Source organism: Thalassophryne amazonica, chromosome 11, assembly GCF_902500255.1.
Source record: "Thalassophryne amazonica chromosome 11, fThaAma1.1, whole genome shotgun sequence".
Lineage (NCBI taxonomy): Eukaryota > Metazoa > Chordata > Actinopteri > Batrachoidiformes > Batrachoididae > Thalassophryne > Thalassophryne amazonica.
Window position 1 is genome coordinate 95874630 of NC_047113.1, and position 144179 is coordinate 96018808.

Consider the following 144179-nt stretch of genomic DNA (forward strand, 5'->3'; position numbering starts at 1 on the left):
CAGCGAAACATTTGAGCAGTGTGGAGGTGCACCATCCTGCTGGTGTTTCTGTGTAGGCTCTCCGTTGTCCAGGTGGTTTCCATAGTAGAGAAGCTTGAATCTTTGACTGGTGAATGACAGTATTCATGTTGACTCCCTGCTTTCTCCTCAGAGCTGGAATGTATTCCCTCCTCATCATTTCCACATAGCGCTCAATGTTGACTGTCACTGCATGACCACACTCGTCTTCAAAATAGTATGGTCCAATGGTTCCTCTGCGACCAATGGCACACTACACAGTAACCTTTTCAACACTCAAAGGGTGAATGACATACTGATGAGGTTGGGCCTGAGCCCAGAATCTGATATTCTGCCTACCAACATGTCCATTAAGGTGAAAATGTGCTTCATCACTGAAAAAAAAATCAGGTTCAGCAAATCGGGGTGGTCTTCAATGCGTTGACTGATGTTTTCACAAAAGGTTAGTCTCTCTTCTCTATTTGCTGCTGTCTGAGCTTGCAAAAAGTGAATTTTGTAGGGAAAGAGATGAAGGTCTGTGTTTAATATGCATCAAATAGAGGTCCTTGAATGGCTAATCTCCTGTGACAAATGTCAAAATTAAAAGATGCTCCAATCATATTGAATAATATTCTACATTATTTGCCTGATCATAAAGATTCCAAAAAGGTATGGTTTGGACTATCTGTGACTGAATTCTATGGAGTTATGGGATAAAAACAGCAAGAATGGTGACAAAGCTCAGTGTCATTTTGTACAGGGGTCAAAAATTAAAGTTGCTCCAATTTTGGTAAAAAGTGATGCAAATTATTGGTTGAGCTAATAGGATTAATAAATGGAATAGTGTTGACAGTGTTGAATGCTTGGTCTCCAAAGTAAAGGTCAAACAAGGTCTGCGTCTATTGGATTCTATGACATGTGACATATGTTACCCCGTAACGTGATAAGTAAGGATGATACATGGTCCAAACTATTCCTTTTTCGAACCGTGTTAACTCAACTAGTAATTTGGTAATATTTGTTTTAGCAAGTTTTCAGGGTCTCATTGAAGCAGTCTCTTATTAACATGATGAAAAGTATTTAAAAAATTACATTTTAATAGTACAGTGGAACCTTGATTTACGAGTTTAATTTGTACCATGACCAAGCTCATAAACAAATTTCCCCCATTGAAAATAACTAAAATAATTTTAATCCATTCCAGCCTTGTAAAAATATTTTTTATTAACAAACAGACATGTATATTTTACCTGTGCATAATAAAATATATAAAGTAAAAGAAAAAAGTTTATTATGTGTTCTTACCTTAGAAATAGACAAATGCGGTTTGCAGAGGTGGAGAAGGGAGGGATGGAGGTTTGTGCACACTGTAAACATAAACTAAACTTAAACTGTAGATCCTTAAAAGGATCATACAGATGTAACTTTAATTGTAAACTTGCAGGTCTTTGGACCCGGAAACAGATTTATCACTTGATGTGTTATGTCAGAGCTTAACAACCAGATACACACTCATATCACAGCAAAGACAGTCCTCCAAAAACACAGGGAGTTCAGTGCGCAGCGCAAAATCCTTTCCAAATACTTTCCGTGGGTCATCCATCTGATGTCAGTGTGCATCTGTAAATCCCCATAGGCGGTATTCACCTTTTCCAAAAAGGCAACAAATTTTCTGTGCTTGAGAGCCCCCTCGAATAAAATTAGTAACTTTGGTCACTAAATCCATGACGTGGCTGAAGTTAGTTGTCTTTGTGAATAGGGCCTCCTGTAAATTAAAAATAAATAATATTAAGACTATGAAAATAGTCTTAATTATAAATTCATTAAATAGAATTGAATCAATAGTTGCCTACCTGATGTATGATGCAGTGCAGTACGGGGCAGTGAACTCCGCTCTGATGGAGGAGCCCCGCAAATCCGGTGCATCTTCCCTGCTTGGACAGTGCGCCGTCGGTCACAATGGCTGAAAATTTGCTGAAGCCCCCATGCTCATTTACTACAGTTTTTACTGCATTGAATATATCTATGTCCTTTGTGGTATCATGCAAAGACACCAGTTTCAGGAATTCCTCATGCACTTCAAATGAACTGTCAATGGTTCTTATGAAAACGAGGAGGTGGCTCACATCTGTCACATCTGTACTCTCATCCAGTGCCAGGGAGGAATATTTGCAGTCATTCATGACGTCATTTAGCTTTTCCTCAACATGTCTTTGAATATCGTAAATTCTTTGAAATGGTGAAAAGGTTTTGCTGTCAGTGAATTTTCCCTTTGAGGTCAGCGACGATAGCAACTCTAGTGGCTTGGGTGTATTTTGTAGTGGTGACTTAAACTGAAATCTTTCATGGCTGATTTTGTTTCAAGACACACAAAACACACTGGTTTGCCTTAGAACTCTGTGAAGAAGTAATATGTTTCCCATCTTGCCTGAAAGATGGGAAACAGGTTTTCCTGGTAAAGTTTCCGTTTTGGCACAGACATCTGTTGCTTGAATGAATAGATTAGCATTAGATACAGTAGTGTTCAGAATAATAGTAGTGTTATGTGACTAAAAAGATTAATCCAGGTTTTGAGTATATTTCTTATTGTTACATGGGAAACAAGGTACCAGCAGATTCAGTAGATTCTCACAAATCCACACTCTTAAGGCTATGAAATTAGGGTATTAGTAAAAAAAAAAGTAGAAAAGGGGGTGTTCATAATAATAGTAGCATCTGCTGTTGATGCTACAAACTCAAAACTATTATGTTCAAACTGCTTTTTAGCAATCCTGTGAATTACTAAACTAGTATTTAGTTGTATAACCACAGTTTTCCACATGATTTCTTCACATCTGTGAGGCATTCATTTGTTGGTTTGGAACCAAGATTTTACTAGTGTGCTTGGGGTCAATGTCTTGTTGAAACATCCATTTCAAGGCCATGTCCTCTTCAGCATAAGGCAACATGACCTCTTCAAGTATTTTGACATATCCAAACTGATCCATGATACCTGGTATGCGATATATAGGCCCAACACCATAGTAGGAGAAACATGCCCATATCATGATACTTGCATCACCATGCTTCACTGTCTTCACTGTGAACTGTGGCTTGAATTCAGAGTTTGGGGGTCGTCTCACAAACTGTCTGCGGCCCTTGGACCCAAAAAGAACAATTTTACTCTCATCAGTCCACAAAATATTCCTCCATTTCTCTTTAGGCCAGTTGATGTGTTCTTTGGCAAATTGTAACCTCTTCTGCACTTCTTGGATTTAACAGAGGGACTTTGCAGGGGATTCTTGCAAATAAATTAGCTTCACGCAGGCATCTTCTAACTGTCACAGCACTTACAGGTAACTCCAGACTGTCTTTGATCATCCTGGAGCTGATCAATGGGTGAGCCTTTGCCATTCTGGTTATTCTTCTATCCATTTTGATGGTTGTTTTCCATTTTCTTCCATGCGTCTCTGTTTTTTTGTCCATTTTAAAGCATTTGAGATCATTGTAGATGAACAGCCTATAATTTTTTGAACATGCGTATAAGTTTTCCCCTCTCCAATCAACTTTATAATCAAACTACGCTGTTCTTCTGAACGATGTCTTGAACATCACATTTTCCTCAGGATTTCAAAGAGAAAAGCATGTTCAACAGGTGCTGGCTTCATCCTTACATAGGGGACACCTGATTCACACCTGTTTGTTCCACAAAATTGACAAACTCACTGACTGAATGCCACACTACTATTATTGTGAACACCCCCTTTTCTACGTTTTTTTACTAATAGCCCAATTTCATAGCCTTAAGAGTGTGCATATCATGAACGCTTGGTCTTGTTGGATTTGTGAGAATCTACTGAATCTACTGGTACCTTGTTTCCCATGTAACAATAAGAAATATACTCAAAACCTGGATTAATCTTTTTAGTCACATAGCACTACTATTATTCTGAACACTACTGTACTTCCTGTGTTCAATGAAGAAGAGAGCAGCTACTTGCTTAGATAAAGGCCTCTTGCGCCTCTAGCAGTTGGAGGCAAAATTACACCTGTGGTCAAAAGCAGTAAAGCCAGCGATTAAAAATTAGTTATTAATTAGAAATTAATTCACGGGCCCCACCAAGTGATGCTGAGGGCCGCATGCAGCCCACGGGCCACCAGTTGCCCATCCCTGATATAGATCAATTGAATATCACCAGACCCTTCTGTTTTCCAGCAGCAGGAACCAAAACTGGGTTTTTTTATACCCAGCTTTATGTATTTGAGACTTTTTTATGTGGTACTACAGATACACTGTATCATGGCTGAATAAAATAAGCTGATGGTGAGTGAGTTGCTTGTATACATCAGTACTTATCCTAAGGACTGCATAACATGTGAAATCAGCAGTTCTGCAACATTACAGTGTTGAACAAATCACGGTTGGCAGGAGCACTATGATAGAATTTGTGAAAGACATAATTCCACAGTTTTCTAGGCTGGGAGCAAAACGTACTGTCTCTGTCAACAGAACTGTCAGAGAGATCATGGTGAATGATATTATTGACATGTACAAGACACTAGACAAGCCTACTGGTGTGGATGTGCCCATTTCTTGTGGCTGCTGATGTGTATGACCTTCTGCCTGCCTGTCCAGAGTTTGCTGCAGACATCATGTCTAGACACGCGATATTAGCCAGTCAACAATGCCAGCTGACTGAGCTACTGAATCAGTCACAGACATCCGAAAGAGTGTGGAGAAGAACAAAAAATGACATTGAAAGCAGAATGGTAAATGGTAAATGGACTGCATTTATATAGCGCTTTTCCATCTGCATCAGACGCTCAAAGCGCTTTACAATTATGCCTCATATTCACCCCGATGTCAGGGTGCTGCCATACAAGGCGCTCACTACACACCGGGAGCAATAGGGGATTAAAGGCCTTGCCCAAGGGCCCTTAGTAATTTTCCAGTCAGGCGGGGATTTGAACCCATGATCTTCTGGACTCAAGCCCAACACCTTAACCACTAGACCATAACCTCCCTTAGAATGCCGACTCATCACCTGTGATGAATGCAGTGACGGGTTCACTGCATTCCCTTGGTATTGTTTGCGAACAATGAGGCTTCAGCTACAATCTCCAGCCAAGGTCGCAAAGTGGTTGCAAGCCCTTCATCATCATAGGTGAAGCAGTACAGAAGACTGGGAAAACTGGCCAGTCCCAGGGCCAGATTGCTGATTCTCGGTTGGCAGAGTCAGCTGCAGATTTTGGTGTGGATCAGCAGAAGGTGAACAGTACCCTGACCCAGGATGAGAAGGACGCAGGCTTCTAGTCCCAGAGGAAATGGCACAGTAAGGGCACCAACAGGGGTCAGAGTGTGTCCACACCCAGACCTAAGGTTCCAGGTGTCAGTGGAACTGCTGCCAGCGATACACTGCGGGTCCAAAGTTGTTCCAGCTGCAGATCACTAATGTTAACAGTGAGATGACCGAGCAAGATATTGCCAGCTACATCATCACAGCCAGTGAAAGAACAGTCATAGCAGAGAAAGCTGAAGATACGTCATCGCCAAACTGTGACACCAGGCGGTGTGTACTGACATTTAAGATTATTCACCATGATGCTGTTACTGCCCCAGATAAAATATTTATTTTAAGAGATGGCTCACAGCCAAGACCAGTAAAAAGCAAAATCAGACATTTATACTCGTACACAAGTTGTTTTTAGATTGTAAGAGTGTTATCCATTTTTACACATGGATAAACAACTGATAATAATGTCTTATAACAGCACAGGTATGGCTACTGACAGTTTATTTGATTAAAAATGTTATTAGCAAATTTGCACCTGATATAATCATGCTTCAAGAAACATGGTTGATTGAGTCTAGATGAAATGTGTTAGGAGGTGCTGACCCATAATACCGAGGTAATGGAGTTCCTGCTACATTAGATAATGATCTAATGACAGGTAGACCCAAATGTGATCTTGGTATATTATGGAATAGGGCGTTGTGCCAAAGTGTTAACTTTACAAGAGTTCCTTCCACCGATCGTGCCTGTACACTTGAGGTACAGTGTAATAATGGTTGCTATGTTTTCATCAATCTGTACTTGCCTGTAGATCATTGTAAGACTAGGGTGAGTAATGAATTCCAAAATACTCTAGATGCAATTGAATTGTTATACAACAGTGTGCTGGTAAACATATTGTGATAGGTGGTGACATACATGTGGACTTCACACACCACAATGCTCACACAGTAAAATCACCAGTGTAAAACTAACACTGACAGTGTTGAATTAAAGCTGGCAGTGTAAATATGGTCCTACTCTAGCCAGAATTGGACCATATGTTCACTGTCAGTGTTAATTTAACACGTGATTTTCCTGTGCATGATAAATGTTTCCTGGATTTTATAGAACAGCTGTACTCATGTATGGGTTACGTAATTTTAATGTAGAATATACTTCACCAATTCATTTTTTGTCACTCTTTTTCAGCCGCTTTCTGTGTCTTTTGCCCAACTTTGTGTTATGTAGAAGGGGCCATTATTTCTCCTGTCTTATTCTGTGTGTATTTAGATGAATTGCATCAAAGAATTGGCTGCTGTATTGTAAACATTTTTTATGGTGCCATTCATTGCCTATGCAGATTACCTAACTTCACTGTCACCAACTACTTCGGGTCAGAATTATATGCTTAGAGTTTATGAAGAATTTTCAGTAGAATATGGTGTTAAGTATAACACAACTAAATCTGTCTGTATGGTTTTCAGTAATAGGAAACGTGATATTCAAAATGTTAAGTTAAATGGTAATGTTCTTACCTGGGTAGACAATCTCAAACATCTGTGAAATTATCTGGATAGTGACATGTCAGAGAGTACAGAAATAAGAATGAAACTAGAAGCACTCAGAGAGTGCAAACCTCCGCCAAAGCCATAGGGTCACTGACCCTAAAGAGATTCCCTCCTTGGCACAGTGGTCTATTCAACAATTCAGTGTTACAACCAAAACTATGATACATACACTTTTCTTTCCTGTATATTTGACATCCTTGACCATGAAAACATATCACTAGAACTTGGAATCACTTTTATGTCTTTATTAGTTCAAACGTTATTGTATAAAAATGATAAAAAATCGGTAATGGCGGTTTTCTTCTGGATCTAGCTCCATAACATTTGAAGCTACATCAAATCTGATGACACCTTACTGAATCAGTACAGATTCAGCTACAATTTGGTGTTAGTTGTGCATCTCTAGCTTCATTTGTCACCTCACACTGACATATTTTCTATTTTCCCTATATTTTTGCATATTCTGGACTTACGCGTAGCCACGGGTGGGCCTGGATGGGCCTGGGCCCGCCCACTTGTCAGCCAGGCCCGCCCCATCCAGTGAGAAGGCTGAGTTGACACTCGACAGTCACCTGTTGTTGCAATGTAAGTGTGAGACCATTAATTGCTTTTTTCTTCTAAATAGGCCTAATTGTTAATATTATTTTGCAACTGCCACGAATCATGTTGGTGTCCATTCTGATGTTTTTTAATTTGGCCCCGAGACATGGTTTCCATTGTTTATCAATTTCATAATTTGTCTGCCGAGCCAACCTGTTTTCATGTTGAGGATATATTTTGAATTTTTATTTTAAAGGACTTTACATGACTAAGAGTTGCGTTGCTGCTTGCATTGTCCATGGGGTGCTTGTGTCTGACACTTTGCGTCTGTGTAACTGTGCACACAGCGTCTGTGCAGTTGGCTGAGATGTGTTCATCATTAAACTTGGAATTCATTTTTGAAACAACGCCTTATTTAAATACCTATTGATGTTTTGGGTTTAGGCCCAGCCAAGTAGGCTACCAGACTTACACTGAATGTGTCCGTGTGTGTGTGTGTGTGGCGCTGCACTGCAGCTTGCATTATCCATGAAGAGTACTTGTGTCTGACATGTTGCGTCTGTGTGCTCACTTTGCCAGTGCTGTAGACTAAGTGATAACGTTGCTTGCGATGTCCAAATGAGGCATACTTTTTCAAACGTTGTATTATAATACCTACACCTTACCTACAACCCCAAAGGTTGGGCCCATCTGATTTTTTCTGGGCCCACCCGTTTTATGATTTCAGCCTACGCCCCTGATTCTGGATCACCAGATCCGGAATCCGGATCTGATCATCACCAAACTTTGTTGTTTGATAGAACATTTGACTATGTTACACCCTACTTTTTTGAAGCCTTTCTGCCTTGTTTTTGTGGAGTTAGAAACTAGAATGTCAAAATTCCCCCTATCCCGCAATGGTGAAGAATCCTTTAAAAAATTCCTGGATCCGGATCGTGATCCAGATCACCACTAAAATTTAATCACTTGTTCTGCTTGTCATTTCCAACCACTCCACAAAATTTCATCAAAATCCATTCAAAAGTTTTTGAGTTATCCTGCTGACAAACAGACAGACAGACAAACAAACAAACAAACAAACTCGACCGAAAACATAACCTTCTTGGTGGAGGTAACAAAGTGATTTAATGTATTGTGTTAACCATATGTTAGCATCCATTGGCAGGTGTAACATAGATATTGTAACCAAAATATTTAATACAAAGTATTATGGTGCTCATTGCTGGAACTTTGAGGACAAAAATGTTATGTTCTTTAAAACCTTGTGGAATAAAGGTATAAGATGAATGCTGAATTTGTGTAATACAGCAGATAGAAGGTTTCTTCCACTAATGATACATGTAGTGTGTTAGCGCAGATAAGCAATGTTGAATAATACAAATGGAAAAGTTAAATTTGCATGTTATTGCAACACTGCTCAATTGTAAGAAATCTTTTGTCCTTACATTAAGCAAAAGTCAGATGAAGAATATGTTTTAAGTCAAGTATGACAACATTGTGCCAATTGCCTGTCAAATTAAAGAGTTGAGATTTTCACTTGAAGGTAAAGTTGATTATGTTGGGTTTGACAGTCGCAAAATTTTATACATACACAATGTCTTATGTACCAAATAGTATGCATGGTTTCACAGCAATAACTTCATTTTATTCTAATGGATTCTATTTTTAAAAGTTTTTTTAACTGTTTTGTCTTTTACATTATTTGTGCTATTTAAATTTTTATTACCTTATTGAAGCCTTGTATGAATGTTTGGTCATACAATTTTACAGTATTTTTTTTTTTTTATTAAACTTTTGCTTGTTTCATTTTATTCTTGTTTTTCTGAACTTTATGAATTACACCAATGTGATGTATGCATTTGCCAGTGTGTGTTAATAAATTATTGGAAAAAAAAGGCATGCTGGACACATTTATTGGCACAGTTTGATGGATTTACGGTAAATCATCACTTTGACTCCAGGTTTTCTTTGCTTGTGTCAGGGGAAAGAAACAAGAATATTTCCAAATCACTGTTTGTGTCTTGCACCTCATTCATGTTTATCATAATTGAAATCAGCCATGGTGGCATGGAGAATGACTTTAGAGGTGAAGAAGAGGAAGAGAGTAAGACCCCAACAAAGGATGGAATGATGGAAGCTGAAGGAGGAAACTTCTGTGAATTTCAGGAAACAGATGAGACAGGCACTTAGATTGAGGTTAAGCGATTTTGGACAATAGAAAAGTACTGCTGACTTGATTAGAGAGACAGCTTAGAAGGTGCTGGGTGTGACATCTGGACAGTGGAAGGAAGGCAACGAGACGTGATGGTGGAATGATGATGTTCAGGAAAATATAAGTAGAAAGAGTTAGGCAAAAAATAATTGTAGACAAAGAGGTGAAGAAAGTAGACAGGAGTACAAGGAGATGTGGTGTAAGGTAAAAAGACAAGTGGCAAAGGTTAAGAAAGGCATATAATGAGCTGTACAAGAAGTTAAACACTAAGGAATGTTGGAGTGGACCTTTTTACCACAGTATCACACAACTATGAACCCAAAACATCAACATGTAAATATCAAACAATTTACCTCGGTTGCCCCTGCGCATTCGTTTAATGAGAAGACTAGGACTCAGACCATTGATCAGCTTGACCTCTTCACAGTTTCTCTTCACACTTCATGATTATTCTTCTCTACAAGAGTCAAGACAGAAGTCAGACCACCAGAGCAAGAATTTTAGCTGAGGAAGCTTCTGTGATTTGAAGCGAAACGTCCTCACGTCAAGCAACCCAGTCCAGTCGAAGATTCAAGCTTCTCTACTATGGAAACCACCTGGACAACTGAGAGCCTACACAGCAACTCTTCACAGTTTCAATAACAGTCACTCACTCACTCATCTTCAACCGCTTTTCCAGGTTCGTGTCACAGGGGCAGCAGCTCCAGCAGGGGACCCCAGACTTCCCTTTCCTGTGCCACATTGACCACACCTGACTGGGGGATCCCGAGGCATTCCCAGGCCAGTGTGGAGATATAATCTCGTCACCTAGTCCTGAGTCTTCCCGGGGTCTCCTCCCAGATGGATGTGTCTGAAACACCTCCCTAGGGAGGCACCAAGGAGGCATCCTTACCAGTTTTAATAACAGACTGAGTCAAATAACTGTCACAACAGATGTTCTGGTGGGTTCAATACAGGCCTGACAGAATAAATCTATAGCCCAGTAAAGAACCTCACTTATCGCGTCTAACCTTTCTTTTGTACCATTCTTGATCCCTCCATAAACTGACATTGCGTGACTATCTTAGACGTTGTCCTCTCGTCTGATTGGTCATCTGTGCAGCCTTCTTGACAAGCGCACCTTTCTCCTGTGTTACCTAAGAAAAGAGTTATGTGTGCACTCAAGAGATATTCATGACTCGCAGTTTTATCTGAGCTTGCTAACTGAAAACAACAATTCTCTAATCTACTCTCCCGCATCCCAGTTTCACATTCTCACATTTTCACATTTCACCTGATTAATATGGGCTGGGCAAGGGCCCAACTCTGGCACAAATTTAAAGAAAACAACTAAATGCAAAACAAACACTGCAATCCAAAACACAAACAACAACAACATAAGCAACAAACCAACAAAAGAACAACCAAAGTATGCATAAAATTAGGGCAAGACAACTTGGCCAAAAGGGAATAAAACCCTTATCTCACCATATTAATCAGATCAAGCAGTCAGCCCCATGCAGGGCATCAACCACACCAGCAGAGGGTGCCCTCTTAGAAGCAATGTACACAGCTGTTGAAGGCCAAATGAAAATGTGGACCAAGCAATGGCCCCTTTTATAGGAGGTGGCGACTAGAATGTGTGCCACATGCACTGTGGTTCCTCGTGCCTGCCGGTGGAGGTATACACACCCACAGACAGCAGGAGGAGCAGGGGGAGAGAGAGCAGTGATGGACTTAACGAGATCCCGTAACCACACAGGAACACATAAAATGTCAACCCCAAATAATATGTTCACAATAATCTTGAAATGGTCAAGGAACTTACATAGTAAACACGACGGCGGCATGTAAACACGACGGCGGCATGTAGACACAGCGGCGGCATGTTCAGTGTTGTTTTCGGCGATCTTTTTCAAAACCTTCGCCGTTTATTTCCTATTCTTTCGTGAAAATAACGTAACTAAACACGGATGAATGCAATGCCAGGCACTCGAAAACGGCAAAACCCGAAGGTAATGACGGTGGTCCACAAATAATAGCTACACTATCCGGGCTCCGGAACAATAACAAAGGCAGTAAACAGACGCTAGAATCGAAAATGCTATACAGTAATTAGAGTGTTATAAACAGCAGCAACAAAAATCAAAGCCTCCCTTACCTTTCCATATTCTGCAGCCTTTCAAAATCCATCGGAATTGGCACGTCTCTTGCCTCTGCTTTGGCTCCACTATAAACACCGTTGGCATTATTTTCGCTGCCAGAATGCTACTGGTTTGAATGTTCATCCGAAAGATACGGCTCCAATCTGTAGGGTCTAATCACTGCTGCGCCATCCCCAGGATCCGAGTCAGAAATAATCCACACTTGAAGAGGAGTCAGAAAAGTTCTTGATCTCATCACTGTCCATGCTGAGGTCCATCTGTTCCTGTTGTTAATCTAACAGACAGAGACGGGACTCTACATTCTGTGATGTCATGGCATCATGTGACCGCTGATGGAACGCTACAGCGCGCTTTCCAAGAAACACACTTTTGAGAAACTGTACAAACTTTATTTCTCAGTGATAATAATTAAAACCACTTTCAACTTACTATACTGTATGTATATTTTGATATTTATATCAGTTTTACCTAATTTTTTAGGTGTCATATCCACTTTAAAAGACGTGTATTGTCCACATAGGACAGACTGACATTTCTGCTGTAACTAGTCAGTCCCAAAAAAGACAGCATGTCTTTAACCATTTCTGTTTTGTTTTGTTTTTTTTTTTTGTTTTTTTTGTGATGCAGAATAGAAGTTAGCTGAGAAGTGGAGGCAGCTGAGGCATTCTGGGAAATTACTCTACCCAAGAATGTGACTTGTGGTCTACAGAGTTGGAGTTTTTTTCTTTGCTGACTTTAAAGCCACATTGATGTAATTTCAAGAGAAGACTTTCTGTCACTTTTAAGCAAGACTTATCATCAGGAGCAGCCAGCAAGAGATCATGCACATATTGAATCAACCAAAGTGTCTTCTGGTAACTCAATGTCTTTGAGGAGTTGTTTCAAAGCATGATTGAACAGACCAGGGGAAAGAACAAAACCTTGAGGCATGGACGTGTACCTGTATTGTCCATCAAATGTGAAAGCAAAGATATCTCTCAAATGTTCTGCTCATGGAATGCAGAAAAAAAGCATTTGCCAGATCCATAACTGTAAAAAAACATGTGTTGTGGAGTCACCATTGATTTGCTGCAAATCATGTACCATGCAATACTTTGTTGGGCTTGAGGACAGGCAAAATAGGTGTGTTTCCAGGAGGAGGCCCATGGTTCCAAAACACCTGAACTTAAAAGTCCCTGTATTGGTACAGAGATTCCATCATGGGCTGCCGGGGCCTTAGGATACTGAGCACACCAGATCAGTAAAGTATAAGCTAATTCATAAGTAATCTGTGGTATTGGACCCTGTCCCACATCTGTTGAGCCCCCGGAACCAGACTCTGTGGTAAGGAGGCCAACAAAATGGGAGTATGTTCATGTTTTCAGTCTGTTCTGCACCATGATGTCTTTCCAAAAACTGTTTTTCCAGGGTCATCACATCATGAGTGTGATGATGGATTTTGTAAGCTTTCTGAGACGGAGAGTACATCACTCGAGGCCATTCTGTAATTTGCCAGTCTGTTGCTAAAAGAAGACGTTTAGTCATAGGGCCTAATTATTTTGCCTGATGGCCATGATGTAAAGCCAGAGAGACATGGGGGTATGAGATGTCCTGCAGTGCAAACGATCACATCTGATCCTCAGTAAAATCCACTGCTGCTACCACTCCCTCAAAACCAATGAGCAAACCTGGGGAAGTAATGTGCCAATGCACTCCCTCAACCTGCTCAACAAAAGCATCATCATGGACAAAATCAGGTTGTCCTGTATAATTTAGGGTGACATGAAATGGGTCAGGAGGAGGGGCATATGGTTGAAGGGTATTGATACAAGGTTTCCATTCCAAGAACAAAGACAAAAGTCCTCCTTGTTGCTGTGTGTCAGGTTCCAGCATGTTCAGATGGGGCTGAAGGTGTCATGTCAGGAAGCAGCAGCATCTGGTGATGTAATGCATCTGTTTGAGGTTGGCAAACCATCACTTGACCTGAAGGAAACTGGACCTTTGTCCCCTTGGGTAAACAGCAAACATCCACACCACATTTGGACAAAATGTCTCCACCAATTAAGTTCACTGGACAATTTGGTGAAACCAAGAACTGATGATGAAACCTTTGCGGTCCAAACATAGTGGATATGGGGACCGTGAGTGGCAGGGCCTCTTTTTTTCCCAGAAAATCCCATCATGGATACTCTCTCATCACACAGTGGAAAAACTGGTGACCATTTATTCACAGTTGAAAAGGTAGCTCCAGTATCTACCATAAACAGTAATGCAACAGTGTCCACAGTCAGTGACAGCATGGGAGCGGCCACTCCTCCCTGCTCAGATTTCTCTGGGCCCTGTCAATAAATCTGTTCTTCTTCTCCATTTTGGAGCCAGAACTGTCCAGTCATCAGTGGTGGAGGAGGAGGTTGTGTGGGGGTGGCTGGTTGTGGTTGTTGTTGTTGATCAGCTGTCACAAGAGGGCAATTCTTTGCCCAATGTCCTGGTTGTCCACAGGCATGGCACACATTCGGTCGAGGTGGTCCCCCATAACCAGCCCTCATCCTCTGCTACGACCTCCAAAACCCCTACATCTATTAAAGTTTCCGCTTCTCCTGAAATTTGGGTTATTTCATGAGCAATTGCTTTATTTTCTGCTTCTTTAAGTTGCATTTTTAGGAGCCTTGGTTCCATTTTAGTTTTTCATCATCCTCTCCTTTCTGTTTCCCTGCATAGGCTCGGAGAAGATGAGTCCCGTGTGTTTTCCAATGAGCCATTTCCATGCAAGATTGCTCAGGTACCTCCAAAAGTTTTTCCTGAACCCATGGTGGCAACCTTGCCAACACAGCATGCCTAAACAGCATCTGATTACCAGGGTTTGGACGCTCAGGATGTATTCACATCATGTCTGCCCAATCATCTACAGCCCTGTGATAATATGCATTGGCTTCTTCTCCTGGTTTTGGAGTATAGGTCATATTTCGATCTTCAGGAACTTTCATTGGAAAATGTCCACGCAAAGCCTTATTAAAATCCTTTCATACTTGATCAAATGGCATTTCATGCGGCCCAGTTGTTGTCTCAGCTACCTACAGATACAACATACAGATCTCCTGCAGATGTGCATGCTGCCACCAGGGCCCATATGTCTCCCAAAGCCAAATTCATATTTTGTGTAATGTTTTCCACTGCTCTAATCCAGGAGCCTGCTCTGTCCCTCAAAGGTAGGAGGCGCTCTTAAATAAGCAACATATCCCTTGTCTTCCATGGCTCATATTGGGGTTGCTGATTAGGATGCTGTGATACCAGCGGAAGTTGTATACCAGTTTTACCTTTCCGCTTTCTTCTTTTGTTTTTTCCTCTAGTGGTTACACCAGGGGAGCTCACATTGGTGTCACTTAGCTGATCATATTGTGTTCCCTTTTCTTCTAATCTGACCTCTGCTTCTGTATCCTCAACATCATCTCCTGACTCTTCTGAGTCATAATGATCCAACCCATGTTCATTACTCTCAAAATATTCCTTGTCCAGTGTATATGTTTGTCGAGGTCTATTTTTGATCTACTTCATCTCGCCATCTCCTGTATTTTTGTTCCTCCTCTTCACACTGCACAGGTCTTTCCCAGCCACAAGAGGATCTACCATCCCTTCTTCTTTCTAAAGTCTTTATCCATCGGTCAGCTCCATACTTCCTTCACCACTTCAATTTATTTTTTCAATTTATTTCATTTATATAGCGCCAAATCACAGCATAGTTGCCTCAAGGCACTTCACACAAGTAAGGTCTAACCTTACTAACCCCCAGAGCAGCAGCGGTAAGGAAAAACTCCCTCTCAGGAAGAAACCTCAAGCAGACTAGACTCAAAGGGGTGACCCTCTGCTTGGGCCATGCTACAGACATAAATTACAGAACAATTCACAAAACGAATATACAGGAAATGCTGTTGGTGCACAGGATAGGAGGGTCTCCAGCACAAATACCCAGTGGCGGTCCTAGAGTGATTTACTCCTCGGGCGAAACCCCCTGCATGCGCCCCCCGTCCCCCCACGCACACTAACGTGGCCACCACCTCCGCCCCACCACCCATGAAAACACGAACTTCATCCAGAACACCCACAATCCCACAAATTAACTCACAACAGCTATTTTCAAGAACAAATTTCCGGTTTTAATGACTACTGCAATAACAAACACAAAGTTAAACAATAATTACTTCAATAAAGTTTTTGAACATAAAAAAACAAAAGACTCAGTGACTTCACATTACATCTATGTACAGTACAGGTATTTAAGAAAGCACAACTGCACTACAGCACCACCCGATGGTCAAAATATTGCACGTCATTCAGTTTTACCAACAGAGTGCACTTTGCATTATCACAGAGTACCATTCACCATAATGAACAAGACTTAAACCTCCATTAAAGTCACACCATATAAATAACAAAAGTTAAACAATCTGTATATTACAGAATACCATGATGTGACAAAAAATGTACCAAAAAAACCCCTATACATTAAAGTGGCAAAAATGGTAAAGCACAATCATGTATCATAAATAAATGAACTAACGACGGAGGTAAATTCTATACCCATTACTGTACACATAAGAAGAAATAACAAACACTATTGTGTATCATAAGCAACAGGAAGCAACAAGTGAAGAAGTTAACACTCTTTAAAGGCAAAAATGGCAAACCACAATAATTTGTCATAAATAACAAGAAGTGCAAAAGAATTAAGAGGAAAACAGTCTATATACATTGAAGTGGCAATTATAGTGAGGATGCAAAAGTGAAAGCACAACCTAAAAGTTGGCTTTTCTGGCCTTCCTGGATGCAAATTCTTCCACAATGTCTTCATATGAGATTTGCTCTCCTAAGGCATGGTTTATGCTGATCACAGCAAGGCCACTGAACCGATCCTGTGACATTGGTGACCTTAGGTAGATCTTGATCAGTTTTAGCTTCGAGAAGCTCCTCTCTGCCTGGCCACAGTGACAGGCAGAGTGGTGGCAATTCTGAGTCCAGTCCAGAAATTGGGATAGATCTCTGATAGCTCCTTCTCGTGCATGAATGTGATCAGCTCAAGGGGGGTCATAGTTGCTGTTGGCAAGTCAGGAAAGTTCCTGATCTCCTGCATGACCCCTATGCTGTTCAAGTCAAAGTGCCCTCCAAAATGTAAGGTGGTGGCTAGTTCCTCACACTTGTCTGCCAGCTCCTCATTTGACAGATTTTCAAAAGCTGTTAAAACACCAAATCTGTTTCCCACGTTTTCCAATGTGGAAAATCTTTCTTTAATGGCTGCCAGGGCTGCATCCACAACCACATTGAAAAATCCAACCTCCAGCTTCTTCATTGCATCACTGAAGGGTTCATCATGCGATTCGTATGAGAAGTGCCGCTTTGTGGTCCTCAGCCTCTTTTGTTTCAAAACAGCCTCCACATTCATTGCTTCACACATGTTGTTGGCTGCCATCTGTGCTGCTGCAAAGCCACATGCCCTGTAGCTCTGGAGATTTTGTTCTGCCTTCTTCAGAAGACTAACAGCCAGGTCCACCTGCATGTTGGGAGACTGCATGAGTTTGCTGGAATGCTACGTTGTGGATAGTATGTCATACCACACAACAGTGCAAATGCTGAATCTGTATGACCCCACCTCCTCGGACAACGATTGAGCCTCTGCTCTTACAACAGGGTCTGTGGTGGTGTTCCGCAGCTCCAACAAAGCCTCTCTCACTCCAGCTCCCTGATATCGCATGGGCTCAACACTCTTTATTTTGCTTTCCCACCGTGTGTCTGCCCACATCTTCAGGGTAATTGTGACATGTTTTTTCAGTTCCGCCCACCTTTGAGTTGAGGATGAGAAAAGAGTACACAGCTTCTGTAGGACACCAAAGTAGCTCATGGCATCCGTAGAGCCCTTCACAGCATCACACAACACCAAATTCAAAGTGTGTGCCCATATGGCACAAAAAGAGCCCTGAGGTTCTTCTCTAGGAGCCTGGCTTGAACTCCCTTTGATTTTCCCTTCATGTTGGCCCCATTGTCATACGACTGTCCTCTGCAATCTTGAAAGGGTATGCCCAGTTCTTCGAGTCTGTTGAGGACCATTGATGCTAAGTGCTGGCCTGTGGACTCCTCTGCCTCCAAAAATCCAAGAAAGTGCTCCATAATCTGTGGTGTGCCCATCAGTGAGACCACCCTAATCACCACCGATAACTGTTCGATGTGGCTGATGTCTGGTGTGCAGTCCAAAATGATGGAGAAAAATTTGGCTTTTTTATGTCCACCAAGATGGCAGACATGATGTTGTCACTTAGCAAACCAATGATCTCGTTCTGGACATGTTTTCCTAGGTAGCTGTTGTGGCTTGCTCCTCTCCCAATGCGGTTAAGGTGGTCTTTCATTATTGGGTCAAATTTTGCCATCAGTTCGACCTCTTTAAGAAAGTTGCCATTTGAGGGAGTGTGCAGTGTTTCCATGTGCCCCCTCAGAGCAAGATTTCGAACAGCCAATGACTGCACAATAGCAATCAGACGGGTAAGGACTGCTCTCCATCTTGCCCTTTCAGCATCCAAAAGTGCCATTTCATGTTTGTCAATGGTTTCCCCCTTTTTTAACCTTCCTGCAGAAGATAAAGTCAGGTGGCAACTTACTAGGTCTTCGGCATACAAGTTCAGTGCGCATCCTGTCAGTCAGAGGTGAGGGCCATGAAGCAGGGTCTGCTGAGAGAGGCTCATCCTCATCCTCAGCAGTGGGACTGGATGAAGGCATAGCAGCATGGTAGGGTGACATGGGCTCTTCCTCAGCAGTGGGGCTGGGTTGTTGTTGAGGTCCAGCCATTCCTAACAGACACAAGATAGTAATTATTAAAAGTATATAATAACAGTGTAACTAACTCATACACATCATAAATCATATATTACACTACACAATACATTCATCTTAAATAATAAATATACAGAATAGATATAATAATAATAATAATAATAATAATAATAATAATAATAATAATACATAAATAAATAAATAAATAAATCATACAACATTTATTGCAATTACATTCCAGTATTCCAGTTAGCATGCATGGGTACACACACACACACACACACACACACACACACACACACACACACACACACACACACACACACACACACACACACACACACACACACACACACACACACACACACACACACACAGAGGAGAGAGAGAGAGAGAGAGAGAGAGAGAGAGGGAGAAACCCACCTGGCAGCTGAATAGTGGATGCAGAGGCAAACAGGTTTTCATTGTCCTGGCTTTAGACCATTTCAGTAGCAGGGGCTTGTGCTGATGAGGAGGAGGTAGATGGCAGCTGTTCCTCTTCATGGTGAGTGGGGGAGGAGGTTGGTGGTCTGTAAACAGGGGTAGAGGAAGTTCCTCCAAAATACTTCAAAAGAGCCCCTGAAATCACAATGGAATGGCAATTTAAATAAATGGCCATCAAATAATGTCAGGATACAATATCAGTCTAACACAAGATATAAATTGAAACATACCAAATGCCAATTAAATACATGCATTTTCTGTCACCAGACGCAAAGCTAGTCACGAAATGGGTGGAGCAACAGCACGCTGTGTCCCGTGTCAGTCACTGCTGCGGATAAGCTGCCATTTTTTATTTGAAATAAACATTGGCATATAGGCATTTGTGTGTTTGTTTGTGTCTGTGTCCATTATGACTCTGTCTAGTTTGCTGCTTGCGGCAAACCATGTGCAAGCATGCCGCAATATTTCAATTGAAATGACTTTTTTTTTTTTTACAAACTGTAATTTAGACTGTTTGTTTTCACTGTCCAACAGTGTGCGCGCTCCGTGTAGAGGCTATTCTTAATGCACACACACACTTGCACGCAGCACGCTCTTGTGTCTTCCTAACACCCAGCCACGAGTTGCATTAATTACGAGAAACAATATAGTATAACGTATATTCATTTCTATTATGATTATAATTGGAGGGGTGTTGAGTGTCTTACGTAGACTAACGTGTCTTAGGCACCATACGACACACGAGAAATTGACCATATAAAGTTGTTAACCTGTTAAGACATGGCATTATAAATTTGCTGTTACCAGAATGGCAATGACCAAGTCATTGTGCTTTACTAAAGGCCCTGTGTTATGTCATAGTAGTGTAGTACTTGGTAGTCAACATTTCAATGACTATTACAGTGTTCCACTGGTGGAACGGCGTGTATTATGGGGCTACCATTCTGTTGGCTAACACAGAGCCCAACGTTAACCCAAGGTGATGACAGCAATAACTTTAAAAGTTTAAGCCTAATCTTATGCTGAATTTAATTTCGGCTAGGCCGTCCGATTTAGCAAACATCATCAGGCCAGTTAGGCCACTAATTCATCATGTCACTCACTGAAATCGATACATAAATCGATACATACCTTTTTCCTTTGCTCGTTATCTCGGCAACGTGGTGGAGGTGTCGTCCTGCTTTTATTAGGGGTGAGGCGTAGATGATTGGTGACAGCTGTCATAGCCGATGAGTAACAGCTGTCACCTCGGCCGCTCTTGTGGGGCGGCAGCACCCTCTCCTGCCTGAAGCCCGCACTTCAGGCAGGGCGCCCTCTGGTGGTGGGCCAGCAGTACCTCCTCTTCTGGCGGCCCACAAAACAGGACCCCCCCCTCAACAGGGCGCCTCCTGGCGCCCGACCAGGCTTGTCCGGGTGGCGACGGTAAAAATCGGCCAGGAGGGCCGGGTCCAGGATGAAGCTCCTCTTCACGCAGGAGCGTTCTTCGGGTCCATACCCCTCCCAGTCCATCAAATACTGGAAACCCCGGCCCATTCGACGGACGTCCAGGAGCTGGCGCACAGTCCAAGCCAGCTCCCTTGATTGATCCCTTCAAATTATAACTACTTACTCTTTTTTCAAACATATTTTGAATGTTTATTGGTAAGGTATTGTTATTCGCTTTGTACATTGTTTGTAATAATTTCAAATCAACTAAATCATGAAATTTAAGTACCCTATACTTAACGAACAATGGATGGCTCTCTAAATCGACTGTTGCTAATCACTTTTAAAGCTCTTTTCTGCAAAATAAATAAAGGTTGTGTATAAGTTATACATGTTGATCCCCAGATTTCTACACAATAAGTCAAATATGGAACAATCAATGAATTGTACAATGTTAATAATCATAATTATTTAATGAATATTTAACTTTATGCAAAACAGCAATGGCTTTCGCTATCTTTCCTTTTATGTAGTTTATATGTGACTTCCATGCAAAATCCTCATCAATCATAACTCCTAGAAATTTCATTTCTTTTACCCTTTGAATGTCCATTCCATCTATTTTTTATTGACACCTCATTTTTTTTACTCTGTCATTAAACAATATGAAGTTTGTTTTATTAAGATTAAGTGACAATCTGTTTGTATCAAACCAATATTTAACTTTTTCCAACTCTGTATTTATCACCTGTACTACTTCTTGTATATCTGATCCAGAGTAAAATAATGTTGTATCATCAGCAAATAAAATGCTACCAAGTACCTGTGACACATTCACAAATCATTAATATACAAAATGAACAGTTTAGGTCCAAGTACCAATCCTTGTGGTACTCCACACATAATATTACACAATTCTGATTTAGTATCATTTATCTGAACAAACTGTTTTCTATTTTCTAAGTAGCTTTTTACCCATTGATGTGCAATCCCTCTTATTCCATATTGTTGTAACTTATGAAGCAATCTTGAATGATCAATAACATCAAAAGCGTTTTTCAAATCAATAAAAACACTTACAAAATAATCCTTATTATTTATTGCTGTTGATATTTTCTCTGTTAATTCCATAATTGCCATAGCTGTCGAATGTTTTGTTCTAAATCCATACTGAGCATTCTTTAAAATATGATGTTTCTCAATTAATTTATCCAACCTTGTCACAAAAACCTTTTCCATAATTTTAGAAAACTGTGGAAGCAATGACACTGGCCTGTAATTTGAAACGTTATTTTTGCCTCCATTTTTATATAATGGGACTACCTTGGCAATTTTCATTTCTTCTGGAAAAATTCCTGTTGACAGAGACAGATTACACATGTAAGTGAATGGTTCAATAACAGTTTCTATTATACTTTTTACAGTCATCATGTCTAAATCTTCATAGTCAGTTGATCTTTTGCTTACACAGTTTTTTACAATATTCCTTATTTCATCTTTTTCCACATTGTCAAGGAAAATACTATTGACCGTATTTACAATAGTATTGAAAATAAACCACTAGCCTAAGCACAAGCAAGTATAATCATAACCATAATATATCTTCAACGCTCATCTGCCAGATGGGGTGTATTCTACGGCCCCTTAAGGGGCTTTCACAGTGGCGTATTCGTAGAGCTGCTCATTGCAGTGTTGTGTTTAATTTAAATATGCCCGAAATACGCGTGTACTCAACCTTTAACAGAGTTTGTTCATACTTGCAGCTGCATGTGTTCGCGTTTTAATATGTGCACACAGTCGCGTGTGACATGCTGCACCAGTTTCAGTGCTATTTTCTGCCTCTGTGGAAGTGCGCTCTGTTCTCTACTGCATGGTGTGGTGCGGCTCAAAAACAGAGTCATTTAACATTATTATTATTATTATTATTATTATTATTATTTTTATGGAGCGAGTGCGAGTTTATTTTAGAGTCACAGCTCTTTTCAGCTTTGATCAGACTGATCGATCAGGGCATTTGATGAGCGCACTGACATGCAGCGAGTGCGCGTGTATTTTAAAGAGTCACAGCACTTTTCAGCTTTGATCAGACTGATCGATCAGGGTGTTTGATGAGTGCACTGACATGTAGCGAGTGCGCGTTTATTTTAAAGAGTCACAAGAGAGTGAGGGAGGGAGAGCGTGCGCGTGTGAGAGAACGGTTTTATTTTATTTTATTTTATTATAAGGAGTCTGATAGAGGAGAGAGAGTGGTTTTATTTTATTTTATTATAAGGAGTCTGATAGAGGAGAGAGAGCGGTTTTATTTTATTTCATTATAAGTGTTGTGAACGTGTAGTGACACGGACCCACAACAGGGGGCGCAAAGGAACGGACAATAGAAGAAGTCAAATCTGAACACTGTTGTGAATGCCACAACTACACACAGCAGATTTCAGAATGAATACAAAGTCAATCAATCAAGGTGTCGTGTGGGCAGGCTCGACGATAGGAGACGTCCATCTGGAGAAGAACTGGAACCACACGATTTCCTCCGCCACCGAACCAGGAGAATACTGGAGCCGCCAAGTTCCGAGATCCCCAGGTGGCCACCGTCTCCGCGTGTCAGATCTGGTACTGCTGGCGAAGAGCAAAAACAGTCAGCAAGTCAGGTGGGAAAACACCTCCACCGTAACACCAGAAAGCTGGCACGTGCAGTAGTAAGTGTACTTATCAAAGGTCTGGAGTGAAGACGTCAGTCCAAACCCAGCCTCCAGCTACAAGCACTCACAAAACCTACTGCAAAAATAACACAAGCAAATACTGTCTGTGGTAGACAAAACAATGGCTGAGAACAAATTACCTCCTTGATAGGACGATATCTCGGCGACGTGGTGGAGGTGTCGTCCTGCTTTTATTAGGGGTGAGGCGTAGATGATTGGTGACAGCTGTCATAGCCGATGAGTAACAGCTGTCTCCTCGGCCGCTCTTGTGGGGCGGCAGCACCCTCTCGTGCCTGAAGCCCGCACTTCAGGCAGGGCGCCCTCTGGTGGTGGGCCAGCAGTACCTCCTCTTCTGGCGGCCCACACAACAGGACCCCCCCCTCAACGGGCGCCTCCTGGCGCCCGACCAGGCTTGTCCGGGTGGCGACGGTAAAAATCGGCCAGGAGGGCCGGGTCCAGGATGAAGCTCCTCTTCACGCAGGAGCGTTCTTCGGGTCCATACCCCTCCCAGTCCATCAAATACTGGAAACCCCGGCCCATTCGACGGACGTCCAGGAGCTGGCGCACAGTCCAAGCCAGCTCCCCGTCGATGATACAGGCAGGAGGCGGCGCCGGGCCGAGTGTACAGAGGGGTGAGGTGTGATACGGTTTCAGTCTTGACACATGAAACACCGGATGGATCCGCAGTGAGGCCGGGAGTTGGAGCCTCACTGCGGCGGGACTGAGGACCTTGAGGATTTTATAAGGCCCAATGTACCTGTCCTGGAGTTTGGGGGACTCGACCCGGAGGGGGATGTCCCTCGTAGATAGCCACACCTCCTGCCCGGGCTGATATGCGGGGGCCGGGGACCGTCGACGGTCTGCATGGGTCTTCGCCCTCGTCCGGGCCCTCAACAAGGCCGAACGGGCGGTGCGCCACACCCGATGGCATCTCGGCAGGTGGGCCTGGACCAAGGGCACACCGACCTCTCCCTCCACCACAGGAAACAAAGGGGGCTGGTACCCCAGACACACCTCGAACGGGGAGAGGCCGGTGGCAGAGGACACTTGGCTGTTATGCGCATACTCGATCCAGGCCAGGTGTTCACTCCAAGCCGTCGGGTGTGCGGACGTGGTACAGCGCAGGGCCTGCTCCAGCTCTTGATTAGCCCGTTCAGCCTGTCCGTTGGTCTGTGGGTGATACCCAGACGAGAGGCTCACGGTGGCCCCCAGCTCCTGGCAGAAACTTCTCTAAACCTGCGAGGAAAACTGGGGACCACGATCTGAGACGATGTCTGTTGGTATCCCATGCAGACGTACGACATGGTGGACCAGGAGGTCCGCTGTCTCCTGGGCCGACGGGAGCTTCGGGAGGGCCACGAAGTGGGCCGCCTTGGAGAACCGGTCCACTATCGTGAGGATGGTGGTGTGCCCCCGGGACGGTGGGAGGCCTGTGACAAAATCCAGACCGATGTGGGACCAGCGATGAGGCACAGGAAGCGGCTGAAGGAGTCCCTGTGCCTTTTGGTGGTCCGCCTTGCCCCTGGCGCAGGTGGTGCAGGCCTGGATGTATGCTCGGACGTCAGCCTCCAGGGACGCCCACCAGAAGCGCTGCCGGACCACTGCCACGGTCCTACGCACCCCTGGGTGGCAGGAGAGCTTGGACCCGTGACAGAAGTCCAGGACGGCAGCCCTGGCCTCTGGTGGGATGTACAGTCTGTTCTTTGGCCCTGTTCCGGGGTCCGGGCTCCGTGCCAGGGCCTCCCGGACAGTCTTCTCCACGTCCCAGGTAAGGGTGGCCACGATAGTGGACTCCGGTACGATGGGTTCCGGTGGATCCGACAGCTCAGTTTTGACTTCATTCTCATGCACCCGGGACTGGTTCTTGGTCCCGGGGTGGTAGGTTATCCGGAAGTCAAAACGGCCGAAGAACAGTGACCAGCGGCTTGCCTGGGGTTCAGCCGCCTGGCGGTCCTGATATACTCCAGGTTCCGGTGGTCAGTAAAAACCGTGAATGGCACTGACGCTCCCTCCAACAGATGTCTCCACTCCTCAAGAGCCTCTTTTACCGCAAGGAGTTCTCGATTGCCCACGTCATAGTTCCGTTCTGCTGGGGTCAACCTGCGGGAAAAATAGGCACACGGGTGAAGAACCTTATCGTTCTCTCCGCTCTGGGATAGCACGGCTCCTATCCCTGAGTCAGAGGCGTCCACTTCAACCACAAACTGGCGACTGGGATCGGGCTGCACCAGAATTGGTGCAGACGAGAAGCGCTGTTTCAACTCCCTGAACGCGGCATCGCACCGATCCGACCAGGTGAAGGGAACCTTTGGTGAGGTCAGGGCTGTCAGGGGGCTAACTACCTGACTATAGCCCTTAATGAACCTCCTGTAAAAATTTGCGAAGCCGAGGAACTGTTGCAGCTTCCTACGGCTCGTGGGTTGGGGCCAGTCTCTCACCGCCGCGACCTTGGCCGGATCCGGGGCAACGGAGTTGGAGGAGATGATAAACCCCAGGATGGACAAAGAAGTGTGGTGAAACTCGCACTTCCCGCCCTTCACAAACAGCCGGTTCTCTAACAACCACTGCAGGACCTGACGTACATGCTGGACATGGGTCTCAGGATCCGGAGAAAAGATGAGAATATCGTCCAGATATACGAAGATGAACCGGTGCAGGAAGTCCCGCAAGATGTCGTTAACCAAGGCTTGGAACGTCGCGGGGGCGTTGGTGAGGCCGAACGGCATGACCAGGTACTGAAAGTGACCTAACGAGGTGTTAAATACCGTCTTCCATTCGTCTCCCTTCCAGATCCGAACCAGGTGATACGCATTCCTAAGATCCAGCTTAGTAAAGATTTTGGCTCCATGCAGGGGGGTGAACACGGAATCTAACAACGGCAACGGGTATCGGTTGCGAACCGTGATCTCATTCAGCCCCCTGTAATCAATGCATGGACGGAGTCCGCCATCTTTCTTGCCCACAAAAAAGAAACCTGCACCCATCGGGGAGGTGGAGTTCCGGATCAGCCCGGCAGCTAATGAGTCCCGGATGTAGGTCTCCATTGATTCGCGCTCAGGTCGTGAGAGGTTGTACAGCCTGCTGGATGGGAACTCAACGTCCGGAACCAAATCAATGGCACAATCGTACGGACGGTGCGGGGGAAGGGTGAGTGCCAGATCCTTGCTGAAGACGTCAGCAAGATCGTGGTACTCAACCGGCACCGCCTTCAGATTGGGAGGGACTTTGACCTCCTCCTTAGCATGTAAACCGGGAGGAACCGAGGATCCTAAACACACCCGATGGCAGGTTTCGCTCCACTGAACCACTACCCCAGATGGCCAATCAATCCAGCGATTGTGTTTCAACATCCATGGGAAACCCAAAATCACGCGGGAGGTAGAAGGAGTCACAAAAAACTCGATCTCCTCCCGATGATTCCCAGACACCACCAGAGTTACAGGTTGTGTCTTGTGCATGATTAAAGGGAGAAGGGTGCCATCTAGTGCCCGCACCTGCAATGGTGAAGGAAGCGCCACCAGAGGGAGCCCTACCTCCCTTGCCCATCTGCTGTCTAGCAGATTCCCTTCTGACCCCGTGTCCACCAGTGCTGGGGCTTGAAGGGTTAAATCCCCGCTGAGGATTGTAACTGGGAGTCGTGTGGCAATATGTGTGTGTCCCACGTGAATGTTATGACCCCCCCTTAGCCCAGTCTCTAAGGGCGGGTGTTGTTGTTGTGGCTGTTTGGGGCAGTTTTTCTGTATGTGCTCTTTTGAGCTGCAGATAAAACACTCCCCGCGGACCAGCCTCCTCATTCTGTCATCTGTTCTCATTTTTGCCCTGTGCGTTTCCCTAGCAACATCAGCAGGGGGAGCTGTTGCCCCACGGAGTGCTGCGGCTGTGGAGCGTGGGGAGGGCGGAACCTTTTCGACCCCGGAAGGGAGAGGGACGGCGTGTACCCGGCTACGTCCTTCGTCTCGCTCCCGACGGCGTTCCTCCAACCGGTTGTCTAACCGTATAACAAGGTCGACAAGCCCATCTAATTCCCGCGGTTCGTCCTTAGCCACCAGGTGCTCCTTCAGGACCGATGACAGTCTGTTTACGAAGGCGGCGCAGAGCGCAGCGTCATTCCAGCCAGACCTCGCAGCCGCAATGCGGAAGTCGACTGCATAAACGGCTGCGCTTTGGCGTCCCTGTCTCATTGACAGCAGCACAGTTGAAGCGGTCTCTCCCCTGTTAGGGTGATCAAAAACGGTTTTGAACTCCCTCACAAACCCAGTGTACATATGAAGGAGCCGTGAATTTTGCTCCCAAAGCGCCATAGCCCAAGCACGTGCCTCTCCTCGAAGCAGATTAATCACATAAGCTACTTTACTAGCATCAGACGCGTACATGACGGGACGTTGTGCAAAGACGAGCGAACACTGCATAAGAAAGTCCGCGCACGTCTCCACACAACCTCCGTACGGCTCTGGGGGGCTTATGTATGCTTCAGGGGATGGTGGGAGGGGTCGTTGAACGACCAGTGGAACGTTTATATCCTGCACAGGGTCGGCAGGAGGAGGAGCTGCAGCAGCGCCCTGAGCACTCGCTGCCACCTGTGCGGAGAGAGCCTCCACCCTGCGGTTCAGGAGGATGTTTTGCTCGGTCATCTGATCCAACCGAGCAGTAAAGGCGGTGAGGATGTGCTGCAACTCACCAATCACGCCTCCTGCAGACGCCTGTGCACTCTGCTCTCCCATTGGCCGTTCAACTGCTGGGTGACGCCCCTCGGAGTCCATGACGCTGGCCAAGATATCCTGTTGTGAAAGTGTAGTGACACGGACCCACAACAGGGGGCGCAAAGGAACGGACAATAGAAGAAGTCAAATCTGAACACTTTACTGTTGTGAATGCCACAACTACACACAGCAGATTTCAGAATGAATACAAAGTCAATCAATCAAGGTGTCGTGTGGGCAGGCTCGACGATAGGAGACGTCCGTCTGGAGAAGAACCGGAACCACACGATTTCCTCCGCCACCGAACCAGGAGAATACTGGAGCCGCCAAGTCCCGAGTTCCCCCAGGTGGCCACCGTCTCCGCGTGTCAGATCTGGTACTGCTGGCGAAGAGCAAAAACAGTCAGCAAGTCAGGTGGGAAAACACCTCCACCGTAACACCAGAAAGCTGGCACGTGCAGTAGTAAGTGTACTTATCAAAGGTCTGGAGTGAAGACGTCAGTCCAAACCCAGCCTCCAGCTACAAGCACTCACAAAACCTACTGCAAAAATAACACAAGCAAATACTGTCTGTGGTAGACAAAACAATGGCTGACAACAAATTACCTCCTTGATAGGACGATATCTCTGCGACGTGGTGGAGGTGTCGTCCTGCTTTTATCAGGGGTGAGGCGTAAATGATTGGTGACAGCTGTCATAGCCGATGAGTAACAGCTGTCACCTCGGCCGCTCTTGTGGGGCGGCAGCGCCCTCTCGTGCCTGAAGCCCGCACTTCAGGCAGGGCACCCTCTGGTGGTGGGCCAGCAGTACCTCCTCTTCTGGCGGCCCACACAACAATAAGGAGTCTGATAGAGGAGAGAGAGCAGTTTTATTTTATTTTGAGTCTGATAGAGGAGAGAGAGCGGTTTTATTTTATTTTATTATAAGGAGTCTGATAGAGGAGAGAGAGCGGTTTTATTTTATTTTATTATAAGGAGTCTGATAGAGGAGAGAGAGAGACACAGAGAGAAAGAGAGAGAGAGAGAGAGAGAGAGCGCTTTTATGAAACGATGCGACACAGTGAAACAGTTATATAATTAGTCCAGTATGATAAAGTGAAGCAACGATCTTGCAGTATCTGCATCTATATAGCTCCAGAAGAACAACAGGGAGATGTGAAGTGGCGCACAGTACCGTGTTGAAGTGTGAGCGGGCTCACAATAGTGGACAGTAGCACGGCGCTGCGTGTACTCGCGTGAAGGCTGTGCTGTACGCTGAAGAAAATTAAACAGGTTTAATTTCTTCCATTCTACACGCGTAGCCCTCAACATACTGCTACGTATTGAGAAAAAAACTCCTCATGAAGTGGGCGGAGAGCTGCTCATTACAGCGTAGATGATACGCTGTAATGAGCAACTCTACAAATACGCCACTGTGAAAGCCCCTTTGGACTGTGTAGTTTCTGATGGTCAACGACATGCTGATATCCACTAAACACAGGAAGCTTTGAAGGCGAGTTGTGTTGTATAACAAAGGGAGGAGGTTGGTGCCGAAGTGAACCTGCCTTCAAGTGTTAATTGGCACATTCCAAAGAAACAATGAGCTGCTTTTCTCTGCTGAAACCTGTTTTAGCCTCCATATGTTGTTACATATACAAAGCACACAGGGACTCAGCTCATTTATATAACAAAGGGAGGAGGTTGGTCATATGCTAAACTTTGGGGGGAAATTCACTGCAGACTAAAGTCTGCTCTCTGGGCCTACTAGTTACTCACTGATGTGCACATCACTCTGATGACTTCTTGTTTTGACATTATTAACAGTTTCACAGCTTCACCTCCAACAGTCACCAAAGGAACAGTAGCTGTAGAAATGTGCATACACCAGCCATGAAGTAGACACGGGCAGGGCACATTTCCATGGTTATTTCACTTTTGATACATCTGGACGTTAGCCTGGAGAAGGACATATGCCATATTTTTCTGTGTTCAAAACTTAGTACATGAGGTCTAAGATGTCTTACATTTGTGATCAGAAATGCTCCATACACACAAAAAGTATGCATCTTAAAAAATAATAATAATAAAACTTAAAGGATTCTAGAAAACTACCCCTTGCTTTCCCAGTAACTTTAAACAAAAAGAACCTGCTTTTCTCAGTGTTCCTTCTCCAAAGGCAAATTTAACTTTTCATAGAACTTTTCTGTGGAGTTCACCATCCCTAAGCCAACCAGGTCTGCAGTGCCGACATTTATTTCAGCCCTTCTTGCTCTTTTCCATCTGATTATCTATTTCCATCTCCCTCTCATTCCATCTCATTCGGTCTCCAATTCTCTTACCGCTCTGTTCTTCCATTTAAATCAGTAGAGGGCTAAAGAGATGAGTTGAATGCCACTCTAATCTCTCTTTTTGTCTCGTGCCTGCCTGATGAGCCTCTTTTGGTAGGCAGCGTGTGATTGCTGAGCCTTGTTAGCTGGTTCACCTCTCGAGACTGTTTAATGTGCTGCACTGCTATTCAGTAACCACAGAGAGTAAGGAAAAAAGGAGGATGGAGACAGAGACATTGTTTGATGCTGGAAAAGAGAGACTTAAGGACGGTGGGCTTCCTAAAGCCTTTTCACATTATAACAATAGTGATGGGCATTAGTCCTTGATTTTCCTTCTTCATCCTGTCATTTTTTTCTTAATTTTTCTACTTACTTTTCTGTCACTCTCTATTCTTATGTCTATGTCACCACCTAGAGTATGGGTACTACAGTACACTGACAGGATTTTTGTATTGTCCATACTCAAATACATGAATTATAAGGATGTGGCAGATTATTGCTGCTCCTCTTTGTTCATGTTTTAATCTTTTCCTTCTCCTCGTTGTTTCCTTCAGAACTGGTCAAAACAAGACACCTCAAAAGTTGTATTCAGATAATCATACATCTGCTATCAACAGAGACACCATACATATGGAAATAATTTAAGTAACCCCCATCACTAACAGGGGCCAGGACCTAATATGCAACATTTAAGCAAACACACAGCCAGACTCCATTATTTATTATACAACCCCAATTCCAATGAAGTTGGGACTTTGTGTAAAATGTAAATAAAAACAGAATACAATGATTTGCAAATCCTCTTCAACCTATATTCAATTAAATATACCACCCTCAGGTTTAACCCTTTTTACCTGCACATACAAAAACAAGACTTCAACAGAACCAGAGACTAGAAATTTCTTTTTGTGGCTTTACGCAAAGGGGAAGAGCTCAACAGAACTTGCTTTTCTGTGCAGTCTTTTCCGAAGAGGTCCTCACTTTGCAGCCTTTTATTGAGACACAAAAATGGGTGGTTACAGGGTGAATCATTTATTTACATACACGTGATCATATAGTGCACATCGCAGGCAGACAGGCACAAGGCACTTCAAGGCTGTGGAGCATTCTGTTCCTCTGACTAATCAGTTTCTGCTGGCACATGTTAAACCACAACCAGGGACATGCAGTCCTTGATCAAGCCTCTGTCTGCAACCTTGATGGTTTTGGAATGTTAAGCAATTATTTTCACAGGGCTCATCTCAGGTTGTGGTAATAGGAGAAATATGGTCAAAGGAAAATATGTATATGTGAGTAAATGATATTTTTAATAGCATAAGTTAATTTTTCCAACATAATCCCTCCTGTTTATCATTTATGAACATGTATGTACAAAAACACCATTCTAAAACATCAGTTACCATCTCTTGCCAATGACATTTTTAATTACAACATCATGAACAGAATGGATGTCATCTCAAGTTTTGCTTTACGTATTCACACAGAAGTTGTGTCATCATAGGCATCCGGGTCATCTCGCATTAAAGATTGATAGTGGCATTGGGGTTGTTGGCGTTGAAGAATGTTGCACTGGACAAATGTTTTTGCTATAGTTTTAACGATCATGGAACGGATGCAGGGTATTACACAGCAGAATAGCATGAAAAATACAGCCATTATTACAAAGCCCGGAGTCAACACTTTGAGCAGTAGTTGCCACCAGGTACCAGAAGAAAACCAGGACCAGAAGTCCCAGTGGTGGGAATGCATGGTGGACTCAACTGAGTCCCAAACTTCAGTCATTTCTCGCAAGGCTCAGGTGATAGCTCCTCCATCAGCGGTGTTATCTGGAATGAAAGTGCAGCACGCTGTGCCCACTATAGTGCACACACGAGTCAACGAGTCCAGAACCTACTGTTCTGTAACACCATAAGTCGGAGGGCTCTTATTTCTTCAGTCATAGCGTTTGCCATAGCGAGGGTGGAGTTCATAAAATTTAAGAAACTATATCGTGTCATTTCCACTTGATCTGCCACTAGGTTGACTCCTGCTTGAGGAACAAAGCTGAATAAAACCCTTCATCCGTCTCCAAAGATGCGCTTATCTGGGGGTATGTATCAACTAGGGTGCAATGGATCGTTTGATATTGTGGGCTTCCCTGAATTTAAGAGTAGAGGTTGACCATAAATGTTTAGGGATGTAAACTAATTCTTCATGTAAATACACTAATCCGCATGTCCCTCCTCAACCTGGAGGGAGGTGGGCATAGACATTGGTGCCGCAGAGCCAGTAGTAATCGGTTAGTATCCTGTTACCCTTTTTGAAGGGAGCAATTGCGGAACAACCACATCCTGACGAATTATAACACCACTCTTTGTCATCAAATGATTTCTTGTAGAATAATTGTCTTAAGGTTGCATTGTCTGCACAGGTATGATTATTCATGCATTGTTTTTTGGCAGTTTTATTCTCATACCGAGGTGTAGGTTGCATTGCACAACCATTCGGGAACATTGCCTAATCGTCTAGAACCATTGGCCGTCATGCAGTAGTCAAAAGCGTGGTATATCAGTAGGTCGGATATTAGTAGGGGATTTTTTACTTGGGGCCATGCTATTGCGTCGGGTGTCCCACTCGCTGAACAATTCATGCGGGATAACGTGGAAAACTCGGTTATATTAATTGGGATGGTGAAATTGGCCTGGTCTATATCTGTATTTATTCCTGGGTGCGTAGACAAAGCTAATAAGCAAAGCTAATTAGCAGTCCGTTTTAACAAGTGGTGGTACTGTAGCATGTAGCCCATTGTTAGTGCTGGACACTGGCATGTGAGCGCATACAAGACTCTCACAAGCAAAGATGGGGTGAGGATCACCACTTTGTGAACAACTACATGAAAATATAGACCAACAGTTTAAGAACAATGTTTCTCAATGTTGAATTGCATGGAATTTAGGGATTCCATCATCTACAGTCCGTAATATAATCAGAAGATTCAGAGAATCTGGAGAATCTGGAGACACGGGCCTCGAAGGTGGGCTGACAAGCGCCGACGGAGGGTTTTCCAGCAGCAGCAGCCACGGAACGACTGGCCTCGAAGGCGGGCTGACGAGCGCCGACGGAGGGTTTTCCAGCAGCAGCAGCCGCGGAGCTGACGGGCCTCGAAGGTGGGCTGAGGAGCGCCGACGGAGGGTTTTCCAGCAGCAGCAGCCATGGAGCTGATGGGCCTCGAAGGCGGGCTGAACACCCCGCGGTCAGTCGGTGTAGTTACTGCAACCTTTTTTTCATAACTGTACAAAATGCCAAAAAAAAAAGCCTTAAGTAGTGAAGATCTGGATGAGATCTAACTCTCCCTGAATTTAATGTCAAGTGAACTCAGTGGAGGTTCGTGATCTCAAAAAAATCTTGCAAGAAAAAGACAATAAAATCAGATCATTGGAAAATCGTGTAGATGACCTTGAGCAACAAATGAGGATGGAGAAAGTAATTGTTTCGTGACTGAACATTAAGCATCAGACATACGCTCGGGCCACTGCTGTGGGCAGCAGTGCCGATGATGCAGATGACACGCGAGAAGAAACTCAATCCCTGGAGCAACAGGTTGTTCAGTGTTTTTCTTCCAACAATATCCACATTAATAGTACTGATATTGCTGATTGCCATTCAGTTGCAAGAAGAGACAAAAAGGCGAAACCGGTGATCATCATCCGGTTTGTAAATAGAAAGTTTAAGAATGAATTGTTAAGGCAAACAAAAAAGTTGAAGGGAACCGAGGTGTATGTGAACGAACATTTGACAAAGAAAATTGCAGAGATTGCAAGACAAGCCAGAGTCCTTCGGAAGCAGAAAAAAATTCAAGCGACATGGACCAGGAACTGTAAAGTGTGGATCAAACAAAATGGAACTCCGGAGGAAGCGAAGGCCATAATGATAAGAGAGCTTGTGGATTTGGATAAATTTAAATGATTGCTCCTTTTGGATGAACAAGTTCCTTATTGTTTTGATATTGTTTATTTGAAGGGACTTTGGTATGTTTTTGTTTCGTTTTCCTTTTTTGTTGTGAGACAATTCTTGACTAAATCCATATCACATACTGGTTTACATGAAATAGCCATATCATATTTAGCCGCATTTTTGGTTTGTCAATTACAACCCTTTTATGATGTCAATTGATTCTTTTCAACTTGCTTCTGCACAGGAGCTTGATCTAAGTGTTTGATTACTCTGAACACAAATATCATAGCATTAATTACAATATAGATCCGGATTGTTTTTTTCTCAAAAATACTACTCACCACTGTAATTACTTTACCGAGGAACAACTTAAGGACTGTTCCATGATAAACGGTTCTTTCTCCATTATATATTTTAATAGTAGAAATCTTCCTATGAATTTGCCCAAAATTCAGGATTGTTTATAAAGTGTCAATAACCCCTTTTCTGTCATTGCGGTTACAGAGACATGGTTGAGGGATGAGCACATGGACATGGTCCGGCTCGATGGTTATGATCTTTTTTATAAATAGGATGAATAAAAGGGGCGGTGGCGTGGCACTTTACGTCAGTTCTAGTTATCAGTGTGAAATTGTCAATAATATGTCTTTTTCTTTTGATAATGTTATGGAATGTGTCTCAGTGGAAATTAAATGTGAAAAATCAAAAAACATAATCATAAGTTGTATTTACAGAGCTCCTGGATCAAACACAAATATTTTTGTGGATAAATTGACAGATATGTATAACACCTATAAAAATAATAAGCTTTTGTTTATCTGTGGAGACTTCAATATGGATTTCCTCCTTCCTCATTGTCAATCACACATAGATTAATTTATTAATTCCGTATTTAGTATGGGATTGTATCCAGTAATTACTCATCCAACTAGAATAACTAGGAATTCATCAACACTTATTGACAATATATTGACAAACATTACTACGGGAAACATAATGGGTGGACTTCTCATTAGTGATATCAGTGATCATCTGCCTGTTTTTGTTGTTTTCAATTCATTAGTTGATAAAATTGACCATATTAATATTACAAACTTTACAAGGAAAATAACAAAGGAAACAATGGAAAAGCTTAGGGCGGATTTAAGACAGCAAAATTGGAGTGACATTTACATTGAGGATGTTGATCAATCTTACGAATTATTAATTTCTATTATTTCTAATTTATATGACAAACATTGCCCTTGTGTGTTAAAAAATGGAAAAAAGCTAAGCAAAGATAAACCTTGGATCACTAAGGGACGTCTGAATGCATGTAAAAAGAATTTTTTTTTGTATAAGCAGTTTTTAAAATCTAGAACAATTGAAGCTGAGATAAGATATAAGTCATATAAAAACAAACTAACTTACATTATGTGATCATGTAAAAAGCAGTATTATAGTGATTTGTTGGAAAAAAAATAAAACAAATATAAAGAGTATTTGGAGGTTGTTAAATGAAATCATAAATAAGAAAAAAGATGTCAAAGAATATCCTGCCTATTTTTATGCAAATACTGACACAATTGTTAAAGAAAACAAAGCTGTTGCAGATCATTTTAATGGTTATTTTGTTAACGTGGGTAAAAACTTAGCAAATTCAATTGTTCCTTCCAAAACGTGCTCTTCGAATTACAGCAAAACAATAGAAACAGTTTGTGATTCAATGTTTATTAGAGGAACGGATGAAAAATAAATTATTGATATAGTTCACAAACTTAACGGGGAAAAAAATCAACTGATAGTGACCGTTTTGATATGTGTTTGGTTAAAAATATTATTGATTGCATTGTTAAGCCTTTAACATATATCTGTAATTTGAAATTTCCTTTCAAAATGAAAATAGCTAAAGTGATCCCATTGTTCAAATCTGGTGACAAGCATGTCTTTTGCAATTATAGGTCAATCTCCCTCTTACCACAATTTTCCAAAATTCTGGAAAAGGTATTTGAAATTAGGTTAAACGATTTTTTAACTAAACATCATATCCTTAGCGACCAGCAATACGGTTTTAGAAAGAATCGCACTACTTCGCTGGCTGTGATGGATTTCGTTGAACAAATTACCAACGCGATTGAAAATAAGCAATATACTGTAGGGTTTTTTTTTTTTTTTTTTTGATTTACAGAAAGCATTTGATACTATAGATCATACCTTGCTATTGGACAAATTACAGAAGTATGGTATCAGGGGATTTGCACATGACTGGATAGCGAGCTACTTAGACAGTAGGTATCAGTGTGTCCACTTTTTTGAAGATTACTTGTGGGATGTCCCAGGGTTCAGTCCTTGGGCCACTGTTGTTCCTTTTGTACGTGGTGTGTCCATAAAGTAACGGTCCTTTTTATTTTTTTTAAAAACTATATGGATTTCATTCATATGTTTTTACGTCAGACATGCTTGAACCCTCGTGCACATGCGTGAGTTTTTCCACGCCTGTCGGTGACGTCATTCGCCTGTGAGCACGCCTTGTGGAAGGAGTGGTCCCGCCCCCTCATCGGATTTTCATTGTCTGGAAATGGCGGAATGAAAAGGACTTTTTTTCCATCAGAATTTTTTCAGAAGCTGTTAGGGACTGGCACCTGGAAACCATTCGAAAAAGTTATCTGGCTTTTGGTGAAAATTTTACGGGCTTCACAGAGAATAAGGAGTTTAACTACAGCTTTAAGGACCCCTTTAAGGACGGTCGGTGCGCCGCGCTCTGAGCTGCGACGTCGCGGCACAAACCACTGGATCATTTCTAAGCTGATGGCTCTGTGGATACGAGACCGTCGTGTGCTCTTTCTCTGGTTATCACAAGAGCTGGACATCAGCCATTTTCCAGCAGATTTCACTTTTAACAAGAGATTTTATCATGGAAAGCCGCGCGGAGGCTTCGCGCGTCACGACCGATTCGCTGATGAAGCAAGACAAAGGAACACCTCTGTTTCGGAGTGTTAGAGGACAAGTTTGGACATGTCTAGTTCTCCACAAGTTCTCTTATACTCACTCGACTGGTAAGCACTGAAAGCCGAGATAGACATATATGACATATTGTGTCGAGGTTTGGGGAAATACATACAGAACTAATGCCAAACCAGTTTTTCTGTTGCAAAAGAAAGCTATAAGAATTATCAGTAATAAACCATATCGACAGCCAACAAATTTGTTATTTGCTTGTCTGCAAATTTTAAAATTCTGGGACTTGGTTGATTATATTACAATATAGATTATGTATAAAGTTAAAAATAAGCTATTGCCTCTACATTTCCAGAATCTGTTTAAAAGGAGAGACTCCAGCTACAGTTTGAGAGGAACATTATTATTTGAGAAATTGAAGATCTGTACTACTGTTAAAAGTCATTGTATTTCCGTCAGGGGTGTTAATATTTGCGATAATTGTCCTGATAATATTAAAATACTTGGTACATTGGTTGGTTTTAAAAGGCTTTACAAAAAGAATATATTTACCTGTTATAGGATGAAAGATTAGGTTTACATTTTGTCACTGTTCACTCTTACTTGTTTGGTTGTGTTTTGAAATTTTGTGATTAAGTTAAATTGTTTATGCACTTTTTTCCTTTTCTCTCTTTTCTTGTACAGCTATTATGACCATATGTGTAGGTGTGTATGTATATATATACACTCAACAAAAATATAAATGCAACATTTTTGGTTTTGCTCCCATTTTGTATGAGATGAACTCAAAGATCTAAAACTTTTTCCACATACACAATATCACCATTTCCCTCAAATATTGTTCACAAACCAGTCTAAATCTGTGATAGTGAGCACTTCTCCTTTGCTGAGATAATCCATCCCACCTCACAGGTGTGCCATATCAACATGCTCATTACACACCATGATTAGTGCACAGGTGTGCCTTAGACTGTCCACAATAAAAGGCCACTCTGAAAGGTGCAGTTTTGTTTTATTGGGGGGTGGGGGGGGGGGGGGGATACCAGTCAGTATCTGGTGTGACCACCATTTGCCTCATCTAGTGCAACACATCTCCTTCGCATAGAGTTGATAAGGTTGTCAATTGTGGCCTGTGGAATGTTGGTCCACTCCTCTTCAATGGCTGTGCGAAGTTGCTGGATATTGGCAGGAACTGGTACACGCTGTCGTATACGCCGGTCCAGAGCATCCCAAACATGCTCAATGGGTGACATGTCTGGTGAGTATGCCGGCCATGCAAGAACTGGGACATTTTCAGCTTCCAAGAATTGTGTACAGATCCTTGCAACATGGGGCCGTGCATTATTATCCTGCTGCAACATGAGGTGATGTTCTTGGATGGCACAACAATGGGCCTCAGGATCTCGTCACAGTATCTCTGTGCATTCAAAATGCCATCAATAAAATGCACCTGTGTTCTTCGTCCATAACAGACACCTGCCCATACCATAACCCCACCGCCACCATGGGCCACTCGATCCACAACATTGACATCAGAAAACCGCTCACCCACATGATGCCACACATGCTGTCTGCCATCTGCCCTGAACAGTGTGAACCGGGATTCATCCGTGAAGAGAACGCCTCTCCAGCGTGCCAAACGCCAGAGAATGTGAGCATTTACCCACTCAAGTTGGTTACGACGACGAACTGGAGTCAGGTCGAGACCCCAATGAGGACCACGAGCATGCAGATGAGCTTCCCTGAGACGGTTTCTGACAGTTTGTGCAGAAATTCTTTGGTTATGCAAACCGATTGTTTCAGCAGCTGCCCGAGTGGCTGGTCTCAGACGATCTTGGAGGTGAACATGCTGGATGTGGAGGTCCTGGCCTGGTGTGGTTACACGTGGTATGCGGTTGTGAGGCTGATTGGATGGTTGGATGATCACTATTACTTTTCACATATCCTGTTGTTGCATCCTGTTGTAAAATCCTGCATTAATTTGATCACTATTACCTTTCACGTATCCTCTTGTCAAATCCTACGTTTTTATTCAAGGTGTCCCACAGGTTTTTCTGTTACTTTTCATGTATCCTGTTGTTAAATCCTATGTTTTTATTCAACGTGTCCCACACGTTTTTCCTATACACGGCCACCGCGTTTTCTCTGTGGACCTTGAGCGCCACTATTCTACGTACGATTTTTATTCCTGTGTCATGTCTCTGTGATCATCGTTTTCTTACTTACTTTCGGTCTGTCTGGTCCGTTGATTTTTCCTTTTTTCCCGTTCGGATGTCGTCAATCCAGCGTTGCGGTCAGAGGTTGACTTCTAAATCACCGGCCTGGCGGAGAATTCACTCCCTGGGACTTTCTTTCGGTCTCCCTATGGAGCCGGCCGTCGACGGGCTTTGGTATGTCTCCCTCCTTCCGCAGAGACTGGGTATGTTGACATCCGGGTCACAGCGCCAGGAAATATGTCAGGTTTAACCCTTTTAATCTGCACATACAAAAACAAGACTTCAACAGAACCAGACAGAGACTAGAAATTTCTTTTTGTGGCTTTGCGCAAAGGGGAAGAGCTCAACAGAACTTGCTTTTCTGTGCAGTCTTTTCCGAAGAGGTCCTCAATTTGCAGCCTTTTATTGAGACTCAAACATGGGTGGTTACAGAGTGAATCATTCATTTACATACACGTGATCATATGGGCAATTTTAACATCCACACAGATGCTGAGAATGACAGCCTCAACACTGCATTTAATCTATTATTAGACTCAATTGGCTTTGCTCAAAATGTAAATGAGTCCACCCACCACTTTAATCATATCTTAGATCTTGTTCTGACTTATGGTATGGAAATTGAAGACTTAACAGTATTCCCTGAAAACTCCCTTCTGTCTGATCATTTCTTAATAACATTTACATTTACTCTGATGGACTACCCAGCAGTGGGGAATAAGTTTCATTACATTAGAAGTCTTTCAGAAAGCACTGTAACTAGGTTTAAGGATATGATTCCATCTTTATGTTCTCTAATGCCATATACCAACACAGTGCAGAGTAGCTACCTAAACTCTGTAAGTGAGCTAGAGTATCTCGTCAGTAGTTTTACATCCTCATTGAAGACAACTTTGGACGCTGTAGCTCCTCTGAAAAAGAGAGCTTTAAATCAGAAGTGCCTGACTCTGTGGTATAACTCACAAACTCGCAGCTTAAAGCAGATAACCCGTAAGTTGGAGAGGAAATGGCGTCTCACTAATTTAGAAGATCTTCACTTAGCCTGGAAAAAGAGTCTGTTGCTCTATAAAAAAAGCCCTCCGTAAAACTAGGACATCTTACTACTCATCACTAATTGAAGAAAATAAGAACAACCCCAGGTTTCTTTTCAGCACTGTAGCCAGGCTGACAAAGAGTCAGAGCTCTATTGAGCCGAGTATTCCTTTAACTTTAACTAGTAATGACTTCATGATTTTCTTTGCTAATAAAATTTTAACTATTAGAGAAAAAAATTACTCATAACAATCCCAAAGACGTATCGTTATCTTTGGCTGCTTTCAGTGATGCCGGTATTTGGTTAGACTCTTTCGCTCAGATTGTTCTGTCTGAGTTATTTTCATTAGTTACTTCATCCAAACCATCAACATGTCTATTAGACCCCATTCCTACCAGGTTGACCATACAATTTTATTACAGAGATTAGAGCATGCCATAGGTATTAAAGGCACTGCGCTGCGGTGGTTTGAATCATATTTATCTAATAGATTACAATTTGTTCATGTAAATGGGGAATCTTCTTCACAGACTAAGGTTAATTATGGAGTTCCACAAGGTTCTGTGCTAGGACCAATTTTATTCACTTTATACATGCTTCCCTTAGGCAGTATTATTAGACTGCATTGCTTAAATTTTCATTGTTACGCAGATGATACCCAGCTTTATCTATCCATGAAGCCAGAGGACACACACCAATTAGCTAAACTGCAGGATTGTCTTACAGACATAAAGACATGGATGACCTCTAATTTCCTGCTTTTAAACTCAGATAAAACTGAAGTTATTGTACTTGGCCCCACAAATCTTAGAAACATGGTGTCTAACCAGATCCTTACTCTGGATGGCATTACCCTGACCTCTAGTAATACTGTGAGAAATCTTGGAGTCATTTTTCGTTCAGGATATGTCATTCAAAGCGCATATTAAACAAATATGTAGGACTGCTTTTTTGCATTTACGTAATATCTCTAAAATTAGAAAGGTCTTGTCTCAGAGTGATGCTGAAAAACTAATTCATGCATTGTCAGATCCCGTTATTATTTTTTTAGATACACGCGGCACACGCTCACCCTCCGATGAGTGTGTTTGTGTACTAAAACCAGTTCTCCGTCTCTGGGGTCCGACCTTCGTGTCTCCACGGGTATTACCCGGCAGGGCTGCACAAAGGCTGTTCAAGCTGGTGGCGAGGAGATTTGTCTAGCCGCTCACTGCCTCCATCCGGACGTCCACCCCGCTGACGCTGATCTCGCACCCCGGTCGAATAGCCTTCTCTAGAACCAGGATACAAGCCGGCCACGCCCGTTAACGGCAGCTCTCCTCTTATGGATCAGGGCTCTTGGAATGTTGCTAGATTTTGAATTTAGTGACTCGTACAGCGAATCCCCAGGATGCGTTAATTTCATTAAAAACCAGACTAACCTTTTAGAGCACTTTTTGATGTTGTACACCCAATAAACTTTAACTTTTACACCTTAAGAAGCATCAATAAATCCAATGTCTGAGCCTTAACACTTTAACTGCATGCTTGGAAATTTATTGCAGGTTTTGCAAGTGCTGACAACATAATCAAAATAGGTTATATGATGATAATTTCACAACAGTAATTCAAGTATAATCAAAATAATGATTGGCAGAGATTTTTGTTTTTAATTCAATAATGCTGTCTGATCTTACTTTGACTGGACTGGATTGATTTCTTAACAATTTTTCTAGGAGTGAGGGAAAGAGGTTTTTGATGTTAAAGTCCCCAGCTCGATGAACTTGATTTCCTCTTCATCAGCTATTAATTGTTAGCTGACCACGATCCTTGTGTGATGTTGTAATCCATCAGGAAATTAATCCACATAAGAGTTTATTCCTTCTTCAATCAACCAAAAGTTGATCTAATCCATTCTGGTAGGATGTGATGTTCCTTGAGAGAGAAAAAGTTGAAACTTCCTCACTCAGACTTAAGGCCAGTGATTATTCTCCAATGCTCTGCTACTCTGTGACTGGACGGCCTGAGTGGGAGTTGAAAACTCTCTCAAATGATCTCTTATGGCTCCAATCCTCTCACTCCACGATTCCAATTGCTGCTCACAAGATGGTCAAGTCTTGTGATCTCCTCGTAGCAGGGGAGAAGTGACAACAGCACCTCTCCCTGGAAGAATAACCCCGTTTTCTGGTGTTTTACAGTTTATATATGAGCTGGACTCTTTGTTGTTCAGATGATCTTGGTTACCATGGGGATGCTGGTGACTCAAAACCTCCTCCCTTCTCCTTCCCTTACTGGAAGCCATCTGCAGCCCTTTGCCAGTAACTTATTTCTCAAGTTCCTCTTTTCTGTTAACACTTCAACTTTTCTGAGAATTTGTTTTTCTAAATCATGTCTTTAGAATCACATCAATCATATTCAATCATTTAATTACAACTCTCTTTCACATAAAAACAATTCACATGATCATATACAAACATTTTCATTCCTTATTATTTATTTTCATATTTTACCACATCTTAATCATTTGATCAGTTGTTTATTATCAGCTTCTCTTGCTCTGCTTGCGACATCACTTAACTTCCTCTTTCTGACTCTGCACTCTTTATCAAACCAACTTCTTCACTTCATCTTTCTTCTGACTCTGCATTCTTTATCAAAACAACTTCTTCACTTCCTCTTTCTTCTGACTCTGCACTTTTTATGAAAAACAACTCATATAATCATTCATTTCACTTATTTGTAACATACTTTTTCTAATCAACTCTTACTTTTATTACATTAATAGTTTATTTAATCATACTCATGTTGGAATCATTCTTAGATATTACTTTTAACACATTAATACTTCATTTGATCATACTTTGTCATTTTAGAATCATCTTAGACATATTCCATCGTCTTCACCACTGAGTTCATTCCATGGGCCTCCCCATCTGCAATGGAAAAGTCTGGTATGACCTCACTTACTCCGGGAAAGTACCAAACTCTGTCCAGTTTAATCCAACAGCATGTATATTAATCCAATGGCACGTACTATATTCCAAGATGAAAACAAGCTAAAAGCAAGCTTAAAGTCATCTTTCTTGACACCCCCTCCATGACTTGAAGCTCTGCCGATCTCTCTATACTTCAATAAAAACATCCCCGTCGTCGTCGATAGGGTGAAGGGTGAGCACTTCTTTCTCATCCACCATCGGCGACAGAACAGGAGGAGCTGGAGTTGAACGACACTCATCCAGCACCACGTACTCCTCTCCGTCCATCTGTAGATTGCTGTCGCCGTCAGAAGGCTGCTCTTCCAGTAGCAATGCTTGTGATGGTAATCCCGATGGAGATGGAGTTGCCTCATATTCCTGAGATGATAATCCATCAGGGAACGATGGTGCGCATGGTGAAGTGGGGGTGACGGCTGTATAACACGGTGTAACTGGTGTAGATGGTCGTGGTGATGTATCCTTCGGTTGAGGTGTAGCTTCAGCGTGAATATCCTCAGGCTCGGGCTGTTGAAGGTGTTCGTCCAGGAACACCTGCGTGAGGGCCTCCAAACACCAGTTCATATCCTCGGTCTGCACTCCAACCTCCACAGTGCACTGTGGAGATGAATGTGGAGCTGGTGGTAATGCAGGACCAATGGCCACGATCCAGCCATCGGCAAGATGAGCTGTGGAGAATCTTATTCCCGTAGGGTACATCCACATTTTGGTAAACATGGGGCAGTACATATATCCCTCTGGAGACACTATAGTGTCAGCTCATATTTGATCAACCAAAAGGGAATGCCAAATCATGGTTGCCTCGACTTCAATTTTTAGGTATGTTGCTGTTGGTACCTGGGGCAGAAAAGAAGTATCCTTCCGTCCCACTATTCCTTGAACAGGGAAGTTGTTGCCATAACACGTCGGGCACCACAGAGTCGGTGTTACCTCCCAGAAGTAGATCGCTTGTTCCAGGGTGGCTTGACAATGAATACATCTTATATCCCCCTATAGTGTAAGAGGAAACATTAGTCTTTTAACTATTATATTGCAAGCAAGCAAAAGAGTTCGTCGGGATTATTCAGATGCACGCCAGAGCTGCCTCATGATCACGGTAGGAGAGTGGGACTGTGATGACGTTCCCATTCCCGCTGTAGCTGAAGGAGCTGTACGCGGGAAGCAAGCATCATAGGTCGTAAACAATAACAGCAGGAGTAGTTGACTAACCATGGACAGCCAGTATAAAGCTGATAATATTCCCCATCCTAAGGCCCAAATTATGATAAGTCCAAGTTTGTAGAGCCAGGGTTTCTTGCGTTGTACGGCTCCAGTTAACGTAGCTATGTACGCCAATAGGGTCAGGGCCATCACAGCTTCGCACACCATGTCAGCTATCACTGCCGGGGCGTAAAAGATTGCTGTCATATCTATCACCATCCAAATTGTAATTGATGTGTACTGCCATATTCCCCAACAGTCAAACTGGAGAGTAAAGCGACCGAGGACGTGAGTGATGAATAAAGACAACCCTAAGTCACTCTGACCGTAGTGCAGATTGATGATCGCCAATCTGACACATCCATGTAGTAGCGTTACTATTCACAGTGGTTGTCGTAAGTCCCAACGGCCGACACAGCAGTATAGCAGCCATATTAAAAGTAGTACAATAAACTCCACTCTACTCACTTTGAAGATGGTGTCATTTATGCCGCCAGTATTGTTGGACATTGTGCTCTCTTATTCTTTTTACTTATCTCCTTAAGTATGCTGTTATGGAGATGCTTCTTCTTCCTTCACTCCCCAAGGCAGAATGAACAGGGCGTGTCTCGGCGTCGGGCTTTGTAGGCTCCATCGCTCCTCCCCTAACGGAGGAGGGGCTCCATTTCACTGCGTTGTGTGCTCCTCCCACACAAGCGCAGGGTGGCTGCGAAACTTCCTTTTATCAAAACATATCCAATTACTGCAGCAATAATAAGTCCTATTATGATTAACAGATAGGGCCAAAGATATCCAAACAAATGTCCAATCCAACCAGTCACTACTTCGAGACCTTCTTTAATGACTTCTCCGGTCTCTGCTGCAAAAGTGGTGATGATTCCTCCAGCGATTATTTGCATTCTTTCCCACCAAGAACATTCATGCCGACTTCTTCCTTTTCCACAGCTTAACCAATGTTCTGCAGGCGATTCACATGTACCATTATTGTAAATCCGATTGGGTCCCAACCATTCGTAACCGACAATTTCTCGTCCTTCACATAGACTTTTCTTGAAGGCATATCCTTCTTCAAGCATTATCAAAGCATCTCCAACAAATGGCACTATGTGGCCTAGGATCTGCTTCCTTTTTGACATTCCATGTCCCAGGACAGCCTTGGCACATCCAACGTTGGGTGGAAAAGCTCTTATCCATTCGCCTGCCCTATTCTTCTCCCAAACTGTTTGATGGCCATAAGTGTCATACTCGCCGTCATAGTAAGCGTCACAATATTCTTCCCAGCCAGGAACTTTTCTACAATTTTGGCGGGCAAGGCTTATCATGCATGTGGTATTAAGTTTATTACAAATCATTTTCCATGGCCGTGGCGTAACATAAGGATTTGGTCTCCAGAGTACACCAGACCAAGTAGCTCTATCTCTGGAGTAGACCGTGGCGATGTATTGATATTTAACCCAATAATTATTACTTTGATCTAAACAGGGGAATACCCAATCTTCAATATCATATTTCTCCATTCCCCACCAGGTGACGTCCTTACTACGCTTAACTCCTTCCTGCCATGCTTGAAGGGTCCCCTTAATGGTTGGAATCTGTAACAACTTTGTACAGTTATATACCCATCTTAGCCAATTCCCTGTCTTAATTTGGTCTATGGGACATCGGGGGGATTTACCAGAACCTTCAGCCAAATTATTATGGTATTCTGTCTCATGTAAGCTTCCATAGATTTTATTCGCCACGCATTGATCAATTTTGCTAAAATCTTCCCGAGGTACTGACCTTAGCTCATCAGGCTTTGGTAGTTTTTGCACATAGAATTTTGCTTTATGTGGACCCCGCAAACTATGCCCAGTCCACGTGTTTCCCTTTGGAAAATTCCCCTCAAAATGTATCAGTGGAACGCTCCAGACCCACGGAAAGGTGTCGTTAAGCCATTCATCATGTTTTGCCTCTTGTTTTTGTTTCCAAGTAATCCTGTCTATCAAATCAATAACTGGTGTAAGCACCATGTAATTTTGAGATTTACATCCAATAGGTCGATTCCAATAACATCTATCTAATTTTGCTACTTTTTCTTTTACACAATAATCATGAATCTTCTTCCATTTATTTTTAACCACATTATCGATACTTTTAACTTTTGGTTCTAATACTTGCTGGGTATCTTGTGTTGGCGATGTAGGGAGTGGTTTAATTTTTCCCTGTGTTGGTGATATCTTTGTAGACCCCACCAATGCTACTGGTGATATGACGGTTGGTTTGGAATAAGATACCCCTGCTCCCATGTCGGTAGCGTTGTTTAACAGAGGGATTATTGTAGATGTAGTATCCACTTTCGGCACTCTGCTGCAGGTGTTGTCACAGGTGAGGTTATAATTTCCCCAATGTTTCCAGGTAGGCATTATCATTCTGCAAACATCATGTCTTGGTAATGCTGGAAAAACAGCTTATTTCTCCCAATATCCTGCTCGATAGCCCAGTAGTACTCTGCATCCCCATGAGCAATACCAGGCTGGCTCGCCAGGTTCAGGTCTTATCCAAGTGCAGCCTACTTCTCTTCGCTCTCTTTGTTTAACCGTAAGATGGTCGCCACGATAATCTCTTGATCCCTCACTTGTAGGTTTTGAAGGATTTGTGCTCCGGTGGTCAGGTTGTGATTGGTAGTGACGGTTGGAAATTCCCCACTGTCATTCAAGTATTGCAGCCACTTAGTCTTTTGCATGTGCTGAGTTAGGTTCTTCATCTTTGCCCATCTCTCTGTAGAATTCTGGTCCCATATCATATAGGTGTTTCTTGATTCAACTCCCCAACATGTCTGTTGAAAAGTTTTAGTTGTTGCGTACTGGACCCTGATATGGGTTAAGGTCCAGGGCGTACTACCATAGTGGTACAGGATGGCCAGAAGTACAGAAATGCTGACTAATAATGCTGTAAGTCTGGCCATCCAACTCCAACATTGGAGGCACTTTTTCTTCCACGGCTGTCTTTGTTGCTGCTGCCTTATTCCAACATTTTCGTAGTAGAATTCACTCGGTACTGGTGGCAGCGGCTCCAGCTTTTGGGGTTGTTGCAGTAGTGGCATTTCTATGCTAAATTCTCCTTCTCTTGGTCTGTCGTTGATTCTTTGAGGTTGAGTGGTGATCATGTCTTCCTGTGGTTCTCCCATCTCGGAGGTAGATGATCTTAGGTGCTGTTGTTTGTCTCGTGCCCCCAGCAGGGACACTTGATGCTCGTTGCTGAAGAAGAGTGTTTAACAAGGGAGATGGCCATGGGAGTCTAATATCTAGTCCTCGCCACGCCGATTTCCAAGTGACAACTGTCACCTCCTTCATTTCAGGCGGTGGTCCCTGGGGTGTGAAGAAACATTGTGAAGATGCAGGATTCAATTCTCTATGTAAGTGCAAGATATCCTCATAGGCGTTCCAATATGCCGCTCCATTGTAGACATACTGCGCCATCACAGAGTACAGAGGAGTCGATCTCCGAAATAATCCTCTTCCCGACTTTATACCAAGTCGTATCAGTATAGCCTTTGGGGGTTGCCAAAGCCCCACTAGTACTCTGGTTCACCATCCACTTCTAATAGGCGGAACACTTCCACCTTTTTTTCGATGTCAAGGTATTGTACTGTCGTACATATTGGCAAAGTTTGGTTCTCAATCAAATAAAAAGTTGAACGTCCCTCTTTTTGTTGAAATCTTTTAAACATATAGGGACTGCTGGTCCAAATCTGGAAAGATCCAAGCCAAATATCCACATACATTCCTTGTAATGGATCAACATAATTAGGTCCCCATCTTATTTTAAATCTGTAGCCCCTTTTCTGTACATACACTACATTCAAGATGCAGGGGTATAAGTCTGGACACTGGGGAATTGGGTAAAACTTCCATCCAACCCCGGGGCAATTCCAGTGTTGTCCAACTTTGTCCACGATAGCTTCTAGAGGAGTGTATATTCCAGGCACTGCAAGGTCAGCAGTTCTTTTATATGAGTCATTATCTACAAAGTATCCTCCTGTTCCCAGCAACCATCCTTTTTCTTTGTAATCCTTTTGCGGCCAGCTTAAACATATTTTCTTGTAGGGTAATTCCAAATATGGTGTAAGTCCTCTCGGCCCGGAGCGTAGACTATTTACATTATTTTCATCCAATTTGAAGGTCCGTAACATGATTCAGAGTGAATTGTTACTCCGCCATCGGTCTCCTTCTCTTCCTGCCAAGATACACCACCATAGGAAACAGTTGTTGTCTCTTAGAGAGATGAGTGTAGATGGGAGATGGGTGCTTAAGTTCTGAATCCATTCCTTTCCACGCCCACTTCCGCATCGTAACAATCAGACTTGCATCGCTCAGCACTTGTTCAGCGAGTAATTTTTGTCCTGTTGTCTCTGTTAATTCGGCATCTCTTTTATATTCAGAATTTGAGACAAAATATCCTTTAGATGCTAGTTCCCAGTCTTCTTCTTCAAAATCTTTTTCTGGCCAATTTAAGTATAGTTTCTCAGCACCGAGGACACTTTGTATGTAGGGTCCACGTCTTCCTCGATTATTAATAATGGGTACATTATATACATTTGGTCCTTGCGACATTTTGCAAACAGCCGCTTCTTTTTACTTCTTCCTTGTCCTGTGGAAAATGAAGGGAAACATCCAGCGATTCCGAGACTTTCTTGATTTTTCCTCACCTTGAGTCGGTTGGTCTAACGACTGCTGCTGTTCCTCCAGGAGGTCAACGTGTGCTCTGATAGAATAAACCCCCACATAGGGAACCAACACCATCAGCACTGTGAGCCGCACCTTAATTGTTTGGTCCGGCCTACTAGGAGTGTCCGCTCTGCTAGCCACTCCCCCTCTAGATTGTATCCTCCTTTTCCTCACCCATTCTTCGGGTGTCACGTGGTACACAGCTGACTTCTTCTTCGGTTTTGCTGCTTTATTTCCCCAGGCGTCTAATCCAGTGGTAAAATAATACAGGAGGGTTTCTCTTCCCCCTTTTTCTTGTGGCACCTCTTCTGCATCTTCCAGTAGAATTTCTGGGTTTTTTAGAACTTCCTCTATCAATTTTGCCCAAGTTGTCAATTCCCAAGGGCCAATCCATAGTTCTTCTTGGGCTTTTTGCTGTTGTTCATCTGTCAGTCCTCCCATCATGTCTGTATATCCTGGTCGCTCCGGATCTCTATACACTCTGAATACCAGTGGAATTTGTACTGCATCTATTGGAGGGTCATAAGTTTGCCCATACTCTGGACCCTGGGACCAACTTTGATGTATAGCTTCATGCAACAAAGACGGCTTTCGCTCACTACCTCCTGCAGCTTGATCACTTCCTCCTGTTCTAGTTGTGTCCAACATCAGATAGACACTTGGTGCCGTTGGACTCACGTCACCGCTGCCTTGATTCCCCTCAGCTTGATCAAGCGCAGTTGTTGCTGCAGGATTAGCCCAGCAGGCTTCATCGGTGTGAAAGGTCTTCAGAGGGTCCAAAAACCTTCTCACTTGCCATCCATCTGCTTTTGCCACATGCAGTAGTCTTCCCATATGAGTTCTTGCTTTACACACCAGGCAGTACTCGATCTCACGTCCATTCCAATAGCATGAACACACCTGCATATCCACATTGTCTCCACGTAAGTCCCACTGGGTGTAAAAGACCATTCTTGGCAAGTGGGTTAGTCGGCATAACCCACATACAAGTGCATCCAAAACCTGCACCGGCTTGTGAAGTAATTGTTTGAATTCATTTTTTGCCCCATTTGGAATTGGGGGTTTTCTAACCCCAGGTCCCGACCATTGGACCGTCAGCTGTACTTCTCCGCGGCAAACCACACAGTGATTCTCAACTTTTTTCCATTGTAATAACTCCTTTTCATTAGATAAAAATCCTTTCTTTGCATGATATAGTATCCTCAGGGCTCTGCCTGCCCAGAGGCCATCTCTTGTTCTTCTTAAGGCAACCACCCCATTGACAGTGGCCATTCTGACGAAGGGTGGAAGATCTTGGGTGTTTTTGGCCATGTTTAGCTCCTGGTTTCGTCTAGTTAGGAGTTGGCTTCAGCTGCTCCACTCCTTGGATTCCTTTCCTCTTCAACTCTACTGTGTTACTGTCCAGTATCTTCACTACTGTATCTGTGGTCTCATACTTAGCTTTAACAGCAGTGTTGGTTGGGTGATCTCAAGCTCTCACCCACACCTTCTGTCCAACCTTGAATGGGATCTTTGGTTCTGGTTCTCTGTCCCTTTCAGTCTGACTCCGCCCCACTTCCGGTGTTGAAAATGGGCGTTGGTTCAGTTCTTGCGAAGGGGTGGGCCTGCCGACACGTTGGCGGTCATTCAGGGCCTGTCCAATTTCCAGGGCCTTAGTACTCCATTCCTTCGTGTTAGCATTTTTTCCAATCCAGTTTTTCACCAGTCCAATAGCCCTTTCCACAACTCCATTTGCTTGTGGGGTGTATGGGGGCGAGTAAATTCTCATTACTCCATTTTTCTGGCACCACTGGTCGACCTGAGCGTTACGGAAATGTGTCCCATTGTCCGTTCTCAGCTCCTTAGGTATCCCCAGATTTGAACACACTTGATCCAACATGCTGATCACACTGCTGCCGTTGGCTTTTCTCACAGGCTTAACAGTCACATAGGCTGACATAGAGTCCACAAGCACCAACAGATACTTTTCTCCTTTCTTACCGGTCACCCCCATGGGCCCGGCAACATCCATACATACTGATCCCCATGGAACAGTACTCTTTATGGTGAAACCATCCACCCTTTGTCCTCGTCGTGCTGCATTGTATCGACCACATACCTCACAGTCTTTGAGAACTTGGCAGACTTGGTTTCTCAGAATCCAATGTTGCAACTTCTCCAGCTCCTTCCATGTGGGAATGGTGCCTGCATGGCCAAGCGCTTCATGTACGGCCAGCACCACTTCTTTCACGGACTCTTTTGGAACTACCCTTCCCTTGGGTGTCTGTTCCCACTTCTCAATCCCGACAACGACGACTTTTCTCAGCTGCACATAGCGGTCCACTTCTTCGTTCCCGCTCCAATGTGCTCCTTCTTTTACATGGGCCTTCTGATGTACCACATCTAAGTCCATTGTTAGCCTCAACTCGGCTATTTTCCTCCACAAATCCATATGAGCTACAGGCTTCCCCTTAGCTCCCTCGAATCCATTTTCTTCCCAAATGGATAAGTCCTCTTTCAGGGCTTGTGCGCAGTAATGACTGTCTGTAACCACTTTAGCCCTTTTTACTTTCCTCTTGTTTAACTCCAAGAGTCCTTCCAGTATTGCTGTAACTTCTCCAGCTTGGGCACTCCCTGGTGTTTGACCTTTTCAACGATATTTCTCCTTATCTTGATACTTCAGAATATAGCCCCAATAAGCTATATTGTCTGTACCCTTCTTTGATCCATCAGTGTACATAGTCCAGTCGTATGGCTCCATGGGGAGTTGCCTCTCCTTTGGTAACTTTTTTGTCGCCGACTGTTTTGGCCCAATTTCCAGCTCAGGGTCTAGCAGGATGTCCTCCCACCTTCCCCATCTGGCATTTGTGGCTTTAGTACTCTCAATAGTTCCTTTCCTTAGGAACCGGTGGACTTGGCTTTGAGTGATAACTTTTATTCCCTGACCTTGTGCGAGTTCTTTTAACGCACTCCAATATCTAGCCAGGACTGCCAGTTCTTTTTCTTCCAGTGGATATTTTCTCTCAATCGAAGACAGAGTATAGCTCCACAATGTTACCATACCCCCTCCTTCATTGCTCGCTTTTACCACCGAATCCTCTTCTTCACAGCTTATTTCAGATAGCAGACGAGTAGTTAGACTACGCGGCTCCAGCCTAACTGCGTCTTGAATGGCTTTCTTTAGCTTTTCCAAGCAATCCTGATCTGTAGCTGTCCAAATCCATTGCTTTTGCTCTTGTCCATTAGGTTTCTTCTTGAGACGAGCATAAAGGGGCTTTGCGTATTTCTGATAGTGTGGAACGTGATCTCTCACATAGTTACACAGTCCCAATATTTTCTGTAGGTCATTCTCAGATTGAGGTGGTTTAATCTGACTCAATTTTTCTCGGTATACTTCTGAGAGTCCCAAGTCTGATGATACCTGGAATCCCAAATAGTTAACCTTGAATTGTCCAAACTGACATTTCTTCAGGTTGAGTTTTAATCCAGCTTCTGTGAGCTTCTGTATCACCTTTTGCAGCCGCATTAGGTGTTCATTTTCATCATCATCTGCGATAAACACATCATCGATGTAGACTGTTACTCCCAGATCTTTCAATATTTCCATTACTGCTGCTTGGAACACATTTGGTGAATTTCTGTATCCCTGCGGGAGTCGTTGCCACACATAACTTTTCCCCTTATGTGTGAATGCTGTTTTCCCTTGTGACTGTTTTGCTAATCGCAGGGAAAAGAATCCATTTGCCAGATCAATGCATAATTTGTATTTCTTAATTTGGAGCATTTTCAGTGCTCCTTGGGGATTTATCAAACTCGCTCTATTGGCTATTGTTCGTCGATTGAGAGCCTTGAAGTTGATTACTGGTCTCCAGCCTCCTCCTGCCGACTCTGGCTTCTTAACTGCTTGGATGGGGCTGTTAGTGATCGGATTCAATTCCACTCGAATGATCCCCAAAGCTTCCAATTCTTTTACTATTTTATCCATTTCCTCAACCGCTCCAGGGTTCAAGGGATATTGTCGCACCGGTGGATGTACTCCTCCTTCGATGACATGAATGTGTTTAGCCCCCAAATCTCCACAATCATTTTTAAATCGTGCTACTTTAGCTTCGGAGATAATTTCCCTCAATTTTTCTTTCCCTGCTTCAGAGAAATCACTTTCTTCAATCTTTTCTTCTGTGACAGCTGGTACATCCACTTCTTTGTACCAGCTTACCGGACTCTTTCCAATTGGAGTTATACTCATTCGTACAACTCTTGCTTGTAATTTTTTCACTCGTCGTCTTATTAGAGTTCGAAGTCTTTTGGGCCGATGCAATTCTCTCAAATCCTTGACTGTTATCAAATTAAAGGGGCCTTTTAACCAAACTATCCCTTTCCATATTCCAAATGGTGTTCTCTCCGTTGCCCCATTTGCATACTGGATCAATAGGTATCCTATTGTTATGTGTCGGATGCAGCTCGGAGAACCGACCAGCGTTTGAAGGACCCAGTATGAAATAAGCAGAGCACGGTACAAAGGCTAACTGAATTTAATACATAACAGTGATACAAAATATACAAAAGAAAGTGCGGTCTGGCGTGGTGCGCTCCCAGCAGCGCTAACGGTCCGGAGCCAGAAGCTGTTCGGACCCAAGGACCCCGCCGACACCCCCCAGGTGGCCGCAACAAACCGAGTCTGTGAAAGAAGGAACCATTATGTGAGTCCACACTCTACACACAGAGAGAACACTTAAAGGTGTACAAACAGCAAACACTTCCTGGCTTGATTACTAATCAGCTTCCCAACCTGCAGGCATGGAACATCCAGTTCACAAAACTCCACTGCAGTGGAAGCCGATACATGACTAACATACAGTTCAATATAAAAAGGTGTGAGGGACACCACATTTACTGACTGTATAAATGTTAGTCACAAAATCTAACGTACCTCAGGAAGTGTGCTGACGAGCGTGAGACCTCACCCCCTCCTCTTTCACAGACCGTGCATCAAACCCTGGACGTTCTCTGCATCCACTGATGATGAGATGGCTCCCGAGACGACGATCTCACCCGTCTGGTCACAAGGTCGAGTCTCTGGCAAATACACACTGTATACTCCAGTCTTAAATGCCACCATGTTCCAATCCATATAGATGCACCTCAGCTGTGAGTCCTGACGAGCCGCAGGTGATCAGGGTGAGGTCCTGCTAACCTCAGCAACACAGCCACTCAGTCCCAAATGCAGGCCACCTGGAAGGAGAAACAAAGGACAGAAACAAAAAGGCAGCCAGGCCCCCCCAGCCATATAACATCCTATGGTAACAAGGTTTCTGCGGGTCATGGACACCTCTGCTCCCGTGTCCACCAGGTACGGTTCTCCATCCACATCAGTGTAGATATCGTCCCCTTCCCAGTAGGCATGGTCTAGCGTGACCCGCGCCTCCGAAGCCATTACTTCTTTTGCCCTCCAGCCACCGCTGTAGCTTGGCGGACTTCCTGGAGGGTTTTCCTTTGTTCTGGAGTTAATTTGTCGTACTCCTCTTTAGGGAGATAGCCACCACTACGAGGTGCAGGTGTAGGTCGCGATTGTGGTGGTGGAGGTGGTGGACCTCTCGGCCGAGAGCTCCATTGTCCAGCTGGAGGCCTTTGATTATTCCTCTGTGGTGTTTGATGTGACTGAGGAGGTGGTGGTTTAGGCACTGAATTTCTTTTCTCCACTCCCACCGGTTTTTGTCCTGATCTCGGTGTACTCTCCTTCTTCCTCTTTTCTTCATAGAACTGCTGCTCCAAATCCCAGCTCTTTACCACCGCATCCATTTGTGGGACTGTAGTGCCGTCTATGGGCATTTTTACAAAAGTTATCTCCCCTCTTCTTCCTTTAGTGACCTCTCTCAGTGCCCTAACATAGCGTTGTGGCAAAATCGTCTGTTTCAGCCCACGCCAAACTTGAACCAATGTTTGACCTTTGTCTAGTCCAGCTTTAGCTCGAGCAATATGGGAATCTTCATCATTGGGATCTTCCAACACTAACCTGGCATAATGGTTTCGTGCTGGTTCACCCCGACTGATGGGTTGACTGGTAACTTGGGCTAGCCACATATATTTACCCTCTTCACTGTTCGAAGCTCTGTCAATAAGGGGCCACACTTCTTTCAAATAATCCTTTAGGTCTTCATTTGGTTCTTTCTCTCTCACCAGCATCTTTAATTTCTTGAATTCATGGAATTCCCTGCCGTCTGCTTGAATTTCAGCTTGAATTGCTGGCAGACTTTGCTGTCTAGATCCAGCAGGAAAGTTCTGATTTGGGAGGCTCGCTTGTAATCCTGACGATGGTGGAATTGTTTCTCCCTCATCATCCAGATTTTCTTCATTGGTTTCTCTCAACACTTGCCGTGACCAGCGTAAAGCTGCTGTTTTTAATTTTCTCAACATCACATCATGGGCAACGCCTAAATAGGCGACTCTGAAGTTATTTGTTAACTCTTTACAGGCAGTTAATGTAGGATAGAAAGGCCACATTAGTATATTAGCCCACTCTCCAACAGTAGCTGTTACCTCGAGAGTTTTCTTTTCATCTTGTCGCTCAATCCACTCTTCTGGGATGTCATACCCAGTTTGTCCAACTTCTGGAGCATAGGTTTGTCGCTTATCTCGGGTCTCCACTGGGTTGACTCTGACATCTCTTGCAATTCTCTCAGAGGCTACACGCACATTATACACCCCAACTTCTTTCTTTCGTCCTCTGTAACGTCCAGTACGTAGTTCTGGGCGTGAGACTTCTCTTTCCCCTACCACAGATAGCGGTTCATCCTCTTCTGAGTCTTGTGGATTGATCTCCTCTTCAGACTCTCTTTCCTGGTCCTCATCCATATCAGATTCATGGGGAGGACTTGGGTCTTGTGGTTGTGGGTCCCCGTTTTGTTCTGACTTTCAGGGTGCCCCAGTTGCTTCAGTATTTCCGACTGGTAAAGGAATTAATATAGGATCCTCTTCTCCATTATCCGGTGGAGGAGCCTGGAAAGGCTCTCTCATCTTAGATTGGGAGCCTGTGGGGTGTATGATAGTCTGGAGCCCACTTGCAACTTGTTTTAATGTTGGTCGTGGGGTTTTAATCCTTAATCGCTGCACTCCTACAGCATGTACTGATCTTTTCTCACTTGTCGCCATGGGAATGGGCTGCATCACTAATGGGGGACTAGTTGCCACTCCACTTGCTCCAACTGCACCCTTCTTTGGACCTGCTCTATTTGGTCCTAGGTTCACCGCTTCAAGTGCCCTTCTCACTCGATCTTGCTCCTGCTCATTGCTAGTGACCACCACTATTTCTCTCATTGATCCCCATACTCCTGGGGTACGCATGTGTAGGTTCACGGCTGCCATGGCAACCTTTTCTGCCTCTTCCCATGTCATATGTCCAGATCGTAATCCGTCCACACATATCACCACTCGCCGATGCTGGCGTTCTTTAGCCAAATCAATAGCTATTCCCAGAGTTTTCAACATTTTCTCCGTGTATTCGATTGAATTTTCTCTCCCTGAGTAGCTTTCAAAGGGCACATGTATGAGTGCATGATAATCCATTCGTGGTGCGCTTGTTATCACCATCGATTTTCCATCCAGACTTCTCCCCTTTATGTTCTTAAGCTCCTCTTGGTATTCTTTGCCTGCCCGCTCCTTGAGCTTTGCTCGGAATTTTCGGTTGGCAATTTTCAGTCTGTGATTTGTAAAGACAATGAGACTATCTCCATCTATATCCCAAGGACTGCCAAAATAATGATATGCCCTTCTTCCATCTTGGGTCACCATTTTTTTGGTTCCTTCGGGCATAGGGTTCAAGTCCTCCATGTAGTCAGATTCAATGTATACATGGTGGGTTTTTGCTTTAGATTTTCTAAAGATTTCCTGCGAACGCCCTTCCTCTTTAATATGGTGACTCGATCCGGCAACACGTTCTTCAGCTTTAAGCTGTCCCAAGCTTCTGGGCCCACATTCCGGCGATTGATGGAATATCTGTCCAGATACTCCCTGAAGGCTTCTTCGTCTTTTATCCTGTTCAATCAGGCGTTCTGTCTGTTTTTTAACTGTTGAGGTTGTTCCTCTCACACTTCCTAAGGGCAAATTTTGCCACACCGGGTCAAAGCTTGTGTGGAACTGGTCAGGGCTTTTATATTCTTGACCATTTCCCCCAGAATTAGGACCTCCCGGGGATGTCAATTCTTCTCCACTTCCCTCTAGCTCGTTTTCCTCATCACTTTGTTCGGGTTTGGCCTGGAAATCTATCTTGCTCTCGTCTTCATTGTCGAAGATCTGACTTCCATTCCTATCTTCCATTATAGGATATTGCTCCTTAAGCATTCTTCCTAACCCTTTTAGCCGTTCTGCCATGGACTTAAACTCAGCATACACGGACGCTGATTTTGCTTTAACATCAACCAGGACCGTCTCTACTCCCAACAACCCAGCTGTCATTTTTACTACGGAGTCATAACTTTTCTCAGGACTTATTAAGGTGGTGATTTGTCCTCTTTTCCACTCTTCTCCAAGAAGTTTGCACCACCACTCAAGCCACTCTCTGGTCCCCGTCTTGTCCTTTGGGACTGGTGGGCTTTCCAAAATGGCCAGGATCTGCCCCTCTTTATGCTTACCTGGATAATATATCCCTAATGTCTGTATAGTTCCTGCCATAGCTTCTTTGAAACTTTCTTCATCAGTTTCTACACTTTGATCTCTGACATATTTTTGAACTGTTTCTGCCCAAGAATCATATCCTCGTCCATACAATACCACTCTGTGTGGCCGAACATCCACTTCTTTTTCCTCGTCATGTTCGGATTCAGGGGTTGCTACGGGTCCTGACTCTTCTTCAGCCATATTTTCACTGCTTGTTTTTAACACTAACCTTACTGTTTCGTAATGATTATCCTCTCTTTATTCTCTCGGTTGCTGAGATTGTCGATCCCACCACTGTCGTCTACTTGACTTCAGCTATGGTCCTTGTCATCTCGAGTCGTCTGCCTCACAAAGCCTCTCTTGGCGCCTTGAGTCAGGGATGAGTGACAGACTACTTGGCTATTCAGCGCTAATGCCAAAGGTTAACTCCAAATCAGCTGCTCCTTTCCCCTCTTCTCAACTCAGGAACCTCACGGGTTGATGATCCTATTCTCTCTTGTAGATCACCATTTTGCACGGCATATTCTCATACCTGCTCTCTTGACGATCCGATCCAGCAGGCTCCCTCGCCTGCTTCCCTTCCTCATCATTTCGTGACGATCCAGCAGGCTATCCCCGTCTGCTTCTCGTCCCAGTCCAGACGATCCAGCAGTGACACGTCTGCTTCTCGTCCCAGTCCAGATGATCCAGCAGTGACACGTCTGCTTCTCGTCCTTGATCCCAGCTCCCTGGGATACTTGCTCCTGTTGTCTTTACTTCATCCTTCTGGTGGTCGCCTCCAAACTTTCACACCTCTGGAAAACAGATATGTTTCAAGCCATTACTGGACCTATACAGGCCATCAGCCGACACTCTCCACAACACTGTCTCCTTTGGTGATCTACTCAGGGGCTTTCCACCTATCCAATGGCAAAGACTCTCCTTTGGCCAGGATTCTTCCTCGGACCCGACTACACTTCGTCGGGTCCCTGTTTGGGCGCCACGTGTCAGATCCCGTTATTATTTTTTTAGATACACGCGGCACACGCTCACCCTCTGATGAGTGTGTTTGTGTACTAAAACCAGCTCTCCGTCTCTGGGGTCCGACCTTCGTGTCTCCACGGGTATTACCCGGCAGGGCTGCACAAAGGCTGTTCAAGCTGGTGGCGAGGAGATTCGTCTAGCCGCTCACTGCCTCCATCCGGACGTCCACCCCGCTGACGCTGATCTCGCACCCCGGTCGAATAGCCTTCTCTGGAACCAGGATACGAGCCGGCCACGCCCGTTAACGGCAGCTCTCCTCTTATGGATCAGGGCTCTTGGAATGTTGCTAGATTTTGAATTTAGTGACTCATACAGCGAGTCCCCAGGATGCGTTAATTTCATTAAAAACCAGACTAACCTTTTAGAGCACTTTTTGATGTTGTACACCCAATAAACTTTAACTTTTACACCTTAAGAAGCATCAATAAATCCAATGTCCGAGCCTTAACACTTTAACTGCATGCTTGGAAATTTATTGCAGGTTTTGCAAGTGCTGACAACATAATCAAAATAGGTTATATGATGATAATTTCACAACAGTAATTCAAGTATAATCAAAATAATGATTGGCAGAGATTTTTGTTTTTAATTCAATAATGCTGTCTGATCTTACTTTGACTGGACTGGATTGATTTCTTAACAATTTTTCTAGGAGTGAGGGAAAGAGGTTTTTGATGTTAAAGTCCCCAGCTCGATGAACTTGATTTCCTCTTCATCAGCTATTAATTGTTAGCTGACCACGATCCTTGTGTGATGTTGTAATCCATCAGGAAATTAATCCACATAAGAGTTTATTCCTTCTTCAATCAACCAAAAGTTGATCTAATCCATTCTGGTAGGATGTGATGTTCCTTGAGAGAGAAAACGTTGAAACTTCCTCACTCAGACTTAAGGCCAGTGATTATTCTCCAATGCTCTGCTACTCCGTGACTGGACGGCCTGAGTGGGAGTTGAAAACTCTCTCAAATGATCTCTTATGGCTCCAATCCTCTCACTCCACGATTCCAATTGCTGCTCACAAGATGGTCAAGTCTTGTGATCTCCTCGTAGCAGGGGAGAAGTGACAACAGCACCTCTCCCTGGAAGAATAACCCCATTTCCTGGTGTTTTACAGTTTATATATGAGCTGGACTCTTTGTTGTTCAGATGATCTTGGTTTTTTTTTTGGGGGGGGGGGGGGGATGATAAACTCATTGCCCCCTTAATATTTTTTTTTTTTTCTGGCGCCAGGTCTGACAAAACGGAAGCAAAAGCAGCACACAAATGGAAAAAAAAGTTTTTGTGTCTCCAAAGTGTGTGTGTGAGTGAGAGAGAGAGAGGTAATGTGTAACCACTGCTAGGATTCACACAGCAGCAAATTAAGGAGCTGAAGTCCGTAGCTGTTGCATTTAAAGATTAACAAAAGTACAGCACAGTTAATTAGGATAAAAGAAACAATTCCAACCTTGTAATCAGCAGAAGAGCGGACAGAAGTCCAAGTGCCGAGGAGTTAGTCCATTCACAGGGGCGGGAGCGGCCGCCTGCTCTTCTTGCAGTCTGATTGGCCACCCTGTATGCTTCTCCAATTGCCATTGGCTGTTGGTCATGTCAATCATTGTGCTCGATGTAAGTCTCCGTTGTGTGATCAAACGGAAACAAAACTGAAACCTAGAATAAGACTGCGCCGTGTATGAAACACTACAGAACTTTTATTTTGAAACAAATTCAGGAAGTGGTTCTGCAGCTGCGCCGACTAAATGCTGTAGCTTCATCGTTCACGGACTTTCCTCGTGTTGACAGCAGCGCGCGGTTCGAGAACACTGTATATTTCCATAATCTCTATAAATATCGGAGGGCCGGCCCACGCACGTCTAAACGTGCAGCGGCCCACCGGGCAAATGACCAAAATCACAGATTATCAGTCCGAGCCTGGTAACCGCACTGTTTTACTATGAAACCACATTGTTGTAACACATGCAGAATGTGGCTTGCCATTGTCTTGCTGAAATAAGCAGGGACGTCCCTGAAAAAGACGTTGCTTGGGTGGCAGCATGTGTATTGATGGTGACATCACAGATGTGTTAGTTGCTCATGCCATGGGCACTAACACACCCCCATACCATCACAGATGCTGGCTTTGGAACTGGTAACAATCTGGATGGTCTTTTTCCTCTTTTGTCTGGAGGACACGACGTGCATGATTTCCAAAAACAATTTGAAATGTGGACTCATCAGACCACAGCACACTTTTCCACTTTGCGTCTGTCCATTTCAAATGAACATGGGCCCAGAGAAGGCGGCGGTGTTTCTGTATGTTGTTGATGCATGGCTTTCACTTTGCATGGTAGAGTTTTAACTTGTACTTGTAGATGTAGCGACGAACTGTGTTAACTGAAAATGTTTTTCTGAAGTGTTTGCTTTTTGGCCTTGCTGCTTACATGTAGAAAGTTCTCCAGAAACTCTGAATCTTCTGATTATATTATGGACTGTAGATGATGGAATTCCTAAATTCTGTGCAATTAAAGGTTGAGAAACATTGTTCTTAAACTGTTGGACTATTTTTTCATGCAGTTGATCACAAAGTGGTGATCCTCGCCCCATCTTTGCTTGTGAATGGCTGAGCCTTTTGGGGATGCTCCTTTTATACCTAATCATGACACTCACAATTAGTGTCCTCAGTTCCCAAATGCTTACTGAGTGTTGTTAGAAGGAAAGGCGATGGAGCACAGTGGTAAACATACCACTGTCCCAGCTGTTTTGAAATGTGTTACAGGCATCCATTTCAAAATGAGCAAATATTTGCACAAGTTTATCGGTTTGAACATTAAAGAGCTTGTCTTTGTGGTGTATTCAATTGAATATAGGTTGAAGAGGGTTTGCAAATCATTGTATTCTGTTTGTATTTACATTTCACACAACATCCCAACTTCATTGGAATTGGTGTTGTACAATCAGTGGGTAGACCATAACCTGCTGAGTCGTTGTACTCTCACTGAAGGCTCAGGGCATCAAACAATTCAAAATGAGTTGCTCAGTAACATCTTAATTACTGTAAGAATCCCAAATAGGCAGTGAAGCCCACTGACACTGGTGCTTGTATCTGGATTCCATAGAAATGAGATTAGAGTATATGACTTGCCATGGACAGAAAGCCATTCCAATCTCCAATGTAGGCTTCTTCCTCAGTGAAAGCCGGTTCCCATTTACAGCTGGGTGAACCGACACAATGCAAAGTTTTGTTATTCAAGGACACTGACAGGTAGCCTGAGCAGGATTTGAACTGAGGTCTACATATTGGCAGCTCCTTACCCACTCAGCTAGCTGCTCTGCTGTATGAGTGACACTACAAAATGCATGGTACAGGCAGCCTTTGAAGTGGTTATTGAACTAACAATCTATTCCAATTCTATTCCAATATTTTCAAAACTGGTATCAATTTAGGTTAGCAGTAGAGCAAGCAGATAATCCCACACTCCCCTATCCTCAGCCAAGTCCTCCAACTCTCCCTAGGGCAGAGGTCTCAAACCGGTTTCAGAAAGGGCCGAGAGGGTGCAGGCTTTCTGTGCAACCACCCACTCCAGCAGGTGATTTCACTGATTAACTGATTTCACCTGCTCAAAGTGATGTTAATCAGCGAAATCACCTGCTGGAGTGGGTGGTTGCACAGAAAGCCTACACCCTCTCGGCCCTTTCTGGAACCAGTTTGAGACCTCTGCCTTAGGGGATCCCAAGGTGTTCCCAAGCCAGCTGGGAACTATAATCCCTCTGGCATGTTCTCTCCCACGGGACAGCCTCACCAATGCCCGAACCACATTAGCCTAATGACTACCTTTTGCTATTTTGTTATTAAACTATAACTTTCAGGCCTAAAATTCACAATAAGGTCATGTCAGGATGAGTTTTGTGGGGTCACTGCATTCTCTGCACTCATCTGCGCCTCCTAAAATCTTTTTTATCGCCATAGAAAGTACATCTTGAGAAAGCTTGGGTCTTTTCTTATCTCGCTATCAGGTGAAAGACATTACAACAGGCAGTGTTTCATCAGTTGAGTTGCCAACCTAAGGTCTTGTTTTTGTCTTTCCAGTTTTGACCCAGTTAGTCCTATGGCCAACATAACCCTTTTTTGATCACGTGCTAAGTACACAACATGGGGGAACCACCTTTCAGTTGCTGTGAGCCAATAGAATTCCGAGTCCACCCATCATAATGAAAGCAGTCTCCGACTGTCTATAATACATTGCTGTAATCTGTGTTCTGTTTTCTTTTTTGGTACAGTAGTGTTCAGAATAATAGTAGTGCAATGTGACTAAAAAGATTAATCCAGGTTTTGAGTATATTTCTTATTGTTACATGGGAAACAAGGTACCGGTAGATTCAGTAGATTTTCACAAATCCAACAAGACCAAACATTCATGATATGCACACTCTTAAGGCTATGAAATTGAGCTATTAGTAAAAAAAAAAGTAGAAAAGGGGGTGTTCACAATAATAGTAGTGTGGCATTCAGTCAGTGAGTTCGTCAGTTTTGTGGAACAAACAGGTGTGAATCAGGTGTCCCCCATTTAAGGATGAAGCCAGCACCTGTTGAACATGCTTTTCTCTTTGAAAGCCTGAGGAAAATGGGATGTTCAAGACATTGTTCAGAAGAACAGCGTAGTTTGATTAAAAAGTTGATTGGAGAGGGGAAAACTTATAACCAGGTGCAAAAAAATTATAGGCTGTTCATCTACAATGATCTACAATGCTTTAAAATGGACAAAAAAACAGAGACGCATGGAAGAAAACGGAAAACAGCCATCAAAATGGATAGAAGAATAACCAGAATGGCAAAGGCTCACCCATTGATCAGCTCCAGGATGATCAAAGACAGTCTGGAGTTACCTGTAAGTGCTGTGACAGTTAGAAGATGCCTGTGTGAAGCTAATTTATTTGCAAGAATCCCCCGCAAAGTCCCTCTGTTAAATAAAAGACATGTGCAGAAGAGGTTACAATTTGCCAAAGAACACATCAACTGGCCTAAAGAGAAATGGAGGAATATTTTGTGGACTGATGAGAGTAAAATTGTTCTTTTTGGGTCCAAGGGCTGCATACTGTGAGACGACTCCCAAACTCTGAATTCAAGCCACAGTTCACAGTGAAGACAGTGAAACATGGTGGTCTAAGCATCATGATATGGGCATGTTTCTCCTACTGTGGTGGCCTATATATCGCATACCAGGTATCATGGATCAGTTTGGATGTGTCAAAATACTTGAAGAGGTCATGCTGCCTTATGCTGAAGAGGACATGCCCTTGAAATGGGTGTTTCAACAAGACAATGACCCCAAGCCCACTAGTAAATGAGCAAAATCTTGGTTCCAAACCAACAAAATCAGTGCCTCGCAGATGTGAAGAAATCATGAAAAACTGTGGTTATACAACTAAATACTAGTTTAGTGATTCACAGGATTGCTAAAACAGCAGTTTGAACATAATAGTTTTGAGTGTTGTAGCATCAACAGCAGATGCTACTATTATTGTGAACACCCCCTTTTCTACTTTTTTTTTTTTACTAATAACCCAATTTCATAGCCTTAAGAGTGTGCATATCATGGATGCTTGGTCTTGTTGGATTTGTGAGAATCTACTGAATCTACTGGTACCTCATTTCCCATATAACAGTAAGAAATATACTCAAAACCTGCATTAATCTTTTCAGTCACATACCATCACTATTATTCTGAACACTACTGTATATCTCCAGGTGTCAAAGAGGAGATGCTCTAAGCCAGGCACAGCTTGGATCTGTGTCAAACCACCACCACTAATCAGGATTTAAGACTCCCCAAAGTGCATTCCTCACGGAGCTGTGAATTCTTAAGGTGCGTTTACACATAAGCAAGAGGCGTTACGAATGTCATTTTTCTGTCATTCGTGACACATTCCTGACATTCTTAATGTGACTTAACGCATCTGAATAGGTTTCTTAATAGTGCGTGTTGGTGCGTGATATTCTTGATATTCGTGGAGCATGTTTTTGCCTGTCAAAAAATCTTCCACGAATGTCACACACCACCCTCATTTCGTCTCATGTCGTGGAGGTCGCAACTGAGCGGATTATTCCGTCTTGATGAGTACTGATCCTTAATAGAATGTGACAACGTTCGTAGTGGTTCCTGTGATGGTTCTTGGAGCCCAAACTGTCACGCGTTATTACGAAGTGACACGGAAACTTGACATTTTCCGTGTCACTTTAAAACAGTTTAAACAGTCCAAAAGCTTTTCTTGGACTGTAAGCAGAGAACAGATTTTAATGAATTTATTGGGCGCGCACACAGGTCCAGAACAACAAAAACTTACAAAGAAAGAAAATAATCCAACAATGCACCCATGCACTCGAAAGGGTGTAAGCAGAAGCAAAAGCTTCTAAATGCCTACCCCATTAACCAAAAATAAAATTTATACATATGTATATAAAATTATATACATATACCCATCATAACCAATACAAAGTATACGTTGATCCATAAATTTGAATTAAACACACACATACACACAAATGTGCTCAAAGGTGTCAGTGGGATGAGCAGCTTTGACTTGATCAATCGAAAGAAAAAAAAAAGCAAAACCATACTCACAAATAGTCCTGTTACGTACAAGCAAAATCCATTTAAATTTAATCCTATAAACACAACCCACTGGCGCATTTGAAAGATGTCTTTCAGTTTAAAAATCACCAAAATCACACCAAACCAGAAACTGCAAAAGCTTAAGTGATATTTTCGTATTTTTGAAATTTCTCACTGTTCTTGAACTAAACATGGACATCAAACACTTCTTTCATGAAAAATAACCAAATACAAGCTTAAAATCATATGTCATCAAATTTACGCAATTTAACATATGTCTTATTTAAGTCTGCACGTTCCAGAATAGATTAAAAAATATTCAAAAGAATAATAAAATCCGGACCATTATGCAACAGTCTGGCTTTGTAGGAAAATGCACATTCGTACAAAGCGTCAATCTTTTACAACACTACCCCCACCCCAACTGTCTCGTGTACTACTCAAACAAAACACAATTGTTGCGGGAGGTCGTCCTTTTGGATTGTTTAGGAACAAATTGTGATAACAGGTTGTGACTTCCTATGAGCAGGGTAGGGGCTTTGCACTTTACGTTAAATCTTCAAAAATATGTATTTTCTGGAGAAAACATTATGGAATGTTGAGATTAAACATGAAGAAGCAAAAAATATAATTATAGCATGTGTTTCTAGAGCTCCTGGTTCAAGCATTTTTTGAGGCTAAATTGACAGAAATGTGTGACACAATTAAAAGCAATAAGCCCAGAATTTGAACATTTTGTGGTTTTTGACTGACACAAGATAGTAAACCTTCATGAGACATTACTAAAACCCCTTCTCTGTGAACGAAACAAAAAGCCATGAATTTTATTTGTCGAATAAATGAATTAAGGGCGTATTAATTATCATCTAATGCATGCAAATGTATTAAAGCCTTTCACAACAGGCTTTATAGTGCAGCTTTCCCCATAATTATTGTTCATCCGGATTCAAGTTTATTTCTGTGACTTTTCCAGAACTTAAACCACTGTTTCAAATACAAAAATAACGTTAACTGTGTCTTTTCTGAAGAGAATCTGAGGAAATGGTGTAAAGTACTCATTGATGGAAAAAAGAGAAAGTGACACAATGGATTGAGAAGCAGTGTGTGCTGGAACTGAGCAACGCAGGCTGTGTAATGGGGGGGGGGCGGGGTTATGCCATGAAATGTATGTCGTTAAAGCTTGTTTTTTTCCATATGTAAATGTGTTTTTATGTTCAAAAGAACTTCTGTTGTGCTCTGAGAAAAAACGCAATTATTTCAATGTTATACGAGGTCTGTCCATAAAGTATAGGTCCTTTTTATTTTTTTTCAAAAACTATATGGATTTCATTCATATGTTTTTATGTCAGACATGCTTGAACCCTCATGCGCATGCGTGAGTTTTTCCACGCCTGTCGGTGACGTCATTTGCCTGTGAGCACGCCTTGTGGGAGGAGTCGTTCAGCCCCTCGTCGGAATTCCTTTGTCTGAGAAGTTGCTGAGAGACTGGCGCTTTGTTTGATCAAAATTTTTTCTAAACCTGTGAGACACATCGAAGTGGACACAGTTCGAAAAATTAAGCTGGTTTTCAGTGAAAATTTTAACGGCTGATGAGAGATTTTGAGGTGATACTGTCGCTTTAAGGACTTCCCACGGAGCGAGACGTCGCTCAGCGCTCTCAGGCGCCGTCGTCAGCCTGTTTCAAGCTGCAAACCTCCACATTTCAGGCTCTATTGATCCAGGACGTCGTGAGAGAACAGAGAAGTTTCAGAAGAAGTCGGTTTCAGCATTTTATCCGGATATTCCACTGTTAAAGGAGATGATTTTTTTAATGAAAGACGTGCGGACGGATTGCAGCGTCGGCTCGCAGCCGCCGCGACGCTCCGCCACAGGAAAAACACCTCCGTTGGAAGCCTTAAGGACAAGTTGGAACATGTCCAGCTGTTAAAGAATTTCTCATATACTCACTCCACTGAAAGCCATCAAAAGCCACCTGGATTTTACAAATGGTTATCAACACAGAGGTGTTTTTCCTGTGCCGCCGCACCCCGCCGGCTGCGTCCCGACGCGCGGACCCGTCCACATGTCTTTCATTAAAAAAATCTCCTTTAACAGTGGAATATCCAGATAAAATGCTGAAACCGACTTCTTCTGAAACTTCTCTGTTCTCTCACGACGTCCTGGATCAATAGAGCCTGAAATGTGGAGGTTTGTAGCTTGAAACAGGCTGACGACGGCGCCTGAGAGCGCTGCACGACGTCTCGCTCCGTGGGAAGTCCTTAAAGCGACAGTATCACCTCCAAATCTCCAAATAAAATTTTCACTGAAAACCAGCTTAATTTTTCGAACCATGTCCACTTCGATGTGTCTCACAGGTTTAGAAAAAATTTTGATCAAACAAAGCGCCAGTCTCTCAGCAACTTCTCAGACAAAGGAATTCCGACGAGGGGCTGGACGACTCCTCCCACAAGGAGTGCTCACAGGCGAATGATGTCACCGACAGGCGTGGAAAAACTCACGCATGCGCACGAGGGTTCAAGCATGTCTGACGTAAAAACATATGAATGAAATCCATATAGTTTTTGAAAAAAAATAAAAAGGACCTATACTTTATGGACAGACCTCGTATGTTAAATGTCGTAAAAAAAAAAAATGTGTAACATTACTGTGTGTATCGCGCTATTGAGATATCCTATAATCCCTTGCACACCAGAGAGTCGCTGCAGTCTAACCAACATAGAGAATACACATGACGATAACTGCAAATGAACATTATACAACCAAATTGTATTTTTTTATGCTTTTCATCATGCTAATAAGAGACTGCAAGCATGAGACCCTGAAAACTTGCTAAAACAAATATTCCAAATATTCTGTGTCTGCTATGTTTAAGCTGCGTGGATCTTCATAAACACAAACCAAATTCCAGACATTTTATATACACTCAACAAAAATATAAACGCAACACTTTTGGTTTTGCTCCCATTTTGAATGCGATGAACTCAAAGATCTAAAACTTTTTCCACATATACAATATCACCATTTCCCTCAAATATTGTTCACAAACCAGTCGAAATCTGTGATAGTGAGCACTTCTCCTTTGCTGAGATAATCCATCCCACCTCACAGGTGTGCCATATCAAGATGCTGATTAGACACCATGATTAGTGCACAAGTGTGCCTTAGACTGCCCACAATAAAAGGCCACTCTGAAAGATGCAGTTTTATCACACAGCACAATGCCACAGATGTCGCAAGATTTGAGGGAGCGTGCAATTGGCATGCTGACAGCAGGAATGTCAACCAGAGCTGTTGCTCGTGTATTGAATGTTCATGTCTCTACCATAAGCCGTCTCCAAAGGCGTTTCAGAGAATTTGGCACTACATCCAACCAGCCTCACAACCGCAGACCACGTGTAACCACACCAGCCCAGGACCTCCACATCCAGCATGTTCACCTCCAAGATCGTCTGAGACCAGTCACTCGGACAGTTGCTGGAACAATCGGTTTGCATAACCAAAGAATTTCTGCACAAACTGTCAGAAACCATCTCAGGGAAGCTCATCTGCATGCTCGCCGTCCTCATCGGGGTCTCGACCTGACTCCAGTTCGTCGTCGTAACCGATTTGAGTGGGCAAATGCTCACATTCGCTGCCGTTTGGCACGTTGGTGAGGTGTTCTCTTCACGGATGATGCGTAGGAGATGTGTTGCACTGCATGAGGCAAATGGTGGTCACACCAGATACTGACTGGTATCCCCCCCCAATAAAACAAAACTGCACCTTTCAGAGTGGCCTTTTATTGTGGGCAGTCTAAGGCACACCTGTGCACTAATCATGGTGTCTAATCAGCATCTTGGTATGGCACACCTGTGAGGTGGGATGGATTATCTCAGCAAAGGAGAAGTGCTCACTATCACAGATTTCGACTGGTTTGTGAACAATATTTGAGGGAAATGGTGATATTGTGTATGTGGAAAAAGTTTTAGATCTTTGAGTTCATCTCATACAAAATGGGAGCAAAACCAAAAGTGTTGCGTTTATATTTTTGTTGAGTATATATTACTCTGGAACAAACAGGACAAACAGTGCTGTAAAGGACAATCAGCAGGACATTAAAGAACAAACTTCACTTTCCCACAGAACGACATGAACAGGAAGCAATCTCAGCTCACAACAAATCCCATTTTTTATCCTAATTGATGCTCCTTTTATACTCACTCATGACACTCAACTGTTTCCACTTAGGTGTTCTTTGAGCATTCATCAACTTTGCCAGTCTTTGGTGGCCAACTTTTTTGAAAGGTGTTGCAGGCATCCATTTCAAAATGAGCAAATATTTGCCCAAAAACAAAAAAGCCTGTCAGTTTGAACATTAAATATCTTGTCTTTGTGATGTATTCAATATAGTTTGAAGAGGAGTTGTAAATCATTGTATTCTGTTTTTATTTACATTTTACACAATGTTCCAATTTCATTTGAATGGAATGGAATGAGATTTATTGTCATTGTCATTACAAGTGCAACAACAACGAGATTACATTTACATTCCAATTACCTCAGACATGATACAGCAATTAATCCACAATTATTACTTGCAGAGGCGATTTTAGACTTCCAGTTTTAGGGGTGGTTCGCACATTTTTAAAATTTTTCAAATCTAGATGTCCAGAAATACAATTTCCCATGATTTCAGAGTAAAGACATTGCTTGTAAAAGCTGCATTCATTGTCAAAATGATAAAATAAATAAATAAATAAATGCATATTAGCAATTGCTAATGGCCCATACATAAAATTCCTGCATTCTGGTGCAGTTTATATAACAAATAATTTAATCTCCTAATGTGGTGAGGGCAAATAGTAACTGCAACTTAGGAGCAGGTCTGAAATATTCAGAGGCTGAGTAAAGTATATTATCCTTGTTTTTATATTAGTCTTATGAGCCTATAGTTATTGAAGATTTTTTTTATTTCATCTTAACAGATTATTATGTCATAGTACTTAGTACAGAACACTCACCCTGGTATCACTTTTCAATTAAATTTAGACAGTTTTAGGCATTACTTAGATTGTGTTTTAGTTTTGGCTATTCATTTATTTATTCTACAAACTGACTGATGTCTCGGTTTTTCTGGCAGCACGCACATCCACTCTGTAAGTCATAAAAATACAGTAGTTGCAGTTGTTATGATCAGTGAGGCTTAGTGCCCTGTGCAGGAGGACCTGGTTTAGCACATCTACAGCAGCACTCCACTATAAGGCTGGATGGAGAACACAGATGGTACACTGCACATAAATGAGTTCAAGATAAGAAACATGAATATGAATTATTTATTGAATTAACAGCAAAGCATAGAAAGGACAGACAAGATCTAATGAAGTCCTTAAAAGTCATATAAATGAAACAAAATAAACAAACAAACAAACAAAAAATACAACAGTGTGATCAAAATCTAGCATTCTTAGATAACAGCTTTTTATCTCTTTTCAAATCTTCATCTCACAATAACCTTAGATAAAACATCTGAAACCATTCATGCATTGGAAATGTGCAGAAAAAAAAAGAGTTAGCAGGGCAGATATGTGAAATAATTGTGCACTTTGGGTTAAAAGCATGAAATTTTGCATGAAGTTAGGAAAAAATATACCAAAAATTATCAGAATGGGAGCCAAGCTGAAATTTTATTTTTGCGGTGGCCATTTTTATTTTTTTTTTAATAGCCGCCACTATAATCGCTATTTTCATTATAATGCATCACTTTTAGTCTAGTTGTGTGTACACGTGTTGCAGTATTTACACCAAGTTGGTTTATCCATTCCTGATACAATTTTGCCAAGTCCGACAGTAAGAATATGTGTTTTTCTTCAGCAAGTCACACTTCTTCAGTATACATGGTTAGTTCTGCCAGTGCAATGCCATGGCTTGTCTTATCAGAATTGATGGTGGGATCATTCACATTTTTTGCTCTTTCTGCTTTTTTGTACAGTGCTGCCAAGCAAGGAGCATGATATTGTGCCTCCTGGGCCACAAGATCTCCAGCACTTAGTTTAGCTAACAGGGCACTGTCTTGTAATATCAGAGCACATTTGCGCACACGCTTGTCCACAGCAAAGGTACTAACATTGTGGAGAGATTCATGGTTACCCTCCTTGCCACATAAAAAAACATTTTTCCTCTTTCACTGTGACATGTGAAACATTACTGGTTCGGGTATATCTGGCAAATTTTGCCTTCTTTCCCCCATTCTCCTCATCTGTTGATTTTCTTTTAAGTGCTCTTTGTAATCTAGATTTACTATAATTCAGTCTGCAGAGTTTATGAACTTTTGCACATTTTTCTTTGAGAGTTTTCTCTACACCTGTTCCTTCATCCAATCTGGCTATATTGAAGGGCAGGGAACCTAACTGACTAAACCTAATGAGGTTTTCAGCAAGTGTTTCATATCCTGTGCCATTATCCTGTAAGGCAGAAGAACACTGCAACTGGTCATTCGCATTGTCCTCCTGGCATATTACACACTTGGTCCAGTCTGTAGGACAGGGTGGTGATTCTTGTGAAGAACTAGCCAGAGGCCCTTTAACTTGCTTTCTGCTTGCCATGGTTTACTGGCCAGGTCTTGGAAAACAGAAAAATACAAAAACAAGATTAAAATCCAATGTATACTACATTAAAAAAAACTTGGAATACTGTAGTTTATATGAACATTCTACAAATAAACTACATAGCACCTATGGGCCACCATATCAGAATTTTTCAGCAGCATGGAGCATCACTCTGGATCATACAGGATTTATCCTAATACTTTAAAGTTAGCTTACAACAGAAATTATGCATAGTTTTTCTTGAATTGGTTTTACCTTTGATCTAGGATATATCACACACTAAGGTTTGATATTTTTGTGAGATTCTATAAGGCTTACCTAGTCAGAAATCCATGTTTTAATCCAGAAATTCAGCAAAATATTCAATACAATACAATACAATACAAAATATCTGGTGATTTCCTGGAAAGTGGTGTGATGCTGTACTATGGTGGCTGCTGAGGGACAGGCTAAACCACATTCTACTGTATTCTCTCCAGAAGTTGCTAACCCCACAGTATTTATTTATTTATTTATTTATTTATTAGGAATAATTACAGGAATTGAGGGAAATGATCACACTGTATTTAGTTAGGCTTGTCAAGTCTTACATTGCCATATATTTAGGGGAAAGACACATTGTCTCTTTGATTTGAATAGAGGTATGAAATAATGCAAAAACAAATTTGCAGGGAAATATTAACTAATAAGACTGAGTAATTATTTAATTATTTTATTTCTCTCACCCAGTCATTATACAGGACTGTGTGATACATAATTATTGACTCTTAAATTTAGGATGTTCAGTTTCTAAACATCATAGTATATGAATTTCTTATATTGTAGTACTCAATTTAGTGCTTTGTAATGGCAGCCATATTGAAATTTGATATGACTGTTAACAATTATATTGGCCTATAGGAACCCTAAATTAATTTCTCAATATAGGTTTAGTATCCTGCACTACTGATACCAGTGTAATACTTACAAAAACTATAGTTAAGTAAAGGTATATGTAACAGAATACTCTATGAATCTACCAAAATGGTGGCCATATTGGAATCCAAAATGGCTGCCATAAATATCCAAATTCAGCTTGGCTCCCATCCTAATATTTTTTGGTATAAATTTTTCTATCTTTATGCAAAGTTTCATGCTTTTAACCCAAAATGCACAATTCTTGCATATTTTGTCACATATCTGCCCTGCTAAGTATCCTGCAAGTTAGACTGACAACAAATAAGTTAATCTGTGCCTTCTCACTCTTAATCTACCAAATCGATCAACAGTGGTGGGCACACTTCTGATAAACCGATAACAGATAATTATCGAAGATAATGTTTCCAGTATTGGATTATCTTTTTAGATAACTTTAAAAACCATTATCGGACCAATTATCTTCCGATTAATTTTTGTCCGATAACTTTTAAACCGATAAACAAAATAAACAAAGCTGAACAGCGACAAGCATTTTTAAAATTAGTTCAGCACCCACCTGTTAAAAGTTCTGTAACAGACGCATAGTTATAACCTTTGCAAACAGAAGAGAACTGCTTATAAAAAGCATCTCAATCCTCTGCAAACAAAGAAAAACAGCCCCAAAAGGAAAAAGAAAAAAAAAACCCATTTCCTTTAATACCATACCGATATGCGGGCAATATGACCTAAGTCATCCAGAGGCATACATTTTTAACTTCTGGATAAAATTTTAACCAAACTAATTTTGGACAAGTTATTTAAAATTACTGTCATGTCTGAAGTTTCATAAAGTAAAAATATCAGATATGTTTTAGTATTAAAGTAATGTGCTAATTTTTAAGGTTTTGTGAGCACATGCTCTGCCCCGCAGTGCATTTTTGGTAGGATGATGTAATCTCAGTACGTCACAACAGGACAAATGCATTTCAGACACTCTGTTCAGGCTCCACGGGCAACAGCATTAAACTCTAGTGCCTAAAACTCTCTTGATTATATTCTCTGCATTTATAGACATTGATTTTTTTTAATTGCGTCTGTTAAATTCCACGCATTTTAAATGTGAGCAGACAGGGATTATCTACAATTTGTTTTGAAAGCCTCTACTGTCATCTAGCATCTACTGGCCAGTAGTGTTCATGGCAGTGTCTGGGGACCAGTAGATGGCAGTGTTCTATTTATTTTGACCCCGGTTATGTCAGATGATTGTCAAATCAACTTTTTTGCTTTGCAAATGGGTTTTTTTTTACAAATAAAGTTTAAAAACAAAACAACTGCAAAATAATAATAATAATAATAATAATAATAATAATAATAATAATAATAACATTATTACAAGACAGCTGTGCAGTGTTTGCACAGGCACAGTGCGAACGGTTGGATGCTGCTTGTAGCTTTCAGCAGCAGGATAACCTCACGACGGCCGACCACAATAATATATCAAACAGGTTTGATTCTCATTCGACCATATGATTGGCGATCAGGAGGTGGTTGTCAGATGTTGACCGCAGCTTGATACTCCATGAACACTACACGATGCAGGACGCACGATTAACCTGAAACTTGGTCCAAAAAATTCCTGCATGAAAAATCATCTCGCACACTGTAAAGCACGTTTTACAACATCAAATGAATGTTGTAAAGAGAGAATGTGTGCAAACATGCGCACATTCTCTCCACATGCAAAAAATTTTGCAATGACACTTCCAGGGCTCCGTAAAAATGCCTGTTTTTACAAATAAAAAAATGGAATATTTTACAAAAGCACATTTAAACACCAACACACGACAGACGTCACATTAACGTGTTGGTTTACATAATGAATGACTGAACCAATCAGTGTTTAGCAGAGGCACGTTTACCCAGAATCCTTTGCGATCTGTCTCTTTGTTACAAAACATCAGAATTAGTGCATTATTCAACATTAAAAGATATATGTTATATTTTAACTTTGTACAAATGACAGAATTGACATTAATGGAGTTATTCTATTGGTATTAATGTTATTTATAAATCAACACCATAACTCAATATGACTTTATTTTTCAAGACCTCCGCATGACCGGAGCTTTGTCATTGACAGAGAGCTGGCTTTACAATTGTTCTCAGGGTGCCTCTGTGTTGGGAGGGTTGTAATAAACAAGAGCTCCCAGCAGGAGCAGAATGTTGAAAGAAAAAAGTGTGGTCTTATTGTTTGGGTCTCGGTGCCTCTGTGCTCGGAGCGCAGTAGTAGACAGAAGCTTCCAGCAGGGGCAGACTGTTGAAAGAAAAAAGTGTGGTTTTATTGTTTGGGTCTCTTGTTATTTTTAATATTATTAGAAGCTATTAAATTTGTTTTACTAGTAGTTGTAAATGTGCCAAAGATAATATTAGAATTTATCGGTTATCGGTTATCTGTAACTTCCAATACATTTTTGGGTGGTTTATTGTTTTATCTTTATCGAAGATAACTTTTCAGTTATCTGATTATCTGTTATCGAAGTTAATTTTTCGGTTATCTGTGCCCACCACTGTCGATCAATAACGCTCTCATGTTCTTTGTTCTCAAGCACTTCCTTCTCATGGCAAACATGATCATTCTTTTATTACAGAACACAGAAAAATAAAAATTTGTGACTTAAAAGTCAGAATTCATACCAAAACACCAGTAACACAAGTAAGACACCGCCACAGTCTGATGCACATATTCAATTTCCACTTAGCTTCACTTTCCATCCTTTGCTATTCTCAATGTCCATATCTACTATCACATAAGGTCTATAGAGTGCACAAACCTCACCTGAAGCTTTTTTTGCATTTGAAAAAAATGCTCTGATATCCATCACTGCACTGCAGGCTTGCCACTTACTGCCAACAAATAAAAATACAAAATGAGTTTTATGATTTATGCCTTTTTAGCAGGAATTTAAATTATTCATTTATTATCATGCTGTGCATTAAACTTTGTGGTAAAGTTTACTGTCTACCGGCGTGAAGTTAGACAGTAGACAGTAGTTCATTATTCAGACAGTAATTCGCAATGAAGCAGTTCTGGTTGTATTATGGGAAAAAAAATGTTTTTAAAATGGAAATAAACGTGCCCTGTTGAATTCTACCTTTAAAAAATGCAAAGTAAAACAATGATTTGGTTTTGATGCTTAAACCCAAAATACAACAGAATATGGAAAGTGTAAACAGACATATACTCATTTATTAGGCTTGTGCTTTGAATTAAATCTGTCAACTCCTTACACCTCACTCTAGTCACAACTTTAGTTAAAAAGTGCTGCAAAAACAATTATGAAAAGAACTGACACATCAAAAAACAACTAGAAATAAAAGAATGACAAAAACAATTTAAAAATTAAAAAAATAGTCAAGATGACAAGTGACTACTGTACAAATAATATTTCGAAAATTCTGATTTTCTGCACTGAATAACTGTCCACATTTAAGCAATAATAGAATTTTGGCACCACATGCCCAGATATGTCAAGTGCCCTTGCCCCATGCCCACCAACCTCCATTTCACCCCTCCAACCCCTCAATTTCACTGTATTTAATGATGCACTTGCCCATGTAAAAGCTATTACTGCTTAAGTGTGGACAGTTATTCAGTATATGGGCAGTTATTAATTTTCCAGACAATAGTTTGTCATATCATTAAATACAGTGAAATTGAGGGGTGGGAGGGGGTGAAATGGAGGTTGGTGGGCATGGGGCAATGGCACTTGACAGATCTGGGCAGGTGGCGCCAAAATGCATTTGCCCATGTAAAAGCTATTACTGCTTAAATATGGACAGTTATTCAGCGCAGTACAATATTATTTGTACAGTAGTCACTTATCATCTTGACTATTTTTGAAAATTTTTAAATTGTTTTTGTCATTCTTTTATTTCTCATTGTTTTTTGATGTGTAAATGTAAGTTATTTTCATAATTGTTTTTGCAGCACTTTTTTTTCACTAAAGTTGTGACTGGAGTGAGGTGTAAGGAATTGACAGATTTAATTTTTGGTTTAAGCATCAAAACCAAATCATCGTTTTATTTAGGATTTTTTTAAAGGTAGAATTCAACAGAGCATGCTTATTTACATTTTAAAAACATTGTTTGCCCATAATACAACCAGAACTGCTTCATCGCGAATTACTGTCTGAATGATGACCTACTGTCTACTGTCTAACTTCACGCCGGTTTACTGTCTTAATTCTGAAATCCTTAATTAAGGACCTTAACTAAGCATTTAGGGCATCTGTGTACATGGTATTTGATGTAGGAGAGTGATTTGTTAATGGAAGCTACACAGATTGAAGGGCCAGCACCATTTAGTAGCTGACAAGAGGATTTAGTTGGAAAAAAAAGACAACACCAAATCAATCTTACATTTGACCACGCACAGCGTGCACTGATTTGTACAGCAATATACTGTTTCGCGATAGCTAGCTAGGTGAGTAAAATAAGCACTTTTCAGAAAGTTGCACTTGCACTTCACATTCAGAGACATAAGCTGTGAATAAATACCTCGCAAATGTGACAGTCACCTGGCAATCACTTGACAGCGTGGCTGTGCGAGGTTACCAACAGCGCTCACAGGAATGCTTAAAATATGTTTAGGGGTTTAGGGCTAACTCCGCCCCTGATTACTTGTTTTCCGTAATAATGGCACAAATCAAAATTAAAGTGATTGGAATTGTAGTTGTATAAAAAAAATGCCACTCACGGGATTTGAACTGGTAAGCTCTGATTTCCAGATGGAAACTTTACCACTGCGCTTCCATCAATTGCCTGTAATTGGAGCGGAGCACTGAGCCATCATCCAGCTGTATCTGTGTTGCGATCAGCTGACAGGCACCTCCCCGTGCTGTGTGCAATCAGACCTGGCTGTCCGGTCCCCATGTGATCAGATCTGTACATACATAAAAGCATTTTATGCACGTCTGCCCCCCCCCCCCCCCCCAGCACACCAGATGTGTTGGGGAGAGTGGGGGAGCCGTGACACATGCAGGACACAAATGCACGGCTCGTACAAACAGCTCTGGTTTTTAAAAGCCTTTACTGAAGTGGTTAGCAGAGGTCAGTACACAAGTAAGTCCAGGAAAAGCAGCAGTACACAAAACATCAGGCAATCGGCATGGTCGAGGCAACAGGCTGGAGGTCAGGTTCACACTATGAGACAGGCGGGAATACAAACACAGGAACAGGGCTGGTATGAAGGCACAAGGCATGACAAACTGGCAAGGGACAAACACACTCACTGAGCTTATATAACCCCAGGTGGTAATCAGCAAATCAGAAACAGGTGTGCATGGAAAGCACCAGAACCAGGGTATGGCCAGAGAGAGAGAAACACCCATCACCAAGAACCAAGAGAGAGAAAAAGAAACAGAGATAGACCCAAGCAGAAAAACCCAGCAAGAGAACAAACAAACCAAATTCAATGAAATACAAAAATAACCAACAGAACAAAAGAACAAAATAAAACAGAAAAATAAACAAAACTCAAACCCCGACAATACACTCCCCCTCACGGTGGACCTGGACAGCCCAGGCACAGCAGGAGGAATGAAACTCATGGTTAAAAGCCGGATCGAGAATGAAGCGGGAGGGAATCCATGACCGCTCCTCAGGGCCGTAACCCTCCCAGTCAATGAGATATTGGATCCCATGACCATGGCGACGAGAGGCCAGGAGCCGCTGTACAGTAAACACTAGGCCACCATCCACACACTGGGCAGGAGGCTGGGGAATGGCCGGAGGACATAAAGAACTGGTATTTACAGGTTTGATATGACTGGTGTAAAAGGTGGGATGAATACGCAAGGACCTAGGGAGATAGACACAAGATTAATAACTTTGGACCGACGAACCTGGGATCCAGTTTTCTGGACAGTCCTTTTAATTGGAGATGTCAAGTGGAGAGCTAAACTTTCTGGCCGGGCTCATAAGAAGGTGCAGAGGACCTTTTCCGGTCCGCAGCGGACGTATAAGCTTGGGAGGTGCAGTCCCAGGTTCGTAGCAGTGGATAATAAGATGGAGTGCAGAGGGGACTGATGAATTGAGATCTGTGGGAGGAAAGAGAGAGGGTTGATGACCAAAAATGACATGAAAAGGGGAATAACTGGTAGAAACAGAGGGAAAGTTGTTCTTGGCTAATTCAATCCATGGTAACTGTGAGGACACAAGTGGCAGGCTGTTGCGAGGCAAGAATACGGAGACCCTTTTCTAACTCTTGATTTGACCGCTGGCTTGTGGATGATAGCCCGATGTTAAACTGACTGAAACCCGGAGGAGACGGCAGAACTCCCTCCAGAAATTTGACACGAATTGAGGCCCTCAGTCAGACACAATATCCTGGGGGAATCATGAATCTTAAAGACATGTGTTAACTTAACCTCTGTGGTTTCTTTGGCTAAAGGCAATTTAGACAAGGGAATGAAATGTGCCATCTTTGACAGTCTATCTACAACAGACAGAACAACAGTATTACCTTTAGAGGGTGGAAGACTGATTACAAAGTCCATCGTAATATGAGGCCAAGGATGTGTGGGTACAAGCAGTGGCATTAACAATCCAGCAGATGGACAACTGGATGAGCACATGATTGACAGGTGTTGACATATTCAGACATATCCCTGGATAACCCAGGCCACCAAAATATGTGTTGAATTACAAAAATGTTTTTCTTTATTTCCAGGTGACAAGAGAACCAACTATCATCCACTGGGACTGGAAAGTAGAGAACCTGACTGATCACGACCCCCCTGAGTGCGACCGGAACAAAAAGTAGTTTGCCGGGGGAACAACCGGGAGGCACCAGGAACCCATCAGCAGCATACCGGACCTTAGATTCAATTTCCCAAATGAGAGCAGAGACAAAGCAGGAAGCTGGCAATATTGTTCCCGGATAGGATGGGCATCAACCGGTTCACCCTGATGGGATAAAGTGTCTGGTAGAGGTGTGCGGATCGATCCTAATACTGATAATATTGATACCAACGCTGGTATTGATATTGAATGATCCTTGTGTAAAAAGATAGATACTCAAGCTTTTTTTCTCTCCCGCATGCACTGACTGCTGGGCATGCAGATTCATCAAAGTCTACTCTGTCTGTAAGAGCAGCGCTGCACTGTGTCACACAACACGGAGCAGCGCACCCTTGTATTGTGGTTTTTCAGCCCTCTACCTCAAGAAATTTTAAGTTGAATGATTTTTTTTAACAAAAATGTTGATTGTGATAATAAAGTATTTTGTTGTCACATACAATGCTTGGCAAAATTATATCCAAGGTCTTTTGGATCCTTAGGCTCTATGAAACTTAAATATGAAAAGTATTGATATCGGTATCGATATTGGCAAAAATGGGCCTGTATTTACTTGGTATCGGATCAATACCAAAATTCCCAGTATCGCCCACCTCTAGTGTCTGGTTTCCCATGTTTTAACCTGCTTGGTACGAAAGCATGAAGTTGAAGCAGCCAAAAAAGATTGCCCACCTAGCTTGTCAGGCATTAAGACGCTTTTATGATCAGTGTAAACCAGGAATGGCACTTGTGCCCTCTCCAACCAGTGGCGCCATTTCTCCAAGGCCACTTTCATCGCCAACAGTTCACAGTCTTCGATGCTGTAATTACACTCTGAGGCAGTCAGCTTCTTGGACAGATAGACGCTGTCTATCTGTCCAAGACGCTGTCTATCTGTCCAAGAAGCTGACCGCAGATGGATGCCACCTATTGTCTGCGGGGTTACGATGTGAGAGGGCGCACCCACACCATTGTCAGAAGCATTAACCTCAACCATGAACAGTTGAGCAGGGTCAGGGAGGAGCAGCACGGGGCTGCTGTAAAGCATTTTTTAGAACCCTGAAAGCCTCATTGCACTACAGTGTCCTGACAAATGGCCAGAGGGACGACGTGACGTCATGTAACGGAGCTGCAACAGTACTGAAATTACGTGTGAATTTAAGATAGAAATCGTCAAAGCCCAGGAATTTCTGTACCTCCATCCGCGAGGAGGGAACAGTCCAGTCACACACGGCGGCAACCTTATCAAGGTCCATCTTAATCTCTCCTTCCGCAATTACAAACCCCAAAAACAAAACAGTCGGTTTTTGAAATTCACACTTTTCTGCCTTTACAAACAGATTGTGGTGTAACAACGTCTGGAATACAGTGCAAACGTGTTTGGTGTGAGTTTTCAGGTCAGGAAAGAAAATCAAAATATCAAGATACACAAAAATAAATTTGTGTAGGAATTCACAGAGTATGTGATTAACCATGTTTTGGAAAACTGCGGGAGCATTGGTGAGGCTGAATGGCATGACTATGTATTCGTAATGACCAGAAGGTTTGTTAAAAGCTGTCTTCCACTGAAACTTCTACTGTATCTGGAAAACAATACCCAAACATTTTAGGTAAGGTAAAAATCTGAATAATTTGTGATTTTTTTTTTTATTTGAATTTGGTTAAATTGATTAAGAAATTTGCAAATTAATTTTGTTAGGAAGATTGTTTCAAGTAAAATACTGGCTTTAGGCAATACATAAATTCCCTGTATGATTACATCAATGCTGAAAGCAGCATTCGTTTAAGTAGAGAATTAATTTGGAAAAATCAAAAATGTTTAAAAAAATGTAGACTCAGATAATTGACATATAAAGTACAGAGTACAAATGAATTGGATTTTTAAACGTGTACTCAAATTTATTAACATGAGGGAGCCAATCAATGACTGCTATTAATTCCAGTTTAGAGTTTGGAGTGCACCGGCTTACTTAGTTTAAAAGTAATTAAAAATCGCGAAACCACATTTAATTTTTTCAATTTCTTTTCATCTAAATAGTGCCAAATCACAACAGAGTTACCTCAAGGCGCTTCACACAAGTAAGTTCTAACCTTACTAACACCCAGAGCAGCAGTGGTAAGGAAAAACTCCCTCTGAGGAAGAAACCTCAAGCAGTCCAGACTCAAGGGGTGACCCTCTGCTTGGGCCATGCTACAGACATAAATTCACAATTCACAAAATTAATATACAGGAAATGTTGTTGGTGCACAGGAGAGGAGGGTCTCCTGCACCTTAAACAGAGAGCAAAAACAGAATGAGGCATCAGAAAGACAAGAAATACTCTATAATTTGCCAGCATTAAACAACAAGAAAAAACAGGAAATACTAAGGTGATCGCCGGCCACTAGCCCTAAGCTTCACTAAACGATCCAAAACTTAGGTCAGGTTGGTTAAAATTAATTAAAAGAGTAATAACTGTAGAACTATACTATGCCAGTATGCTAGACATACAAAAGGGAAAATAAGTGCGTCTTAAGTCTGGACTTGAAAGTTTCCACAGAATGTGACTGTTATATTGACTCAAGGAGATCATTCCACAGAACAGGGACACGATAAGAGGAAGCTCTATGACCCGCATAATTCTTATTCACCCTAGGGACACAAAGTACTCCTGCACCCTGAGAACGCAAAGCCCGGGCCAGTATGTAAGGTTTAATTAGTTCAGCTAGGTAAAGAGGTGCCAGTCCGTGAACAATTTTATAGACTAGTAGCAGAACCTTAAAATCTAATCTCACTGGGACAGGAAGCCAGTGAAGGGATGTCAAAATGGGTTTAATGTGGTCAAACTTTCTGCTTCATGTCAAAAGTCTGGCTACAGCATGTTGAACCAACTGGAGAGTCCTAATGCTAGACTGAAGTAAACCAGAAAAAAGAACATTGCAGTAGTCCAATCTAGAAGAGATAAACGCATGGATCAGGGTCTCAGCATCAGCCATAGACAGGATGGGACAAACCTTCGCTATATTTCGCAGGTGGAAGAAAGCAGTCCTCGTAATATTTCTAATGTGGAGGTCAAAGGACAATGTAGGATCAAAAATTACCCCAAGGTTCCTCACTTTGTCAGTGTGATGTATGACACACGAGCCTAGGCTAAGCGTTAACTGGTCAAATTGATGCTGATGTCTCAATGGACCAAGAACCATCATTTCAGTCTAATCAGAGTTTAAAAGTAGGAAGTTTCTAGACATCCAACTTCTCACTGATGCAAGGCAATCTTCTAAGGATTTTATGTGAATGAGATTACCAGCAGTTATCGGCCTGTATATCTGAGTATCATCAGCATAGCAGTGAAAACTAATCCCAAAATGCTGCAATATGTGCCCAAGGGGGGCTATATAAAGGGAGAAAAGCAGGGGGCGTAAGACGGACCCCTGTGGAACCCCAAATTTCATGTCACTAAGGTTACAGGTAGTGTTACTGTACAACACACAATGAGAACAACTGGTCAAGTATGTCAACCATGCAAGGGCACTCCCAGTAATCCCAAAAATGATTTTCCAGCCTATCAAGTAGAATATGATGATCCATGGTATCAAATGCAGCACTGAGATCTAACAGCACCAGAACCGTAGTGGTGTCCAAATCCATTGCAAACTAATAAACTTTATTGTTTATGTGCAAATATTTGCTCATTTTTAAATGGATGCCTGCAACACGTTTCAAGAAAGCTGAGACAGTGGTATGTTTACCACTGTGTTACATCACTTTTCCTTGTAACAACACTCAATAAGCATTTGGGAACTGAAGACACTAATTGTTGGCTTGGCATTGTCTTGCTGAAATAAGCATTGACGTCCCTGAAAAAGACGTTGCTTGGATGGCAGCATGTGTTTCTCCAAAACCTGGACGTACCTTTCAGCATTGATGGTGCCATCACAGATGTGTAAGTTACCCATGCCATGGGCACAAACACACTCCCGTACCATCACAGATGCTGGCTTTTGAACTTTGCACTGATAACAATCTGGATGGTCTTTTTCCTCTTTTGTCTGAAGGACACGACATCCATGATTTCCAACAACAATCTGAAATATGGATTCATCAGACCACAGCACACTTTCCACTTTGCGTCTGTCCATTTCAAATGAGCTCGGACTCAGAGAATGCGGCAGCATTTCTGGATGTTGTTGATGTTTGGCTTTCGCTTTGCATGGTAGAGTTTTAACTTGCACTTGTAGATGTAGCGATGAACTGTGTTAACTGAAAATGGTTTTCTGAACTGTTCCTGAGCCCACGCGGTAAGATCCTTTACACAATGATGTCAGTTTTTAATGCAGTGCCGCCTGAGGGATCGAAGGTCACGGGCTTTCAATGTTGGTTTTCGGCCTTGCTGAAAGTTCTCCAGATTCTCTGAATCTTCTGATTATATTGGATGGACTGTAGATGATGGAATCCCCAAATTCCTTGCAATTGAACGTTGAGAAATATTCTTAAACTATTGGACTATTTTTTTCACACATTTGTTCACAAAGTGGTGATCCTCACCCCATCTTTGCTTGTGAACGGCTGAGCCTTTGGGGATGCTCTTTTTATACCCAATCATGACAGTCACCTGTTTCCAATTAACCTGTTCACCTGTGGAATGTTCCAAACAGGTGTTCTTTGAGCATTCATCAACTTTCTAGTCTTTTGTTGCCACTGTCCCACCTTTTTTGAAATGTGTTGCAGGCATCCATTTCAAATTGAGCAAAATATGTGCATAAAAAGAATAAAGTTTATCAGTTTGAACATTAAATATCTTGTCTTTGTGGTGTAGTCAACTGAATATAGGTTGAAGAGGATTTGCAAATCATTGTATTCTGTTTTTATTTACATTTTACACAACGTCCCAACTTCATTGGAATTGGGGTTGTACAATAATATGGTCTTTTGTTGAGCATTCACAAATGAAGGATGCCCCCCCGTCTCACACATGTGCAGAAGAGAAACAAACTGTTATTGTATGTCTAATTCCTCTCAGGACACACCAGCAGAGCAGTATAATTAACCATCAAGCATTCTGCAGATGTAACTGTGGCAGACAAGCCAGTTTTCTGCAGCATGCGCAGGTAACATATTCTTCCTTCCAAAGTGCAGTAATTTAGAGTATTCACAAAAAACTGAGAAGTGGGTAAAAGCAGTAATTAAAGTATGTGAAAATGAGGTAGGGACACAACAAATGACAGACAATAACTTTGCAGAAGTAGAAGGTGGGCAGAATGTAGTTTTGTCTGACAGGAGGAGGATGCTTTCTCTCTGTATAGAACTTACCCTCAAACATTTGTGTGTGTGCATGTGCGTGTATGTGCACACGCACACACGCATGTGTACATGCATTTCACTATAAACCATGTAATTTCAATCTGTCCAATACAACATTTCTCCATTGCAGCAGTGAATCACTTACAAGGGTGTAAATGTTTGATGTGGTTCTTGTCAGTTTGGATTTACCATTCTCTGCTCTGTAAATCAGTAACCACGACAGGTTGTGCAGCCAAGTACAGAGACTTAGTCTTGATTTATTTATCATTTTATTTCTGCCATCAGAGGCAGTGCAGTACAGTCTTTATATTCATGCAGTAAGCTGTGACATCTCTCCTCCAATGAACATAATATATAGGGCATTTCATGGTTATATGAAGGTCTAAATTGTTATAACAGTGATAAGCTTTATGAGCTAGAAATAGCTTTACTAGTTACAACAGCGATAAAAGTGCAGGGGCGGAGCCAAAAACAGACTTGAATCTAATCCTTAAACAAGGCTCTTAGAATCTTATAAGTAATTAGATGATGTCACTATTACATGAACAACTACATAACAGTGCCATGAGGCCTGTATTGACTGGACAGTAGGGATGAGCGAGTACACCACTATCTGTATCTGTATCTGTTCAACCATCTAAATGATCTGTATCCATATCTGTAGCCTGGAGTGGCTCAGAAGAGCCAGGTACCGCAGGTCTCCTCCCCTACTGTGATTGGTTGAGAGCTCTGAGCTCTGATTGGTGCATAACTTGTGACATCAGGGGCTTCGCCTATGCCGGAAACAGGCTATGTTATCTCATGTTCGTGGCATTGCAAGGCGTGACCAGTGGGAATTTACACCATATCAGGTTACAAAATGGCCGCTGAACGCAGGCGTAATGTGCATCGCCTATGCTGGAAGCAGGCTACCGTATCTGTACTCATAGTGGGCAGGGCCTAAACCGGAAGTGGGTGTGGTTTAACCCAAATGGGTGGGGCTTAAATCAGTACTTTATTTTAAGTCGGAAATTTATATGGATTGATCAGAAGTTGCTATATTTACTGGTTTATTTGAAAACTATTTACAGAACAGCCTCAAAATTGAGATTCAAATCAATGTTTTTGATCACAAAAGTAAGAGAACTATTTACAGAACAAGTTTTTTATGAACTCAGAACATGAATATCCTTAAGTGTATGAATGAATATCAGAACAAGCCTTAGAATTGACATTCAATGTAGCAGGAAATTATGAACTACTAAGTATGCATGATAAAGAGTTGTCATACTCAACACTTTTTTTTAAATTTTATGATCAGACTGAGATTTTTTTTTCAGGTTTTTGTTTATTTTTACTACCTACGGTTCTTGGCATTTTTTTTCCACACAAAGTTAAATAATATTGATTCGGGTGTGTGTGTGTGTCTGTGTGTACATGTGTGTGTGACTGAGTGACTGTGTGAGAGGGAGAGAGAGAGGTTGTTCAACTGACCAGTTTATTTTTATGAACTGCAGTGAGAAAGTGCAGCCATATTCAATAAAATTATTAATATAGGCTACTTTGTGTGTTCAGCTATATGTGTATGTGTGTCAGTAGTCTGTAAGACAGTTTATGTTTTAATGATCTGTGTGAACTTGGTGATTCATGCAAACATCCATGATGGCAAACGGAAATAATATGTCAGCCTTGTTCACTGTATTCTTCTCAAAAGCACCTCGTTCAGTAGGAGCAAAGTTTTCCAACTGACTTTCTATCACCCAACCAAAAGAAGAGCAAGCAAATGGTCCAAAAATAAATAAATAAATAAATAACCCGACCGGAGTGAAGGCAGTGACCGAAATTTAAATATCATACAAACCAAAAAAGAGGTGAGCTGAAGAAAACTTAAGGAGTTTACTTAACTTAAGCTTAATTTAAGTTAAGTTAAACTTAATGAGCAACATGAGGTAGAATCAAATCAAGCCAAGCACAGAGAGAGAGAGAGATTAGTCCGTGTCTGTGTGTGTGAGATGGTGCAGCGAGACGTGTCTGTGTAGGGAGGGGTGGGCGCTGTGTGTGACTGGCCAGTCACAGAGTGTGAAGACAGGTAGTTAGGCAATGAGAATTTTCCTTCAGCACGTGCACAGGTATTGACGAGTTTTACTCATATCAAGCTCATACTCGTCAAAAATGCCTTATCCGTACCGGATACTTGTCTGAAATGAGTATCCGGCTCAACCCTACTGGATAGATCTATAAACTGTGATGATCATCAAATGTATAACATTGGGTCATCAAGATTGACCACAGTTCCACCTGTGACATGGAGCATACTGGGATGCAGTCTGAATAGAATAGAAAAGAATACAGCCTTTACTGACATGGTATATATATATATATATATATATATATATATATATATATATATATATATTGTCTTCTGCATTTAGGCAAGCCTAATTACAGTTAGACACAATCTAACCACTAGGAACAGTGGGAAGCCACAGTTCTGTGCATGGAGACCAACTCCTGATGAAGAGACACTGCCTTGGTCAGGGACAAGGAAAGGAGCAGACCCTAAATAAGCATGTATTTGATTGTGAAGTGAAACCGAATTAGTTGAGTTTACTAGAAAATTGCATGGAAACCCGTTGCACAGTAGTAGTTGTTACTCAAAATCATTAGTTCACATAAATAATTCCTCTTTGTTTTATAAAATAACTTTTAAGTTAAACATACATAAACATATATAACAAATAACATAATAAACATTATTAATCACTACTTAAAGCAATTTGTTAACAAAAGTTATGTATTTTCTTGTAATTTAATTAATTGTACCATATTGATTTTGACATTATTGTATTAAATACATTGTTTCAACAAAAGTGTATGGAAAGGAAGAAATTAAAAAATACATTGTAAATGTTCCAAAGACTTATTTTTAAAAAAGCATTACAAAGGAACACTTCATGAACACCTTGTCAACCAAAAGACAAGTACAAACAGTAAAAAGATCAAAAATTCCAAGAAGGAATATGAACGCACAGCATTTAAAATACCCTGCCACATTCTGAACAGGAAAAATACTGACATGCATTAAAACTACACTGTAAAAAAAAAAAAATTGACAAATGTTTACTCAAAAAAGTGGCAACAAAGTGACACATAATATAATTGAATAGATTTTAAGTTCTACAGTTTTGATTAAAAAGTACTGAATACATTAACTAAGCCTAAAGAAAAAAAAGTGCATGTTAATAAAAGCAACAGTTGAAACATGTTTGATTTAGTAATAGCACGCCAAATGATGAGTTATATTGTCCAAAAAAATGTAGTCAATCTTAGTAAATTTCACAAGGAAAGCTGATTCATATTTACTAAGTATCTAAGCAAAAAATATTACTAAATATCTGCGGGAAACTGATTCATATTTACTGATAATCTCGGTGGAATTGACTTATATTTATTAATTATAGAGGTGAAATTTACTACTACATACATATCTGCATAAAAATTATTTGGATATAAAATACATTATATCAACTTGACCCCGAGCGCAAACAAGGGAGCAGCCGAAGGGACTTATTTACTTTTGTGCTAGAATATATGAGTTGATGTATTTTATTTTATTTACTTATTAATCCAAAATTTTTTATGCAGATATGTATTAAATGTTAATCAATTTCACCCAGTTAATTAGTAACTTAATATCTATTATGTGACACTTTATATACCTAATATATACTTACCTATACGCACATCCTGAATGCGGCCACACATTGCGCCTTGGAAACAGCAAAAGCAACAACTACAACAAAAAGACAGCAGCCATGACTTCTCACAGGAGACTCACCACAGCATACATTGTAAGCTTGTTTGTCAATGGTTATAACTTGGGTTTTAACACAAGAACATGCCTGGATGAACTGGAATGTGAGCTTCATAGACTTTGGGTAGTTGAGATGCAGTGCATATGCAAGTCCAAACAGGATGCACATAACATTTGGCAGGGCTTGAATGTTGTTCATCATGACTTCTCCCTCAATGATGATCTTTAACGAGGCTGGACTGAGATGCAGGGAACGAGGATGATCCCAATGTAAAGGTGGGGGGGCGGTATGAGTCACCATCATCAGAATCCTTAAGAAACAATATCAACATGAGAACACAAACATAACATTTCTCATTTAATACCCAACATTATTATATGGCTACAATGCTACGCACACTCTGACTGGCTGATTACCAGTCTGATATTTTCCCATGTCAGCCCGTTACCGTGTCACATTCGTTACAAACCAGGAAGCTAAAAACACAATTTAAAAAACCAAGTTGGACATGAACATACTCCTCAAATATCTAAACAGCATCAGAAAAAATACACAGATTGAAAGTTTACCAGCAAACCTGACCATCTTTTAAGTAAGTTCTTCATAGAGGTGAAGCGAACAGGTCCGACTACGAGCCCAAAACGGCCAGCAGCTTTCATATTCGGGTGATACCTTAAGGTTGCATATATATATATATATATATATATATATATATATATATATATATATATATATATATATATATATATATATATATATATATATATATATATATTTATATATATATATATATATATATATATATATATATATATATATATATAAAACCATATAATAAATTAATTATTAACCTCACTTGCTCAGTCTCTATGGGAATATCAGACCTCTGTGTTTTTTGTACGGACAACACCTAGGTCTGATATTTTCTCATACAGACCTTGCGCTCAGTTAACTCACTCGATGCCATTGACTCTAAAACGCGTCTTTTCCGATAGTAATGCCCCCGCGCCAAAGACGCGTCATTGAGCCAATTTCTTTTCTTCTCTTTTCTTTTCTTGTGGTATGTTTGTTGTTGACATGGACATAGAACTCAATTTTCTATGGGTCTTGAAAAAACACTCAAGTGCTGAAAAAATCTTGGCACTGGGATGTTCTGAACTTTGAAAATGGCTGGCACTCAATGAGTTAATATCAAGCAATATAACCAACTCACATGCTGGAGTAGTAAACACATCACCCAACAAGGTTGGAAAGAGCTGTTGTTATTAAGGTTACCCCATGTATATTTTTAACTGTTTGAGTACCACAACAGAAGCCTATCCAGCCTCATTGTATGAGGGTGCTAAGAGACAGGGGAAATGGCAGACTGGAAACCTCAACAAATCACATTGACACTAACCATATTGGCAAGTTGTACTAGTAAAAAGTGGAACAACAGCTTATTCTTGAATTGTATAAAACTATGCTCACAGGGTATATCAAAGAAAGGAATTAGAAAATACTGGTGAAAATTTAATACTATGCAGTCCTGGTCCTTTAAGATACTCTTTGAGACAATATCAGGTTACTTACAAAGCCTGCTTTGTAGATGTCTGTGGGATTGTCACCAGGGATAACAGGAAGCACTCTGAGCACCAGTGTCTGAATATCAGTTGGCTCTGTAGTCTTTTGGAGAGTAATGACAAGAAATGAATAGTCTATAAGAAAGATGAACCCACACTGGATTAAGGGTCATAAAATTTATGACCATTGGCAGAACCACAGTGTCACCAACAGTGAAGGACACAGACAAACTTTAGTGTACAATTTTATTTTTTTAATCAAAAGAACATTATAATGTATTTTCCACTTTGTATAATTAATCAAAAGACAAGGTGTATATTCCAAGTTAACCTGTTATCATGTTTCTTGCAAGTGAAGCCTTTTATAACTGTTGATGGGTGTCAAATGTTATCTCTTGAATTATTAATGAATTGTCATGGTGAAAAGTGTTCCATTAATCGATTTCCTGCTTAGGATGTATTTAGAAAACTTAGTAATCTTATATTTAGTATAAAAAACCAAATGTGTCCAGTATATCTGTTGTGTGGTTCTGACTTATTCTGTGGGTATAAACCATATGACCAAATGGGTGGAGCCTATGTCTAGGCATAGCCCCCTTTAAAAGGCCCTAATCAAAGAATCCTCTTCCATTTTTTTTCTCTTGCCTTCACTTTTCATTTTTTTCCTACCCTTTTTGCCTGTTTGTTCATTGAACCATGTGGCTTATGTTCAGTTGATCTTTTGTTCTATTGTCCTTTTGTAACATTGCTTCATAACTTTTGTTGTTAATGTGCCAGTATTGATAACTTGTAAGGCTTGAGACAAGTTTTGCATTTTAAAGACAACTTCCTAGCTCAGTTTTTCAGATTAAGAGGGAATTTTCAAAGGTTTTTTTTTCCCCTTTTTTTAATTTTACAAATCTCATTAAACATAGGTGAATGACATTTTGAGAATATGATTAATGATTCATAGTTTTATTACAGAGACAGTCTGTTAATAATGAGATATTCAAAGGTAGTCCATTTTTGTCTTCCGTTTTATCCAGAGTCAGGTTGTGGGGGCAGCAGCTCAAGCAAAGCTGCCCAGGCCTCCCAATCCACACACACCTCCCCCAGCTCCTCCGGGGGAACCCCGAGGCGTTCCCAAGCCAGCTGAGAGACGTAGTCCCTCCAGCGTGTCCTGGGTCTTCCCCGGGGCCTCCTCCCAATGGGACGTGCCCGGAACACCTCTCCAGCGAGGCGTACAGGGGGCATCCGGAAAAGATAGTGAAACAACAAAGTATAAGAAGTTAGAAGCCTTGAACATTTTTATAAATTTATACAAAGACCATTTTTGAAACCACCAAAGCATTTTTGAGAACAAACACCAAAATCTTCATCCTTGGGTCAACCACAACCAGCTTCAATAGACCAACAGAATCATGGTCAAGTCTAGCAGGGAAAACAAGCCGGACCAATGCCTGTAGTCATTTGGGGGATTTGGTTGGGTCAACCCAGATGCAGCTAAATGAAGGTCACAAAGGCCCATCAAGAAATCAGACCACACTGGAACCACATACAATCCAGTGGACCCTAGCTAAACGATCCAACTAAGTGTTCCTAAGGGCTTTGTTGTCAAATGATGCAAAGTGGCTATATATATTTGTTTGGTAATTTTATTAATAATAATAATAATTTGTGAACCTAAATTCATCATTAAATTCCAGTCAGATTTATTCTCATTAACTTCTTATACTTCGTTCTTTCACTATCTTTTCCGGATGCCCCCTGGACGCCTCGCTGGAGAGGTGTTCCAGGCACGTCCCATCGGGAGGAGGCCCCGGGGAAGACCCAGGACACGCTGGAGGGACTACGTCTCTCGGCTGGCTTGGGAACGCCTCAGGGTTCCCCCGGAGGAGCTGGGAGAGGTGTGTGTGGATCGGGAGGTCTGGGTGGCTTTGCTTGAGCTGCTGCCCCCGTGACCTGACTCTGGATAAAACAGAAGAAAAAAATGGACTATCTTTGAACATCTCATTATTAACAGACTGTCTCTATAATAAAACTCTGAATCATTATTCATATTCTCAAAATGTCTTTCACCTATGTTTATCTCTGCATATATATAAATAAATGTGTAAATATTACACCAGTCATTTTATTGCGTTCAGTTAAAACAGATGTTTAATCAATCGTATCAGGAATTTATGACTTTCAGATCAAAGACTGAAAGAGATTACTATTCTTTAACCTGATGTCCTGCATGTCTGAAAATTACACAGGTGGTGCCCCTTTTTGAGGTTTAATTAAATTTCATATTTGATTAAATATGGTCTTATATTACATAGAATTATTGTGCACCCATAGAAGGTCCATGTAACATTCATAGTATCAATGTTAATGCTATTATTCATTACTTATTCTAGTCCTCCATAGGGAGGCCATTCAATATTAAATAAGTTGTATTAATAAATATATATTTTTAATTTTTTCTTACATTTGGTGTTCCTTATGATGCATATTAATTGTTAATATTAATACATCTTTAAATCTCAATTTGTTACAGTATATGTTGGTGCCCTGTGTGGCCCAATAATTATTAATAATAAATGTTGTTACATTTGATTAGGTGCTTCTGTGTGAGGCACAATCAATATTAAATAATTAATAATATTTATATTTTCAATTTGTTACATATTCTGATGCCCCATAGGGAGGTAAATTAAATATTAACATTAAATATTAACAAATTATTTAATTTCATTACACTTCTGTCATCTTGCCAGTATGGGAAATATGCTTTTTATGACTAGAAGGAGCAAGAAAATGTGACAGAGGAATAGTTCTCTTTTAGCGTGTTAATTGCACCAAATTGCATGTAATATTTCTAACATTTATGGGTGAGGTGCCCCAGACTCCCCAGTAGGTGAGGCAGTGCCAATGTCATGAAAAAACTGCCCCCCCAAGGGCCACACTGTTATAATTATGTATGTAGGCCTATATGAGGGTTGTATATCTGTTGTGCAGTATGTCACAAAGTGCATTGTGCATGTGCAGGTGAGATGTTTGTGTAACTATATTGCACTTCTGAATGTATGGGAGTTAACCAGTGTTCAGTAGTGCAAATTGGTGGGAAAGTGCACTGTGCATTCAGAAATATGATGGCCTGTGGAAAGAATGTTTGTCCATTTTGTTGTCCTTGAGCTCACACTTCTGTATCATCTGCCTGATGCAAGGAGTGTAAAAAGAGTTTGTTGGAGGTGTGTGGTGTCCCTTATGATGCTGCATGCTCTTCTGGTGACCTTGGTGTGATAAGTGTCCTGGAGTGAGGGGAAGCCAACTCCTGAGATGCGTTGTGCTGTTTTTATCACATGTTGCAGGGAACAGTGCAGCTCCTATACTACACTGTAGTGGAACTGTTGAGGACACTTTTTTATTCTCCTGTAAAAATTGCTGAGGATTGCTAATGCCAAATGCATGTGCAGGCACATGCACCAAAATTCAGCACACAACAATATTTAGCAGCAAATGGAGTCCAGTCGCTGTCAGTGGTGTGCACGTGCACCCCGCTAAGTGTGAGTGAGGCACACGTGCATACACACTTAGTGGCTCATTCAGCCATTATGAACACACGCACTCACACACACACACACTGAGTGATCATTTCATAATTTCAGCACCTGTTCTATGCACACACACGCCCGTGAGGTCAGTAAGCACTGGGAAGGGTAGGACGAGCGTAGATGTAATTACATGAGTGAGTGGGTGACCACACCAATGCCGGCTTTGACATATATGGCATGAGTCCGGTCCATACGTTGGTTGTACTGTGATGTCCAGTACCACCAGGTCCTGTGCAATGGAAGGACACGGCGCTGCCTCCCACTCCGTCTCGTGTTTGCCATCCTATGGCCATATTTGCCATGTGGGCAGGCACCAGACACAGATTTGTGGAGAGGCCTTGCATTGCTGTGAGGAAGGCACATTTTTTTTTTATGCCAGAAGAGTCCTGTGCTGGACTATTTTCTTTGTCCCACAGCCCCACTCCTGCCCGCCCCACTGACGCTGAATTTCTGACCATTACCATCCGCAACTGCAATGTGTGTGATATGGTCAAGTGTCTCTGCTTTGAAAAGAAAGCTGTTGCTCTGCAAATATTGCAAGAACCAAGCAGACTGCCAGTAAATCAACTGGTGGCAAAGCGCCCAGAAATCAGCTGGCTACAAAGGCTGCCCATAAGAGCACTCTTGCCACCAGCAGTGTGAAGAAGCCTCACCGTTAACAGATCTGGTACCATCGCGGTGCAGGAGTTTCATTGCTATCAGAAATCTACAGAGCTGCTGATCTGCAAATTGTCCTTCCAGCGCCTGACAAAAGAAAGCACGCAGGATTTTCAGACCGATCTGAACTTCCAGAACTCAGCTGTGATGGCTCTGCAGGAAACACGTGGTCGGCCTGTTTGAGGACACCAACCTGTGCACCATCCATGCCAAGAGGGTCACTATCATGCCCAGTGACATCCAGATGGTGTGCCACATCCCAGGAGAGAGGGCTTAAAGTGATCTCAGTGTGTCTACAGGACAAATCTTGACACTTGCACCAGTGGTGGGCACAGCTAACCAAAAAGTTAGCTTCAGTGGTGGATGGCACCAGCTTAAGGTGCATTTACTGCCACTTACTGGGCTGGTGAATGATTGCTGAGAGTTTACAAAACCTTAACTCTTGGCAGCCATAGTCATTTGTTTAGATGAAGTAATTCAGTGTCCGTTAGATATTTAAATAATTCTTTTAGCACAATGTGTGATGGGTTTTGCAGCAGATTTCTAAGGGACAACACTGTAATGTCCAACGTGAACCTGAACTACACTACCCACAATGCTCCCTGTGTTGACCGACCGACCGTCAATGCACTTAATGATGATGTCTTCAGCAAGCGGCAGCCAGTCTGCCATAAATAAACACACAACACACAGACTAAAATGTTTGATTTTAGGGTTTACAAATGTTTTTGACCGTTAAATTTTGCTCACTTCACCAGCAAAAAAAAAAAAAAATGTTATTGGAACTAAATTTATCATAAGATAATTAGTCTGATGATGAGGCAGGGGTGGTGACCAAGTGGTTAGTGCGCTTGGTTTCAGTGCAGAAGGTTCCGGGTTCAAATCCCACCCCTGCCACATTTCTCCATGTAATGTGGAGTTGCGTCAGGAAGGGCATCCAGCATAAAACCTGTGCCAATTCAACATGCAGATCCACCTTGGATTTGCTGTGGCGACCCTGAGTGCAAAAACAAGGGAGCAGCCGAAGGGACTTACTTACTATAATTAGTCTGATGATGGTTTTAAAACTTATCTGAAAAGCTAATCTGCGAGCAAAAACATTAGCTTCGATATTTATCTGCTGTCGGATTGTGTGGTACTAAGCTCCTGTCCTCCTCCTCTCTGTCATCCCTCATACATCCAACAATGTCTGTGTCATCTGCAAACTTCTGGATGTGACACAGCTCAGAGTTGTAGCAGACATCTGAGGTGCACAGGGACAGAAGAGAGGCCAGCACTGCTCCCTGTGGTGCTCTGGTTTTGCTGATCACAATTTCAGATGTGGTGTCCCTCAGCCTGACATAATGCAGCCTGTTGGTGAGTTAGCTGGAGATCCAAGTGAGTAGGGAGGGGTCCACTCACATCCTGTTTAGTTTGATCTGAAGTGCAAGGGGCTGGATGGTTTTTAAGGTGCTCGAGAAGTCCAGCAAGAGAATCCTCACAGTGCCGCTTCCCCTATCCAGGTTCGAGTGAACTTAGTGTAGATAGTCCTGGGTGTGTTACACCTGGTGTGTGAGGAAGCCAAGCAAAAGCCCCACTGTGCATGCATGAGCTCATATCATCTGATTGCCCTGCTGCTCATGTGTGAACTCATATCATCTGATAGCTCCGCAGCTCATCCGTGAGGTCATATCATCTGGTCACTGTGCTTCCATGCACAACAGCACTGCCATGAGCCGAGGTACCTGGTTTACATGACAGGAAAAGCACGTCTTGACAAACACAGTACAAGACAGCACTGGGCCCATCCACCCCTCCCCTTCCTTACATTCCAACCAGACTTCAGGTGGCAATCAAACTGCACCCATATGACACTTAATGTTCATTGTTCTTATTCTTACTGCAATCTGAAAGCATTCTAGTAATTCATACTGTGTTCCAACACAGTAAATACTGGAATACTGTGTTCCAACCACATTTGGACTGCAGTCATATGCATACACATGGTTGTGCATGAATCAATCGAGTTGGGATCCACCCACATTCTCGTGGACACATGGTATTTGTACACAGCTGTCCGAATTTCTGTCTCTCCCGACTGCGTGTCAAAGTTTGGCTTTTTTCCCATTCAGCCTGATTCAGCTTCATTTATGCTCATTCTTCCTAAGTGTAACAGTGCCCTAACGAGGAGTGACTAGGCCATATCAGGTTAAAAGACATTGTAGAACCTTCAGCACCACTTCTTAACAGATTTAAGTGATATATATATATAAAGTTGTGCTCAAAAGTTTACATAACCTGGCGGAATTTTTGTTTTTTTTTGGCCATTTTTCACAGAATGTGAATGATAACACAAAAAAAACTTTTTTTTTCACACTTACAAGGGAGCATCACTACTCTTAGGTTCATAGTGGAGTACAGCAGAGAAGGATTTTCTTTCACCAAAACAGATCAAATCCAGGCTTGCATCTCAGATGTACCTTCTGGCAATTTGTTGCTAAACTTTCAGGTCTTCTTTTTAAGAAAATCCTCCTCTATACACTTCATCATGAAGATGGATAACTGGTGATACTAAATGCAAAGCTTGCACTGTGCATAATTTCTACAATCACAGCCACGTAAGCCTATAACTTCTTCTGGGTTGTCTGGGTGTCTTGGTGGCTTTCCTCACTCTTCTACTTCTTGCACAGTCACTCAGTTTTTGAAAACTGTCTACTCCATGCAGATTTACCATAAAGTGCCATACTGTTTGTATTTCTTTGTAATTAATGTAAATAAAGTCCGAAACGTATTCAGTGGCAGCTTTACCATCAGAGAGCCTCGTCCACAACTACCACAAAAGACTCCAAGCTGTCACTGATGTTAAAGGTGGCAATACACAGTATTAAGAACAGGGGTATGTAAACCTTTGATGAGGTTCATTTGGGTAGTTCTCTTGTCATTTTGATTTAAAAAGAGGAAACACAGTTGACAATAAATGGCTTCACCCAACCACTAACCATGAGTGAAAAAAGTTTTGTTATTCATATTCTCTTAAAAATGGCCAAAAATTCTGCCAGGGTACGTAAACGTTTAAGCTCAACTGTATTTATGATTTCATCCTGTATGCATCATTTTGAATCTGTGTGAATTACAGAAGATTCAAAATAAATTTAAACCTGTGCAACCAATTCTTGTTCTTTAATGAGTCATTCTTGAGTCTTGTTCTTGAGTCATTAATGATGTATGATGTACAATCATTCCACCCTGGCAAAAAAAAACAGTTCAATTTCAATTCATTTTAATTTTATATTGTGCCAATCACAACAAAGCTGCCTCAATGCGCTTCACACAAGCATGTCTAACCTTACTAACCCCTAGAGCAAGCACACAGGTGACAGTGGTAAGAAAAAAACTCCCTCTGATGATACTGAGGAAGAAACCTCAAGCAGACCAGACTCAGAGGGTTTACCTACTGCTTAGACCATTCTGGCAGTTACAAGAGTTTTACAAAGCTTTACAAAGGTGAAGAAACAGAAAACAGGAAATCAAAACAATATGACATAATAACAAAATAATTTGATGAGAAGTCCACCCAGACAGTTCTGTCACAGACAGGGGTCATCTAGCATTCCTCATGCTATCAGTGGGCCTGTGCCTGCAGCAATGTCCACTCCAAACCCAGACTGCAGTGTGTCACATCAGCGACAGGCGTGGCATATCGCAGTCAATCTGAACACTCTGTGTTCAGTAGCCATCCCCCTATCTGTACCTCAGACAGAGAGAAAAAGAGCAGAGTTAGTCGGCCAGAAAAACTACACCTAAGGTATAATTAATCAGCAGTGAATCAACAGAACAGCAGAAAAAAGCCTAAGGTGATTGCTGATTGCTAGCCCTAAGCAGTGGTGGGCACAGATAACCAAAAAATTAACTTTGATAACAGATAAGATAACTGAAAAGTTATCTTTGATAAAGATAAACCGATAAACCACCCATAAATGTATCAGAAGTTACAGATAATCGATAACCGATAAATTCCGGTGTTGTCTATGGGACATCTGCAGTGACTAAAGAGCTGAAATTGATTTTTAACACGATCGCTTTTGAAAGCATCAAAAGCGGTAAAAGACTTAAACAATAAGCAATAATGTTTGACCATGCTGCTCCCTGCAGGAAGGAGCACAGACAAATCCTGAAAGCAACCACAAAATCAACTCTTTACTAATCATAATAATTTTTCTTTTAACATTCTGCCCCTGCTGGAAGCTCTTGTTTACAACAGCACTCCCACCACAAAGACAAACCAAGAGCAGCCATAAAGCCAGCTCCTTATCAACTTCTACACTCCAGTCAGGCGGAGGTCTTGAAAAATAAAGTCATACTAACTTAAGGTTTTTTGAAAATACTGATAGAATAACTCCATTAATGTCAATTCTGTCATTTGTACAAAGTTAAAATATAACATATATCATTTAATGATGAATAAGGCACTAATTCTGAGGTTTTGTAACAGACACAGACCGCAAAGCATTCTGGGTAAAAGTGCTAAACAGTGATTGGTTCAGTAATCCATTATGTAAACCAACACGTTAATGTGACGTGTGTCGTGTGTTGGTTTAAAGATAAATGTGCTTTTGTAAAATATTCCATTTTTATTTGTAAAAACAGGCATTTTTACAGAGCCCTGGAAGTGTCATCGCAATTGCATGTTTTAAAACTTTTATGATGTTGTAAAACGTGCACTCAATATTAGTAAGTAAGTAAGTAAATTTATTTATATAGTGCCTTTCACAGACATAAGGCCATGTACACACGTTGTCGGGTATTTGTAAAACCAAATATCTTACCCTTTCAGTTTGGGGAAAAAACTTCATCCACACTACGTCATTTAAAAAAAAAATCTGCCAAACCTTTGGGTGGCGGTACTGATTAAAATTCTATCCAATCAGGAGCCTTATTTTCTTGTCGTCACTTCCACAAAAACTAAAAACATGGCGCCAACCTCGTTCGCGTGGACCGATAAGGAGTCGGAATTACTTCTAACCGTAGTTTTAGAATACAAAGTTAACATATATGCACACAAAAAGCGCCTGGACAATGGACAATACCAACACTTTGAGAGCAGCCATGTACCCAGACGTTTAATACTGCCATGAACACTCCTGGCCAGTAGATGGCAGTAGCAGCCTTGAAAAAATGTCAAACAAAATTCCAGATAATCCGTGTCTGCTACATTTAAGATGCATGGAATTTAACAAACGCAAATACACTAATGTCTATAAACCCAGAGAATATATTCACGAGAGTTTTAGGCACTAGAGTTTAATGCTGTTATCTGTGGACCCTGAACAGAGTGTCTGAAATGCATTTGTCCTTTCGTGAACGTCTGAGATTACCTTATGCTACCCATAATGCATTGCTGCCTGGCACAGCATGTGCTCACAAAACCTTAAAAATTAGCACATTACTTTAAAACGAAAACATATATCTGATATTTTCATTTTATAAACTTCAGACATGACAATAATTTTAAATAACTTGAACCATAAGTTAAACATGTATGCCTCTGGATGACTTGGTGACATTGCGATTATATCAGTATGGTGTTAAAGGAAATTTTTTTTTTTTTTTGGGTCACTAGTTCTCCTTTGCTTACAGACGATAGTGTGGTTTCTGTTTGCAGAGGATAGAGCAACATGCTTATTAGGAAACTTTTAACAGGTAGGTCTCAACAGCTTTAACAGTTTTAAAAATGTTTTTTCACTGTTCAGCTTAGTTTAGTATGTTATCGGTCTAAAAGTTATCGGACAGTAATTCATCGGAAGATAATTAGTCCGATGATGGTTTTTAAATTTATCTAAAAAGATAATCCGATAATGAAAACATTATCTTTGATAATTATCGGTTATCGGATTATCGGAAGTGTGCCCACCACTGGCCCTAAGCTTCAATAACAGACCCAGAATTTAGATGAAGATAATGTCAAGACCTGTTCCGATTGCTAATAAAATGAATTCTAAAAGGATAGGAGGCATAGTTTCATACTATGCCAGTATGCTAGCCATACAAAATGGAGAATAAATGTATCTTATGTCTGGACTTGAATGTCTCTACAGAATCAGACTGTTGTATCTCCATAAGGAGATCATAACACAAACCAGGTGCACAATAAGAGAAGGCTCTGTGGCCCACAGACTTCTTATTCACCCTCGTGACACAAAGTAGTCCTGCACCCTGAGAATGCATATCCTGGGCTGGTACATAGGGTTTAATTAGGTCCATAAGTAGAGAGATGCTAGTCTGTGAATAATTTTATAGGTTAATAGCAAAACCTTAAAATCTGACATCACAGAGACAGGAAGCCAGTGAAGAGATGCCAAAATGAGTGTAATGTGGTTGAACTTTCTGCTTCCTGTCAGCAGCTGAAAGACATCATTAAAAGTTCAAAATTGCCATGACGTTCATGCTATGATGAGTGCATGTAAATGTTCCACCACAACTGCAGAAATAAAATTAAAGGCTGTTTGAAGTCTGCCAGATCTTGTGGATGAACTGGCATAATATATCAGACATAATTTCAGCAAGAGTCAAAATAGTTCTATTGAGATATTGCCACTTTGAAAAAAGGAGTATGTCTGAATTGATTAATCAACTTTGTATTATCATTTTGTGCTCCAGATTATGTTGGATGGTTTTAAATGACATAATAATGGGTATTGATTTTGAGTAACGGTAAACTTTTGAGCATATTACCTAAATGGTTTGGAAATGTAAAGGTGTGTATAAGGAGCAATTTAGGGTTTTATTGTACTTTTCTTTAAATGCCACCTAAATGATGTTAAAACAGTTTTTATGAGTTTAGATATTACCCTCCTGTGGTTGGGAGGGAGTGTCATTCAACCATACACAGGCAGTTGAATTACAACTGTGATACCCCGAGAGGGAATTCATTCTGCTCCACACTGAACCACATATCTTAGGGAGTCATTCTCAGCAGGCAGCTTGATCACATCTATGATTCATTTCATGACATAAAGTCTCAGATCACACTGTGATGTCTGATTTTGTTCTTCTGCACTGTTAAATGTGAATTAAGAACTAGGAAAATGCATTATTTGTGTTTTAGATCTAATATTGCTTGCCTCTACTGGTGGTTGGCTCTCACTGCGGTATTGTATCACTTCCTGTTCCGGAGCACAGCGGTGGTTTTCTGTATCTGTTAGCTGTTTAATCTGCGCAGTTAGATTGATCTAGTTATCTAGATTACGATTTGTTTCCCAGTGTAATCTTTACGTGCCTTAACTAAAGCACTCCTTCTGCTGAATCACCTCTAAATTATCTACACATTATTCACTTTGCGTGTTTTTAGGAATCCGCTAGCTTAGCGTAGCTACTAGCTCTTAGCCGATTTAGCATGGCGGCTTCTCCTGTCTCTCCCGCACTTTTCTGCTCTGGGTGTGAAATGTTTAGTTATTCCTCGGCCTCCTTTAGCAGTAACGGTACTTGTAATAAGTGTAGCTTATTCGTAGCTTTGGAGGCCAGGCTGGGCGAATTGGAGACTCGGCTCCGCACCGTGGAAAATTCTACAGCTAGCCAGGCCCCTGTAGTCGGTGCGGACCAAGGTAGCTTAGCCGCCGTTAGTTACCCCCTGGCAGATCCCGAGCAGCCGGGAAAGCAGGCCGACTGGGTGACTGTGAGGAGGAAGCGTAGTTCTAAACAGAAGCCCCGTGTACACCGCCAACCCGTTCACATTTCTAACCGTTTTTCCCCACTCGACGACACACCCGCCGAGGATCAAACTCTGGTTATTGGCGACTCTGTTTTGAGAAATGTGAAGTTAGCGACACCAGCAACCATAGTCAATTGTCTTCCGGGGGCCAGAACAGGTGACATTGAAGGAAATTTGAAACTGCTGGCTAAGGCTAAGCGTAAATTTGGTAAGATTGTAATTCACGTCGGCAGTAATGACACCCGGTTACGCCAATCGGAGGTCACTAAAATTAACATTAAATCGGTGTGTAACTTTGCAAAAACAATGTCGGACTCTGTAGTTTTCTCTGGGCCCCTCCCCAATCAGACCGGGAGTGACATGTTTAGCCGCATGTTCTCCTTGAATTGCTGGCTGTCTGAGTGGTGTCCAAAAAATGAGGTGGGCTTCATAGATAATTGGCAAAGCTTCTGGGGAAAACCTGGTCTTGTTAGGAGAGACGGCATCCATCCCACTTTGGATGGAGCAGCTCTCATTTCTAGAAATCTGGCCAATTTTCTTAAATCCTCCAAACCGTGACTATCCAGGGTTGGGACCAGGAAGCAGAGTTGTAGTCTTACGCACCTCTCTGCAGCTTCTCTCCCCCTGCCATCCCCTCATTACCCCATCCCCGTAGAGACGGTGCCTGCTCCCAGACTACCAATAACCAGCAAAAATCTATTTAAGCATAAAAATTCAAAAAGAAAAAATAATATAGCACCTTCAACTGCACCACAGACTAAAACAGTTAAATGTGGTCTATTAAACATTAGGTCTCTCTCTTCTAAGTCCCTGTTGTTAAATGATATAATAATTGATCAACATATTGATTTATTCTGCCTTACAGAAACCTGGTTACAGCAGGATGAATATGTTAGTTTAAATGAGTCAACACCCCCGAGTCACACTAACTGTCAGAATGCTCGTAGCACGGGCCGGGGCGGAGGATTAGCAGCAATCTTCCATTCCAGCTTATTAATTAATCAAAAACCCAGACAGAGCTTTAATTTATTTGAAAGCTTGACTCTTAGTCTTGTCCATCCAAATTGGAAGTCCCAAAAAACAGTTTTATTTGTTATTATCTATCGTCCACCTGGTCGTTACTGTGAGTTTCTCTGTGAATTTTCAGACCTTTTGTCTGACTTAGTGCTTAGCTCAGATAAGATAATTATAGTGGGCGATTTTAACATCCACACAGATGCTGAGAATGACAGCCTCAACACTGCATTTAATCTATTATTAGACTCTATTGGCTTTGCTCAAAAAGTAAATGAGTCCACCCACCACTTTAATCATATCTTAGATCTTGTTCTGACTTATGGTATGGAAATAGAAGACTTAACAGTATTCCTTGAAAACTCCCTTCTGTCTGATCATTTCTTAATAACATTTACATTTACTCTGATGGACTACCCAGCAGTGGGGAATAAGTTTCATTACACTAGAAGTCTTTCAGAAAGCGCTGTAACTAGGTTTAAGGATATGATTCCTTCTTTATGTTCTCTAATGCCATATACCAACACAGTGCAGAGTAGCTACCTAAACTCTGTAAGTGAGATAGAGTATCTCGTCAATAGTTTTACATCCTCATTGAAGACAACTTTGGATGCTGTAGCTCCTCTAAAAAAGAGAGCTTTAAATCAGAAGTGCCTGACTCCGTGGTATAACTCACAAACTCGTAGCTTAAAGCAGATAACCCGTAAGTTGGAGAGGAAATGGCGTCTCACTAATTTAGAAGATCTTCACTTAGCCTGGAAAAAGAGTCTGTTGCTCTATAAAAAAGCCCTCCGTAAAGCTAGGACATCTTTCTACTCATCACTAATTGAAGAAAATAAGAACAACCCCAGGTTTCTTTTCAGCACTGTAGCCAGGCTGACAAAGAGTCAGAGCTCTATTGAGCTGAGCATTCCATTAACTTTAACTAGTAATGACTTCATGACTTTCTTTGCTAACAAAATTTTAACTATTAGAGAAAAAATTACTCATAACCATCCCAAAGACGTATCGTTATCTTTGGCTGCTTTCAGTGATGCCGGTATTTGGTTAGACTCGTTCTCTCCGATTGTTCTGTCTGAGTTATTTTCATTAGTTACTTCATCCAAACCATCAACATGTTTATTAGACCCCATTCCTACCAGGCTGCTCAAGGAAGCCCTACCATTATTTAATGCTTCGATCTTAAATATGATCAATCTGTCTTTGTTAGTTGGCTATGTACCACAGGCTTTTAAGGTGGCAGTAATTAAACCATTACTTAAAAAGCCATCACTTGACCCAGCTATCTTAGCTAATTATAGGCCAATCTCCAACCTTCCTTTTCTCTCAAAAATTCTTGAAAGGGTAGTTGTAAAACAGCTAACTGATCATCTGCAGAGGAATGGTCTATTTGAAGAGTTTCAGTCAGGTTTTAGAATTCATCATAGTACACAAACAGCATTAGTGAAGGTTACAAATGATCTTCTTATGGCCTTGTTCTGTTAGACCTCAGTGCTGCTTTTGATACTGTTGACCATAAAATTTTATTACAGAGATTAGAGCATGCCATAGGTATTAAAGGCACTGCGCTGCGGTGGTTTGAATCATATTTGTCTAATAGATTACAATTTGTTCATGTAAATGGGGAATCTTCTTCACAGACTAAAGTTAATTATGGAGTTCCACAAGGTTCTGTGCTAGGACCAATTTTATTCACTTTATACATGCTTCCGTTAGGCAGTATTATTAGACGGTATTGCTTAAATTTTCATTGTTACGCAGATGATACCCAGCTTTATCTATCCATGAAGCCAGAGGACACACACCAATTAGCTAAACTGCAGGATTGTCTTACAGACATAAAGACATGGATGACCTCTAATTTCCTGCTTTTAAACTCAGATAAAACTGAAGTTATTGTACTTGGCCCCACAAATCTTAGAAACATGGTGTCTAACCAGATCCTTACTCTGGATGGCATTACCCTGACCTCTAGTAATACTGTGAGAAATCTTGGAGTCATTTTTGATCAGGATATGTCATTCAAAGCGCATATTAAACAAATATGTAGGACTGCTTTTTTGCATTTACGCAATATCTCTAAAATCAGAAAGGTCTTGTCTCAGAGTGATGCTGAAAAAGTAATTCATGCATTTATTTCCTCTAGGCTGGACTATTGTAATTCATTATTATCAGGTTGTCCTAAAAGTTCCCTAAAAAGCCTTCAGTTAATTCAAAATGCTGCAGCTAGAGTACTGACGGGGACTAGAAGGAGAGAGCATATCTCACCCATATTGGCCTCTCTTCATTGGCTTCCTGTTAATTCTAGAATAGAATTTAAAATTCTTCTTCTTACTTATAAGGTTTTGAATAATCAGGTCCCATCTTATCTTAGGGACCTCGTAGTACCATATCACCCCAATAGAGCGCTTTGCTCTCAGACTGCAGGCTTACTTGTAGTTCCTAGGGTTTGTAAGAGTAGAATGGGAGGCAGAGCCTTCAGCTTTCAGGCTCCTCTCCTGTGGAACCAGCTCCCAATTCAGATCAGGGAGACAGACACCCTCTCTACTTTTAAGATTAGGCTTAAAACTTTCCTTTTTGCTAAAGCTTATAGTTAGGGCTGGATCAGGTGACCCTGAACCATCCCTTAGTTATGCTGCTATAGACGTAGACTGCTGGGGGGTTCCCATGATGCACTGTTTCTTTCTCTTTTTGCTCTGTATGCACCACTCTGCATTTAATCATTAGTGATCGATCTCTGCTCCCCTCCACAGCATGTCTTTTTCCTGGTTCTCTCCCTCAGCCCTAACCAGTCCCAGCAGAAGACTGCCCCTCCCTGAGCCTGGTTCTGCTGGAGGTTTCTTCCTGTTAAAAGGGAGTTTTTCCTTCCCACTGTAGCCAAGTGCTTGCTCACAGGGGGTCGTTTTGACCGTTGGGGTTTTACATAATTATTGTATGGCCTTGCCTTACAATATAAAGCGCCTTGGGGCAACTGTTTGTTGTGATTTGGCGCTATATAAAAAAATTGATTGATTGATTGATTGATTGATATACAGTGCTGGTAGCCCAACAGGCAGTCAATAAAATTATAGTTTGTCAGCCTCTGTGGATGGGAACAGATTGGGTACTGGAGCTGAGGAGCACTTGAGCAAATACATATGTCTATATCACTGTCACCATCTCTGTCAACACAGCTAGTTAACAAGAGTCCATTGTCACCAGCAGAGAGGTGAAAGTGTGGTTGTTCTCCAGGAGCCAAACACAATGCAGTGTCCTGTTTTTGTGGTGGTGCAATGACTGGAATAGTCTTTCTTGGTCCTAAATAATGCTTTGTGAATCTGTTTGGTCTTTTCATGCTATTGCTCAGTGCACGGCACAGAGATGTGAGGAGGCAATCAAACATGTAAGACATTTTCTGAAATGATGCAGCGTAGTACAAGGTTCATTACACATAAATTGCTATGGACTGCACTTTTTTCCCCTCTTCAGAACTCATGACAGCTGTGAAGGCCACCAGTCCTGCAAAGTATTTGGACTCCTCAATGCTGAGACACCTGGGTGCTGGATCAGGCCTATGACACCATGCCACATGGTGAAAATATGTCATACCTGGCTGCTGCTCTTCCCTCACAATGCAACGAGACACTAAGCATTGAACTCTAGCGATGTAGCTATTTATTTGACACAGCATCATTAAAGTGGTACAGTGGTCCCTCGTTTATCGCGGGAGTTACGTTCTAAAAATAACCCGCAATAGGCGAAATCCGCAAAGTAGTCAGCATTAGTTTTTACAATTATTATAGATGTTTTAAGGCTGTAAAACCCCTTACTACACACTTTATACACTCTTCTCAAACAGGCATTAACATTTTCTCACTTTTCTCTCCTGTGTAAACACTCTCTTTTTTCTTCTGGGCGAGAAGATTATAAACAGACACACGTAGAACACGTGTGTGCTCTCCCTTCTCTCACTGCCTCCGGGGGTACGGATGCGGGACCCGCAAAGAATCCAAGTCATGGCCACAGAGCTCTGCGGCTGCGGTATACCGAAACCCTGCAGCGCTGTGGATTTTTCTTCAAGAAATCTATCCTTGCGGGCTGCCGGAGCGCTCCGCATCAAAACAGCGAGCGTAGTCTCTGGAACTGTTGCTGGAGTTGTCCGCAGCTCCACCAAGCAGAGAGGGGGACTGTGTGAGTGCCCCGCTGCGGCATTTACCGAGCCCGCAGACTCAGTAAGCGCATCGGAGGCAGTGAGAGCAATCGCTGTGATGCCGACCAGTGCCGCGACCGGCCCGCCTGATAAGGACGCAGAACACAATGCACTGTCAAAAAAAAGAAGCATGCAAAATTGCACTAAAAAAAATCTGCAAAACTACGAGGCCGCAAAGGTGAACCGCGTTATAGTGAGGGACCACTGTACTCAATGAATGCCAATCAGACCAAATAAGAAAGACACCCAGTCACCACCTTACATCTTCTCAACCATACAGAAACCACCAGGATGCCATAAACTTGGACCTGCAAAATTTCTGGCATCAGGAAACATCTCAGTTCAGGGAACTCATGGCTACATAAGCTCTTCCCAGGTATTGTTTGATCACAAATGTACAAGACCCAGAGATACAAATGACACTGCCGAGCTATTACAAGTGCAACACATTCACTGCAGATAAATCTGATGGCTGTCCTGTCCTGTATCAATGACTTCCTGGACTCAATCACAAACCCATTCCTCACTCAGCTTCTTCTTCTTCATTGACCTGGCTTCAGCTACCACCCCGGGATGGCAAGCATACATTTTCTGTAGTTCATGGTATACTGAAGCCAGATTGTAAGCAAGGGCAAATCTACAGGAGGGAGCAATTACACCCCAGTGTAGAGCACCCCTAACATTACATTCTCTACTTGTAAAACCAATTCACCACTGCATCCACAAGCTCCTCAAAGCATTGAAACAAAAGAGAATCATTGTAAATAAAATCTTCATCCCTGTCCACCCCTCAAATATTTAGCTATGGCCCTGCATCTTTCAGACAGCAACTTTCAGACAGACACACACCAGCCCAGTCTCACTTTTTTTTTTTTTGTGCTCCTGCCATGAAGTGAGTCAAATTTTCGTAACGTTTTTTTTTTTTTTTTTAACTCACTTTTACTAGCCCTACTCCTTCCACCAACCCTAATCATAACCACCACCCCCCCACTTCACTTTTAATTTTGTGTAGCCATCACGGAATCTGCCTGCAGCCCAGCAGAGTGGAGTATCTGAACCATATGAGCCCCTTAAAAGTATAGGGCCACTGAGCTGTTTAAGATTTTAGGCATACAAAATAATTTTCTTTGGCACCAATACAATTGTATTCATTAGCATTTAAATAGGGGATTCATAATATTGCCAATAAAATCAAAATTTGCATTGTCTAAAAAATTTATAAAAAGTTCCCCTTAAGGGAAAAAATCTCAAAAGACCAGATGGCCTTGACCTACTTATGGTAGTTAGACACATAGTTTATGATAGCGACCATAGCGACATCATAGATGACATGGGGGCTTCCCTCAACTGGCACGAGGCATACTGAGAAACACACAGTGACAGACAGTCACAGCAGAGATGCACATGGTGTCTGCTGGCTGGTTAGCTGAAAACACTCTGAAACCACTGTATCTATGTGAAAATCTAAGATGTTTCTCATATAAGATGTAAAGGCTAGTAAGAAATAAACACATCTACATCGAACACATCTGAAGTGATTGACAAGATATCTCATGGTCATCAGCATGCACACTATGTGTGCACGCATTATCCGTGGTCAAAGGTAACTTGTGGTGTTTTCGAAAGCTTGTGGATGTGCACACGCATGTCCTCTTGGAGACGCTGTTAAAACGAAAAGAAGAGATTCATTGTGGAATTCCCCCAGATAAATATGGTTTCTTCATTAAAATGAGCTGCAATTTTACAAGACATTTCTAAAACAACCCGACATTATAATGCTTGGATTTCAGTAGAAACTAAATTTTGTCAGTTTAGTGAAATTTGGGTGCTCCCCAGGTGAAGTTTAAACACACCAATTTAACTTAAACATAAATTTTTAAACAAATGGTAAAGCTGATGATTCAGCAATAAGAACACATCAACCAATCATTAACCAAAAGTGAATGGCTCACTGGTGATTCCTTGGAGCATCTTGCCCTTTGATGACTTTTGATTATAGTAAACACCAAATCTTGATGGAAAATATTGAAAATCGGCATGTTTGAATCCATTAGGGCCCCTTCATACATAGTGTCAGGCAGTACATGCGCCGGGGGCTGGCTGGACACACTGCCAGCAGATGTGGACATGATAAGAGCGCCCTGCTTCTCATTCATGTAATTTCATGACTGTACATCTGTGACCATAGGTCATCTACAGACGAACAAATGGATCATACTTGTACTGCCCGCTTGACAAGAGGGATTCAATAAAATGTGATTTTATATGGTGTGTGGTTTTATTTTTTTAAATACATCTATGTCCTTCTTGATATCAGGCATTTTCCTGCACCTAGGACAGCGATGGTAGCTCAGTGGTAAAGTTTCTGACTGGCAATCAGAGCTTTAGGAAAGTGCAGGTTTGCATCCCGTGGGTGGCATGTATTTTTTTAATTTGTTTTTATTTTCACAGCAGCTGTGTGATGTTTAACCACATCAAGCAGCTGGTCGCAGTGTGTTACCGCATGCACGAACCATTGCAGCAGCATAGTGCATGCCTGCCTGTCAGCTCAATGTTTTCGTGGTTCGCTCATACAAGTTGTTCCACCATGAGTCGTCCTGAGTTGTACTTATTCGTACTATGTGTAGAAGTGGCCCTTATCTTTAGTTCACCATTTTGGGGACGTTAAGTGTGAGGAGAGCAAACATTTTTTTTGATCAACTAAGCAGTACTATAAAAGCCACTTACTCTCATATAGTGCAATAATGAGGCTGCACAAATTAATCCAGGTTATTACAATAACAAATACAGTGGGATTAAATGGCTGAAACATAAATGTTTGTGTGGATGTGATAAACCTTTCTGATTTTGTATTTGTTACAAATACAAAATGACAATGTAATAAAATTCAAGTATTTTAACAAGAGCTATTCACATCTTGACTCAGTGTTGCAGGCAGGAGTCACTGCTGGCATGATAAAAAATGAAAAGAAAATAGAAAAAGTAGGGATATTGCCATTTTCTTCTATTTTTTTTTATTTTGAAAGACAGGGAGAACTGAACAGGAGGATGAGGAGAGCAATGGAAAGACAGAAGACAGTATGCTGGATAAACCAGGATAGTCAGACCAGCAGAAGGCCAGAGAAAGAGGAACAGATGAAGAAGTAAGTGGAGGAAAAAGAAGTGTGTGTGAGTGGTGAAAATGAGCAGGATTCAGACAAGGAGGCTGATGATGATGGGGAAGAGCTTGATGGCAGGGTCCAAATGTAATTACAGATAGACTTGTAAATTTTTATTCTCCTTCCACATAAATTACAGTGCAGTAACAGAAACATGTCACTCAGGAAAATAAAATGTTTTCACTTAATGCCTATTTTCCATTGGATATGTTACAGGATTGGATAAGAAATGATTTACAAATTCTTTTTCTCTTCTTTTTTTTTTTTTTTTTGCTCAGGTGCTGTGGGAGATGGCTGCCTCTCCAGTAGTTCTCTAGCTTTCCCTTTCATAGTTTTCTTTTCCTTTTCTTTCTACCCTCCTGCTCTTGCGAAGACATTGTGTGCTTTATACATATCCCATGATATTTTTAATTTTTCAATGCAACCAGAAGCCATCTTTTTCATTTGTTCAAGAGAGGAACTATTGGCTCCAAGAACAAAGGGACAAGTCAGAATATGACACGACAGGCTCAAGATTGGGTAGTCATTATAAAAAAGGTAGGTGACATTTTTCGAGGGTGGTAATAAATTTTGCAAAGTTTCTATAATTAGGTGGAATAGCATGAGTCCAGAAAGTTTTTAAACTTAAACCCCTTTTAATTTCCTGTCAATTATATAATTTTAATGTTAACTTACTGTATCAATGTATTTCTAAATTGTTTATGTTTTTGTTTTCATATACATGCTATTATTATTATCATTATCGTGCTCATCTGGAAACAATGACTATAGGTCAATAGCTTTAACATCTGTTGTAAGCAAATGCTTTGAAAAGATTATGCTGTCTTTCCTCAAGACGGATGTTAATCCTGTACTTGACCCACTCCAATTTGCTTATAGGCAGGGTAGAGGCACTGATGATGCCATCAACAGCTTAACCCACCTTTCACTTAAGCACTTGGAAGATCCTACTGCATATGCACAGATTTTATTGGTTGATTTCAGTTCAGCCTTTAATACATTACAACCATACCTGTTGCTGTCTAAGTTAAAGGAAATGAATGTTAACCCATTTTTAATTAGATGGTATCATTCTTTTTAAACTAATAGATTACAAGTCAGAGTTAACCAAGCTCTTTCGGTACTCAAATCATCAAGCACAGGTGCACCACAAGGCTGTGTCAATTCTCCTGTTCTCTTCACTCTTTGTACAAATAACTGTATAAATAATTACTGAAATAACTTTGTTTTTAAATTTTCTGATGACACAGCCATTTTGAGCCTACTGCACAAAGATTCAAGTCCAACAAAGTACTTCTCTGAAGTGAAACACTTTGTGCAGTGGTGTGATGACAACCACTTGGTTGTAAATGTTAATAAAACCAAGGAAATGATTCTGGATCCAAGGACTGTTGGGGACCATACTCCTGTGGTCATACATGGTACTCCTATTGACCAGGTCAGCTCATACAAGTACTTGGGGCTGCACATAGACAATACTCTCAGCTGGACTGTACATGTGGACAGTTTGTGTTCTCGACTCCATCAGAGACTTTATTTTCTTCGTAGACTTCGTTTGTATGGTGTCAATCAAAAAATAATGTTGTTGTTTTACCAGGCAGTGTTAGAGAGACTAGTCAGATATGGCATGACTGCCTGGTACGGCAACCTCTCTGTACAACTTAAAACAAAACTTAACAGACAAATTGATAATGCAGTGAAGATAATTGGAAAGAAACAATATCAGTCCCTCAGCTCACTCTATGAAGAGTCTGTCTTGAAAGCAGCTCAGAGGATATTGATGGATTCAGCTCATGTCCTTCACACAGAGTACACTCTCCTTCCCTCTGGGAGAAGGTATAGAGTCCCTCGGAGCAGACTGAATATATATATATATATATATATATATATATATATATATATATATATATATATATATATATATATATATATATATATATATATATACAGTGAGGAAAATAAGTATTTGAACACCCTGCGATTTTGCAAGTTCTTCCACTTAGAAATCATGGAGGGGTCTGAAATTTTTCATCTTAGGTGCATGTACACTGTGACAGACATAAAGTAAAAAATAAAAAATAAAATAAAAATCTGGAAATCACAATGTATGATTTTTTTTTATTATTTATTTGTATGTTACTGCTGCAAATAAGTATTTGAACCCCTACCAATGAGCAAGATTTCTGGCTCACACAGACCTGTTAATTCTTCTTTAAGAAGCCCTCTTATTCTGCTCTCTTGACCTGTATTAATTGCACCTGTTTGAACTTGTTACCTGTATGAAAGACAACTGTTCACACACTCAATCAATAACACTCCAATCTGTCCACCATAGCCAATCAATCAATCAATCAATCAATTTTTTTTATATAGCGCCAAATCACAACAAACAGTTGCCCCAAGGCGCTTTATATTGTAAGGCAAGGCCATACAATAATTATGTAAAACCCCAACGGTCAAAACGACCCCCTGTGAGCAAGCACTTGGCTACAGTGGGAAGGAAAAACTCCCTTTTAACAGGAATAAACCTCCAGCAGAACCAGGCTCAGGGAGGGGCAGTCTTCTGCTGGGACTGGTTGGGGCTGAGGGAGAGAACCAGGAAAAAGACATGCTGTGGAGGGGAGCAGAGATCGATCACTAATGATTAAATGCAGAGTGGTGCATACAGAGCAAAAAGAGAAAGAAACAGTGCATCATGGGAACCCCCCAGCAGTCTACGTCTATAGCAGCATAACTAAGGGATGGTTCAGGGTCACCTGATCCAGCCCTAACTATAAGCTTTAGCAAAAAGGAAAGTTTTAAGCCTAATCTTAAAAGTAGAGAGGGTGTCTGTCTCCCTGATCTGAATTGGGAGCTGGTTCCACAGGAGAGGAGCCTGAAAGCTGAAGGCTCTGCCTCCCATTCTACTCTTACAAACCCTAGGAACTACAAGTAAGCCTGCAGTCTGAGAGCGAAGCGCTCTATTGGGTGATATGGTACTACGAGGTCCCTAAGATAAGATGGGACCTGATTATTCAAAACCTTATAAGTAAGAAGAAGAATTTTAAATTCTATTCTAGAATTAACAGGAAGCCAATGAAGAGAGGCCAATATGGGTGAGATATGCTCTCTCCTTCTAGTCCCCGTCAGTACTCTAGCTGCAGCATTTTGAATTAACTGAAGGCTTTTTAGGGAACTTTTAGGACAACCTGATAATAATGAATTACAATAGTCCAGCCTAGAGGAAATAAATGCATGAATTAGTTTTTCAGCATCACTCTGAGACAAGACCTTTCTGATTTTAGAGATATTGCGTAAATGCAAAAAAGCAGTCCTACATATTGTTTATATGCGCTTTGAATGACATATCCTGATCAAAAATGACTCCAAGATTCTCACAGTAGTACTAGAGGTCAGGGTAATGCCATCCACAGTAAGGATCTGGTTAGACACCATGTTTCTAAGATTTGTGGGGCCAAGTACAATAACTTCAGTTTTATCTGAGTTTAAAAGCAGGAAATTAGAGGTCATCCATGTCTTTATGTCTGTAAGACAATCCTGCAGTTTAGCTAATTGGTGTGTGTCCTCTGGCTTCATGGATAGATAAAGCTGGGTATCATCTGCGTAACAATGAAAATTTAAGCAATACCGTCTAATAATACTGCCTAAGGGAAGCATGTATAAAGTGAATAAAATTGGTCCTAGCACAGAACCTTGTGGAACTCCATAATTAACTTTAGTCTGTGAAGAAGATTCCCATTTACATGAACAAATTGTAATCTATTAGACAATATGATTCAAACCACCGCAGCGCAGTGCCTTTAATACCTATGGCATGCTCTAATCTCTGTAATAAACTTTTATGGTCAACAGTATCAAAAGCAGCACTGAAGTCTAACAGAACAAGCACAGAGATGAGTCCACTGTCCGAGGCCATAAGAAGATCATTTGTAACCTTCACTAATGCTGTTTCTGTACTATGATGAATTCTAAACCTGACTGAAACTCTTCAAATAGACCATTCCTCTGCAGATGATCAGTTAGCTGTTTTACAACTACCCTTTCAAGAATTTTGAGAGAAAAGGAAGGTTGGAGATTGGCCTATAATTAGCTAAGATAGCTGGGTCAAGTGATGGCTTTTTAAGTAATGGTTTAGTTACTGCCACCTTAAAAGCCTGTGGTACATAGCCAACTAACAAAGATAGATTGATCATATTTAAGATCGAAGCATTAAATAATGGTAGGGCTTCCTTGAGCAGCCTGGTAGGAATGGGGTCTAATAAACATGTTGATGGTTTGGATGAAGTAACTAATGAAAATAACTCAGAACAATCGGAGAGAAAGAGTCTAACCAAATACCGGCATCACTGAAAGCAGCCAAAGATAACGATACGTCTTTGGGATGGTTATGAGTAATTTTTTCTCTAATAGTTAAAATTTTGTTAGCAAAGAAAGTCATGAGGTCATTACTAGTTAAAGTTAATGGAATACTCAGCTCAATAGAGCTCTGACTCTTTGTCAGCCTGGCTACAGTGCTGAAAAGAAACCTGGGGTTGTTCTTATTTTCTTCCATTAGTGATGAGTAGAAAGATGTCCTAGCTTTACGGAGGGCTTTTTATAGAGCAACAGACTCTTTTTCCAGGCTAAGTGAAGATCTTCTAAATTAGTGAGACGCCATTTCCTCTCCAACTTACGGGTTATCTGCTTTAAGCTACGAGTTTGTGAGTTATACCACGGAGTCAGGCACTTCTGATTTAAAGCTCTCTTTTTTAGAGGAGCTACAGCATCCAAAGTTGTCTTCAATGAGGATGTAAAACTATTGACGAGATACTCTATCTCACTTACAGAGTTTAGGTAGCTACTCTGCACTGTGTTGGTATATGGCATTAGAGAACATAAAGAAGGAATCATATCCTTAAACCTAGTTACAGCGCTTTCTGAAAGACTTCTAGTGTAATGAAACTTATTCCCCACTGCTGGGTAGTCCATCAGAGTAAATGTAAATGTTATTAAGAAATGATCAGACAGAAGGGAGTTTTCAGGGAATACTGTTAAGTCTTCTATTTCCATACCATAAGTCAGAACAAGATCTAAGATATGATTAAAGTGGTGGGTGGACTCATTTACTTTTGAGCAAAGCCAATAGAGTCTAATAATAGATTAATGCAGTGTTGAGGCTGTCATTCTCAGCATCTGTGTGGATGTTAAAATCGCCCACTATAATTATCTTATCTGAGCTAAGCACTAAGTCAGACAAAAGGTCTGAAAATTCACAGAGAAACTCACAGTAACGACCAGGTGGACGATAGATAATAACAAATAAAACTGGTTTTTGGGACTTCCAATTTGGATGGACAAGACTAAGAGTCAAGCTTTCAAATGAATTAAAGCTCTGTCTGGGTTTTTGTTTAATTAATACGCTGGAATGGAAGATTGCTGCTAATCCTCCGCCCCGGCCCGTGCTACGAGCATTCTGACAGTTAGTGTGACTCGGGGGTGTTGACTCATTTAAACTAACATATTCATCCTGCTGTAACCAGGTTTCTGTAAGGCAGAATAAATCAATATGTTGATCAATTATTATATCATTTACCAACAGGGACTTAGAAGAGAGAGACCTAATGTTTAATAGACCACATTTAACTGTTTTAGTCTGTGGTGCAGTTGAAGGTGCTATATTATTTTTTCTTTTTGAATTTTTATGCTTAAATAGATTTTTGCTGGTTATTGGTAGTCTGGGAGCAGACACCGTCTCTACGGGGATGGGGTAATGAGGGGACGGCAGGGGGAGAGAAGCTGCAGAGAGGTGTGTAAGACTACAACTCTGCTTCCTGGTCCCAACCCTGGATAGTCACGGTTTGGAGGATTTAAGAAAATTGGCCAGATTTCTAGAAATGAGAGCTGCTCCATCCAAAGTGGGATGGATGCCGTCTCTCCTAACAAGACCAGGTTTTCCCCAGAAGCTTTGCCAATTATCTATGAAGCCCACCTCATTTTTTGGACACCACTCAGACAGCCAGCAATTCAAGGAGAACATGCGGCTAAACATGTCACTCCCGGTCTGATTGGGGAGGGGCCCAGAGAAAACTACAGAGTCCGACATTGTTTTAGCAAAGTTACACACCGATTTAATGTTAATTTTAGTGACCTCCGATTGGCGTAACCGGGTGTCATTACTGCCGACGTGAATTACAATCTTACCAAATTTACGCTTAGCCTTAGCCAGCAGTTTCAAATTTCCTTCAATGTCGCCTGCTCTGGCCCCCGGAAGAGCAGGCCAAGACCAAAGAGCTGTCGAAGGACACCACGGACAAAACTGTAGACCTTCACAAGGCTGGGATGGACTACAGGACAACAGGCAAGCAGCTTAATGGAAGACAACAACTGTTATGATTATAAATTAGAAAGTGAAAGAAACACAAGATGACTGTCAATCTCCCTCGGTCTGGGATTCCATGCAAGATCTCACTTTGTGGGGTAAGTATGATGACCTGAAGAGAGCTGGGACCACAGTCACAAAGATTACATTAGTAACACATGATGCTGTCGTGGTTTAAAATCCTGCAGGGCAGCAAGGTTCCCCTGCTCAAGCCAGCACATGTCCAGGTCCATTTGAAGTTCACCAGTGACCATCTGGATGATCCAGAGGAGGCATGGGAGAAGGTCATCTGGTCAGATGAGACCAGAATAGAGCTTTTTGCAATCAACTCCACTCACCATGTTTAGAGGATGAGAACAACCCCAAGAAAACCATCCCAACCGTGAAGCATGGGGGTGGAAACATCATACTGTGGGGGTGCTCTTCTGCAAAGGGGACAGGATGACTGCACCGTATTGAAGGGAGGATGGATGGGGTCATGTATTGCGAGATTTTGGCAAACAACCTCCTTCCCTCAGTAAGCGCATTGAAGATGGGTCATGGCTGGGTCTTCCAGCATGACAATGACCCCAAACACACAGCCAGGGCAACTAAGGAGGGGCTCCATAAGAAGCATTTCAAGGTCCTGAACTCAATAGAAAATCTTTGGAGGGAGCTGAAACTCCAAACCTGAAAGATTTGGAGAAGATCTGTGGAGGAGTGGACCAAAATCCCTGCTGCAGTCTGTGCAAACCTGGTGAAAACCTACAGGAAAACGTTTGAGCTCTGTAATTGCAAACAAAGGCTACTGTACCAAATATTAACATTGATTTTCACAGGTGTTCAAATGCTTATTTGCAGCAGTAACAAACAAATAAATTATTAAAAAATCATACATTGTGATTTCCGTATTTTTTTTTTTTTTTTACCTTATGTCTCTCACAGTTGGACATGCACCTAAGATGAAAAATTTCAGACCCCTCCATGATTTCTAAGTGGGAGAACATGCAAAATCGCAGGGTGTTCAAATACTTATTTTCCTCACTGTATATATATATATATATATAGATAGATAGATAGATAGATAGATAGATAGATAGATAGATAGATAGATAGATAGATAGATAGATATAGTTGTTGTTGTGGTCCTTTTGGCTGCTCCTGTTTTTTACGTTGGGAGTCGTCACGGCGGATTCAGCCAGATCCACATTGGTATTTGGCACACATTTTACACCAGATGCCTTTCTTGATGCAACTCCAGCTTTACCTGGAGAAACACACACAGCCCCTGGTGTTCCCAAGCGGTCGAGCAGCCCGGTACCTATGTCAACGAATGGCGGAGCGACGTTAAGGAAGCCGGGCACTGAACAGACCAATGATTGAGCAACGTTAAGCAAATTCAGTGCTCAACAGACCAATCATTGTGCAGCAGCTTGCTCAACAGACCAATCAGGGAAATGCTGTCTGCGATATATCTAACAATGCTTTACGTGTTGTACAAATACTCAATTCAATTTCAATTTTATTAATTTATATAGTGCCATCTCACAACAGAGTTGTCTCATAGCAGCACAAAGTGAATTAAAATTGAAAAGGGCACAGTAAAAAGGTAAAACAGTAGAATAAAAAGAAATTAGAAAGCAAACATAAAAAAACATAATAAATTAATGATAAGACAGTCTAAAAAGTACATCTTCAATCTTGATTTAAAAATCTCCACCGTGTCAGACTACCTTAAAGATGCAGGTAGATAATTCCACAGAGCAGGGCCAAGGTAAGAGAAGGCTCTATACCCCACCGACTTTATTCACTCTTGGAACACACAGAAGTCCTGTGCTTGGCGAACGCAAGGGCCACACCAGTACATAGGGCTTGACAAAGTCTGCCAGGTAGGAAGGAGCCAATCCATGAACAATTTTATAGACCAGCCACAGGACTTTAAAATCCAATCTGGCAGAAACCGTAAGCCAATGAAGGGACGCCAGAATGGGTGCAATATGGTCAAACTTTCTACTTTGTGTCAAACGTCTGGCAGCAGCATTCTGCACTAATTGAAGACCCCTAATGCTGGAGTGTGGCAGACCAGAAAATAAAGCATTGCAATAATCCAATCTAGAAGAGATAAATACATGTATCAGAGTCTCACCATCAGCCATAGACAGGATGGGACGAATCTTCACGATATTTTGCAGATGAAAGAAGGCAGTCCTCATAATATCTCTAATGTGGAGGTCAAAGGACAACATAGGATCAAAAAGTACCCCAAGATTCCTCACTTTGTCCGTATGATGTATAACACACAAATGCAAACTAAGCACCAGCTGGTCAAATTGATGCCCATGTCTGGCTGGACCAAGAACCATCATCACTCACTCACTCGCTCATCTTCAACCACTTTTCCCGGGTTCGGGTCGCGGGGGCAACAGCTCCAGCAGGGGACCCCAAACTTCCCTTTCCCATGCCACATTGACCACCTCTGACTGGGGGATCCCGAGGCGTTCCCAGGCCAGTGTGGAGATATAATCTCTCCACCTAGTCCTGGCTCTTCCCCGGGGTCTCCTCCCAGATGGATGTGCCTGGAACACCTCCCTTGGGAGGTACCCAGGAGGCATCCTTACTAGATGCCCGAACCACCTCAGCTGACTCCTTTCAACGTGAAGGAGTAGCAACTGTACTCTGAACCTCCAACGGATGACCGAACTTCTCACCCTATCTCTAAGGGAGACACCAGCCACCCTCCTGAGGAAGCCCAATTCAGCTGATTGTACCCACGATCTAGTTCTTTCGGTCATGACCCAACACTCATGACCATAGGTGAGAGTAAGAACGAAGACTGACTAGTAGATCATACGCTTTGCCTTTTGGGTCAACTCCCTTTTCATCACAACAGTACGGTAGAGCGAATGCAATACCGTCCTTGCTGCGCCGATTCTCCGTCTAATCTCATGCTCCATTGTACCCTCACTCGTGAACAAGACCCCGAGGTACTTGAACTCCTTCACTTGGGGCAAGGCCGTATTCCCTACCCGGAGTAGGCAATCCATCAGTTTCCTGCTGAGAACCATGGCCTCAGATTTAGAAGTGCTGGTCATCATTCCAGCTGCTTAACACTCGGCTGCGGACCGATCCAGTGAGTCTTGGAGGTCACCGGCCGATGAAGCCAACAGGACCACATCATCTGCAAAAAGCAGTGATGAGACCCTGAGCCCACCGAACAGAAAACCCTCCTCCCCCGACTACGCCTCAATATCCTGTCCATAAATATCACAAACAGCATTGGTGACAAGGCACAGCCCTGGCTTAGGCCAATCTCCACCGGAAATGAGTCTGACTTACTGCCGAGCACCTGAACACAGCTCTCGCTTTGTGAGTACAGAGATTGGATGGCCCTGAGAAGGGACCCCCTCACTCCATACCCCCGCAGCACCTCCCACAGTATCTCCCGGGGTACCCGATCATACACCTTCTCCAAGTCCACAAAACACATGTAGACTGGGTGGGCATACTCACTCACACTACAACTCACTCCCAGGCACCCTCCAGGATCCTTGTGAGACTAAAGAGCTGGTCAGTTGTTCCACGACCAGGATGGAACCCGCATTGTTCCTCTTCAATCAGAGGTTCGACTATCGGCTGAACCCTCCTTTCCAGCACCCTGGAGTAGACTTTACCAGGTAGGCTGAGTAGTGTGATGCCCCTGTAGTTGGCACACACTCTCTGGTCCCCCTTTTTTAAATATGGGGACCACCACCCCAGTTTGCCACTCCTTAGGCACTGTCCCAGACCTCAACGCAGTGTTGAAGAGAACCATCCAAGAACCATCATTTCAGTCTTATTAGAGTTTAAGACTGAACTGTCCATGAATACTGTCCATTGTGATGGAAGATTAGCAAATCTTCCTCAGGCAGAAGATTGTCACTGCTGCCAGTTCTCTTCAGGAGCATCACAAGACTGCAGCCAACTTTGTGAAAAAGTATGAATCAAGGTGGGCTTACACTTTTTTTTTTAATTGAGGCAGGATAAACAACAACAAAAACACAATTCTTGTGGTGTAACAGTAACACAGCCATCCTTTGGGTGGAAGATTCTAGGTGCAAATCCTGGCCAGAGTATGCAACTTGTTGTAATTTAATTAAAAATGATAGCAGAGTAACAATAATAATGGAATAATAGAACAATAAATACTTAATAGAATAATGTTGTTGTTGTTGTTGGCAGTTTCCTCGCTTGTGAGGAAAATTTTGATTTTCGCAAAAAATTGCGAACATTTTTCTGTAATTGTTCTGTTATAGAATAATAACAGAGAAATAAATCTATTTTTCTCCTCTTCTTATTTTCTCTCTTCCCCTTTTCCCTGTCTTTTTTCCTCCCCCCACCCCTACCCCTTTTGCCCCCATCCTCTTCAGAGATCACAAAATTTCACGTGTCCCTTGGTGCTACAAAATTCATAAAAAAGAGTACTTTTTACTGTGATTTTCTGGTTCCAGGTGTGCTGAGAAGCAGAGGTTGGATGTGAAAGAGCCAGACCAGGTGAACCTGTGTCATCTACCGAACTATCCCCCCTAAAAATCAGTCCGCCCTGTTCTCACTGTGCATGTGTTTGAAGCGTAAACAGCATCATTTGTGAGCGTCTGCAGTGATTCACTGATTATCACCTTGTTTCTGCTTCAAACTGCACTCCAGTCATCATCTATCTCAGCAACACATATCTGAAGCTTTTGGCACAACAATCATTTCCACATAAATTCAGCATTATTTCATAATAAAAGACGGGGGAGTGATCAGAGCGGCACAGCAGGATGTCAGACTTTGTTGCGCTGCTGCACCTACGTCATTTAGGAGCTTTAGTAGGGATTCACTCATTTCTGCTTAAAACTAACTTTAGAACGATTTAAGAGGTGTTACTTCGTCATCTGATGGTTAATAATCACATTATTCCCTTTGATCGCTTTGGGTGTAGCGCGTCAGACTCAGTCAGTCTCAGTCAGTCTCAGACACATGCACAGTGAAGGCACAGTGAAGGCAGGGCAGACCAATTTTTAGAGGGGACCGTTCGGCTCCTTCAGCGCAAGTCTGCTGCGGCCACCTACATCCACCCAGAGTGTCTGCAGCACTTCTACACCTGGTGCTGCTGACACAGCCACAGGTTCCCTCCATGGTGCTTCAAGGGGCATCCTGCATACCTCACTGCACTGGCATCGAAACCAATCAAACCCCACAAGTCTCTGAAGACATGTGACATGTGAGGGATGCAACACCCCACACTGTAGTGAGCAGCACAAGAGATACACACCATCCAAGAGAAAACTGCTGGAAGCAGCCAGAAGAGTTTCACCTTTTACCCGGCAACTACAAATTCAGTTGCTTCTGGATTTGAAGGGGTCGTATACATTAGCTTTGAAAACTTTAAAACTGTGGTACATGAGGAATTGGAAAAAAAGAAAAACAGCTAGAAAGTCAACATCTGCAAGCAAGGAAGTATGAGAAAAGATTCTGGGTGCTTGAAAAATTTTGAAGGATGACATTTTGGCACTAATTTTAGACAAATTGGATTCACTGCAGTTTACCTATCAAGCAGGTACGGATGTGGAGGATGCTGAGCTCTTCATTCTAGATCAGGGGTGGGCAACTTGTTTCAGAAAGGGCCAAGAGGGTGCAGGTTTTCTTTGCAGCCACTGATTCCACCAGGTGATATCACTGATTAACTGATTCCATCTGCTCAAAGTGATATTAATCAGTTTGAGCAGTTGCCCACCCCTCTTCTAGATAGAGCGCATATGCATTTCAAACAGCCCAAATCCCATTCAAGACTCTCAACAAAACAACTATTTTGTTGAGAGGATCTACAGGTCAAAAGTCAAAACCCTATTTTTTTTAATTTTGCTATACAATTTTGCAGGCTACAATCAATGCTTACCTTCACAAAAAAGACTTACATATTGTTGTGTGGGCCGCCAGAAGAGGAGGTACTGCTGGCCCACCACCAGAGGGCGCCCTGCCTGAAGAGCGGGCTTCAGGCACGAGGGGGCGCTGCCGCCTTACAGGAACAGCCGAGGTGACAGCTGTCACTCATCAACTATGACAGTTGTCACCGATCATCTGCACTTCACCCCGGATAAAAGCAGGATGACACCTCCACCACGTCGCCGAGATATCGTACTTCTTTGGAGGCAACTTTCTCTGCCTGCATATTATAATAAGTGATTTCAAGAGCTACTTTGTTGCAGCTGTCTACCCAGAGGACCGGCATGGGCCGCGACTGTTTCGTTCTACTTCCCACCAGATAAGAGGTTACTCAGTGGGGACTCGAGACCTGGCGGCTCCAGTATCCTTCGGGTTCGGTGGCGGTGGAAATCGTGTGGTTCCGGTTCTTCTCCAGACGGACGTCTCCTATCGTCGAGCCTGCCCACACGACACCTTTATCCATTGACTTGTATTTATTCTATAATCTGCTGTGTGTGGTTGTGACATTCACAACAGTAAAGTGTTCAAATTTAACTCCCTCTACCTCTATTGTCCGTTCATTTACGCCCCCTGTTGTGGGTCCGTGTCACTACACTTTCCCAACAGGATATCTCGGCCAGCGTCATGGACTCCGAGGGGCGTCACCCAGCAATTGAACGACCAATGGGAGAGCAGGGTGCACAGGCGTCTGCAGGAGGCGTGATTGGTGAGTTGCAGCACATCCTCACTGCCGTTACGGCTCGGTTGGATCAGATGACTGAGCAAAACATCCTCCTGAACCGCAGGGTGGAGGCTCTCTCCGCACAGGTGGCAGCGAGCGCTCAGGGCGCTGCTGCAGCTCCTCCTCCTGCCGACCCTGTGCAAGATATGAATGTTCCAGTGGTCGTTCAACAACCCCTCCCACCATCCCCTGAAGCATACATAAGCCCCCCAGAGCCGTACGGAGGTTGTGTGGAGACGTGCGCGGACTTTCTCATGCAGTGTTCGCTCGTCTTTGCACAACGACCCGTCATGTACGCGTCTGATGCTAGTAAAGTAGCTTATGTAATTAATCTGCTTCGAGGAGAGGCACGCGCTTGGGCTACGGCGCTTTGGGAGCAAAATTCACGGCTCCTTCATACGTATACTGGGTTTGTGAGGGAGTTCAGAACAGTGTTTGATCACCCTAACAGAGGAGAGACCGCTTCAACAATGCTGCTGTCAATGCAACAGGGGCGCCGGCGCGCAGCCGAATATGCAGTCGACTTCCGCATTGCGGCTGCGAGGTCTGGCTGGAATAACGTTGCGCTCCGCGCCGCCTTCGTAAACGGACTGTCGTCGGTCCTGAAGGAGCACCTGGTAGCTAAGGAAGAACCGCGGGATTTAGATGGGCTTATCGATCTCGTTATACGGTTAGACAATCGGTTGTAGGAACGCCGTCGGGAGCGAGGCGAAGGACGTGGCCGGGCACGCGCCGTCCCTCTCCCTTCCGGGTTCAAAAAGGTTCCGCCCTCCCCACGCTCCACAGCCGCAGCGCTCCGTGGGGCAACAGCTCCCCCTGCTGATGTTGCTAGGGAAACGCACAGGGCCAAAATGAGAACAGCTGACAGAATGAGGAGGCTGGTCCACGGGGAGTGTTTTCTCTGCAGCTCAAAAGAGCACATACAGAAAAACTGCCCCAAACGGCCAAAATGACAACACCCGCCCTTAGAGACTGGGCTAAGGGGGGGTCATAACATTCACGTGGGACACACACATATCGCCACACGACTCCCAGTCACAATCCTGAGCGGGGATTTAACCCTTCAAGCCCCAGCACTGGTGGACACGGGGTCCGAAGGGAATCTGCTAGACAGCAGATGGGGTTTATCATCTCCTCCAACTCCGTCGCCCCGGATCCGGCCAAGGTCGCGGCGGTGAGAGACTGGCCCCAACCTACGAGCCGGAGGAAGCTGCAACAGTTCCTCGGCTTCGCAAATTTTTACAGGAGGTTCATTAAGGGGTATAGTCAGGTAGTTAGCCCCCTGACAGCCCTGACCTCACCAAAAGTTCCCTTCACCTGGTCGGATCGGTGCGATGCCGCGGTCAGGGAGTTGAAACAGCGCTTCTCGACTGCACCCATCTTGGTGCAGCCCGATCCCAGTCTCCAGTTTGTGGTTGAAGTGGACGCCTCTGACTCAGGGATAGGAGCCGTGCTATCCCAGAGCGGAGAGACCGATAAGGTTCTTCACCCGTGTGCCTATTTCTCCCGCAGGTTGACCCCAGCAGAGCGGAACTATGACGTGGGCAATCGAGAACTCCTAGCAGTGAAAGAGGCTCTTGAGGAGTGGAGACACCTGCTGGAGGGAGCGTCAGTGCCTTTCACGGTTTTTACTGACCACCGGAACCTGGAGTATATCAGGACCGCCAGGCGACTGAACCCCAGGCAAGCCCGCTGGTCACTGTTCTTCGGCCGTTTTGACTTCCGGATCACCTACCGCCCCAGGACCAAAAACCAGAGGTCGGATGCCTTGTCCCGGGTGCACGAACATGAAGTCAAAACCGAGCTCTCGGATCCACTGGAACCCATCGTACCGGAGTCCACTATCGTGGCCACCCTTACCTGGGACGTGGAGAAGACCGTCCAGGAGGCCCTGGCACGGAGCCCGGATCCCGGAACAGGGCCGAAGAATAGACTATACGTCCCACCAGAAGCCAGGGCTGCCGTCCTGGACTTCTGTCACGGGTCCAAGCTCTCCTGCCACCCAGGGGTGCGTAGGACCGTGGCAGTGGTCTGGCAGCGCTTCTGGTGGGCGTCCCTGGAGGCTGACGTCCGGGCTTACATCCAGGCCTGCACCACCTGCGCCAGGGGCAAGGCGGACCACCAAAAGGCACAGGGACTCCTTCAGCCGCTTCCTGTGCCTCATCGCCCCTGGTCCCACATCGGTCTGGATTTCGTCACGGGCCTCCCGCCATCCCGGAGGCACACCACCATCCTCACAATAGTGGACCGGTTCTCCAAGGCGGCCCACTTCGTGGCCCTCCCGAAGCTCCCGTCGGCCCAGGAGACAGCGGATCTCCTGGTACACCATGTCGTACGTCTGCATGGGATACCAACAGACATCTTCTCAGATCGTGGTCCCCAGTTTTCCTCGCAGGTTTGGAAGAGTTTCTGCCGGGAGCTGGGGGCCACCGTGAGCCTCTCATCTGGGTATCACCCTCAGACCAACGGACAGGCTGAACGGGCTAACCAAGAGCTGGAGCAGGCCCTGCGTTGTACCACATCCGCACACCCGACGGCTTGGAGTGAACACCTGGCCTGGATCGAGTATGCGCATAACAGCCAGGTGTCCTCTGCCACTGGCCTCTCCCCGTTCGAGGTGTGTCTGGGGTACCAGCCCCCTTTGTTTCCTGTGGTGGAGGGAGAGGTCGGTGTACCCTCGGTCCAGGCCCACCTGCGGAGATGCCGTCGGGTGTGGCGCACCGCCCGTTCGGCCTTGTTGAGGGCCCGGACGAGGGCAAAGTCCCATGCAGACCATCGACGGTCCCCGGCTCCCGCATATCAGCCCGGGCAGGAGGTGTGGCTATCCACACGGGACATACCCCTCCAGGTGGCTTCCCCCAAACTGAAGGACCGATACATTGGGCCCTTCAGGATCCTCAAGGTCCTCAGTCCCGCCGCAGTGAGGCTCCAACTCCCGGCCTCACTGCGGATCCATCCGGTATTTCACGTGTCAAGGTTGAAACCACATCACACCTCACCCCTCTGTACACCCGGTCCGGCACCGCCTCCTGCCCGTATCATCGACGGGGAGCCAGCTTGGACAGTATGCCGGCTCCTGGATGTTCGTCGAATGGGCTGGGGTTTCCAATATTTGGTGGACTGGGAGGGGTATGGACCCGAAGAACGCTCCTGGGTGAAGAGGAGCTTCATCCTGGACCCGGCCCTCCTGGCCGATTTTTACCGTCGCCACCCGGATAAGCCTGGTCGGGCGCCAGGAGGCGCCCGTTGAGGGGGGGGTCCTGTTGTGTGGGCCGCCAGAAGAGGAGGTACTGCTGGCCCACCACCAGAGGGCGCCCTGCCTGAAGAGCGGGCTTCAGGCACGAGGGGGCACTGCCGCCTTACAGGAACAGCCGAGGTGACAGCTGTCACTCATCAACTATGACAGCTGTCACCGATCATCTGCACTTCACCCCGGATAAAAGCAGGATGACACCTCCACCACATCGCCGAGATATCGTACTTCTTTGGAGGTAACTTTCTCTGCCTGCATATTATAATAAGTGATTTCAAGAGCTACTTTGTTGCAGCTGTCTACCCAGAGGACCGGCGTGGGCCGCGACTGTTTCGTTCTACTTCCCACCAGATAAGTGGTTACTCAGACGCTGCACGAGTGTGTGTTAGAGGTGGAGGTGGAATTCCCACCGTTGTTGTTACGGGGTGTACACACACCCACACTTGACTGTCTTTGCTCTTTGCCAGCAGTACCAGATCCGACACGCTGAGACGGTGGCCACCTGGGGGACTCGAGACCTGGCAGCTCCAGTATCCTTCGGGTTCGGTGGAAATCGTGTGGTTCCGGTTCTTCTCCAGACGGACGTCTCCTATCGTCGAGCCTGCCCACACGACACCTTTATCCATTGACTTGTATTTATTCTATAATCTGCTGTGTGTGGTTGTGACATTCACAACAGTAAAGTGTTCAAATTTAACTCCCTCTATTGTCCGTTCATTTATGCCCCCTGTTGTGGGTCTGTGTCACTACACTTTCCCAACACATATACAGGTTATAAATGTTGTAAATCAATATTGTGTTAAATTTGGAGCCTTAGGCCTTGCTCTCACTGCCTCCGATGCGCTTACCGAGTCTATGGGCTCGGTAAACGCCGCAGTGGGCCACTCACAACGCCCCCCCCCCCCCCCCCCCCCCTTCTGCTGTGTGGAGCTGTGGCCAACTATCGCAACAGGTCCAGAGACTACGCTTGCTGTTTTGATGCGGAGCGCACCGGCAGCCTGCAAGGATAGACCTCTAGCGGAAAAATCCACAGCGCCACACGGTCTCGGTAACCACAGCCGCAGAGCTCCGTGGCCACTGAGAGAGGTTTGTATCTTTTTTAATGACTTGGATTCTCTGCGGGTCCTCCATCCGTACCCCACAACGGTAACACCGGAGGCAGTGTGAGCGAGGGGTTAGACTCTGCTTCTGACTGACTGTGGTATGCAGTCATTGCTGCAAGATGGGCTTCTGGGAAGGCTGCCGGACTACTTTTGAGGTTGCCCAGATGTAAAAAGAGACCCCTCTGAAGCCACACGCATGCATCAATGAGAGGGTAAGTAATCATGATTTCGTTTAAATTTTTGCCATTCATTTGACTTAAGACATTGTCAAATTAATACATTGGTAAGTTATGCATTGTTTTGCAGTGCATTTATTCATTTGTTGTGGGACTACTTTAGGTGTAGTGATCGCTTCTTGGTGATGAGGCCAGAGCACAGATGCGTACAGAAAAGTAAAAGTCTTGATGGTGGTTTGTCCTAACCAAGAGAGACCACTTCAGCTTCTGAGCAGTGGCGAGTGGTAGAGGATGCTGCCACCTAGTCTGATCTTATCATGTGATGACAGTATGTTCTTGGTATTCCAGGTTATTTGCAGCTGCTTCCAAAACCCCCCAAAAATGCAATTAATATTTTGCAGTTATCATTTTGTTCCAGTTAAAAGTTATGTAGTCCTGTTGCTAGCATATACAACTCCAATTCCAAAGAAGTTGGGAGGATGTGTAAAATGTAAATAAAAACAGAATACAATGATTTGCAAATCCTCTTCAACTTATATTCAATTGAATACACTACAAAGACAAGATATTTAATGTTCAACCTGATAAACTTTATTGTTTTTGTGCAAATATTTGCTCATTTTGAAATGGATGCCTGCAACACAATTCAAAAAAGCTGGGACAGTGATATGTTTACCACTGTGTTACATCACCTTTCCTTCTAACAACACTCAATAAGCTTTTGTGAACTGAGGACACTAATGGTGAAGCTTTGTAGGTGGAATTCTTTCCCATTCTTGCTTGATGTACGAGTTCAGGTGTTCAACAGTTAGGAGTCTCCGTTGTATTTTGTGCTTCATAATGTGCCACACATTTTCAATGGGCGACAGGTCTGGACTGCAGGCAGGCCAGTCTAGTACCCGCACTCTTTTACTACAAAGCCACTCTGTGGTAACATGTGCAGAATGTGGCTTGGCATTGTCTTGCTGAAATAAGCAGGGACGTCCCTGAAAAAGACGTTGCTTAGATGGCAGCATCCGTTGCTCCAAATCCTGGATGTACCTTTCAGCATTGATGGTGCCATCACAGATGTGTAAGTTGGCCATGCCATGGGCACTAACACACCCCCATACCATCACAGATGCTGGCATTTGAACTTTGCGCTGGTAACAATCTGGATGGTCTTTTTCCTCTTTTGTCTGGAGGACACGACGTGCATGATTTCCAAAAACATTTGAAATGTGGACTCATCAGACCACAGCACACTTTTCCACTTTGCGTCTGTCCATTTCAAATGAGCTCGGGCCCAGAGAAGGCGGTGGCGTTTCTGGATGTTGTTGATGTATGGCTTTCGTTTTGCAAGGTAGAGTTTTAACTTGCACTTGTAGATGCAGAGATGAACTGTCTTAACTAACAATGGTTTTCTGAAGTGTTCCTGGGCTCACGCAGTAAGATCCTTTACACAATGAAGTCAGTTTTTAATGCAGTGCCACCTGAGGGATCGAAGGTCACGGGCATTCGATGTTGGTTTTCGGCCTTGCCGCTTATGTGTAGAAAGTTCTCCAGATTCTCTGAATCCTCTGATTATATTATGGATTGTAGATGATGGAATCCCTAAATTCCTTGCAGTTGAACGTTGAGAAACATTGTTCTTAAACTCTTGGACTATTTTTTCATGCAGTTGTTCACAAAGTGGTGATCCTCGCCCCATTTTTGCTTGTGAATGGCTGAGCCTTTTGGGGCTGATCCTTTTTTTTACCTAATTATGACACTCACCTTTTTCCAATTAACCTGTTCACCTGTGAAATGTTACAAACAGGTGTTCTTTGAGCATTCATCAACTTTCCTAGTCTTTTGTCCCAACTTTTTTGAAGCATGTTGCAGGCATCAGTTTCAAAATGAGCAAATATTTGCACAAAAACAAAACGTCTATTACTCTGAACATTAAATATCTTGTCTTTGTGGTGTATTCAATTGAATATAGGTTGAAGAGGAGTTTCAAATAATTTTATTCTGTTTTTATTTACATTTCACACAATGTCCCAACTTCATTGGAATTGGGGTTGTACATCCTCTGCCACATGAGGTGGATTGACAATGCATCTGTAATATCATGAACATTATGGGTGTAAGTGTTGTACCGCGCAGAGCCCTTGACTTGCCATGGGGCAGGGGACTGCGCAGCTGCACATGATGTTAGAGCAAAGATGATGATCATAATCCACGTGTTATGTAACCTATGAGAGGCCATGGCCATGCATCTGTAACAGCCCAGTCAGGTGAGCAGCACAGCGAGTCAGTGCATCTCAGAGCTGGCTGAACCCTCTGTCATTGTGACGATGAGCATCAATTGCCATGTTTCACTGTGACCAAAAAAAAAAAAAAACCTGTTAAAAAAAAAGATGACAGGTTGAATCTGAGCCCCCGCTGAGGAACAGGTGACTGTGGAGGGTGAAAAGGGGGTCATCTGTGCTCTGGACTCCAAAGGTGCACATGCTGATGCACACACGCACACAGTTTTCTTTGTTTTGTTTTGGTTTGTTGCCTTTGCAAAGTATTATGAGTGAGTATGTAATATCTGATGGTAGGATAATTGTCTCTAAACAGACAGAACAATGCTTCACAGTAAAATATCTTTGTTGCTAGTTTCAACAAAAAAAATGTTTTGGCCATTAATTAAGTCTTCCAAAAAGGAGCATTTTAATGTTGAAAAGATGATTAAAATGGTTATGGGGGATATACAGTGAAAAGTGCTTTTAAAAAGTGTTAACCTTGCCAGTTAGGCTTTAAAATTATGATTTCCGATAATTTACTCATTGTACAGGTTGAAAAAATCTCTATTGAAAATCTTGTTTAAAATGGTCTTAACTCACTCATCTTCAACCGCTTACTCAAATTAAGGGTTGCGGGGGGCTGGAGCCTACCCCAGCAGTCATGGACCACGATGCGGGGTGCACCCTGGACAGGACGCCAGTTTGTTGCAGGGACAAACAAACACATCACACCCGCACGCACACCTATGGACAATTTAAAGTATCCAATCTACCTAACCTGCATGTCTTTGGATGTGGGAGGAAGCCAGAGCACCCAGACAGAACCCAAGCAAAGACGGGGAGAACATGCAAACTCCACACAGAAAGGCCACAGGTGGGAATCGAACCCATGACCTTCTTGCTGTGAGGCAACAGTGCTAACCACTAAGCTACCATTCTACCAGGTCCAAACTTAAATGTTGATTAAACATCTACAATTAGACGGTGAAAAACCTTTGACTTTTGCAAAATTTGTGATAGTCTTTTCAGTGGTGGACATAGATGTTTTTTACATTTTTTTTTTTCTTTTTCCCAACAGAAAAATGCTCACCAGGGTATTTAACACATATTTTGACCAACGTTTGCAGAGCCACAGTAGAATCTCTGCTGTGTGTGACTTTAAAAGCACCAAAACTGAGTGCTGTGAAAGATATATGATTGAGCTATCAGTCATATATAGGGATGGGTATTGATAAGATTTTATCAATATCGATGCCATTACCGATTCTGCTTATCGATCCGATTCCTTATCGATTCCCTTATAGATACCTCTTTTGAATTTTGTACTAAAAGCAGGCTTTACAGGTTTTCTATGTATTTCATTGAGGCTTAAAGTAAATAAATATGAAATTGGTTACTGTATCCTTGATCCCTGGACATAAATAAAAATAAACAAAACGGTGTTTCGCTTTGAAGTTATTAATTCCAACTGGATTCTATTGTTCTAACTTGACTCGCTGTGTGAACAGAACGGAGGACGATTCTCGTTTCTTTCTCGCAACAAGACAGGAGTCCCAGTTAGTAACTTTAATCCACACAAAAGTGACTCACGATTTCACATATTCAGGGATGAAAGTGGTGAAAAACAAAAAGCTGAAACCCAAAATTACCCTCCAACACCATGTGCACGAAAATGTTTGAATTCTAGAAGCTCTGAAATGCAATCTGGGACTATTCCAGACAATAAACTGCAATGAGTGCAGCATCCATTTAGTGAGAAAAAAACCAACTTTCCGTATTCAAATTCATTCCAGTAGTATTCTGCTCTTACTAGGATGCAGCAGTTTTCTAGTTTGGCAGATAGTTCTGGAGGAAATCACTAAAGAAATTAACACATTGAAAATATGGTTTGACCGAAACAAACTGTCATTAAACTTAAATAAGACAGATGAAATGGAGGTGTGAGAGTCACTAGGTGTTCACAGGAAACACATTTATTTCTCTATGTATGTATGTATTTATTTATTTATGTATGTTCATTGTTAGTTGGTTTTATATTTTTTTTTCTGTTGTGTTTTTATTCAGGTTCTTTTTGTCTCTTTCTCTAAAATTGTATATAATCATTAGATTAGTTATTATTACTATTATTGTTGTGCTTGCTTTTATTAATATATAAACAAAAATAAATTAAAAAAATATTACAATTTGTAATACATTTGACTCTTTTACAACAACAAATGCTTGACAGCTGCAACTGCTTAATGCTAACTTAACATTGAAAATACCATAGACATGCTAACGTGTTAGCATCGGTCCCGTTTTTAAGTTATAAAATACATCTATCAACTGTTTCAGAAGACCATAACAGTTCGGTTTAACATAAAAAAGGTAAATAATACTCACAGCCATATGCTCTTTCGGATTTTAGCGGGGGAAAGCGAAAGAAAAAAATTAATCAACGATTCAATGATCGAAGCACTGCTTCGATTGGTTCAAGGGTCAACGAAAAGCTGCGCTGCAGAAAAGTTGATTACAGACCCGCTGCAGGGTCTGTAATCAATGTAGAGAAATTATAATTTTCCTGACAAACACCCCCAAAAACAACGGCCACTCTGAAGGACCGATAAGGGAATCATTAAGTAAAAAGGTTATTGATGTCGGTGGATCGAACCATTTCTTAATGATACCCGAAAGGAACCAGTTCTCGATATCCATCCCTAGTCATATATGAATGCAATATATTTCATATAAGGAATGCCATGCCCCCTCACCCTGTCTAAAAATGAATGTTTTAGTAAGAGAAAGGTGGAAGTTGCGAATACTGTAGGCCAATAGTCATTAAAATCTCAAGCCTGCATGTGGGTTGTAGAGACACTTGTCAGTAAAAGACACAGCAAATTAGCAGCTGATTAACTGCAAAATGTTTTTTTCTTCTAATTTGGAAAGTTAATGGTATGTAGGGAATTTTATTATCCACATAGCAATTAGTAAATTGTCCTTGAGAATCTTTTCCAAACAATAACTACATACACATTTTTTGAGTAATATGATGCTTTGAAAAGTTACTTTAATTTAATTTCATAAATTCAATGTACCCCATTTAGGAACTTTTCTGATCTCAACAAATGGAGGAAAAAGGGAAAATTCTGTTTAATGTTATTGCAGAATCCACAGAGCTGTTTTATGCTTCTCAGACAGATTACAGAATCGGTAGAAGAGAAGAAGAAAAGCTTCAGGCTATTATGAAAGCATGTCTTTTTGTTCAGCTTCTACTAATGGTATATTATTGAGTTTAATTTGCATTAGCAACCAAACACAATACATGCTATACTGACACAAAATGAGGATGGGGATCAATTTGATTTCAGTGCTGTTTTGTTGTTGTTGTTGTTTATGTGTTATACTTTTAGATTGTTCACACATATATGAAAAAGACATGGTTCTTGAGTATTTGTGTCATATGATGTCACAAAGCTCTATCATTTCCATTCTTAAGGGGCCCTTCACACATAGTACGGCTAAGTACAAATCAGGGCGAATCACGGTGGAACAGTTTGTATGCGTGAACCACGAAAACATTGAGCCGACAGGCAGGCGTGCATGATGCTGCTGCAATGGTTTTGTGCATGCGGGATCACAGTGTGAGCAGCTGCGTAATGTGTAACCACATCGCTCAGCTGCTGTGAATATAAAAAAAAAAAATACATGCCACCCACGGGATTCGTACCTGCACTTTCCAAAAGCTCTGATTTCCAGCCAGAAACTACCACTGAGCTACCATCACTGTCCTGTAAAAGGTGTGGGAAAATGCCTGATCTCAAGAAGGACATGGATGTATTAATAAATAAATAAATAAATAAATAAATAAAACCACACACCATATAAAAACACCGCATTTTATTGAATTGCTCTTATCAAGGGGGCAAGACAAGTATGATCCATCTGTTCCTCTGGAGATGACCTATGGTCACAGACGTACAGTCATGAAATGACATGATTGAGAAGCAGGGCGCTCTTATCATATCCACATCTGCTGGCAGCATGTCCAGCCGGCCCTGTACGTGTGTCCTACCCAACACACATTTGTTGTCGACGGCGTGCCACAGGAGAGACACTGTGTCATGTGGAACAGAGCTCACATGGGTGATGTGACATTCAGATCGCCCGCTGCGTGTTATTATCTGATGGTCTGTTTCACCTGAGGTAGCCTGGCAATGGGCACAGTGTGCGCATGCTTGCTGCAGCCCATTGCAACAACGATATATGTTTTAAAGTATGTCCACAAGAGGACAGCAAGTAGACACCCGCGTCACAGTGGACAGTTATTAGTTCATGTCCATCCAAACACAGTACGTGTTCCACAGCCGTGACGTCCAGAACCACCGATCTCAACCGCCGCTCCTGTCGGCGGACACACCCCGTCAGTTCAGCGCACACACCAACGTGTGTTTGCAAAGCCACACTCGTGGCGGCACTTAGACAACTGTCACATCCAGCTCGACAGTGATCGTCTGCTGACTGTTGTCGTGCTAATAGTGCAAATGGCTGCAGTTTTTCTAAGTGTCATGCCAGCGGTGTTAGATGTTCATGTGTATCACCTGGAATTTGGACGACACCTGCCGCGAGAGGGTTCGATGGGCTCTCACAGCGCACACGCTGTCTTTCAGCCACCTGGTGTGCTCAAATAGTTGTATCAACAGGTGTGCGAGGCGTTGGAGACAGCTATGATTTTACATGTATTGCATACAATTCCTGCTTCATGCGCACTTCATGCGCAATTTGACCACATTCATACTATGTGTGAAGATACTGTCCTTCACATCTCCCTCTCTCATCTGGAAAATAAAGACTCCTACATTAGGATGCTCTTTATCGACTACAGCTCTGCCTTCAACATGGTCATCCCCCACAAACACACCCACAAACTGTTAGCCCTCGGACCTCACCCCTCCCTCTGTGACTGGCTTCTCAACTTCCTAACTGGCAGGCCACAGTCTGTCAGGATCGGGAGAAGGACATCAGCCACCATCACTACCAACATGGGGACCCCACAGGGCTGTGTCCTGAGCCCATCCTCTACATCCTGTTCACCCACGACTGTGCCGCTTCCCAACTCAACAACACCATCATCAAGTTTGCCAATGACAGCGCCGTGATAGGACGCATCACTGGTGGAGACGAGGCGGCCTACAGGAGGGAGGTGGACAGTCTGGTGATGTGGTGTGGAGACAACAACCTGACCCTCAACACAGACAAGAACAAGGAGATGATAGTGGACATGAGGAAGGAGAGGAGGCCTCACCAGCCGCTGTTTATCTGAGGTCTTGAGGTGGAGAGAGTGAGGAACTTCAAGTACCTGGGGGTCTACATCAGCGATGACCTCACCTGGACATTCAACACCACACAGGTGGTGAAGAAGGCTCAGCAGCGGCTGTATTTCCTGAGGAGGCTGAGGAAATTTGGGATGGCACCCAAGATCCTCAGCAACTTCTACAGCTGCATCATTGAGTCAGTCCTGACCACCTGCATCACTGTATGGTATGGCAGCTCTACTGTGTGGGACCACAAATGCCTGCAGAGAGTGATAAGGACTGCATCTAAGATCACTAGGACCCCACAACCCACTCTGCAGAACATCTGTCACTAAAATTAACATTGAATCGGTGTGTAACTTTGCAAAAACAATGTCGGACTCTGTAGTTTTCTCTGGGCCCCTCCCCAATCAGACCGGGAGTGACATGTTTAGCCACATGTTCTCCTTGAATTGCTGGCTGTCTGAGTGGTGTCCAAAAAATGAGGTGGGCTTCATAGATAATTGGCAAAGCTTCTGGGGAAAACCTGGTCTTGTTAGGAGAGATGGCATCCATCCCACTTTGGATGGAGCAGCTCTCATTTCTAGAAATCTGGCCAATTTTCTTAAATCCTCCAAACCGTGACTATCCAGGGTTGGGACCAGGAAGCAGAGTTGCAGTCTTACACACCTCTCTGCAGCTTCTCTCCCCCTGCCATCCCCTCATTACCCCATCCCCGTATAGACGGTGCCTGCTCCCAGACCACCAATAACCAGTAAAAATCTATTTAAGCATAAAAATTCAAAAAGAAAAAATAATATAGCACCTTCAACTGCACCACAGACTAAAACAGTTAAATGTGGTCTATTAAACATTAGATCTCTCTCTTCTAAGTCCCTGTTAGTAAATGATATAATAATTGATCAACATATTGATTTATTCTGCCTTACAGAAACCTGGTTACAGCAGGATGAATATGTTAGTTTAAATGAGTCAACACCCCCGAGTCACACTAACTGCCAGAACACTCGTAGCACGGGCCGAGGCGGAGGATTAGCAGCAATCTTCCATTCCAGCTTATTAATTAATCAAAAACCCAGACAGAGCTTTAATTCATTTGAAAGCTTGACTCTTAGTCTTGTCCATCCAAATTGGAAGTCCCAAAAACCAGTTTTATTTGTTATTATCTATCGTCCACCTGGTCGTTACTGTGAGTTTCTCTGTGAATTTTCAGACCTTTTGTCTGACTTAGTGCTTAGCTCAGATAAGATAATTATAGTGGGCGATTTTAACATCCACACAGATGCTGAGAATGACAGCCTCAACACTGCATTTAATCTATTATTAGACTCAATTGGCTTTGCTCAAAATGTAAATGAGTCCACCCACCACTTTAATCATATCTTAGATCTTGTTCTGACTTATGGTATGGAAATAGAAGACTTAACAGTATTCCCTGAAAACTCCCTTCTGTCTGATCATTTCTTAATAACATTTACATTTACTCTGATGGACTACCCAGCAGTGGGGAATAAGTTTCATTACACTAGAAGTCTTTCAGAAAGCGCTGTAACTAGGTTTAAGGATATGATTCCTTCGTTATGTTCTCTAATGCCATATACCAACAACAGGGCAGACTAGCTACCTAAACTCTGTAAGTGAGATAGAGTATCTCGTCAATAGTTTTACATCCTCATTGAAGACAACTTTGGATGCTGTAGCTCCTCTGAAAAAGAGAGCCTTAAATCAGAAGTGCCTGACTCCGTGGTATAACTCACAAACTCACAGCTTAAAGAAGATAACCCGTAAGTTGGAGAGGAAATGGCGTCTCACTAATTTAGAAGATCTTGACTTAGCCTGGAAAAAGAGTCTGTTGCTCTATAAAAAAGCCCTCCGTAAAGCTAGGACATCTTACTACTCATCACTAATTGAAGAAAATAAGAACAACCCAGGTTTCTTTTCAGCACTGTAGCCAGGCTGACAAAGAGTCAGAGCTCTACTGAGCTGAGTATTCCTTTAACTTTAACTAGTAATGACTTCATGACTTTCTTTGCTAATAAAATTTTAACTATTAGAGAAAAAATTACTCATAACCATCCCAAAGACGTATCGTTATCTTTGGCTGCTTTCAGTGATGCCGGTATTTGGTTAGACTCTTTCTCTCCGATTGTTCTGTCTGAGTTATTTTCATTAGTTACTTCCTCCAAACCGTCAACATGTCTATTAGACCCCATTCCTACCAGGCTGCTCAAGGAAGCCCTACCATTAATTAATGCTTCGATCTGACAGGGACTAGAAGGAGAGAGCATATCTCACCCATATTGGCCTCTCTTCATTGGCTTCCTGTTAATTCTAGAATAGAATTTAAAATTCTTCTTCTTACTTATAAGGATTTGAATAATCAGGTCCCATCTTATCTTAGGGACCTCATACTACCATATCACCCCAATAGAGCGCTTCGCTCTCAGACTGCAGGCTTACTTGTAGTTCCTAGGGTTTGTAAGAGTAGAATGGGAGGCAGAGCCTTCAGCTTTCAGGCTCCTCTCCTGTGGAACCAGCTCCCAATTCAGATCAGGGAGACAGACACCCTCTCTACTTTTAAGATTAGGCTTAAAACTTTCCTTTTTGCTAAAGCTTATAGTTAGGGCTGGATCAGGTGACCCTGAACCATCCCTTAGTTATGCTGCTATAGACTTAGACTACTGGGGGGTTCCCATGATGCACTGAGTGTTTCTTTCTCTTTTTGCTCTGTATGCACCACTCTGCATTTAATCATTAGTGATTGATCTCTGCTCCCCTCCACAGCATGTCTTTTTCCTGGTTCTCTCCCTCAGCCCCAACCAGTCCCAGCAGAAGACTGCCCCTCCCTGAGCCTGGTTCTGCTGGTGGTTTCTTCCTGTTAAAAGGGAGTTTTTCCTTCCCACTGTTGCCAAGTGCTTGCTCACAGGGGGTCGTTTTGACCGTTGGGGTTTTTCCGTAATTATTGTATGGCCTTGCCTTACAATATAAAGCGCCTTGGGGCAACTGTTTGTTGTGATTTGGCGCTACATAAATAAAATTGATTTGATTTTGATTTGTTCTACCACCGCAGAGTCCACAGGAGAGCTGTCTCCATCATCACAGACCCCACTCACCACCAACATGGACTATTCACAGTCCTCCCCTCAGGCCGCAGGTTCAGGACTGTGAGATGCAGAACCACCAGGTTCAAGAACTCCTTCTTTCCCACAGCCATTAGACTGTTAAACAGCTGAACACCCCCCTCCCCCTTAAGGACAGAGCCCTCCATCACTGGTCACTTTATCTTCTATTGGACACTTTACTATATTACGGACACTTTATTCTATTGCACTACAATACCTGTTAACTTGATTCCATTGGCTCAATTGCACGAAACCATTTACTGCTGAATGGTGCACAAAACAGTGCATCAGTGTGCAACATTCACTATCATGTACATATGATGTAGGCCATTACACAAGCATATTTTATATTTCCCTTCTTAAAGTGTCTATTTCTTTTTATTACATTATTACAATTTTATTACATTGCTTGTTATATTCTATTGTTCTTACCAGCATGCTTATTTTATGTTATTTCACCCCCCCCCCCCCCCCCCCCCCATACTTATATTTAGATATGTTATACTTAGTTATTTATATGTATATTTGGGCATCCAGTGTGGGCAGCAAAATAGAATTTCATTGCACAGGGAAACATGTTTCTTTACTGTGCATATGACAATGAAAGCTTTGACTCTTGAATTTTGAACATGTACATAAGTATTCACAACCTTTGCCATGAAGCACAAAATTGAGCTCAGGTGCATCCTGTTTCCAGTGATCATCCATGAGATGTTTCTACAGCTTAATTGGAGCCTACGTGGGGTAAACAGTTAATTTAAGTTGACTGGACAACATTTGGAAAGGCACACACCTGTCTACCTATAAGCTCCCACAGTTGAAAGTGTATGTCAGAGGATAAACCAAGCATGAAGTCAAAGGAACTGTCTGTAGCCCTTCGAGACAGGATTGTCTCAAGAGATCAATCTGGGCAAGGAAACAGAAACATTTCTGCTACTTTGAAGATCTGAATGAGCACAGTAGCCTCTGTCATGCATAAAGGCAAGCAGTTCAGATCTACCAGGACTCTTTCTAGAGCTGGTTGCCCGTCTAAACTGAGCGATCATGGAAGAAGGACCTTAATCAGGAAGGGGAACAAGAACCTGATGGTCACTCTGTCAGAGCTCCAGCATTCCCATGTGAAGAGAGGAGAACTTTCCAGAAGGACAACCATCTCTGCAGCAATCCACCAATCAGGCCTGTATGGTAGAGTGGCCAGATGGAAGCCACTTCTTTGTAATAGGCACATGGCACAAGGCACCCACCTGCAGTTTACCAAAAGGCACCTGAAGGACTCCCAAACCATGAGAAACAAAATTCTGTGGTGTGATGAGACAATGATTGAATTCTCTGGTGTGAATTCAAGGTGTTATGTTTGAAGGAAATGTGGCACCATCCTAGAGTGAAACGTGGTGGCAGCATCATGCTGTGGGGATCTTTTTCAGTGGCAGGAACTACTAGTCAGAATTAAGGGAAAGACCCTGACTGTAACCATAACATCCTCAGGAGACTCAGATCTTTCAATGTCTGCAGAAATATGTTGCAGATGTGTTATCACTCTGTGGTCTTCAGCATCATCTTCGACCCTGTTGGCTGCTGGGAACACAGGCTGAAGGGAGCTGACACAAACAAACTCAATAAGCTCATCAGGATAGCTGGCTCTATCCTGGTGGTTGAGCTGGAGTCTGTGGTGGAGGTGTCAGAGAGGATGATGTTGAGGAAACTGCTAAGCTTCCGGGACAACACCTCCCACCTGTTGCGTACCACACTGATGTCCTTACAGAGCACCTTCAGCCAAACACTGAGACCACCAAGGTTCACCACAGAATGCCACAGGAGGTCTTTCCTACCTGTGGTAAACAGACTGTATAGACTATATACATTTGTTGTACTTGGTATATTAAAAAAAGGAAAAAAATGTTCACTGTTTATTGTTTCAGTACTCTGGCAAAATAATTTCCTTCGGGATAAATAAAGTTGATCTTATCTTTTAAAAAAGCACTTCTTCCCTTTGAGCTGTGCACTTGGTCATGGCCTTGGTGCCCTCGTACATGGTGTGCTTGGCCAGCTCCCCGGTGCTCCACAGTGCTCTTGACCTCAGACTGGGGTGACGGTTCATCTTTCAGAAGGACAATGACCCTAAACAAACAGCCAAGATATCAAAGAGTAGCTTCAGGACAACTCTGTGAATGACAAGTGGCCCAGCCAGTGCCCAGTTGTGAATCTAATTGAACATCTATGGAAAGATCTGAAAATGGTTGTGCACCTACATTTCCCATCCAACCTGATGGAGCTTGAGAGGTGCTGCAAAGAGGAATGGCCAAAACTGCCCAAAGATAGGTGCAGAAAACGTCTGGCTTCATATTCAAGAAGCCTTTTTTTTTTTTTTTTAACAAATTTGCAAAAATAAAAATCAAAATATTTTCATGTTGTCATTATATAGTGTTTTGAGTAGAATTTTGAGTGGAAAAAAAATTACTCCATTTTGGAATAAGGCGCAATTTTCACATGATAAAATGTGAAAAACGTGAAACACTGAATACTTTCTGGATGCAGTGTAGGTTATAGTTTCCTTCAAAGAAGACAGCAGAGGCCTGTCAGAACCACACATGTTCTTTCTCCAACAACCAATGAAATGACAGTTGTGTCAAACAGCTGTCAAAAAAAGCTGGTCAGTGATCCGATGGCAGAGCATGAGCTAGATGTGCTGGGTTTGGATGAAACATGTTTGAAACCTTATGTCTACATGAATGAGGCATTGCCCCCTGGGTATTCGTATGCTCAAGCAGCTTCAGACACTGTGGGAGGGGTGTTTCCTACTTACAGGTCAGTTTTCCATTTGACACTTAGATTTGTTTTTTATGTTCTTTGAATTTTGTGAAGAAAGCTCATATCCTGTGAAATGATTTGTTTTGACTGGTGGTATTGTACGGCATGCCAAGACCTGATGAATTTGGAAATTTATTTCAGACATATGCTGAAAAGGTTCTGATTATGTATGATATCAACATACTGTATCGTCTTTTGTGTCAAGCCATTCTATTGCTATTGGGCATGTTTGCATTTCAGCAGTTTGTACACGGGCCCACTCGCAGCACTACACACACATTGGATTTCATTGAGGTTCAGGTTGTCAATGTTTCCCCATTTGTTGTATTTACCCTCACAACCACATTTTCTGGTTAAATTTGCTGTTATCTTGTATTGTACCTACAGCTGGAGCAGAACATATTATAAAATAACCAAAGGTTAGTGAGTTATTACTAGTCATGATGGCTTTGTTGATGTTATTTTCACTGATAAATTTAACATTTCACCAGAGGTGTCAAGTAACGAAGTACAAATACTTCGTTACTGTACTTAAGTACACTTTTTAGGTATCTATACTTTACTCCTTTACTTATTTTTCTGCCTACTTCTGACTTCTACTCATTACATTTTCACACAAGTATCTGTACTTTCTATTCCTTACATTTTTAAAACAAACAGCCTCGTTACTGGTTTGGGGTGTGAGGCGAAGCCGTCACTGTCACACCAAACGCCAATTCCCACAGATAAGGACGAACACCACAGGATAACGGCTGCAAAAGAAGTTCAGATTATCACTCAACGATTTGAGTCAGCAGAGAAAGTTACCTCTTCAGTAGTTGATTTCTCGGTGGGGAGGTGGAGTTGCAGTCCGGCTTATATAGTGGTGTAGATGAGTGACAGCTGGTGCGATGAGTGACAGCTGTCACTTCTTCTGGGTCTGGCGCCCTCTCGTGCTTGGAGCCCGCACTCCAAGCAGGGTGCCCTCTGGTGGTGGTGGGCCAGCAGTACCTCCTCTTCCGCGGCCCACACAACAGGACCCTCCCCCTCCCCTGGCTTGTCCGGGTGTCTTTTGTAGAAATCGGCCAGGAGGGCCGGGTCCAGGATGAAGCTCCTCTTCACCCAGGAGCGTTCTTCAGGTCCATACCCCTCCCAGTCCACCAGATATTGGAACCCCCGGCCCTTACGACGGACGTCCAGGAGCCTGCGGACTGTCCAAGCAGGCTCCCCGTCGATGAGCCGGGCAGGAGGCGGTATAGGTCCAGGTGCACAGAGGGGCAAGGTGTGGTGTGGCTTGATGCGGGACACATGGAATACAGGGTGGATCCGCAGTGAAGCTGGGAGTTGGAGCTTCACTGCGGCCGGGTTGATGATTTTGAGGATTTTAAATGGTCCAATGTATCTGTCTTTCAACTTAGGGGAGTCCACACAGAGAGGGATGTCCTTTGTTGAAAGCCACACCTCCTGCCCAGGCTGGTATGTGGGGGCCGGGGAACGCCGGCAGTCCGCATGGGTCTTGGCCCTCGTCCGGGCCTTCAACAGGGCAGAGCGGGCGGTCCGCCACACCCGGCGGCACCTCCTGAGGTGGACCTGGACCGAGGGCACAGGGACCTCTCCCTCCACCAGCGGGAACAATGGGGGCTGGTACCCCAAACATGCCTCAAAAGGGGAGAGGCCGGTAGCAGACGAGACTTGGCTGTTGTGGGCATACTCGATCCAGGCCAGATGGTGACTCCAGGCCACCGGGTGTGCAGAGGTGACGCAGCGAAGGGCCTGTTCCAACTCCTGGTTAGCCCGCTCTGCCTGGCCGTTTGTCTGGGGGTGGTACCCGGACGAGAGACTCACGGTGGCCCCCATCTCCTTACAGAAACTCTTCCAAACCTGCGAAGAGAACTGGGGACCACGATCTGATACAATGTCCGATGGTATCCCATGCAGCCGCATGACGTGGTGGACCAGGAGGTCTGCCGTCTCCTGGGCCGTTGGGAGCTTCGGGAGGGCCACGAAGTGGGCCGCCTTGGAGAACCGGTCCACTATCGTGAGAATGATGGTGTTGCCCTGGGACGGCAGGAGGCCCGTGATGAAGTCCAGGCCGATGTGAGACCAGGGGCGGTGAGGCACCAGCAGGGGTTGGAGGAGTCCCGAGGTCCTCCGATGGTCTGCCTTGCCCCTGGCGCAGATGGTACAGGCCTGGACGTAGTCCCGAATGTCGGTTTCCAGGGACGCCCACCAGAAGCGCTGCTGGACCACTGCCTCGGTCCTACGCACTCCGGGATGACAGGAGAGCTTGGATCCGTGACAGAAGTCCAATACGGCAGCTCTGGCCTCTGGTGGGACGTACAGTCTGTTATTGGGGCCGGTCCCCGGGTCCAGGCTCCTTGTCAGGGCCTCCCGGACGGTCTTCTCCACGTCCCAGGTGAGGGAGGCCACGACAGTGGACTCGGGGATGATGGTCTCGGTGGGGTTCGACAGCCCCGCTTTGGCTTCTTCTTCTTCGTGCACCCGGGACAATGCATCCGATTTTTGGTTTTTGGTCCCGGGGCGGTACGTGATCTGGAAGTCAAAGCCCCCGAAG

The 144179-nt window shown here is 42.6% G+C and overlaps 1 pseudogene; it reads left to right on the top strand.

Moving 5' to 3' along the window:
- The first annotated feature begins 19030 nt into the window (after nt 1–19030).
- Nucleotides 19031–94827, top strand: LOC117519718 (annotated as a pseudogene).
- The last annotated feature ends 49352 nt before the right edge of the window (nt 94828–144179 follow it).